The sequence below is a fragment of the Salminus brasiliensis genome, chromosome 6, assembly GCF_030463535.1.
Source record: "Salminus brasiliensis chromosome 6, fSalBra1.hap2, whole genome shotgun sequence".
NCBI classification, from domain to species: domain Eukaryota; kingdom Metazoa; phylum Chordata; class Actinopteri; order Characiformes; family Bryconidae; genus Salminus; species Salminus brasiliensis.
In genome coordinates, this window is record NC_132883.1 from 11335696 (window position 1) to 11479874 (window position 144179).

Consider the following 144179-nt stretch of genomic DNA (forward strand, 5'->3'; position numbering starts at 1 on the left):
TACTGTTGTTCCAGACTTGATCTAATAAAACATACATAGCCATACAGAACTACACTGCAAGTTTCCCACTTTGTAAAAGGAGATTTATCAGGCAATTGGATTGTGTTTAAGCCCAGTAAAAAACTGCAGAGTAGCATTAAAAATTTCAGAACTAAATATTGGCAAGGATGTTCTATGAACGATGAGGCATGGACTCCACAAGACCTCTAAAGGTGTCCTGTGGTATCACTTCAGCAGCAGATCCTCCTGTAAACTGAGAGGACGGGCTTATTTGAAGTGAACTAATTGTCATGCTGGGATTTAGGGTCTGTAAGTATTGCAGTAGGTTTCAGTGTATCATTTCGGTTGTAAACAAAAGGGTTCAAATCTGTAAATTGTCCAGGACATTTTTCCTTGTATGGTATATAGGTTGATACAGTCTGGCTAGCGACTGTACTGATAAGGTCTTTAGGATTAGGTCAGAAGGTCTTAGTGTGTTATATTAATTACCAACATAATCAGGAAGTGACAGTGGCATCAAACAATCATGTTTTGATTTCCACCAGTTGGGACTGCTTTCATGAGAGAGAAAAAAATGCCACTAATGGTCTTCTGGAAGTGCTCGATACATCACTGACTCAGTTAGTCTCATTACCGAAAGCTTCACTGTCGATCTGCAAAACAGAACTAATCATTACATTAATGAGCACCAGTATTAAACTGTATCAACAGGTCTCATTGCTCATGTCCATCTATCTATAGTACAGGTTTAGTAAAACAAATATATATTTTATTCAAATGGACCCTGCTAGTAGCGTCAGCCTATCAAAAGGAATGATTAACTTGTAGTCAATGCTTAGCATTATCTATTAGCAATAGCAGCCTGAGAGGATCTGAGCCTTAAAGTAGGGCATGTTTAAGAGCCAAGGGATCAGTGGTGTTCTGAAGGAGAGAGTGCCAAATGAAGCCGTGGGCTTAGACCTGTGCTAAGCTTCTCTAAGGCAAGAGAGCACAGCAGAGTCAATAAAGAACTTTACTATAGAGTGATCCTCTTTTTTCCATCAACCCCCCCCCCCCCCCCCCCTTCTATCTCTTTCTCTCTCTCTCTCTCTCTCTCTCTCTCTTGTTGAGCCAGAGCAGTAAGTGTGAACAGTCCTTCTGGAGCTTCAAGGCTCTAAAGAGGATTACACCAATCAATCAATTTGAGCTGTAGAAGCCTCTCATAAAGAAGTATCCCAAAAAAAAATCAACAACACATGCACATGCATGTGCTCACAGTTATTGTTAGCCGAGAGAGAGAGAGAGAGAGAGAGAGAGAGAGAGAGAGAGAGAGAGTATGTATGTGAATTTCATGTTGAATAACATTGTGTTAGTGTTGAATAGGCCTTGATTTCATTCTAATGGACCTCTTCTAATGAATGCACTCAGCTACTTTAAGTTGCACCCATTGCTGACACATATGTGCAAATGCACACACATAGCTTGTTTTATCCCTGTACAGAGGTATTACCAATAGAACAGGACTCTCTGGAGCAGATGCCTAAAACCAATGTGGGCAAGATGTGAATAAAGCCCCCCATCATTGAGCTGTGGAGCAGTGGAACTGTATTCTCTGGAATGATGGTGCTGCTCCATCCAATACTTTTGGGTGAGTTGGGAAGTTTGGGACGAGATGTGGTGGTGATCATCCAACATCATGACCTCACTAACGCTTTTGATGTGAATGCAATCAAATCTTCACAGCAATGTTCCAGAATCCAGTAGAAAGTCTTCCCTCGACAGTAGAGACAGTTGCGCCAATAAAAGCAGGATAAACTCTTTCAATGCCCTTGTTTTCAGAAGAAGCAATAAATGAGCAGATGTCCCAATACTTTTTCTGTGCTGTGGGCTCAAAGAGACTCCTGACTGTTGAGGAAACAATATGGGATATTCTTTAATAAAGGCTTTAAGGACTTTGGTCAAACGGAGACAGTGCTGGAGTGTGCCCTAAATCATAAAGTTAGGTATATTCGAGAGCTGCTTCTACTAAAAATACTCCCCCCGTTCATGCGAGAGGCACTGACGGACACGCCGGTTCCTCCGTCACTGACACTGCCAGGTCAGCCAGCCTATTACTGCCTGCCACACTCCAGCACACACTCAAATGATGAGGAGAACTATTTTTAGGGAGAAGGACATGTGCACACATGCACGCTGAGTAGCGCACACATTTCTCACTAAACACGATCGATAAGGTCTTTCAACACAGCTCCAAAATTTTCAGCCTGTGATGGACCCACATTAACCTCTATTTTATCACATTACTCCTTCTTCAACCTACCCTCTATGCCTTCCACCTTGTCTCCTCAGCTCCTTCCTAATGTCTCCTTTTTTTCTGTCAGTCCATCTTTGCACTTTTTCTTTGTCCTTCCCCTTGAATTTCTCACCTCCTTGATCATCTTCTGTTCCCTTGTCACTGCTGTCTAAATTGTTTTTTTGTTTGTTTGTTTTTTATGCAATTTACACGTTTCTTCACATAAACTGTCAATGTTCTTTGTGTCCTCTGGGGAGAACTGTACAGCTTAAAGGGTCCATAATTTACATTTATCTTTAATTTTTTTCTGATGTCCACTTCTAACATTGGTGTGAGAGTGACGATTCCACACAGATAAAAAGAGAAATAGGCTTGAGTCACTTCTTTCATATGTCTGGATACTTAAGCCTTACTTAGTAATACTTAATAAGCCTTAATGACACATTTGCTTTGTTACTGACATAACCAGCACATCATATAATTTTTTTAATAGTCTAAATGGCTATTTACCACCTTCTACACATCTCAGGAACCATCACCAAAGTCTCTAAAAAGAAATCTCTAAATAGCATCGCAGGTGTGTTACACACAACTATGGCCCGACCAATATGAATATTTTTGGCCAATTTCAAGCTTTGAAAAATTTCAGTATCCAGCAATATCGTATTATGCTGTTTTAGACTAACACTATCAGACTATCAAAAACACTTTCTTAATATTGTGTATGTCTCGTATGACCAAAACAGCTCTGATCTGTCAAACCATGGCCTCCACAATTCCTCTGGAGGTGTCCTGTGGTATCTGGCACCAAGACATTGGCAGCAGATCCTTTAGGTACTGTAAGTTAATCCATGGAGTGGGGCCTCCATGGATTGGACTTGTATATCCAGTACATTCCACTGAAGCCTGCTTGGATTGACATCTGGGAAATTTGGAGCCCAAATAAACATCATGAATGTTTTTTTGCAGTGTGGCAGGACACACTGTTGCCATGAAAGAGTGTATTTCATTTGCAACAGTGTTTAGGTATTGAATAAATACATAGCTGACCAGGGCTTAATTTCACCAAGAGTCCTTGGGCAAGACTACCAGCTCTACATTTTTCTACCTGTGTAACTAAATTAAATAGATCTAGTCAATCCTTAAAATGGATGGAAGATGGAATGCACAAATCTACTGAGAAAGCTAAATAGTTTCTCTGTGAGTAGAACTACTTTAGAGCTGGTCTATATGAGTTTGGTCGAGAATGTTTTATTATATATATATCTATCTATCTATATATATATATATATATATATATATATATATATATATATATAGTATGGAACTTGTCATGTGTGAATATATTTAGGAATTAAAGTAAGAATTAAACCCAGCAAATTGCAAGCCCCTAAAAAAGTAGGGGCCCTACTCTAATCCTCTATTTGTGGAATTTGATCTGCTCCCTTCTGTAAGTGTTATAGGGTCCCTCAGGGCATAAGAAATATTTTTAATATTTTTTTTTATATATAGGAATTAAAAAAAAAACTCTTAAATCACTTAATATAATAATAATAGGATAAAAAAGAGCTAATTTTACTTCTAGTAATGTAGCTAGTGTGATACCTGGTGAATTTGAAGCTCTCAGGTTTTTCCGTGTTGTGAGATAAATAAACAATAAAGTTTTCCATTCTGTTCTAGTTTAAAAAAATGTAAGTCACTCTAGATGAAAGTGCCAGCCAAATGCAGTAAACATAACCACTGTACTATTGTAGCCAATTTACCCAATGTAATATTTCCCTGCTGCTTATGTGTACTAATGGCAGTATTATAAGACTCATTAAATGGGAGTTAAATGTAAAAATGTTACATTTACCACCATTATCTCTCACCTCTCTCTAAATACTGAAAAACACACACTCCCACGCACTGCTTAAGTGCGAAGAGCAGCCGGCTTCCGTGGTGTGTATTTGAGAGCTGCTACGACTACTGTTTACATAAAACACACTCAGGCCTTTCTAAAGCACAACTCTGAGAACAGATGGGGGGTCTTTAAAACAGCATCTGTGGACAACACTTAAATTACACACTCATTCCTGCTTATGCAAGGGTGGGTATGTTAGAAATGTCTGAGTGCCTTTCCACTTTTATTAGAGTTAACCTAAGGAATCCTAAGGAATTAACATCAGCTTATTTGAGCTGAAACTGTTACAACTTGGTCTAGGGTCAGGCCGTAACAGAAAATGTGAGTGAGCTGTCCTTCCACAGACATGCTACCAACGCCTGCCACCAGTTAAACAGTATTCCAGCTCTGCTGTGTTTAAGATTTTACAAGGTTTTAACAAGTCACTGAGGGAAGCATGGCCTTAGAGATGAGCATATACCAAAATAACAAAGAAAACCATAAATAAGTCTGAACCAAGAAACAGAAAGACACAAAGCTTACCTAGCTCAATGCTTAAAGATTCAGCAAAGCTAGCAAACCTAACAAATGTATATGAAGAGTGGCAGGTAGGCCTGGACAGCATGTTCTTCCAGGTCAAGTGAAAGGAGAGGAACCCTGAACAGCTCTCTGAACAATCATAAAGAAGCATAACGTCTATTTCATTTGAGAAATATTTATAGCACCTGACAGTTTGTAGCATTAGCAGTAGTCCTGCCCAGAAATTCAGGGGAAATTGAACCCTGGCTTACTGTGTGGAGGGTAGCGGTGTTACACACGTGTGAAATACATATGATAAATATAGGCTTGTCAATTGATTGTGAATATGAATACTGTTGCTGTCAGACCACAATCTTGTCTCTCCAAAATGGTAACAAAGGTGAGACAAAAAAAAAAAAACAGGCAAGTTTTGCTAGACTGCCATTGACAGCATATACTCGTCAGTGGCATTTTAACAATGGGGAGTTTGGGACCAAAATATCTGCTCTTTATTTTGGTATTAAGGTTCTGTGGTATCTTTTATGTTTCATGTACCATTTTATGTGACCCTGTCTGGCAAAGGACTTAAGTCTTGCCCTCTTTACTAGATTTTAGATGTGAAGGGCCCAGGATCTCATGAAGGCAGCATGTGACTAATGCTGTGGTAGCAATGCTGGCCAAGGCTAGTGGCTGGCATGCAGCTAATGCCATGGTAGTGTCTTTTCTCGTGCTGACGGTAAACAAGAGCCAGTTCTTACGCATTTGTGGGTCATCAGTCAGTCAGTCAGTCACCTCACCAACAGTCCATAAGCTATTACCTTCCCTTTACTTTTATTGCGTGTGAATGTAATGGGATTTTAGGAGATTTGTATTTATTCTGGAGTTATATTTTTGTCTATTCGTCATAAAAGTTCCACAAAGTGTAAAAGGCAGCTAAAAATAATGTCAAAATAATGAAATTCCAACAAAGCTTTGTTGCGACAGCGCTGACAGATTTTAGCATTGGTATATTCAAGCAACTGAATAGGCAGGACAATACTCACAATACAACAATAGATGTGCAGGACGGGGCAGAATTTTAAACAGTTAGCGAAAGTTCTTTTTGTCCTAAAAATAAATAAATAAATAAATAAATAAATAAAATGAATTAGGTCGGTCACACAAATGCCCCCCCTCCCCAAAAAAAACAAAACAAAAAAAAAACACCCCGCCCCTCTTTTCCGCAGTTCATGATATGTGGCACTTCAAGGCTGGGAGTTTAGCATGTGGTCCAAACTTAAAAACAGATCTGACAGCACATTAATTTCTGCTCCTAACACACAATGATTCCATAGGTGGGCTGCTGCTGGAGTGGGTCATATATTAGGAGAGAATCAGATTAGAGATTCAATGAGCAGCCTTTTAATGTCAGACAGAGAAGGTCATTTGATTGTTGTGAGAGGCAGAATGAAAAATGTGAAGAAATGCAGTTAAAGGGCCGCTCTCAACGTGTTATGAAATCAAACAGATTTATAGAGAATTCTGGATTGCAAAAACAACAGCAGTTTCTACAGAAAAAGAGCGAGCGAGAGAGAGAGAGACAGAAAGTGTTTCATTAGCTTGCAGGCTTCAAGCTAAAATGTTGAAATATTGGAACATGCATGGACATGCACAATATTTGTGCATGTCCATACAATATAATACAACAGTATATTTGGGATGAGCTGAAGTGATGTTTCTGATCCAGATCTTATCCAGGAAAGACCAGAGCAGAACATACTTGACCTCACTAATGCTCTTGTGGTCGAGTGCTGTCAAATCTTCACAGCAAAGCAGAGAAAAGTATGACTGTTACCCATGATTTCAGAAGAAATGTTGATTGAGCAGGTGTCTACAAACATTTGGGCAAATAAAAATATGCTCTGGAAATAAATTCAATACACACTGATCAGCCAAAACATTAGTACCATTACAATATCAGTGCCTAATATTGAGTTGGTCACCCTTGTTCCGCCACAACAAATCTGACCATTTGAAACATGGCCCTCACAAGACCTTTGAAGGTGTCCTATAGTATATGGTATCTAGCAGATTCTTTTAGTCCTGTAAGTTGTGAGGTGGGGCCTGATGGATTGCAGTGACTGACCACTGCATACCAGAAAATCCCCACAAGACCTGACTGATGCTTTCTAGCCATCACACCCTCCAGAACTGACTGTTCGCTTGCTGCCTAATGTACCCCACCCCTTGACAGATGCTACTGTAGATTAAGATAATCAATGATTTTCACTTCACTAATGTACTAATGTAATGGCTAATTGATGTACACATGTAAGCATATTCATTATCACCACTTCCAGTGCTGCCCAAATGTTTAAACACTGTGTCCACCCACTGTCCGCTCTATTAGACACTCCTACCTAGTTGCTTCACCTTGTGGATGGAAAATCAGAAAGAGAAGCTCATCTGTTGCTGCACAGTTAGTGTAGGTCATCCTCTAGTCCTTCATCAGTGGTCACAGGATGCTGCCCACAAGACACTGTTGGCTGGATATTCCTGGTTGGTGGACTATTCTCACTACAGCAGGGATGCTGAGGTGTTTAAACACTCCAGCAGTACTGCTGTGTCTGAGCCACCTGTACCAGTGCTACGCACACCACTAACACACCACCACCACGTCAGTGTCACTGCAGTGCTAGAAATGACCCCCCACTCAAATGATACCTGCTCTGTGGTGGTCCTGTGGGGTCCTAACCATTGAAGAACAGGGCGAATGGAGGCTAGAAACCTATGCAGAGAATCAGATTGACTACAATCTGAACTAGAAAGTTCGTTGAGTTCATTCCAAACCAAGGGTGGTCAGAATATTCAAATATGACTGTGTATTAAATCAACACGAATGTTGCCTAAAGGAAGCACACAAGAAAACAATAAAGCTGATGTAATATAGTTTTTACATTTTTTTCATTTTAATAACTTTTATGGCAATCGCAAAATTCACAGTCACACATTTTGAATGTAGTGCATTATGGATATTGTAGTAAATTTACATTAATTAGATGGTTCAACATTTTTTACTCCACATTCGCATTGACAGTCTCATTCACATTCACGTCCAACTGTGCCAAAAATGTAGACGTTACCCCAGACTGGCAGGAAAGTTAAACTCTGGCCCTGAAGCTAGTAATGGGAAATGCTCCCCTGAGTCTTTCAGATCACAGTCTGAAGGCAGGAATCAGGAGAGGTAACAGCAGTCATTAGTGTAATGCTGTTCCCCAGCAGCTCACGGCGATGTGAGGTTTGATACAGCTTCATATAACGAGGCCTTTCTTTATATAAAAACCTTTGGTCTGAAAGAAAGAACAAAGCATGACACACACAGTTACTACAGTGCAGTGTTTAAATGTGCTAAATAATGCATTTTATTGAGTATTTTAAGTCATTATTTGATGATAAGTAGTAAGTATGTGGACTTTGGTTAAAGCAAAAAAGCTAAGACACAGTCACAACCCTGTTATTTGGAATGAAACATGCTACTTTTATGCTTTCTTTTATGAAGGGCTTATGGAAAGAAAAATGATAAGCTTTGCTTATGATGGGCCCCCAAAAGCTGCATGTTATGTTGCACAATTTTACAACAAAACACTGTAGTTATTCTAGAGTCGTACCAGATAGTGTTGCTGTCCTCTCGTTGTGTCCTCTCAGTGCGACATGCTGTTAGCAAAATGAAGAGACTCTTAGCCTAGCCCACTCTGACTTCCCAGGATTTAGCTTTCTTGAGACTTACCGGTACAAAATAAGCCAGAACATTCCTTTCTGAGGTGTGTTTAACTCCAGTGAGGTAGTTAGCTAAGGTAGTCCAGCCACTCAGCTAATCTTAGTTTTTAGTTTAGCAAAGATCCCTGTTTGCCCCTCTCCCCCACCCTGGGTACAGGAAAAGCTGCAGTTATGACGCCTGGTTCGGGTTTGGTGGTGATGTGCTGCTCTCCAGTATCAGCAACACCAGTTGCCAGCTCTGTTTTGGCTATGATAAACCTTTTTTCAAAGGAGTCAGTTCCAGGTACTCTCCTTATTCAGCCATGCCAAGGAAAAGACAGTTTTCCATTCTAGGGCACCTTTAAAGAAAAAAAACTAGCAATAGCCCAGCAGAGATCTGCTGCTGTAAGATTTGACTATAGACGTGTATTTTGATTATTAAAAACAAAGCAGCTTTTTAGGAATCAGTCAGAGGACAAGCAAAATCAAATCCAATCAGATCAACCAAACATAAAAACCTAAAACCCCCAGGCAGCAAGCCAAAGGCAACAGTGGCAAGGAAAAACTCCCTCAGAGCTGGTGGACGAAACTTGGGAGGAACCAAGACTCACAAGGGGGACACATCCTCCTCTCATCAGAACTATTTATTAATTATTGATACGTCACTGTACCACCATATTTCTACTCAAAATTCTATTAAAATGTATTTATATAGTGATTTTCACAATGAATGTTGTCACAAAGCAGCTTTACAGAGATCCAGGTCCAATCCCCTCTTTTGAGCAAGCCAGTGGCAACACTGTCAAGTGAAAACTCCCTCAGATAGAGAGGAAGAAACCTTGAAAAGAACCAAGACTCAAAAGGGGAACCCATTCTCCTCTGGTCAACAGCAGATAGCAGAATAAAAAGCAAAACAACAATAAAACAATACTGAATCAAGAGAAAAATGGCAAATGTGCGTCAAGCCATAAAAACGAGAAAATATGAGTGAGATGATAAAGCCAATGCAGATAAACAGTCACACGGACAGTCATGCAGTGAGGTAAGGATGAATCAACGCCAGAGCAGGACAGCGGACAACAGGGTAGTGGAGAGCCAGGTCTGGCGGTACCAGGATGGAACAGTTGGAACTGGGGTTAGGAGCAATTCTTCTGCCTAGGAGTTCTGATATAGCCATAATATGATGCGGCTAATATAATCATAGCAGAGATGGTAAAAATAATGAAAGTATTGATGGTCAATGGTAATAATATAGTGGCTGATAGTTAGTGTCCATGAAAACTTGAACAACAAGCAGAGAGAGTGGGATTAGCAGGAGGGTTATTCAGAGAAATAATTAGGATTAACATTGTGTATAAAAACAGTATTCAGGTTTGAGCACTGCAAGCATGTTAGATCTTTGGCCTCTATGTATGTATTTGTATTTATACACACACCACTAGCAGTGTAGCAAGCAGGTGTAAGACACACACACACACACATACACACACACATAAATACCTCAAGCAGATATTATTCACTGTAAAAACCCTCATGTGTATATTTTAGTAATGCCTGCCTCTCTGTCTGCACGCATACATGCACAGAAACACACACTCACACCAGTTGATTGTGTCGAAGAATGGAAACCGGGGGACACTGAGGCTAATGAATTAATAACGAGTGGCCCCGCCCCTTTCCTCCTTCTTCTCCACCTCTCAGTCCTCTGGGATTTCTCCCTCATGAATAATAAATCTTCTGTCATCTCCAATATTTCACCCCACACCACTGTGCCAACTCACTCTGCCACTACGTGAGTGTTAGGCCATGAGTCCGTGTGCTTTTGTGTGTGTGTGTGTGTGTGTGTGTGTGTGTGTGTGTGTGTGTGTGTGCACGTTTAGTCTTTTGCCAGACTGACTCACTCACCCCTGGCCGTCTGCTGCTCTCAGACGTAGATAAGTGTGTTTGAACAGTGTGCAAAAGGGAGCTGCACCGGCATGTGTCAGAGCAGAGGTGTGGAGCTCAGCCCCTGCAGAGTCACTCAATGCCTCACTGATTCAGCTCATGATGTGCTCTCTGACTAGCTGATGGATTTAATTACATGAGCTAAAGCAAGGAAACGGCTAAACGGTGCTGTGCTATGACCCTCAGGACCTGGGGGTGGGTGCAAGACTCATTCACCTGCGTACAGGTTCCTGTTTGAGGTGGTCTAGGTGTGTGTGTGCTCATCAGTTTACAACACTAACAACAAGGTTGGGAGGGCTAATTTAAATATGCACTCCGTTATAGGAGTATATGTTTGAGCGGCCTGCCAGAACACATCCAACTTCTCATACCTTTTAGTGACTGGAAACTGAATTCACGGTAAGGGTAAACGCAATCGCTATGGTAGGGATCTCACAGATCCGTGCACGCAGTCGTACGGAGAATGCACAGTACGTTATGACTGAAGCATCTATGTGGTGGGCGAAAGTTGATAAACGCCATGCAGAACCAAAGTTCCACCCCAAAATTCAAGATGTAATCCCTCAGCAAGTAAAGACTGGATCTACATTGTCGGAATTGTAGTAAATTTCTGTTCTATAAAAAAAAAATTATGTCTTGACCCTTTAGATATAGGCCTATATTTGCTTCTCAACAACCAAGATCAGTGCGTTTGACCCTTTCCTCCCACATCTTGCTCTTCCATATAATGGGTTATTATATGCAAATAGGAAACCTCACAACCATGAAACTACATCCAACTCTGAGTTTTCACGATATGGACCTCATAGGAAAAACAGTGCTTGATTACACTATATGTGCACTATACATGCATACAGTATATCATACATACTCTCTGTGTACTATACATGCCATGTATTGTACAATGCATGTGTGCACACATTAGTATTTTACTACGCCACACAGAATAATATTCTCTCTTCCAATCTGCCCCCTCCTCTCTCAGGAGTGAGTAGAGACCGGTCAGTGTTAATGAAATCCGAGACTATATTGGCAGAAGATGACAGCTCTGTTAGAGCATTTGATTGTCTTCGCGAGATAATGTCAATAAGGCTCTGGGAAAGATGCCAACACACAGTCAAGCTAGTATTTCATTCAATTAGGCCACTGACAGCAACCTGAGTCGTAGCACGTCCTAACCACCACCCACACATTTATAGCATTTACATACTATAAACTTCAAAACACAAAATCTTTCTCTCATACACACACATATGGACACACATTAACCCATACTTAATACTTGCAGTTGTATAATACACTACTAAGTCCAAATGTTTGTAGACACCCCATATGATGAATGCATTCAGCAACTGGACAGGTTATAGGTTGCACCCATTGCTGACACAGATGTGCAAATGCACACACACACAGGTTGTCTAGTCCCTGTAAAGAAGTACTCTAACAGTACCTACTAGCACCATGGTTAATGCTAGGCATGGGCTAGAGGGGTATAAAAAAACCCCAGCATTGAGCTGTAAAGCAGTGGAACTGTGTTCTCTGGAATGATGGTGCTCCATTCAATAGTTTTGGGAGGAGTTGGGGAGTTGGGAATGAGGCAGGATGGTGACCATCCAACATTTTGACCTTACTAATGCTCTTATCACTGAATGCAATCAAATCCTTGCAGCAATGCTCCATAATCTAGTAAGAAGCCTTCCCTGGACAGTAGAGAAAGGAAAGGATAAACTCTTGTTTTTAATACCTTTGATTTTGGAAGAACGCAATGCAGGTGTCCCAATACTTTTGTCTATAGCCTATAGTGTACGTTTTTATCACATTTTACCTGGAACTGTGTCTGATCAGAGTTAGTTACAGTAAGCTAAAGCCATGCTAAATTAAAATCAACCTCCCCTCCCTAATTCTGACTCCTGAGTGTCATGTCCACATTACACAAGTGACCACTGCAATTTAACTTAGCTGGGTTTGCCTTAGTATGCTAATCAGCTAGCATTACTGAAGAATTTTGAAGAAGCTTGAACACAACTGCTGTGTCTGAATATTGGTATAAATCCACAGTCTTTCATCTTTATTTTTGTTGTTGTTAGCCATGTAGCCTTTAGCTAGCTAACTAGAAAGCTTGCACAGCAGAGAAACAAAGCTGTTTCAGCTCTGTCACATTACAAAAGAAGACATTTACAACCCGTTGCCCTACAAAATAATCGTTTTTAAATATTAAGCATTTTAAATCACTTTGCTCCTGTGGCTTATGAACAACTCTATCCACCATTAAAAAGGGTATTGTGTCAGGATGCAGGGATTTCCAGCATTCAGCTGCTGAAGTTGACACTTGTATTCACTAGATCCCTCATGCCACTGAGGACTCATATAACCAACTTCACGGAAAAGTAATGCAAATGCTTTTAAAATGGCATTAGGAGGCTAATGGTGATGGCCTTGTAGGCAAATGGAGAGACTAAGTGGACGAGGGCATGTCAATACCAGTATTAAAACTCTGTAGAGAGCATTTACATGCAATAATCTGATCATAATTAGATTTCTGCAGTTATCTGATAATTCAAGCTCAGTGTTCAGATTTCTCAGCACATCTATGCGTTTACTCTGATTTCTTTCAGGTTTCTTGGTCTGTGCATGCATGCAAACGTAACCATATAGAAAAGACGCTTGCTAAAAAAAAAAGCTCATCTCTGTCTTTGCAGCAATATTGAGAAACTTATTAGATAGGCAGCATTGTTGTTCTATTAGAAACCCTCCAAAACGAAGACCCACTTTACCGACTAAATTTGCAGAGGTAAAGTGGGTCTATGCAGAGATGCCTTAAATAGAGAGACCAGCCTCTGGGTGGAAAATGAATAGTTAGCGTTAGAGTTCTCATAACACTCAATGTTTATGGATAAAGCAAAAAGAGCTAATCAGCTTGCTGGTTACATCACGAGTGGAGGAGAGTCAACGTGCTATTGAGGAAAGCCCTCCTAAGTTTGGAGATCTGCGCAAGTAAAAAGCCCCAAAAAAGTTATTTGTTTGTGAATTATTGAGTCAAACTATGACTATTTATGAGGTCTTTGTCAGATTTTATCAGTGCAATCATATATTTCCATACATTGTTTTAGATTTTACATTTTTTTTAAATAAATCATATTTTAACATACAGTTTACAGTATTTTGGTCTCTCCCCATTCACAGAGATGAGAGCCTGGTTTTGTGTGACTGGAAATAACTGCCTGGCGGTGTCACAAAGATGGTCGCCAAGTTAACAGCTTGCCTATAAGGACTTTGGTACATGTTTACAAAACACCATGGCAGGGCTTTCCCTGGGTGTCCGAACAGCAGAGTCACTTGCTTTCTAGCCGATACAAATTAGCTAGCAAATTAGTAAATGTAAATGTAAGTTTGAAGTTTACATCACATGCTTCTGTGAGATTATTGGCTGGTTGCAAAGTAGAAGTCAGGTAATATCTGATCATTGCCTGACTCATGTAAACCATTACCATTATCTGATTAAATCAAGAGCATCTTAATGCGTTAATCATTAATTAACACAAAAAATGTATAAAATACCAGCTCGAAAAAATAATTACCTCCTAGTAAATCTAGCACTAACAATAGTGAGCTGTTCTCATTGTATTATCCTTTTGGACTAAAATAAGATGATAAACCCTAAAAGTCACAGGTGTGACCAATGCGAAAGCAGTTCCATTGTTACCTGGAAAGCTCATTCACAATTTACTTGAGTGTATGTAACCGACTGAGGCTGGTTTCCAGAACAAGGATTCAAAATAATATGCAGTCCAGGACTGCCCTTAGTCCCTATCAGGGAAACTGGCTTGAAATGTAACTAGCTACTCCCCAGCTCTGGGTCTAATGTTGCTCAGAGCAGCAGCTCACTGATTTCCCTGCAATTAACGCTATGTGCATTTTAAACAGGGAGGAGGTAGCCTGCTCCACACCTGAGCATATGCCCTCAGAGTAAAGAGCTGTATCCTGCTACAGGAGCATGCCCTTTCACATGCAAATCACAGACAGAAGCATGGGAAAGAGAGAGAGCGAGAGTAGGAGGTAAGTAGCAGAGAGAAAGGCAGAAAAATAAAGGGAGAAAATTGGACGATATTAACTTTTTTGGAACATTTCTCAGGAAATAGTCCATTCATCATGAAATATTCACACAAGGCTTTCCTTGGGCCCTAAGCTAAACATCCTTCACCAAAGTAATTCTAAACATTTGCACCCCTCATAATAATCTGTTGTTAATCATGTTACTCCAGTAGTGAATCTGTTACTTACTGCTATAAACAATAAACAATCAAGAACTTAAATTGCCAAGTGCTTTCTAACATTTCTGGTCAGACACAATTTAATGAGGTTAAGGATCATAATGACAACATGTGATATGAACTCTGCCTCTTGCATCTCATATCACTGTCAAAAGCTTTTAGGACTTTTCGTCATTGTTCAGCCCTAAATAAGTAAGGGCCCTTGGAAACTCTCCTGTCATGTCTGCAGCTGCTATGTCTATAAACATGAGGTATTAATAGCGTAAATATTAGTACCATACTTGACGTGACGTGGTTTGTGAACATCTGAAAAAGCCGTAAGCTGGGGTCTTCAATTCCAGTCCCAGAAGATCCAGCACAGTATGGTCATTTTCCTGCTCAAACATACCTAAAGGGGCCTGGGGGTCACAAGTTTGAATCCCGAGCCATGCCGCTTTGCCACCAGCCTACAGAGACTGAGTGAGCACAACTGGCTGTGCTCTTTCCATGTGGGGGGATGGCGCTCTCTCCCCTTATCACTTAAAGCGCTGTTGGCTGGCACATGTGTCTGTTAAGCTGGGGGCCTGGCGCTTTCCTCCAAGTGTGTCAGCTGCCTGAAGAGGCCGCAACAGGGTTGTTTAAAAAAAAAGTGGGTTAATTGGCAGTACTGCTTTGGGTTTAGTAGGTACGCTAGCCTTCCTCCAAGAAGAAACGCCATGGCATGTGGCCGTGAATGGATCTTTCGGGAAGCAGATGTAGTTCTCCTGTGGCATTATCTTTTGACCACTCTATTTTCCAGAATACAGATACACACATTGTCCTCAAGTGAAGGACATACAGTAGTTCAGTATCAGGTCTAGGTCGATGCAGTGGCTGTAGAACACTTCAGCTGGGGTTGGCCTTTAGAATACACAATAGACCTCATTTTCTTTACCTAATAACACTGAGCACAAACAACAGAGAATTCCCACTCAGCCAAGGTGATGCTGACCCCCACACCCCCTCCGGAAAGGTCAGCCTGCACATCTGAATGACTTTCCCATTGCTACCTCTGCTCTCAGCATCCTGGTGCCGTGGCGTGCAAAAACATCAGGGCGTATATATTTTTCCCCTTGCTGGGTAATTCACGTGATGTCTTTCCTCCAGAGGGTCAGGCTGCGTTAAGCTGAGAGGCAGGGTGAATATCTAATCAGCAGATAGCAGGCTGAGCATGAGCTGCCAATTTATATTCAGCCAGTATTTGGTTTCACCAATTCACCTGTGCGTGTGTGTCTGTGTGTGTGTGTATGTGTGTTAGTCCTGCAGCGTTCACACTGATGTCGCTCTAATTAGAGCTCAGCAGCTGTCAGATGTTCCCTGAAATGATGCATGTGTGTTTGCCTGCATGTCAGTCACTCTACTTCCAGTTATCTCAGAATGCTTTTAGTAAGTTAAGCCAAATTTGTTCAGACTTACATCAACATTTAAGGCATTTGACAAATGCTCTAATCCAGGGTAACTTAGAGTTAAAGCCTCAGTGGCATTCTTAGTTGTATTTTGATATCTTTATATTTATGTTCAGAGTGGACACATTTCTGACTGCAGTATGTGGTCTAGGCAGAATCTGAACTACATGTTGGGAACGCAATATAACACCCAGGGACATGCACAAGCCTGAGCTAAAGTTACCAGAGCAAGAGCCCATTTGCAGACATCTCACCCCTCCAGCAACCTGCAGGTTTCATATTAATAGTGGCTCAAAACAGAGAATAAGGCAATAAAATAATGACAGTGCTGCTTCTATGATCATGACAGTGACTATGCTATTATACATGGGGGGGGGGGGTTAATAACTGTAAAAGACACGCAGAGGTGAGTTAGCAGCTGTCATTCTTTTACAGTTGATTAATATAAGTGAACTTTCTAATACCAAACGTGGGTTACAGATTACACAAAATCACCAATGTGTGTCTGGGGGTTGTGCGGTGAAGGTTACTTTGGAAGTTGTTGCTTGGTACTACCTACCTAAAATGAGTTTTCCTAAGCTAGTTTTTCTAAGCTAGACTAACTGCTAGCTATGTATGTTCTTGAACGCTCTCTATTCAGGGTGTAATGAATTTTCAACCAATAAGATGTAGCTGATAGAGGTTATCTTAATACTGCATGGATTATAATAGTCTCCTGGAATGAACCAATAAGTAGAAGCTGTGTTCCTCACATGGCAGTCTGTCAGTCTGCAGTAGTCAGTTTAAAACATGGCCAGCTCGGAGTTACACTTAGAAATGAAGTGACTGACACATGCACGTGTCACATGGAGTAGCTGTGTTGTAGTAAAACTTACATGAACTACACTTTTACTGTTGTACTTTTACACTTCCTGGACAAACTGGGGAAATCCAGGGGAAAAATCCACTTTCTGCTCAATGAAGGCAGTCTAAGACACACTTGATCTGGGAGAAGAGGACGAGTCTACCAAATGATGCAGAGGTCTTGCAGAGTTTTGGCTCATTTCTATAAAATAGAGGGAAACGGAACCATGGCGCTCATGTTTTCTACAGTCATTGGTATAAACCTGTTTATTATCAATGCCTGTTACTGTCATGGCGTGCTAGGCCAGACACAGAGGGACAAACACTCGCAGAGATGGAGTCAAAGCAAGCAGATTTATTAACACACAGTAATAAACAAAAGGGGGCAAGTGAGGCAAAAAGGCAGCAAAACATGAACAACGGTGATCAACAGAAACATGAACGTGGCAAACAAGAGGGCGAACCAAAAACGAACCTGGGACTGGAGGTTTAGCTGGGGGACCAGCTATTGAGCAAGAATGGCTAGGCTGACCAAACCTGGAACTGCAGCACGCTGCCGTGAGCGTGGGTCTCCTAGCTGAGACGTGGGTTGCCAGTAAATCCTGGCCGTGAGCGAGCAAGCCTTGCTGATGACTTGATTGGCAGGGTGACCTGCTTCTGAATGTGAACTCTGGCCTCAACGCGCTTCTACAGTACTGGGAACCTCTTGTGAAAACTCGAGGTCCCAAACGATCCAATTCTCAGCACCGAAGGGTGGTGTCAAGGCTTCTAAAATACCCCCAATCCCAGGTCAAACACGTGAACCAAATGAACATGAATCATGAACCGATACCAAACACATGAACGTAAACAAGGCGGACGTCCTTATTTGGGCCTGTGGGCGGCAGCTCGGAATCGCCCCGGGGGAGGGCGCAATACAGAGGGGCTGACAGTTACATTGACTTGTACACTGGTGGGCAAATGCCACTGTGGCTTTAAAAGACATTTAGACCACTTCTATTAGTCCATTTGTCACACATTATTCATGCAGTGAAAAAAAAGGTGGATTGTTATTAACAATAAGCCAAATGCAATCAACTATATATCACACATTTACACATATTTTTGCATTTATTTTATTTGTTGTCTTTGTATTTATTTTCTAGACACCCTGTATATATACCCTGTATATGCACCTTATATTTTCTCCATTGACCTTGCACTATTGTTTGTTCGACCTGTTCTGCACAGGAGACTTACAGCCTACAGTGTTTCATTGTTCTGTACAAGCCTGTAGTAGTATAATGACAATAAAGTTGAATTGGACTGAAATGAATTGTGTTCTTTCATAGCAGCCATTGCTGGGTTGGACAAGCTATGTTGGACACCTATTAATGTTTTCAATCTGTGTGGTCACATATGGACCCTCAGTGCTATAAAGGTTAATGATATCTTGTAATGACCCTACAACTCAAGCAATTGGGATCTGATTCAGTTCTCAAGAATCACAGAGGTAGTAGTTTGCTGCTTGTGAACACACTCTAAGGACCCAGAGCAGTTTATATATAATAATCCACTGAATAAGTTGTATACCCCCTATAAATGATTATGAATTCTCAGGAGGATGGGGGACAATTATTTGAAGCTATGCTCTATTGGGTCTCAATTACAAAATCACAACCCTTCGCAGAAAAAACAGAGACCATGTCAGTTAAAATGTTTTGACTACTGATCTCATATTACATATCTAGGAGCAAGAAAACCAGCGATGCGCTAAACTCCAGACGTCTGGAAATGGGAAGGATAAACAGTGCAGAGCTTCATAGGAAACCTGACAGAATTGCTGAGCGGAACATTATTTGAGAGATTTTGCGAGGTTTCCAGGAAGAGCATGAATAATTATCTTGTTTTTCTCTTTTGATAGTAATGCAACCTGAAGGAAGCCCAATGATCTGGTGCCTCGACGAATGTCTAAGCTATAATGTGATCTGTGATCAGTCTCTCTCATGTGACTGGGAATGGATATTTTTTGCCTCCCCATTTCCAACTCTCACAGTATGTGTTCCCCCTAGAGCAAAAGTGAATGGCTGTCCCTAATGGAGAAACCATGTTTTCTGTACATTGCCTTCTCACCCAGAGAGACAGAGACAGAGAGAGAGAGAGAGAGAGAGAGAGAGAGAGAGAGAGAGAATACAGTAGGTGGGAGTAGATGAGATTTGGGCTACCACCTTCTTCATAACATCTACAGTTTCTTATAGAGGAGGTAAACAAGAGGACAGAGAGAGAGAGAGAGAGAGAGAGAGAGAGAGAGAGAGAAAGAGAGATGGAAGGGGTACCACCCTCTACAGCTTTAAAATTGAGCTAAGGTAATCCAGGGAGAAACAGAGAAAAAGCTTCACTGAGAACCAAACAAGAGAGAGAGAGAGAGAGTGAGAGAGAGAGAGACAGAGAGAGAGAAACAGAGCAGAGATGCTGCCCATTTCTTCACTTTATAAGAAACTCTCTTATGAACAGTGTAGCCTACTATAGCCCAGGCCAACTGCCTCTAAATAGTTTTTTTTTTTTTTAGAAATTGGTTTATTTATTTCTGAAGCCGACATTCTTCCAAATGGGTGAAGATTTGCACAGAATGATATAAAGTAAAAGACAGGACCATTCAGTACTTCAATAGGGAACATACACCTGCCACAATAGATCTGACCAGGGTATGGACTCCCCAAGACCCTCTGAAGGCATTCTGTTGACATCTGGAACCAAGTCATTAGCAGCGCCCCCTAAGTCATGTAAGTTGTGAGGTAGGGCCTCCATCAAAGAGCCTTAGTTGCCAATGACCCTGTTGTTGGTTCGCTGGTTGTCCTTTCTTGGACCACTTTGGTAGGTACCGACCACTGCACATTAGAAAACCCCTGCAAGATTTCACACACACAAGTTGTCACATCATTTTTTAGCCAATTTGGTGTCTGAGGTCTCTAGATTGACCATTTCTGCTTTTAACACATCACCTTCAAGAACAGACTGTTTACTTGCAAATATCCAACCCCTTGACAGATGCCACTGTAGATGAAGATAATTCATGTTTGTTCACTTCACCTATCAGTGATAGTAATGTTACAGGTGATCTGTGTACATTGCTAGGGAACATTCTTTAAAAAAAATTGTTCTTTAAAGGGGCTTTATGCTCAATTGGGATAAAGAAAATGGTGATAATAATTCAGTAAATCATGGAAACAAATGTAAAACACAAAAACCAACCTAGCAAACTGCCCAATTAACACCTTTTCTTGACAGCAAGAAATGTGATCGAGCAACAATGACAAAACCAAAACACTGTCATTATAATTACATGCTATTTTTGATGGTGTCACGTCACACTGATGTTCCACCTCATCAAACACTGTGGTTATGCCGGCCACCTTTCATCAAAACAGTTAAACTAGCCACCTCCATGAGGTGGAGACAAGAGAGCTGTATGACTCTTCCTCTAATTTTCAATAAAGATATTGGTAGTTTCACTGCAGAGATCCTGAAAGCTTTATGACACATGATATGGTGATATGATTTGACATGATGTTTGAACACTGGCTTAATGATGATGAGGGCACAAGCAAGATCCTTAATCCCTTAAATCTGTAAATTGTTGAACATTTTTATTTTTTTTAATCAGATGTTTCAAATCACTTTAAACATACATTGTTTATGTATGGATTCAGCTCTCTCAAGTCACTATTACTATCATTAATACTCACTATAGGTACCATTTGACAAACCATTGAAACTAATAGCCTGTGAACTAATGCTTTAAAAGTGTAATTTTGGGTTTGTGGGTTTTTTGGTCTAGTTCATGTTTGACATTTTGTCATTACATCACCTTTTGACATTAGACCATCACTCTCAAAAATAAAGGTGCTCCACACGGTTCTGTCAAAGAAGATCCATGTTTAAGCTGTGAGTTTGAAGAACAATGGTGAAAACAAACCTTTACATCTATGTTCTTCACATGTATCTCTTTTAAAAAATGGTTTACCATAGAAGAACCAACAACAGTGGTATCTCATAAAGAACCCTTTGTAACACCTTTAGTTAGAGGTCTGGGGTTTCACTATTTAAGATAACTCTTAACAACATTTGAATAGACTAAGTCCAGTAAAAACGTCCTCAGAACAAGTGTATGACGAGGCTCTTTCTAATGTGTAGGAGTGAAATGGAACATATTTTTCTTCACCTGAGCTGCCTGCTTTCACCAAATATACGAAAGCAAAAAAATGTTTGTTCAAACATTCTGCAGGATTCACTGTGCTTGCTTGCTGTAGGAACATGATGTAATAAACACAGAAGAAACCTTACAGGAGAAATAAGCCAATAAGCAGGTAGTATCCAGGAAACATGAAAAACAAACACAGAAACTCCAGAGAAAACCCACTTCCAAAGAAAAAAGATATGTTTAAGAACAAGGCCAAACATGTGGGTAGATATACAAATAGAAGCACATGGCTAGAAAAGCAGGCCTGGGGAAGGAAAGCAAGAAGTAAATGCAGAGATAGGGAAAGGGAGTGGTATGGGAACAGGACAGTGTTACACTGTTGTACATGGTTTCACCAAGAACCTTCTAGAAATCGTTGTTTATAGTAGTGTTTCCCAACAATGGTCCTGGAGGACCCCTTGCCCTGCACATGTTAGTGGTTTCCTGCTCTAATACACCACCTTAATAAACTTAAAAAGAGACAATCTTAATGGTTGATTGGCTGGGTCAGGTGGGTTGGGAGCAGAGTAAACACTAAAGTGCGCAGGGCAGGGCATCCTCCAGCACCAGGGTTGGGAACCACTGGTTTATTGCACCACAGCAGTGGTTTCGTATTGTTGTTTTTTGGTAGTCCTTTGTCTTACAGCATATGGCTGGTAGCTGCAGAATACAGGCTCTGTGGGTATTGGAAGAGGTGTGTGGAGTATAGATAACTAGAAAAGTGCATTTCCAGACAGTTGCTAGGCTGTTACTAGATGGTGTTGCTAGATGATTGCTATAATGTTCCTAGGTGGTCACTGCGGTGTTGCAAGGTGTTTGCTAGGATATCTGAGGTGGTTGCTATGTGGTTGCTAGGACATCCCAGGTGGCAGCTATGGTCTTGCAAGATGGTTGCTAAGATATCCCAGTTGGTTGCTATGGTGTTGCTAAGTAGTTGCTATGGTGTTGCAAGGTGGTTGCTAGGATATCCCAGGTGGTTGCTAAGATATCCCAGTTGGTTGCTATGGCGCTGCTATGTGGATGCTAGGATACCCCAGGTGGTGGCTATGGTGTTGCAAGATGGTTGCTATAGTGCTGCTAAATAATTGCTATGGTGTGTCACGGCAGTTGCTAAGATATCCCAGGTGGTTGCTAAAATATCCCAGTTGGATGCTATGTTGTTGCTAAGTGGTTGCTATGAAATCCCAGGTTGTTGCTTTAGTGTTGCTAAGCGGTAGCTATGGTGTTGCAAGGTGATTGCTAGTATACCCCACATGGTTGCCATGGTAATTCAATAGGAAAAATAAATGAAAGAAGAATATAAATTAAATAACGATTTGCTTTGCAACCATAACTACATTTTAAACTGGATGCAGAAAACAAGGGGAAATTAATTATTTAATTTAGTCTAAATATCTGTTACAAGCTCAATGTGAACTAATACAACTCACAGCTGTGAGGCTTAACTCTGACACAGGCTGAGTCAGTTTATCAGGGTAATGCTGAGTGCTGAAATATCTGCCCTGTTTTATGAGTACACAAACAAGCCCTCTACTTTTCTGACAAATGCACGGGCCGAAGCCATTATGGTTGCTAGACTTACAATTAAACATCACTATATAGAATCATTTGCTTTGTTCATGGGAGAAGCTATTAACACCATCGTCCATATTTCTAGCATAATAGAGCTGTAGGGATGAGAAGTGCAGCCATTGATCTTTGTCATGTTCAGTCGTGCTCCATTACAGAAACTAATTGTTGAAGACTTAATTCTCAACCATAGGGAGCTTCCACAGGCCCGCGCCACTGTTAAAGAAAGATCATTTCTATACAGCCACTATTGTTGTTCTCTTTGATTTTGCCCTTCTACAGCACTCACATTTCAGAAGAGTCTGTCTTCTCCTTCATATACATGTCTGAGAACAAATAACATGCTGTATCTAAATCTCCAAGCACCAGTGCCATTGAGTATGGGCTTTAACTGCCATTTCCTTCTCAATATAATCTCCTTTGTTCTGGAGAATGTGGAATATCCTATGGTGCCAGAAAAGTATTAGAGGCCTATGTGTTAAAGAAACTTAATTTAAATCATAACTCTATAGAGTTTAGTGTGTGTGTGTGTGTGTGTGTGTGTAATATTTTGTTCACTTATCAGTGAGGTAACAAGAACAGCAATATCTCACAACAGTCTGGGCAAAGTCTTCAAACATGGACACACAGTGTCATTGATGCAAAACGCCACTTTTCCATAGCAGGAAGTCTGAAGTATGGTCACTTTGATTGAGTGACCATTTCAGATTCAGACAAAAAAAAAGTGAAATGACCATGTCATCCATTTAAAGTGTATTTTTATATAGATTGATCTAATTGAGAAACATAATTCCTGGGTTCGCACCTGTTTTGTTCAGTTTGTCCAAAAGCAAATAACATTTTCCTTAAAGAAAACTTCAAAACAATATTTTTACTGAAATAATCTTTGTACTTAAGTCTAAGTTTGTAAAGTCACATGACCTCATGATGTCACATCAGATCGCTCTTCGAGTTCTGCTTTCCGTTATTACCTCTCTCCGAAAATGAATTCTGTCTGTTAAAGGAAATACCTCTTTAATGGAGTCCGTTAAAGTTTGGTGTACGTAAAACTGGATCTATCTCACGTTACTCAGGATCTTTGAGTTCAGTCAACTTATAATAATTGAGTTTAGTCAGTTGCCTTTAGCAGATGGACAGTTATTGGACAGTGCAATATTAAAAATGGCAGAAATACACAAAAACAGAAACTGCACTGGTTGTTGCACAAACTGGATGTTAGATTTACTCATTTCTCTTATACTGATGTTTCTCAACATTAACAGCTGTGCTGCTACAGTATTTTGTTGAGTAAACCTCACACTTGTCCAATTGGCTCCTGGTATCATCTATTTGCATATTGGGAGTGTCCTGCACCCTCAGTCACCGTCAGCAAGTAGACATTTTCTGTACTTTGCAGTACTGCAGTATTTACTTTTAATTAGCACTATGATTATGTTGTCAGTGTTGTAGACAGATCAATAACAGTTAGTTATTAAAATTGAAAACTAATAATGTTTAATAAAAGATGTGTATAATAAAAATGTAATAAAATGTTCTGAGTTGTTGTAACCTAATTATGTAAGATTTAAGGTATAGTTAAGCATTTCACAATTACAAAAGTAAAAATGATGCTTGGTTACTTTAGTAATAATTAGCTTTTCCAAAATAAAAACAAAAGTTGTAACAAAGTAAAAAAATACTTGTTTTTATATATATATACATTATTTGATGAAACTATTTTTGTCTTTGAGAAAAGAAAGATTTTGATTAATATTAAATCCAAATGTTTGATTTCCACTAAATAATACATATAATTTAAGAAGGAAATAATATATGAAGGTGTATCATCACCCCAACTTATAATTTATTTAAAGTTTTTCAGTTTACAAGGAATGTAACTTTTCTTTTGAAAGTGCAACACCAAGTTAGTGTGTTTTGGCAGCAAACTAGACAACCTTCACATGCCATGCTATGCTGGATGTTTGACGGTGCTGTTTTTCATCAAATGAAACTATTGACTGAAGATAAAAACTGTCAATGCCAAGGTTTACCTAGCAGTCGGTTGCAATGCAGACAATGTAAAGATAACAGAGCCTTTGATACAACCACCAAAATGACAATGCTGGAAATGTTCCTTGCAATTGGCTCTGTGACTGCACACTGTGACACTATTGCTGGACATAGTGATGCACCATAATGACATGCTAACTTCTTGGCCTACACCACACACTGCTAATTACACAGCTTTGGAGGCAGAATCCAACAGCTGAAAGACAGGTGCAGTAGGGCTCTGACTGACTGGCTCACTGACCACTCATTAAAAACCTGTCTTCCTGTCTGAAGGAAGCCATGTGAGCTCATCCATCAGCCTCAGTCATGCCCGATTACAGAGAGCTCTGCTGTGGATGTGCTTTGGCACCATGAGACGGTTTAAGTCATTAAGACTTTCCCCCTCTGGGCTGCAGTTCACTGATGGTTTGGCATGTTCCATTATCATGTAAAAGAGTTCGGGGCCATGAGGCAGCACACACTGTAGCGCATGATAATCACAGTGCAAACAAACCTGCATTCCTCCTCCTACTCCTCCTCTCACTGGCCAGTCCTCCAACATGCCTGCCACATATGTAATATACAGTAGCTTACAATGGCCAGTAAAGTCCATAGAAAAGTATTGGCAGTTAAATGGGATGATCTGGAGCACCCCCAGCATTGGGCTGTGCTGTTATCCTCAGTACCAGACCCCACTAATGCTGTTGTAGCTGAATGTAATGGAGTCCTTACTGCAGTGTTCCAGCATCTAGTTGGAAAGCCTTCCCAGAAGAGTAGAGGCTGTTGTTGCTGTAAATAAGGGGTTGGAGAAGTTGGGTTCGTACTGGTATTAATTATGTATAAATATGTAATTTGTTGACATTACTGTCCATGGTAACCTATGATATAATTCTCATGTGCCTGATTAATCTTTTCGCTACAGGGCTCCCCCTACTGTCAGGGAGTGTAGTTCACTTTTACACCACTGTCATGAATACAAATCGTACTTTGAGCTCCCCCTCATGGACACATGCCTTTGTTGACGGGTTAAGGGATGCAGAACCATCAAAGATGTGAATGTACCATGTTGACTGACAAAGGAGAGTAGCATGTAAAGCTGATGAAACCTAAACCAGAGACCACAGGCTGCTAGAAGCTAGAAGTGACTATTAGCACATGGGAATGTAGGGAGATGCTAATGTACAAAAACAACTAGTCATATTCGACTCCTCTAACAAAAAATTGGATTCCACTATAGTAAAATCAAAGTGGTAGACTAGCAGCAACTGATGCAAGACCTCTTATTACCAGTGTGTTATCTTTGCAGGTTTGCTTACATCACCTCAAGAAGTCTCGGAATGGACTGGCTTATAATCGAAAGCGAAAGTTTTTCAACTTGCCCATGCAATTTTAAAAACTGCAGACTCAAAAACAAAAACTGCACTTATGTTGGATTTCATCATTTCAAAATAAATTCCAGGTAACTCAGTCAGCTGTGCTGATTTATTAATAAACACTGACCTGTAGGGTTTGTCTGTGCAATACAACCTCTTTGAGTAAAACTTACATCTTTTCCATTGTCTCCTGACACCATCTGTTTTCATACTGGGAGTGTCCTCCAGTCACTGACAATCACCGTCAATGTGAAGTCAGATCTTCTCTTAGGTATGCATGTATGCCCTACAAAGTGACTGATTGTATGATCATGACTGTAAGAGTAGATTGCGTTTTCCTGTTTTCATGAGTGTGACTGTGGGTCATAGGTTTTATTGGCTGTTTATAAGCATTTGGAATAGTCCAACAGAAAGAAGGCTTGCTTGGCGCTACTGTTTAGCTCTTGTTAAGCCCTCTGAAATTTTGTCTTGTCTGAGTTATTGTTCTTTTTTTTTTTCTGTTCTCTTCCTGACAATCCTATTGACTTTTTCTGTGCGTTAACAGCCTCTACCATTAGAAATATGAACACCATGTTTCTTAAAGTCAACTTAGGGTGACCATATGTATATATATATATATATATATATATATATATATATTTTTTTTTTTTTTTTTTTTTTTTTTTAAAGGCCACTGGGTGGGATGTTGCGGGGTTGGGGGCTTCAAGCAGGCCTAACTTGTTTGTAACGTGTGGATTTTCCCACACATTACTTAACATTTGTGGTAATTTATACATTCAGATCTTTGCGTAGAATCAACTTATAATAATTAAGTTTAGTCTGTTGCCAATTGGCAGCTGGCCCAAGCAAGTTAAAAAAGTGGCTCCATGTAACTGAGTGATCTGTGCTGATTCAATAATGTACACTGGCCTGTAGGGTTTGTTTGTGCAGTGCAACCTCCGACTAAAACTTACATCTTTCCCAATGGCTCCTGGCACCATCTATTTGCATACTGGGTGTCCTCCAGTCACTGACGATGTGTTGTCATGTCCCTAGGGTTACCTTCTCTTAGGTATACATTCAAATTTCATATGTGGTGGTTGACTGAGTAGTCATTGTGTTTTAGGCTGTAAGAGTGTTTTGCTATGTACTGTGTTGCAGAGTGTAACTTGTGTAGTAATATATGTGCTACACCCATTGTAGCCAGCTCTCTGGAAAGGCCACATTCATGTTGGCACTATAACACGTAAAGATTAGCTTGTTATGTTCAAGGGCAATGGCACACACTGCTTATCGTTTTACAGCTGACCTCTAATTCTTTTTCTCAACGCTCATCTGTCAGCAGGAGCACAGAAAGTAAAAAGTAACGGCCCTGACTCTCACTCAGGGGTGAGATAGAGGCTTAAAGGATAAGAAAAGAAGAAGAAACTAATAAAGACTTACTTTTATCTTTGAATTGAATGGCAGACGTAAGTAAACTGAGAGAAGCGGGATTTCTCTATGTACTTCCCATTAATTCATGAGGCTGAGATCTGCTGTCTTGCTGGACTCTGGGCTGTCATGATGATGGCCTGTTTCAGGTATGGGAAGAGAGCCAGGGTTGTGTCTAGAGCTACACACACACACACACACACATACAGACCAGTTTACTGGGCTCTAGTCTTTCTCCTATGCTTACTACAATTAATTTAGTGGTTCAGTGCTTAAATGGGACGCACTATTCAACCTAAAGCATCAGAATCAGAAGCTCACATACACAGCGACATACACATACATGAATCATGAGTTTGGTTCTAACCTTATTTTCCACATGAGCTAATATGTAAATATGCATGAGCATGTACAGTAGAGAATGGAAGGGAGGGAAGTCATGTCCAGCTAGGTCAAAAAGCATTACTTTAAAAGTTCCATATTCCTGAAGACCTCTAGAAAAGCTAAAAAATATTTGCCCTGCTAGCACTGCTAACTGTCTGTTTTGGGGGCTCAATCTAATTGTACTAAAATATGACAATTATAACTATATAACTGTATTAAATGTTTTTAAAACAAGTTTAAATATACTATGGGTTTAAACATACTACTGCATATATATTTAAATCCATATTTTAAATACTGCAAACATTGCAAATTTAATAAGTGTAACTATTAGCATTATACACTTAGTGTATTGGAAAGGCACAAAAACATACACTAAACTTACTTTTATTAAGACCACAGGCTCTGACTAGAAGTTAAGGAATGCATTAATGTAGTTAATTGTTTATCAAATACCACACCTAATCTACTGTCAAATTTGACAACCTCTGTTTGACATTATGCTGAATGACTGCCTATAACATCGTGTTAATCTGAAGAGACATTCAGCACCACACTACTCAACAACTTGCTGTTATATTCCTTATCATTGATACCTAGCACCTAGCCACTAGCCTGGTAGCCTGGAGTGAACGACTACACACTGATGGTGAATAAAAGGTGAAAGACATGCCCAGTATGCCAGCAGCTGACTCAGTTACTGGACTTGTTGAGAAACATCAATATGGGAGAAATGAGTAAATCCAACACTAGTGCAGTTTTTTTGTGTGCCATTTTAAGATTTCATTATACTAGAAATTATAAAGTATATCACAAACAGCCTGTTTATTTTGGTTAAAAACACTGTAACACTAGGTGCAAAACCAAATTGCATAGGCTACTACTTACCTATAGTAAAGAAGGTCATCCTTCAACCATTCGGACATTCGTTAGCAAAGAGTGCTAAAATTAAAAAACAATTTTTTTACTTATTATACTTTAATAGTACAGAAGTAGTACCAAAGCATAACTTGAATTGTGTTTAGTGTTCTTAATTAACTTAATTAACTGCACTAAAATTTAACTATTAAAGTATACTTAAACATTAAACCTACTAATGCATATTTAATATTTTACAGTAAATGTAAAGTAAGAATGTCTACAATCCCATCCTTAATCAAAGGTTTGGCTCATGTTGGAAGCAGCATTACAGTTTTACAACTGCCACCCCCACAAACATTGATAGCATAGTTCTACATAAGAACATAAACAATCTCTGCAGTACTCAGCCAACAGCTCTTCCAACCTTCACTATTTAGCTAGCAACTAGATCTCTGCATAAACTACAAGTGCTCATATAGGGGAAGGTAGCTAGGGTGGAATGACTTCACACTGATGGTGAATAAATTGGGTAAAGACACACCCAGAATGCAAATAGGTGGTTCCAGTAGGAAAATTGTTTGTGTGTGCTGTTTTTGAGCTTGCATGGGCCAATCACTGTCCATTTGCCAGTGGCAACCAAATAAACCCTAATACAATTATTCTTTGTTTTAGGTTATAAGTAAATTATAACCTGATTGAACTCAAAGATATTTAAACTGATCACAAATGTTCACCTAACCTTAAAACAGTTATTTGTGGGACTTTTGGCATTGCAGAAAATTGTGTGTGCTTTAAGTGAATTCCTGTAGCAGTTGTTTTAATAAACTTTTCAAGCATCTACAAAAGTCTATTTCAACACCAGTATTTAATTAGTATATTAAATTAGAATTAACTAAATTAATTACAATTAATTAAAATGAAAAAGTCTTCTTCACAGTAATATATTTTTAATATATATATATATATATATATATATATATATATATACTAAATATATTATGATAAATATACTATAATAAGTTGATTACATGTATGATCAAAGTTTACTTAAAGCATTTGATGAAAACATAATATTAATGTATTTTTAATATATTTAAATAAGTACATACATTTGCTAGAATATTTAAAGACAAATCTCAGTATGTCTACAATTAAGTGCAGGGTTGTAAATAGAGGGTTTGTAAAACTGCATCTGAACATTTTTTTACACCAACCAAATTCACATACTCACTTCTTATACGTCAAGAATCAACTGTAGTTGTTTGGCACCTTTAAAAGGTAGAACTCAGGTTAATTAGTCATTACACACTCTGGTGAGCCACCAGCTGCTTTAGGCTAGCATCCTGACAGGTAACCTAGCATCTGATGTGTTCAAAATGCCTTTTTCATCTCTGGTTATGGAAGCTGGAATGCTATAGGGTGACTGGTGGTTGTGATCCTCACTATAGTGCTGTCTCTGAGACATAATGCTTACTAGATGGCCTTGCCAACCTGTAGGCCTCCCGAAACACGAATGTCTGCAGCAGGAACCACATTAACAAGTCTGTTTGAGATAACTTGATAATGTAGACATCTGTGTGATGATTTAATCATTCAGGTTGAGTCACATTAGCACTCTAGAATAATAAGCAGGGGATGTCTGTTCCTATCATTTAAGTGTATATACTGTGAGTTTTGAAAACATAAGCTTCATTGTGCTGCCCTCTTCTGGCTATTACACTCTATTACAACTGCTTGACTTCTGAGCATCTGAAAAAAACTGAACATAAGGTAAAAGCTGTGTTGAAACAACCATGCATGAATCTTTGGAGCATTTATGAAAAACTAGATCAGATTCAAAGTAGCAAACTGTTTCATTTCTGTGATCATAATAAGCTAAATTTCGAAATGGATCTATGTGCACTGTCTGGGCAGTGGATTTAGACAATGATGCCATGACCACACACCCAGGCCACTATATGCTTCAGTCACACAATGACCTCACCATGTCATGGCCTTTCCTGTAACTCCTTAGATGAGTTGCACACCATAATGTCCATCTCTATTTCTCTCAGCCTCTGTCCCTCTTGCTCTCTCAATCTCTCGCTCTCTCTCTCTCGCTCTCTCTCTCTCTCTCTCTCTCTGTGTTGCTGTCTCTCCCTCAAACACACACCATGACTCACCACCACAAAGACAAACAGACAGTACACTACAAGAAGGCAGAAAGGTGACATTCATCAACTGTTTGGCTGTGCTTTTAGAGGATATGCTTATATGTGCACACACACACACATACCCCCCCACACACACACGCACTCTTACTGAGCAGCGTGCAATTAACTTTGAGGGAGATGGGGAGATGGGGGATCTCTAGAGAGACACACACAGATGAAGCTGCAGTCAGTTGGCCACATCTCCAGGTGTGTTTCTGTCACACACTCACTCATCTCACATACACACACAGACACACGCTGTCTGTGACACAGTCTGGAACAGCAGACTGGGTCATTATGCTGATTAGGCCTGTCCCTGTGTGTGTGTGTGTGTGTGTGTCTGTTCACACCCTGTCTTAAGCAATCAACTCTGGAAAGGCTGATTTCCAAAATGGCTCTCTGATGTCATCAGCTTGAAGTGGCTTTACAGAAATGATGAAGAAAGGTGAAAATAAGGAGGTTGACCTGTGCTTACGCTGGACGCAAGTGATCATTCGTCCGAAAATGAAATGTACATTAGACTTGGTTTAGTTGAGTGTACTTCTATAGGTTTACACTGCAGCTACAAAGCTAAAGTAGCCCCGTTGCATACTGCACACTAATACTATAAGGTATATGCTATATAATACTCTTAATAGTTGGGGTTTGGCAGGTTAAAATTAATGTATAATAATAGGAAGTGATGAAACGTTGCCATGCCAACATATATCGATGTCTGCCTTTCTTTTTTTCTGTATGTAAGTAGCTTCTGCCTTTTCAATTTGCATTGCATTGTTGGACAATAGTTCCAACCAACTGGTTTGAAATATGCATTGTGGATTTGGGAGAATTCGCAAGTTTCATATACCCAGCACAAAACTACAGAAGCAAACTTCAATTACCAAACTATGCATCGCAACTTTACATTAGTGACCAGAGCTTTAGTCATATTCATCAGCAAAAAGCTGAAACATGCTTTTACAGCTCACAACACTGAAAGCATGCCTCCTTCACATTATCTAGATTACAGGTAACACACAGGGGAGGTTAGCTAGGGTAAAATGTCTTCACACTGATGGTGATTGAAGAGAGAAAGACACCCAGAAAGCAAATAGGTGGTTCCAAAGGGAAAATTGGGAATTTTACCTAAATAGGTTTTATTCCACACACAATCCCACTGTCTGTTACTGACCCAGCACAGCTGACTCATTTACTGGACTGGTTCAGAACCATTTTAAACATGCATGGGTCAATCACTGTCCATTTGCCAGTTGCAACCAAATAAACTCAATTATTACAAGTTGATTGCACTCATCTGTAAAATGACCACAAATGTTCACCTAACCTTAAAACAGTTGAGTAACATGTGGGATATATTCAGTTTAACCACAACAGACATCATTTAATTGGGTAGAAACACATTTTTGCGATTACAGTTTGATTACTTTAAGTGAATTAATGAAGCAGTTGTTTTTAAAACTAATATTTTAATGATGCACAAAAATGAATATTTTATTAAATATTAAAGGAAAAAATTAAATAATCTTACATTAAAATGTGTATATTATATTAAAAACTACATTGTAACTAATTGCCAGGCTCTTGTTACCACACTCTCCCCTGTGGCAATCCCAGGACTCCGCCCACAGGTCCAAACAAGGACCTCCCCTGATTTTCCATGATTCATGGCACCTGGGACTGTGGCTTCTTAAGCCCAGTCTACAGGCTGGCAGGTGCTGTGTATTAGGGCTGTACAGCTGTGCTTGGCAGTGTGAAACTGGCAGGTTTGTTTGTTCCTTGCCTTGTTTCTTGTTTACTTTGCTCCTCATTTTCCTCCCTAGTCTGAGGCTTGGCTTTGTGTTTTGGTTAGTTTTTTTCTCTAGTTGTTTTCCAAGCGCTACTTGGAGCTTGGTTTCCCTGCCCTGTTTGTTGTTTTGTTCCCCTTTTACCAAGCTCTGTATCTTCCCAGTCACTGGTTTGTTATTTTGCCCAGTCCTGGTTTGTTTGGGATGTTAAGTTTTTTTCTGACCATTACATTGCTGCACCCTTGTGTTATCCTGTCTTGTTTACATTCCTAGTTTTGTGTTTATCCTGCAGTTTTCAATAAAGTCTTGCATCCTTCCATTCCTGCAGGTGTTTCTAGTCTCTGCCACGCCTAGCCAGCATGGCATTAATATATTACATTAAAAATAACTAAATATTTTTTTGTATAAGAATATATTTATAAGAAAATGATATGCATTTTCATTATTATGCAATTATATTTTTTAAACTTCTCATCAAAGTTTACTTGCAAGCATTTGATGAAAGCATAACATGAATGTATTTTAAATAAATGCATACATTTGCTGGTATATTTCCAACATATATTTCCAACATACAAATCTCAGTATGTTTTCCATACAATTCAAATCATTTGTTTTCACCAGGGTCTCCTATAGATGATTAGTGTTAGGGCCAGGATTAGGACTAGGGAATATGAAGGTGAAATCAATAGATATTTCACAGCATTACAAAGCATCTTCAACATCAACAAGCTCTGGAAATCTCAGGAATCACAGGTCTGCTCGTACATGCTCACACTCTCTACCGCACAGTGTTCACTTTACAGTTTCTCAAATGACTCAATGACAAATTAACGTCCACGTTTTCAAAGCCGCTAACACAGCTGTCACACTGTTTTGGCTAACACTAACACGTCGGCTGTGGAACACTTTTGCAAAGCAAGAGACAGTCCTGTCCTCATTTCAGCTCAGTGTTGTCATTATGTTGATACATAGTTTGTTGGTGGAGTGATTTGTTCAGAGAACATCAGCTGCCAGATGATTTTGACCCCAGTCAACACATTCCTGTGCTCTAAGCAAAGTTACTGACCCAAATTTGAATGGCCTGCGTGCCAGCAACTGATGCACCTGCACCCTGCTCTGTTTGCACACTGGTGAAAGTGATCTGTAGGTGCCATTTTATAGTTATAATCTCTCTCTCTCTCTCTCTCACACACACTCTCTCACTCTCTCTCTCTCTCACTCTATATATATATATATATATATTAATTTAATTACAGTTATAGGGGGATTATTTATTAATCTTTTAATTCTGCAGAATTACTCTGAAAGTGTCATATAAAATTGTGTTAAGTAGTGTTATATATATATATATATATATATATATATATATATATATATATATATATATATATATATATATATCTGTGTGATGTTTTCACAGGGGCAAGCTCCAGAGATCCATCCTGGTAAAAAAGAGAGAAATTTTCCATCATTGTCACATTTGGGTTGCCGTTCCCCTCTTAGTGGAGGTCATAATGTACAGATCTCTTGATGTCATGGGTAAAAATACTCGCAATCCCGACACCCACCCTGACCTTACTGACCTCTCACTCTCTCTCAGGTTTCCTTGGCCTGTCCCTGTAGGCTCGCTCTACTCTCGCTCTGCTGCTGTCCTCTCTGTCTCTGTCAAAGGCAACTGACTTTTATTTATGCAGTAGAGAGACTAGCCCATAGGCGCATGAGCAAGAGAGCTAGTGGAGCACATACATCCAGACTTTTATCGGAGGCAGAGCAACCGATACTTTTGCCTCCGCCCTCCGCCCTGACTTCCTGTATAACTGTATGAGTATTTTTGGGTACATTTATCAACTTCCCATGAAACATAAAAGTGCATTTTCATCTGGAAGGTCCTTTTCATCAGCAGTTCATCAGGATTTTTATAGAATATGTCATAATTATGTCTTATTTTCCGTGAAGTGTTAATTGTCATAAAAATTCAGACGTATATTATATTAAAGCAACAATTATGTAGCATTTGTATTTCAAAATGACAGCTTCAAAATCACTGGATGCCCCACTGACTTGTAAAAAAGGAGACCTGCAAACTAAGGCAGGACAACACTCACAAGAACTGCGTAACTCTGCATCATATTCATGTACAATCCTGTAATATTACTCTACCGCCTCAGTCCACATGCTTCTTTCACTTTCACTGATGCTTCTGTATGCCTTAGCTAGTCCAGAAATGCATGTGAAACAAACAACCATGGCTCAAAGTACGAATTACATTTCCTGACTGTAGGGGAGGCCAAAAGCAAGAAATGCCAATTCTCCTACAATGCTGCTTTAAATAATCAAATTTAATTTAAAATAGTTTTGTCTTCTACCGTCAGGTACATTAACAGGTTATAGTGTTCACAAAGCCTGAGAGAGCAGTTTAACCACAGTGTAGAAAACAGCTCCAGTGTGTAACCAGTACATAGTCACACTCAGCAAAACTGGCCATGATCTGATGTAACATCATGAGGTCACGTGACATCAAAACTTTTGGCTTGAAGTAAAAATATCATTTTAGTAAAATGATAGCTTCAAACCAAACAGGTTTGAACTGGAAATCATATTTTTTTATTAGACCAATATAAAAATACACTGTTCCATAAAGAAATGGTTGAAATGTTTGATGTACAGCTAAGCACTTCTGTAACGGACTCTGGATAAGAGCATCTGCTAACTGCTATACATGCAAATATTTGTATTTTCTGATATATATAAAACCACTAGCTTACATTTAAAACCTCTACAGTACTGTGGACAGCTTGCTTTTCCATATTTTGTCATAAATATCTCAAATTGTCTCAATGCCCATCTCTTACTAACAATTGGCTGGATAATTTACACTAGATGGATCCGTCTTTGTAGTCTGTGACTTTATATTAGCTCCAGAAAAGAAGCACTTAAAGAATTATCGACTTCACTTGGCACTTAGATGGTCACCAAGAGTGACTTTTTGCTCATTTTTGTCACTCAAGGAGACACACTAGAGAAAGGGAGTTTGTGTATGTATTTGTCTGCCTGCCTGAGAAAGTGCATGAGAGGAATCTATTAGTGAAAACCTCAGAGGCCAGCAGCCATCAGACAGTAAATTGGATGTCGATAGAAGCAGCCGCTGAGAATTCTCTGGGTTTTTGACTTTTTTTTTCTTTTTATTGAAGAGACACATCTTTCTTTCAAGTGCCCACCCTCTCTCCAGCACTTAGCTTATCTGTGACAACAGAATCTCAGGTATTGTGCCCAGGAGAGGGTGTTCTGAGGTCAAACACAAAAGTAAAAAAACATATAATAATGCTCATTAAAAGTGAGAAGTGAGGAGTCTACCTGCTCACCAAAGAGAGTAGTTACTGTGGGGTGTAGAGGTGAGCTCTACTGTAAAAGCTCACTGGCAGTTCTCTAATGAACTACACTTCTGAGACCATCAGCCTTGGCCACTGGAGAGAAATTTACATACACACACACACGCACACATCCAGTCTTCTCCTTAGAACTTGTGCAGTACAGCAGCAGCAGGGACACCTTATTAAAATCAGGATTTCCTCTGATTCACTCCCTACCTCACAGTCATGCCAAAGAAAGCGAGTGTCTTAAGAAGCTGTTTGAAAAGACAAACCCGGACACTCAAAGCAGCCCAGCTTTATTGCTCTGAGCTGCCTGAGAGAACTCAATTATGTGCGGTTGTGAAATAACTGAATTTTAGAAGGAGGAACAGGACTGAAGCCTCTCCTTCTCCCTATCCTGACATCTCCTGCTTTTCACTCAGTCATGCACTGTATGTCCAAATTGTAGTGGACACCCATTCTAATGAGTGCATTCAGCAACTTTAATTCACAATTACACAGATGTGCAAATGCACACACACACACACACACACACACACACACATAGTCCCTGTAGATAAGTATTGCCAATAGAATAGGACTTTCTGGAGCAGATAAACATGAACCTATTGATACTGTGCCTAATACCAGGTGTGGGCTAGAGGGCTATTCTCTATAATGGTGGTGCTCCATCCAACACGTTTGGAGTTAGGGAGTTGGGGATGAGGTGGGGTTGTGACCATTATGTGACCAACATCGTTAGTGAGGTCAGGATGTTGGATGGTCACAACCCCACCTCACCCCCCCAAATCTAGTGGAAAGCCTTCCCTGGACAGAAGGACAGTAGTATAAACTATTTTTAATACCTTTGATTTCAGAAGGTTTTTGGTTAGTGAACATGGCAGTTGGCGCAGAAAGGGTTAATAGTCCTTGGCTGTTTCAAGTTTAAATACATTTATAATTTTGACCCTGAGTTGATTTCAGAAAGCAAAAACAAAATTAATTATGCTCCAAATTCCTGTTGTTTTCTATTAAAGATGTAAGTCATGCACTCATTCTGCCCCAGAAAACAAAATGCACCATTAAAATCCTAATATTACCATGGTATTCATGTCCATGATGAGTGTATGTAAACTTCTGACCACATATGGTTATGTTTTTTTTTTGGGGGGGGGCACCAACTAGTAAATGTGAGGTGTGCCAACTGTTAAGCATGGTGGTGGTGGTATCATGCTCTGGGGCTGTTTGCTGCCAGTGGAACGGATACATTACACAAAGTGGATGGAATAATGAAGAAGGAGGATCCCAAACCAACTGCTAGATGTTGACACTTGGACACAATTGGGTGTTCCAACAGGACAGTGACCCCAAACACACATCAAATGTGATTGTGGAATGGATAAAGCAGCTTTCGGACATTTAACCAAATATTAGGTGTACTGTGTGCATAATCGTGACCCTAAATGTATACTTTTGACCCAGCAATTTCAGAAAACACCCAAAATGATTTTAATATATCCCTTCCATATTCCTTCAAACATGGTGCACTCCAGCACCCCCTTTAAACAAAGAGAAACAGAGAAGGTCAGTGTCATTGTGTTGTTGAAAATGTACTGCTCAGAGGCACTTGGGAGTGTGTTGCAGTCTTTATGTTGTCTGGTCCAACTGTTGTCTCTTCTCAGGGTTTCCTGCCTCTTCTAAAGCAGGTTCAAACCCTGTCATCGCGTGTCTTTTTCTCATTTCTAAAGCAAAACAGAGACAGTTTGTTTTAAACAGCCTGTCTCCTACTTTTTCCTTCAGCTCCACTAACATTTGTGTGGCTTACTGTTCCAGTGATAATTCATTATTACGCTTAAATTTTCCAACTTCTCTCCATCCGATAGAAGGAACCTGGCTGTTGGTGTTACTGTACCTTTAAAACGTGCATGAAATAAATGACCTCTGTTCAGATTGGTTCACCTGTATTGTGCCAAATTCAAAAAGCACTCCTGAAACTGCAGAATGAGTGGATGGGGGTAACTGTGGTAGGATGAAAAGGCGAAGATATGTAAATACATTAGCTTTTGGATCGGACTACATCATTACAGGCTAATTTGCTGACTGCTTACTACTTGTGAAGAAGAATGTTGGAGGAGGAATATCAGGGCTTTATCTTCAGATAGGTCAACCTTAAAAGAACCAATGGTCCAAATGTAATCCAGGAGTAATCAGATTAGATTGTTAATGGTTGTTATTAATATTTTGTAATTAGTACAGACCCAATTGGGAAGACAATTAAGAAATAAATCTGTATTTAGCCTAGAATATAATATTTTTACATGAATGCTTTTCTGTCGTATCCTGTAAAAACAGCCACAACAACAACAACAACAACAACAATAATAATAATAATAATAATAATAATAATGATGATGATGATGACAACAAAAATAATAAGAAGAACTAGAAATTTGTTTTCCCTAAAGCAAACGCAGAATGGTTGAACAGGTAAAATAGACTCCACTTCCAGGCAGTAGGTAGGCTGTTGCTAAGTGGTTGCTATGGCATTCTAGATGGTTGCTATGGCGTTGATATTGTATCCACATTAGTTGCTATAGTTTTGCTAAGTGGATGCTGGATGGGTGCTACACTGTGGCAGGATGGTTCCTGTGGTATTTCAGCCATGATGTTGCTTAGTGGAAACTGTGTTAGGCGGGAACCTAGGCGGAAATTGTGTGTCAGATCAAAAAGCTGCATGTAAGCCCACATCACACAATCAGACCAATCAATCTGGATATGCAGGACAATATACACTGTAAAAATCCAGCTGAACAAGAATAATATACAATGGAAAACAACATCAACAACAACAATAATAATAATAATAATAATAATAATAATAATAATTGTTACATTCTTATTTCTTGCTTATCTTAACACTGAATACAACAAAACTCACACTGATATAAAATGAACATTTAATAAATACTGACATTTTTCTCTCAATATATCAAACTTTCATGACTGATTAATTAATTGATTAATTAACCCATCAGTGTTACCTTAAAACAACGTGTTTAACACAGTATAGTACATTTATTGTAACTGTTATTGACTATTGTAAACTGATTAAATTGATGAAACTATTATATATGCTAATATCTCATCATCACATGTCTGTAACTCTATTTATAATTATTATAATTATTATTTTTGTATTTTTGTGGCTCGTAATATTTAGCACAGAAACAATCGTATAACTGCACAAAATATTTACCAGTAGTCTGATTATTTCCTCCTGTTCCTTCCACATGGTGGCGTCAGAGAGCCAATGAGGCACATGACAACAGTCCAATCCGGTGCATGTGCACTTTATCATGTGCTCTCCTCACACAGAACCTCCAACTGGCGAACAATGCCGTGCAGGTGCTGAGTCAGTTATTCAGGAACTAATCAGGAGGTGTTTCCTTCATGCACATTCATTACTGAGCTCATTTAATAATCATTTAATAATATATTTAGTAATAGAATATAGCTAATGCACTGTCCTCAGTAACAAGGCGTACATCAGAGCACGTTGTTCTTTTATGGTTTAGGGTACTTGTAACAGTTTGTGACATAGATGAACAAGATGATGTTCAAAAACGACCAGCAGAGGAGAGATGTGAGGACAGAGGAAAAGCCTGGAATGAACCGCTGTAATATCGGTTAGAAATCACTGTATCAATCAGGACGGAGCAGAGGGAGCTCGCAGACAAAGGGATCTACCAGTCAGACCTGCAGCCCCGCCCGCCACAGCCCAGCGTCGACGATGATTGGATAACGATCGGTAGCGCTGCCCTGTCTATTGGCTGGCTACTTTGTCAGCCTCTGTAGTGCATTGCTTTCCACAGGGAATGTTGGACGCACAGTTAATAACTGGACAGTAACGCATGAAAAGTGGCTGAACTGTGGGAATTGATGAGAAACTACCGGAGCGTATGAAGGTGAGTGGACAGATTTCTGACCACTGTTAGAAGTACATCGTCGCTGTTGGGACAGGAGAAGACAGGAGAGGAGCGGGGAGAAGCGAGGAGAGAGAGAGAGAGAGGAGAGGACGTGGTGTAACGAGTCCTGTAAATCCTGTACGTTTCTGTGAATAGATGGTCACCATCATACAGTGCTGCCTTCATCCACTTCAGCATCCCACCCATTCCACGTCATTAGGGCATGGATCGCATGTGGTGTTTCTCTGGTAGCCCCGTTTATGGGATGGGTTATTTGGGATGGTATTATCTTTAGTTGTATACGATAAGCTCAGATAAGCACATGGGGCGTAAAGGCACTAATCACTGAGGCTTTTTGCTTACTGTTATTATTCAGCTCTATGTGAATAAATCTCAGCTAACTATTTCTTGTGGTATCCTATCCTGATTGTGTGTGATGGTGTATTGATGGGTGCTAGCCTGTGTTTTTGGGATTGCTGTACACCTTAGAGCTCTTAGCTCAGGAGCAGGCCAGCATTTAGAATGAACAGCCATGTGGTGAATAAAGTGGCACCTACACACTTATAGATTGACATGTATTATGAAGTGTAATTAGAGATACTGATGAAAAGTTGAGAGATGTGGAGGCACACATCAGGTTCTACGAAAACCTCTGGGATCTAGGCCTCCTTTTCGGTCTCGGCAGTCATTTGTTGTTGTCCTCTGCTGTGATTTGATGTGTGATAGTGTTTCTCTTTGCCGTGTTGCATTAAGTGCAAGAATGCAGTCAGGGCTGTAAGGTTGCTTTCAGACAGCAGTATGTGTGTGTGTGTGCGTGTGTGTGTTTGTGAGACTCAACATGTTGTGAGGGCTATACCCAGAGTCAATCAGAGAGAAGTGACACCTTCACTGCTCTGCAGGGCGTAATCACCAGCTTTTCAAACTGTTCATTGTACTTTTTTAGTGCTTTGAGTTAAATGTAGACGTTACACCTGACCTCGAATGCAGTTGACCAGACAACATTAAAATATACACTAAATCAGGTAGATAAACAGTAACAGGAGTTCGTAGTCAGGAGTATGTCACCAAAATTCATACGTAACTGCGAAACTATAGAAGCAAAGAGTATCAGGACGGATCGACTACCTTCAGGGTGATGGGGAAACTGAGTATCCACACAAATAAAACATGATACATGAACACAATTGCTGTCTTTCTGTTTACTGACTCTGGCAGGAACCATTACAACCTTTGTAGGTATTTTTGTCAGTGTGGATTGGGCTGAGCGTGTTCTAATGACGGATTCCTCTGGCTTTATGTGGGCATGATGGGAGGATAAAAGGTCCAGATTGGGCCTTTAGGGGTCCAGCTGTAATTAGATGCTTTTTGTGCTCTTAGGGAATTAAAACACTCGCCGAGCATTAAACACTCTCAGGGAATTAACATCATCATCATCCCTGTCTCATCAAAACCTGCTAACATCATTTTACGGTTCGATTTTTATTTTTGTTCCTCAATGCCTGCAGAAATACCAGCTGCTTTTGCCATAGTTTGAGCATTTTTACCAACCATTTGAGCCAAAGTTTTGTTGTAAAGTCAATAATATGTGAGTCCTAAAGCGGCTGTGTGTTCTGCAATCACTGCTTATGTGTTTTAGGCATACAGTCGTTGGATTTAGAGGTTAGTAAGTTAGTAAGATGTGGACAGCAAGTGGTTAATTGCAGGCCCCTTCCAAGGCCATACTTTGGCATGTAGATTTTGTTAATATTTGATGTGTGTGTGGTGGGGTGTGAATTCCTGAGATTCCTGTAAGTATCTGTAACCCCTATACTGTTACTCTCTCTCTCTCTCTCTGACTCTCTCTCCCTCTCTCTCTCTCTCTCACTCTCTCTCGTTCACCCCCCACCCCCATACTGGATCTCATTGTCCTGTCAGAGTATGGTAGCCGTTCATATATTCTGCCACACAAGCATGTTCAGCATCTCCTCCGTAAAATTGTTCAGGTTGTCCTCAGCTTCACAGTCATTACTAGCTGAAGCAGTGAAATGAAGGCTGTGGTTTGTGGTTTCTCTTAACGCTCTTTGGCTATGCACCCACCACACCAGAGGTTTTGCTTGTCATGTTCCCCCATGTCACACAAACAGAGCTGGTTAAAATAAAGAATGAAGAGGATGGCGGCTCACATGAATGGGGAGAACTGATCATTTGAATGAATGAGCGGATTCGCTGAGTTAGCCTGATTAAGTACAGGCCAATTCAAGGGATTCCTCAGAGAAGCCATCTCACTGAACGGCCTTGCATGACCCAGCATCTGCAGAAACCCCTCTGTGCGTCTGGCACAATGTGGGACTTGGTTCATTAATTAATAATTGCATTCTGCAGTGGGTGTCTCAGTCTGGCTACCAGACTGCATGGGGTGTAGCGGTAATTAGCCTCAACTACCCTGTGCTTTGATTCTCAGCGCCACTAAACAAGCCTAAGCCTGGCCCATTGGGAGAGGCGAGGTAATTTAAATTTCAAGAAGTAGATCATATAACACAGGCGTGACTGAACACAGACAGTTGGACATTAGGGCTGTGTTTGATTGTCTGATAGGTGGGTGCGTAGCCTACTGAATGTGCATGTGTGGAAGTATAAAAAGCTTGAATGGATTGAGGAGGATTGTTGGAGGATCATAGTAAAGACAAGGTAATTTAATATACAAATGCTCAGATGAGCCAAAACATTAAGATTCATAACATTATCCTATAACAGCGATGCATGTCAAGGTCTGGGATGTATGTTTTATGTTAGACAGTAACTAAACAGTTGCATGCGGGAGAAATGGTTAGTCGTGAGGGTCTAAATGACTTTGTCAAGGGCCAGATTGTTATGACCTGAGCATCTCCAAAAGGCCAAGGCTTATGGGGCGTACCTGCTCAGCTGTGGTGGGTAACACCCAAAAGTGTCCAAGGAAGGCCAAAAAAACAAACTGGCGACCAATCAGAGTGTTGATGCTAACTAACCTCAGTCCATTGTCAAAAGTTGCCATGAACTGGATCTTGGAGCAATAGAAGACAGTCTAGTGAGCTCTGTTGCCTTGTACATTGCTTAGATGGCCAGGTACATGGCCACTGTTTACACATCAGAAATGGTCAGTCGTGAAGACCTGAGTGACTTTGACAAGGGCAAGATTGTTATGCCAGAGCACCTCTAAAAGGGCAAGGCCGTGGGTGTGGTGGGTAACTACTGACAATGGGCCAAGGAGGAACCAGTGCTGGGTGTCTACAGCTCATCAATGTGTGAGAGCAAGGAAGACCATCTAATCTGAGTCTCAGACATTTTTGATCATGGTTGGGGGAGGAATTCCTCACAACACAGTGCATCGCTCCCTGCTGTGTAGCTGCAGACCAGTCAGCGTGCCCATGCTAACACCAGTCCACTGTCAAAAGCATCTAGATTGGACCTTGGAGCAGTGAAAGGTGGTCTGAGGCCTGGTCGGATGAGTCCCAGTTTATTTTACATTACTTGGCTGGCCGTGTACACATTCACATTTATACCTGTGGGGTACCACAGGGCACCGTCATAGGTCTTGTAAAGTGAGCTGTTTTGTCACACACTGTAACAAAACATGTAATTTGACCTGGGGTGGTGAAACATGTTGCATATGGCTGTATGTGTGTGTGGAAGCACTAGGATTGGACAACATTTAACATTTAGACACTAGATACTCTTGTATTTTAAATGGTATTTCCCCCTATTTTGTCCAGGTTTAAATGAAGTCAGTTCTAATATGACTGGTAACAGGTCAGCACGGATCTATTTTCCAGAGCCTCAACGGTTCTGCCCTCAGGGAAAAACTGCTAGTTTTTCTAGTATGAGGTTTTGTGTGTCTTTCTTTCGTGCACCATAATTTATTTCTTAGTGCAGCCCCTTACTTAACCTAACCCTAACACGTAACAGTGCTGCTAATGAAGCGTTGCATTTGGAATAGAGGTTTTTATAAACTCAGATTTTAGTTTTAGGTAGTGAAATGAATATTTGTGAGTGTGTGTGTGTGTGTTTGTGTGTGTGTGTTTGTGTGTGTGTATGACCGCAGTGGTATGTTAGTAATGGCAGTTTGTGGTGAATGGTTTGATCAAGAAATGCAAAGTACTTTTCAGTCTGGCTTTTACAGTGAGCTTCTAGAGTGTGACTATATTCCCATATACATGTTGTTTAAAAAGTGGATTTGGTGTGTGTGTGTGTGTGTGTGTGTGTGTTGTACCTGTGGTAACACCACAAATTGCAGTAAATGTGCTGTCAAAGACATTGAACTATGGTGTCAGAAAAAATAAGCACAATATTCAAAACCAGAGAGAGAGAAAATGACTGGATAGGAGAGAGGAGAGAGAAGGAATAGAAATAAAGAGAGAGATGAAGAATGATGAAGACAAAAAGGAAAAGAAAGATGGAGAGAAAGGCAGAAGGAGAAAAAGAAACAAAGGCAGAGCAAATGAGACAGAAAGAGAAACAGACAAACAAGAGAAAAAAAAAGAGAGTGAAACAGAAAGAGTGAGACAAAAGGAGAGAGAGAGAGACAAAGAGACAGAAAAGACTGAAGGAGAAAGAGAATGATGGAGATCGAGAGACAAAGACAGAAGAGAGACAGAAGCGAATGAGAGAGAGAAAAAATGAGACAACTAAAAGAAGCAGAACGAGACAGAGAATGAGAACAAGACAGAGACAAATGGAAAACAAGATAAAAGAGAATGAGACTGAGACAAGACAAAGAGAAAGAGAGAAGCAGAAAGACAATGAGAAAGAAGACAAAGAAAGAAAGAGAGAAAAACAGAGAGAAGGAGAATGAGACAGAATGGAATGAGACAGAGACTAAAGACAAAGGTAAAGAAAGACAATGAGACAAAAGACTAACAAACACTAACACACACACAGAGAGAGAGAGAGAGAGAGAGAGAGAGAGAGAATGAGACAGAAGAGAATGAAAAAGAAACAGAAGACAAAGATAAAGAAAGAAAAAGAGACAGAAGACTAACAGACACTAACAGAGAAAGAGAGAGAGAGAGAGAGAGAGAGAATGAGACAGAAGAGAATGAGGAAAAAGAGAATGAGAGAAGAGAAAGAGACAGAAAGCAAGGACAATGAGATTAAGATTGAGTTTGATAGCGACAGAGAGACAGAAAGGACGATAAAGACACAGAGAAATAAGAAAAAAGAGACATATATTGATATAAAAGGGAAGAGACGAGAGAGAAAGAGAAAGAGTGATTGACAGCTATAGAGAGGGAGAGAAAGAGACAGAAGGACCAAAAGAGACAGAAAGATATTGAGACACATAGAGAGAGAGATGCAAATATACTGCGAAAGAAAGAGAGAGAGAGAGAGAGAGAGAGAGAGAGGCAGGGAGACTGTGAGAAGTGTTTTTATTAGTTGTGTGTGTAACTATGGTCTTATGGTAAATAGGTAGTGCATTGTTATCGCAGTGTGTGTTTGAATAGCAGATCCTTTCAGCTTGCTGTGTTTGCTTTTAGATATGAGTAGGGTTGTCTCACACACACAGATGCACACACACTCATACGGTTATTGTCAGTATGTGGTCTGTAATACTGAAACCCATAGATTTAATGAGCCAGATTCCAAAGGAAATGCTTGTGTAAGTGGCTATGAAACTGGATAGGAAAACATCACAGCAATAATGAGTCCAGTCCAGTTTAGAGGCCAGCCTGATCAGCTAATCACTTGTAACTGTTAGGAGCCAACGTTACTCTATAGCCCTCACTGAAAGAGGACTGTCAGATTCTGAGTTTTCACACAACACACCCTCTTGGCAGCTATTTCTACCAAAGCAGAGCAGCAAGCTAAAGGTCTACAGGAAGAACCCCATCCCTGTTTAAACAAACACAAAAAAACACACACCCACTTACACCCTCTCCACATGACGAGCGTGAGCCAGTAGGATCTAGGGTGATGACATCATGGTGCTATGGAAAGTCTGGACACTCCAGCACTGTCTGTCCCTCATGTGGACACATCTGAGTCAACAAGACTGGCTGTTGGTGAAAAAAAAATACGACAGATGCAGTTGTGTCATCTTTAACACATTCAAGTTCAAGTTCTAGAGAAGGGGCCAGAGTCCAGCACAGTTTACTGATTTGCTGCTTTAACCTCGACCTACTAAAGCTGGCAATTAACAGGTGAGGTAAATCAGGCGTGCTTGAGCAGGAAAAGCACAACACTGTACAGGAATCCAGTCATTTCTAGGCAGATCATTCTCTAAGCGCTGAGGAGTCAAATGGCTTGAGAGAAGAAGCTGTTGTAGAGTCTGGCAGCGATAGCCCGGATGTTGCAAATACAAAGTGTGGTGTAAATCTCCATGATGCAGGATGCGAGGTGGAAGGATGGGAGCTGGCGTGAGCCTGGACTCCACAGGAAGTAGTAATTTCCTGAGCTGCTGAGATGCTGCTGAGCTTTCTTGGATATGGAGCTGGTGTTGGGGAACCAGGAAAGGCTCTCTGCAATGTGAACACCAAGGACATAAGGTTCCATCACATCTCAGTACTTTATAGCACAGTTGTAACTCAGCAGAGTAAACAGCAGTGGACTGAGCACACAGCCCTGGGGGACACCACTGCTCAGTGTGGTGGTGCTTGAGATACTGTCTCTCAGTCAGGAATTCACTTGCGCAGGGAAGTGCTCAGGTCCAGCAGGCTTAGCTGTCCTACCAGATGCTGAGGGATGATGGTGTTGAATGTTTAGTCTGACTGGTGTACTAGTGATGATGCAAGGCAGAGTCAGACTTTTAAGCGCAGAGCGTTCTCTAAACATTCTCAAGGAAGTACGTAAGTGCTACATACGAGGCGGCCAAGTCTTTGAGCTTTCCTATGCTGGAGCCAGGCCTGTAGAAATTATGATAATCCCTGCTTCACAATACACAATCTGTATCATGATATCTCTACTAAAATACATAACAAAAGCAAAGCTGGTTACCAGCTAAAAACAGCATGTTCTGTTTCAAAAGCTGATAAGCTGGCCTCCAGCATTGGCAGTTGATATGCTGAGGACCAGCAGAAAACAGCATACACTAGTCACCAGCATATGTTGTATTTTAAATGCTGGTATGCTGATCAGTCAGCATCACACCATCACCACAAGAGCAAAAACCAGCATATGTTGGTTTTTGCTCTTGCTTTTAACACTGGTGTACTGGTCAACCAGAAGCAAACCAGCAAGAATCAGCATGACCCATCATATGTGTGCTGGTCAGACAGCATAAATCAGCTTAGAAAGTCTGTAAAGTATGAAAAAGTATGAATATCACCACAGACACATGCTTGTAATTAAATATATACCATTTCTGTTATCTTTGACTATTAGTTTTAAGTGTTTTGATGAGGTCCTCAAGTGCAAAATACCAAATGATACAATCAAAAAACAACAAGTAATGAAAAGATTTATGCTCCATTTATATGACATTTCTGATATGCATGGAAAATAAAACAACTCATGGTAACTGATTAGTTGTGGCCATGTTTATGGCTGGAGATTGATGGGAGCAGGAAATATGGTAATAAATGTTTTATGTATCAATATATATGAAGAACTCTTTTCTGCTTTATGGAAATGGATTTTAATCAGTATTTACGATGGAGTAATTGTCCAATCATACTCTAGAGGTCTAACCACTGCATGTCAGTCTGTAGATTCTAAAAATGAAGTGCTGTAGATTTCTGGACTCTCAGGCTAGGTTTGAGGTTCTACTGCTGTCCTTCATGTTGACTTGTCACATGTGGACGGTGTGTGTGAGATGTGTGAGTGTAAATCTCAGGCTCTGGGTTTGGGCTGACGAGTCAATTGCTGGTTGTCCCAGTCCTTGACATTTTCAGAAACCTTGATAAGGCAGTATAGTAATTTTGGAGCCATTACAAAGACAACTGTGAGAGTGTAGAATGCTAAAACTGTTCTCCTATGGGAACGAATGCATGATGGCCTTTTCAGAATGACACCAGTGAAACTAAGTGGAAAAAGTTGGTAGCAATGGTATATGTGTCTTATGCATAACAGCTTTGCTGTTTTTTTAGTTGGTAGGTTGGATGAGAATTATATAGTATGTTTATTAGGGATGCACCGATCTGGCTTTTTTTCCAGTTCTGATACTGATACATAAACTTTGCATATCAGTCGATACCAGTTCAATACCATTGCTGTATTAATTAACCATATACCTCACCATGTGTGAGAGACTTAAGGTTTGACTTAAACATAATATAACAAATTAACACATAGATATAATTGTACTAAATTGCCATTTGTCATTTATGTATTTGCACATGTAGTGCAGTCTCACTCCAACAAATAAAAGTGAAAGGATCGGTTCCATGAATCGACCTAATTATCCGATACCCGATCCAGCTAATTTTGTTAATATGGGAACCAATATCGGCTTGGTGCATCCCTAACATTTACACAGTGTATTATTCAGTACTGCAGCACATCATTATTATACTTTTATATAGTGTATTATGAAGTACTATAGCACAGTTTTATATTACTTTTATATAGGGGTTTATATAGTACCATAGTACAGCTTATTAGTACTTTATATAGTGTATTATGCAATACTATAGCACATCTTTATAGTACATTTATATAGCATGTTACATAGTACTGTAGCACAGCCTTGTAATATTGTATATTATATAGTACTATAGCACAATTGTATAATATTGTACTATAGCACAGCTATATAGTACATTTATATAGTATATTATGTGGTATTCTAGCACAGCTTTATAGTAACAGTATATTAGGATCGGTTCCATGGATCGGCCTAATTATCCGATACCTGATCCAGCTAATTTTGTTAAGATCGGGGCTGATATCAGATTGGTGCATCCCTAACGTTTATACAGTGTATTATGCAATACTGTGGCATAGCTTCATAGTACTTTCACACAGTATACTACATGGCACAGCTTGGTAGTACATTTCTATTGAATATTATATATTGTATATATAACTGTAGCACAGCTTTATAGTGCTTTTATATAGTATACTATGTAGTATCACAGCACAGTTGTATAGTACTCTCATAATGTTGAATATTCTAATAAGCTGCAATATATTAATATATAACAATATATTAGCTTTTCAACATTTTCAGTCTCTCCTTTAGCTGTATAGAAGAGTATCAAATCAACACCTGCGAGCTGCCTTCTTGCTGTTGCAGCGACACCAGAGCTCTCCTCTCTGCTCCACAAACAAACAAACTAATTAACTGCAAGCCAAACCGTCAGGCTCAGCATCAAGCTGGAATCCACATTGCATTGCATTGAGCATTGAACAGAGTCCAGCACTTCCCCTCTCTTGGATGGAGGACGTCTGTGGTCGCTGGATTCTTCCCACAGCACGTTTTATCAGCTGCAAGCATTGCAGTGTCAGTCCACTCAATGTCTCCATGTGCTCGTAACAGACGCACGGTATCTGTTACATTAAAGCACAGCAGTTCACTGCTGTGTGTGTTTGTGTGTGGCTGGGTGGGAGTAGACTCCCACCATTTTGATATGCTAATAGCTTCCTGTATTTCTGCGGTCTGGTAGCTAGCCAAGCCACAGAACAGAGACAGTGAATACCACTGTGTGTTTGGGTGTGTGTTTCTGCATGCGAGCTGTACTTTTGCAGAGAACCGCCGAGTGTGCATCCATTCATGCTTAACATCTGACATGAAAATGTCAGTTCTCATTGGGAGTCAATGGAGGTAATGGTCATCAATGCTGAGGCGGTATGAGGTCACATCCAGAGCCACTGTTACGGTGATCTTGTACTCTGACTGTTGTTGAGACCAGTGCAATTGATCTGTTTGTTTGTGTGTGTAGAGGGATGGACCCCATCCCATGACCCTAAAGCAGTATAAAAGCAAGCCTGTAATAGGTTCTGTTACCAGTATGGCTCATTTGCACTATGCTCAGTCTACATGTAGCAATATGACAGTTTCAGGCCTGCTGTGGAGGTCAGAAACATGCTGGCATGAATTATAAGCATACAGTCCTATAAAAATGCAATTGAGAAACCAGAGTTTCCAGACAGGCCTAATTGATTGTCAGTTATACATACAAGTGTGAAATAAATGCATAGTGTATAACAGTGTGTATAACAGTTATCAAAAGTTTGCGGACACCCCTCCCAACTAATGCATTCAGCTACTTTAAGTTGCACCCATTGCTGACACAGATGAGCAAATGCGCGCACACACTTGTGTAGTCCCTGTAGAGAAGTATTGCCAATAGAATAGGACACTTAGAGATAAGCAAATTCAAATGAGTTCAGCAGATAAGCATGAACCCATTGGCAACATGCCTAATGCCAGGTATAAGTGGGTATAAAGCTCCTCCCCAGCACTGAGCTGTGGAGCAGTGGAACTGTGTTCTCTGAAATGATTGTGCTCCATCATATACGTTTGGGATGGGCTGGGGAGTTTGGGATGAGGTGAGGTGGGTACATTATTCATGCTCCAATGTGTCTTCTTTTTTTCCATTGGTCTCACCACATTTAGTCCATCTATCATTTAAATATACCCTATATTTATTTGTATTGTGAGTAATTAGGCAGTAATTAGATTAATCACGGTTGGTTTGAGTTTAATGTAAATTCAGCAATTGGAGAGGTCACCAAGAGCCCCAGGTTGGTAACCTTTAGGATTGGTTTAAATGAATCTCAGCCTTTACTCTCTTATACCCCCTTTGGACCTGTTCCTCACTTAGTTTGGACTAGCCCTAGTCTTGGATTTGAAGGTCTTTGGTGGTCAGCAGTCATGGTCTTGATTACAGTTTTAGTAGCTAGAAATTTTGTCTGTGTGTTTTTGAGGCCTTTTTGCAGTTTATGGAAGTCCGTGAAGCACTGGATTAAGAACTTGTGGTAAATTACCACAAATAACATTATATATCATTTCATAATACAGTAATATGTATGAGGATCATTGTAGAGGTGTGGTAAGGCAGTGAAGCACACTGGCAATTAAAGTTCTCACAGTTTATACTCCTTTTTTCTTTTTGTCATCAAATTCAATATCTGCTCAATATGCACTCTTAAAAATGAAGGTCCTACAAAACGTTCTTCCATAGAAGAACCACTTTTAATTTCCTGAAGAACCAAACCAAATGTGTGAGTGAGAGGAACTTTATTCCCACACCAAGCCTTTAGAAGGTTCATCACACTCATTTCTACACACTTTATAGAACCAAAAATACCTTTATTTAGTGCAGCAGTTTATACTTAATGCAAGCTCTGGTGTCATTCAGCATTCTAAAGACTAGCACGTGAAAGAATACCTTTGTATAGAGTAGTTGTATAGATAAAGAGAAAATAATTGCTGAACCTGTTTACATGAGTCACTGTGCGCTGTGCATTAGGACAGGAATAAATTGTCTTTTTTTATGTGTGTGTGTTGTAGGCAGGCAGGATGAATGTGGAGACTCTGAGTAAGGCAGAGCTGCTGATGCTGCTCAGCATCCTGGAGGGAGAACTGGAGGCTCAGGACCTCGTCATACACACACTCAGGGTAAGAACCACAAGTGCTTCATGCACACGTACACTTGCAAAATAGAGCTGTTGAACTTACAATCTGCTCACATGATAAACAAATGCATTCCAACCTCATCAACCTCACGTATCACACTCACCATGCATCTAAGCGTACTAAGAACTTCACTGATGATGACTAAAGGGTAAGTTTTAAAGAAGCATTAGGTAAGGATGGGCATTTCTTGCCCCTGGGCTCCCCCTACAGTCAGGAAGTATATTTTCTGCTTTCAGCCACCTTTAATGGACAAGCATTTTTGGACAAGCTGAGGGGTACTGAGGGTCGTCACTGAAAGATAAAGAAGCATATAGAGTAACATCTTACAGAAATATGATATCTGGTTAGGCAGCATTACACAGTTCTCACAAGCATTGTCCTGCCTCCTTTACCAGAGTCACGTAGTTGCAGTTAACAGTGCTCCAGGCCCAGAGTAGCCACGTTAGAAATGCTCCCAAGTTCTCCCAATACAAATCCATGGAGAATTATTGTTATTTTGAGGTAAAAAAATGGCATAATGTTGCCATAATCCCAGCATTATCCTATTTACTTTTTATCTGCCAAATCGTGCTGTACCATGTCTTACCACAGGCGGTAGTTTCAATGCACTTCATTGTGAATAAAGTGAAAACAGTTAACAGTTGACTTAAAGCTCAGTAATAACAGAAGCCATTGGGCAGATGCTAAATTCTGTCAATACATGTCTGAATTACATTATTATATCACTCCAGCAACACAGCGGTAAAAACAAAGGATTTGACTTGCCTGGACATGCCTGGATTGGCTTGTTAGACAGTACGCTGCAGATGTGCAATGTAGCGATTAGGTTGAAAATCGCTGAAGTATTCTTTGGAACCGCTCTGAAGAAATAGTTTTGGCACCTTTTTTGCTTTTAAGAATGTATGGTCGAGATCAGCAGTGTAAGTGTGTGGGTGTGCAGGGACTCAGGAAATCAGCAGAATGGAGAACAATGCTCTGCTAATAGTGCCATTCCTGTAAAGCACGCACACAGACTCACTCAGCATAGCAAAACAGCCTCGACTCTGTTCCGTCATCAGGCCGTTCTATCAGCAGTGAGGCAGGAAGCCGCTGTAAGCAGATCAAAGAAAGCTGAGGAGCTCTGGCAGGACAGCCAGACCTTTACAGCCATGACTGCATTAGCGCTTGGCTCTTGTCGCTGTACAGACACGTGCAAGAAACCTGATTTACAACACACACACACACACACACACACTCACGTACACTCACTAGTTCTGTCTTAGAGCAGAGAGAACATAGAGAATCTCACAAATAATAGTGGCTGGTTAAAAATGTTGCTTTATGCTGATTAGTTTTATGTTAATTGTTTTACATTTTCAAAATAGTAGCTTTTTCACAGAATTCTTAATTTTTTTTAAATGTAGCAAGATTTTATTACATGTAATTTTGGATGCTTTCTAATCTTTTCTAATTTCTTAATCATAGAATTTTGACACATGCAAAGGAAAGTTAGCTATTTAATATGATGTAAAAAAAAATATTAATAGAAGCATCAAAACCTGAACTAAAAGGTTTGGAACTGACAAAATATGTAATAAATGGTGATAAATGGACCAATCATGATTTTGTAAAACTAAATAAATAAAACAAGGTTTTTGATCTGATAGCACTGAAATGTGTAGCATAACATGAATGAATGATTTCTTAAAGAATCTTGCTACAGTGCAGCTACAGAGGTGTAGCTACACTGAGCATATATATAAATGGTTCTACACTATATGGGCAAAATTATTGAGACAGCTGCTTCATTGTTTCTTCATTGTGTCTTCCGGGTATTCAAAATAATGTATCCTGCTTTTATTGGAGAAACTGTCTTTACTATCCAGGGATGACTTTCTTCTAGATTTTGGAGCATTGTTGTGAGGTTTTGATGGCGTTCAAGCGACAAGAGCATTAGTGAGGTCAGGATGTTGGGGACCTCATCCCTAACTGTCCAACTCATCCCAAAAGAATTGGACTAAGACCCACCTTTATTCCAGAGAACACAGTTCTACTGGTCCACAGCTCAATGCTGGGGGGCTTCATACCCCTCTAGCCCACACATTAGAAATTAGACCTTCCACAGAAGGTTTTCCATTCATTTAAAGAACCCTGAGAGTAGTACTCAACTAAAAGAATCTTTTAAAGGTTTAAAGAACCTTCACATAACCATCACAAAAAAGTCTCATCACACACACACACACACACACACACTTTTACAAAAATGAATAGGTTCTGGAATGGTTAGGGAACCAAAAGTGAGTCCTCTATAGCATGGCTTAAAGATTTTTTTTTTTTTTTTGTAACACATGTGACGATATGAATAAGCTATTTTTAGACTCAGTCCCCCCCCCACACACACACACACACATACACACACACATACACACACACACTTCACTTGTGTTAATTCTCACTGTTTCCACTTCACAGTCATGCTTTATCATATACTCAAATGAAATGCCAGCTGCTTAATGACTCAGCGTACTCTACAGAGTTCAGCACACTGTATTTTAGAGCCAGCGCACAGATTCAGTCCTCAGGGGACTTCTGCTCCATGTTGGTGTGTGTGTGTGTGCGTGTGTGTGAAAGAGATTAGTTGTAAGTGATGCAGTGGGAGGGTTAAGACAGTCCTAATGACAGGCCAGGAGCCTCGGAGATCAGAGCAGGGTTCATTAGGGTTTTAACCTTGCTCCGAGAAAGACCCCACCCCGCACACCCCCCTGTCTCCTTCACATTCGCCTGTTTATTAAAGCACAGGGCATGCTGGGATTGCGGCTTTGTTCAGCAAAAAGAGGACCCCGGGAACTCAGTTCTGAACCACAGGTTTAAAATAGGGGGGTCTAGATTGCATAATTAAAGACGATTCGATCTGTTGGTATTTCTATAAGTGGACCTTCTTGATGAATCAACAATAACTAGTTGATACTTTGCATGAAGCTTAAATCATCTAGTCTTTTTAAGGCTCCTCTGTTCATCTATTTCCACTGCAAGTACTGTGGAGTATTTGAAGACTACACTCTTGAGTAAAAGAAAAGGTCCTATGTCAGACTATGACAATTTGAAGATCCAATCGGATGCTTGAATGGTTCTGTACCTGGCGATGGGGTTCTTCAGATTGTAGAAAAGCTTCTGCAGACGGTTCTATGCAAAATATTTAAATAAATGGCACCCAATTTCATTACCAGTTGTTACCAGTCAAATAATGCTTTTTCAAGGATATTTTGAGCCCTTTTTGAGCCCAAAAACAACGGGTTCTTCAAAGATTGGTGAAAGTATACTATTGGGAAACTAATGTAGATGGTTCTGTAGATGGTTCTATGTGGGTTCTACATAGGCAAATGGTTCCATGTAGCATTTAGCATATTAGAGTTTAGAAATGGGTTCTATTTGGTTGGGCAGGCTTACTTCGAAATCCGACCTTTTTTATTCAAAAAGGGGGGTTCTTCAAGGGTTCTTAAGAAAAGACGATGGAACTACGTCGTCACACCTCAATTAACCAATTGGATGCCTCAGTGGTTCTTTGTGTGGTGAAAGCTTTTTTTTTGGAATTGGCAGAAAACCTTCTGTAGATGGTTCTATATATCATATTAATATAGAATATAGAAAATATTGTTTCATAAAGCACCCAAAAGGGTTCCACAACTGTTATGAATTAAGGAACCCCTTTTCAGTACTATATACTCAGTACTCAGTATATACTCAGTACTTTTCCCTACTTCAAAATCCGATTCATTCATTAAAAAGGGAAGAGGGGGTTCTTCAAGGGTTCTTTAGGAAAGGCAGTGTTATATAACATCTCATGACAACTCAAAGAACCATCCAGATGCTTAAATGGTTCTGTTCTTGGTTGAAGCGTTCATCAGATTTGGAAAATAGATGGTTCTGTAAAGAATCTTTGAAAAATAAGGGTTCTATATAGCATCCAAAAGGGGTTCCACTGTTCCACTGTAAGACAAAGAACTCTTTGTCAGTAATATTTTGAGCCCTTTTGTCTTGGAGTGTATGAATGGCCATTGTTCAGTTAGGCAGGCCTACTTCATAGTCTGATTTATAAATTATGTTGCAATATTTTGGCCTTTGCAAAACAGATCTCACAGGAAGCTGCAATAAACAAACAACCCTCTCATCTGTTTTTGTTTTTTTTATCCATTAAGCATCCTGGTCTATCTCAGACCTTCCAAACGAGCATCCTATGCGTTTCAAGGCACTGGTGTGTTCCAACAATCGCAGTATAGCAACATACCTGCAGTGATTCTGTCTAGGGGGTTTTGAGAATGCTGAGCCAGCTATTCTTATTTTTTTAATCTGATTGGCCAAATTGCTGAATTAGTTTTTTTGAGAGCATCATTATTCCTAGAAGAACGCATGTCAGTATAGTTGTCAGGATAAGAGCCAGTAGATACTTGATTTCTAATGTAGTTGATATTGACAGCCCAGTCTAATAAGTATATTTCTGTTAGTTATAATGAGTTATAATGAGTATAGGTGGGAGATAGTGATGAGAAATTGATTTACTCACACACACAGCTGACAGCTGAGTACTAGCCACTGGGGTGGCACAGTTGCATTGCTCGTGTGTGTGTGTGTGTGTTTGTCAATATGAATGGACAGATTCGCCTTCAGGCCCCCAGTTACAATACACTGCTGCCATTTCCTTGTCTCTCTCTCTCTCTCTCTCACGCACACTCTCTCGAGCACACACACACACACACACACACAAACACACTTGTTATACTATATGTAATGAGAGCTGCTATTGATCCTTGTATAATTGTACCAGAGTAATGCTATACCGACACCTAAACCTAATCCTAACCCTAAACCTACTTACCCTTATCTAAACCCTAACACATAATCAAATTAAGCCTAAATCTAACCCTAAGCATAATTATACAAACCCTAAACCTAAACCTAACCGTAAGCCCACTAACCCTAATCTTAGCCCTAACCTACCTCAACCCTGTTGTCTGTAGTCTTAATCCTTATTTTAACACTAATAATAACCTTAATCCAAACCCTAAGCAGAACCACACTAAGCTTTAACCTAGCCCTCATCATAATTATACAAACCCTAAACCCAACCCTAACCATACTAGACCCAACCCTAAACCACACCATAACCATGACCCTACTAACCCTAATCTTAATCCTAGCCATAGGCATATAAAACCTAAACGTCCGTTTAAACCTGATACCTCTAATTTTAACCCCAACCAGAGTTAAGACTGGAGTTTTATATATATATATATATAGGAAGACTTACTCTAGACCTAACCCATCAGTAACCCCAACATTCAGATCAGTGTCTCAAAGTTCATCTTTCTGCTTTTCATTTTTAAACTTAAAAAACAATTAACACACACACACACACACACACTCACTCACACAGGCCTTAATTAGCATGGACTAGCAGTGTCTGCGTGCTGCTTTGGGATTAGCATTATTCACTGATGTTTTCTTTTTTCATGCTGGAGGCCGTACTTTACCCTTCATAACCCCTCTAAGCCCTACTTTTACCACCCTGCCCCAGGCAGCAGTGTGTGTGTGTGTATGTGTGTGTGTGAGAGAGAGCGAGAGAAAGACAGAGACAGAGAAAGAGAGATTACTGTTCTTTACTATCTGCCTCTGTGTAAAAGGGCACTTCTCACAGTAGAGACATTCAGAGGCCCTAAAGGCTCTTGGGACTTTTAGGCTCTAATGGAGCTGTGCATGTGCATGTGCATGTGTATGTGTGTATATATGTGTGTGTGTGTGTGTGTGTGTCAGAGAGTACACGTCTGTTGGTCTCACGCTGAATCCATGCTCTCCTCTGTTTCCTGTTAGGCACGGTTTCCTGCCCTTTGCCTCCCTGTGTGGCATTCTGGGAATGTGTTTTTTTGTTTTGTTTGCTTGCAGCGAGCGGAAGGAAGTAGTGTGTGTGACGTGACCTGACCTGAATGCCACAGAGTCCTATCTCTCCACCTCACACACTCATCACTGACGAATAGGGGTGTAAAGATTTTGAGGCATTGTGACCTGGTCTGAAAGATCCAGCTGCCTCATGTTGGGAATGATAGGAGCAGTTATGCTAGTAGTGAATCCCTAAACTGGACACTCATTAATGGCTGTGTGAACATTTCTGTTCAGCGTAACCAAGTGAAGTCAGCCTATCATCGCTGTCACGCAACATTTTAATCTGGCAGTTGTTCCTTATACTGTGTCCAGATTTCATGGTAAATGGACCAATAAAAATGCCCCAAAATGACCTTTGGACTATAAATTTTTCTTTTATATAACGCCGTCATTTTGACGTTTTTATTTTTTTTGTGTAACTGCAACAATAAACAAGCTTTGTTAAACTATTTGGACAAAAGTATTGGGACACCTTCTCATTCATTGTTTCTTTCAAAATCAAGGTTAGAAAGAAAAAAGAGTTTATCCAGCTTTTGTTGGGATAACTGTCCACTGTCCAGGGAAGAGTAGATTTTGGAGCATTGATGAGAGGATTTGATTGCATTCAGCGACAAGAGTGTTGGGAAAGTCAGGATGGTTCATTGCAACACTGTCAGGCAAAAATCTTGCATCTCCAAAACATACATTTTCCAGGAAAAAAGTAGTCAGTTTTAGAAGTTTAAGGTAAAAACTGGAGCATTTCTATTGGTCTGTTCATCATGAATTTTCAACACAATGTAAAGCTGTCAGGTTGACACAATGTACACAAACTGTCAGATTCACATTCTGTGAAAACGTCAAAAACAACAAAAAAGGAGATACATGGTTTGTGCAGGACAGCAATGTGAAGTCTTGGGAGTCAAGTACAGTTTTCAAAGCTGGTGAATTGTCTGAAAAAAATGAAACATGATGATAAAAAATGCTGTCAATTCTTTTAAATGGTCCAAAATTCTCTTATAAACTCGCTGTTGAGTTGGAGACACAAGCTTTTCTCACGACAGTGACATTATCCTCCTTCTGCTGTTGTTGGAAACCTGAAGTGGCTCAAATCATGTCCAAACAAATAGATCCGTTAGCACAGCGTGACTCATCCATTCTTTCTTTATTTCAGATCAGACCTGTTTTAGAGGCTAAAATCCTTCGAGGCATGAGTTACTAGAAAGATACACGCTGAAGGATTGCCTTAAAAGGCCAGCAGGCGTCCAGTTGAGCGAAATAAGGACGAGAGAGGGAGAGAAAGCATGAGAAGGAGATAGTAGAGAGAGAAAGATATCAGGAGAGCAACACAGGGAGAGAGAGTTAAGACAGAGAGAAAAGAGAGAGAGAGAGAGAGAGAGAGAGAGAGAGAGAGAGAGAGAGAGAGTGAGAGAGAAGGAAAAGAAAGTACCCCCATGTTTGGTCATGGTGGCAGTCTATGTTTCTTTGCCTCTGGCATGGCACGGCACACCCCCAGGGCAAAATGGGGAATTTCTCTGCTCTGAAAGGCCTGGAATGTATTTGTGTGTGTGTGAGCTGTGGGGTTCGCTCAGTGTTGATTTGCTTCCAGGAACACGCTGGAAGCCACTTCATCTCCTACGGCAACAGCACGCCCAGTTCTCCCAGTAACCGCTGTGTCACCAAGTAAACATCTATTTCCAAGGAACTCACGTAACTTCTACTGACACTGTATCTCACGTGCCTATGACATATTATTATATATGACATATATATGACACATTATTATATATCTTATCTGAACAGTCTTATCTAGTGTTTACCTGTGAGAACACAGACAGTCGACAGCTGCGAAGTATTTGAATCAGTGCCGTCTCCCAATAGAGGCATGTTATCTTTGGTTTTCATTGTCTGTGTGTGTCTTTCATTGTCTGCAGTGGGATGTTTTGAGACAATACAGTGGTTAAAACATTGCTAGTAATAATGAAAGAATGATTACATTTTACATTTTATACAATTTGAAAAAGCAATTCCAAACATTCGATCTATGCCACGTTTGCTTTTGTAAGTAAGAGATTTTTATAATGACTCGCTTCTGGAAAAAAAAAAAAAGTTTTTGTTGGGTGTATCCTGCTAAAGCTGGTCAAGCTGGTTAATCTGGTTGATCATTTAGCTCTTGACCAGCATAGTGTGTGTTTTATTTGATTTATATATGATTTATCTGATCTACCTCCATTTTTACCAAGTTAGTGAACTAGTAACTTGACTAAGACTAAGCTTGATGACAAGCATGAACAAGCTGGTCAACCAGTCTGACCACCATGATTTACATTTACATTTAAGGCATTTAGCAGACGCTCTTATCCAAAATGACTTGCTATTTACCCAAGAATAACCTCAACTAGTTTGAATAGGCTAAAACTAAAAACAAATACCTCTAAGTTTAGACACTACTAAACACAAGTCAATAAGGTGACCACTCTACTATTCGCCCAAGTACTGTCGGAAGAGGTGGGTCTTCAGTCTGCATTTGAAGACAGCGAGCGACTCTGCCGTTCGGACACCCAGGGGAAGCTCGTTCCACCACTTTGGTGCCAGGACAGAAAAATGACCACACAAGTCCATCAGTATAACCTGCTTGGTGAAGTTTGGGCTGAACTTGTTTGCTTACCAGACTACCAGACTGAACATCGCCTGACTGGCCAGCTTTTCAACTACCTTGACCATCAAAGACCAGACTAGACCATCTGAAACCATCTATCAGCTTTTGGTTATTCAGCAGTGTATAGTCTTATAGTCATTGACGGAAAACTTGTGAAGTATATAAGTCAATGCAGACAAAATATGTGATTACATTTAAATAATCTACTAGGACAGAAGCAGGACAGGGGATCTTAAAAGTCTTTATACCTTTCCTAGACAACTACCTTGCAACCAAAAATCCAACTGAATGGGATGTACAGTATAATATTTGGGCTGGAGTTGAAACCTCCAGGAAGGTAGTTCTGCAGGTGCAGGGTTGGAGATCACAGCTCTATGGAAAGAAAAGCGGTTGTGTTTCTGTATTGAGTCATGCACATCAATGTGGTGAGCTATGTGTTTCTGAATGACATCATGGTGGAGGTGGTGAGGACAGATATAAGCACCTAGACACAGAGTCCATACTCACATAGGGTTTCTTTAAGTAAGTCACATAGGGAAATGTGTGATTACATGAAGGTAATGTTGAATCTCAGGCCTTTTTTCATGCCTTTCTCGCTGTAAGAGTATACAGTTAAAATATTTCAGGCATTTCTTGCTTTGAACTCGAACAGAATCATTTGTGGTATTTGTGACAGCTATATTTGCATAATTGCTAGGTGCACACACTTGTGCTTTAAATTCTTTGGATAGTCTAAAAAAAACGAGTGGGTTGATTGGTTAAGTTTTTAGGAGTCACACACCCTCATGCTGGTTGGGTATTTGTGTCAGATGGCGTAATAGTGTAAGTGTGAATCTAAAGGGGATGTTGTTCTTGTCTGTACTCGCCTAGTCTTTCTCTCTCTCTAATTCAGTGATTAGTGCTCCTCCACTTACGTAGGTTATTAACCAGTGTTATAACCACAGGTACTGTGGGGAAGGTCTGTTGTGACGGCTGTGATACAAAGGGATGCCCTTGTTTTGGTATATATGTTTGTCATGTTTTCTTTACCCAAACGAGGGCATCCCTTTGTATCAGAGCCGTCACCGACTCACACACACACACACACTGTAAAATATGTAAAGGCAGGCCAACCCAGAATGGTAAAGTAAGTGATTTATGTAGCGTTTCTTGAGTTAACTTGGCTCATTTTAGTTACAAGTTCGCATAATTCACATTTTTTACTTCTGCATCTCAGTTTGGTCAACAATACATATTAAGTTGAGCCTCAGAAACATTAGAAAATGAGCTGCAGCTGATATTGATTAAATATTTTGTAAGACATTTAGTCTGTGTTGCTCCCCCTCAATCTGTTCACTGCTTATTCCCATCTGTAGGTTGGAACTCCCCCTATCACAATGTGGGAGGTGACCATGGAGAGCTGACCATGGAGAGCTGTGGTGTTGATCTCTTCACAAGCTGGCTGTTAGACAGTTGCACCACCCTAGATTTAGTGTGATTTCACAGCTCTAGCGAGAAGATCATGAGTTTAAATCCCAGCAAGGACTCTCTTTTGTTAAATGCCTTCCAGTCTGGAGATGGCGTTGTGTGATAGGGGGCATTCTAACCTACAGATGGAAGTAAACAGATTAAGGGGGGAAAAACCCCACAAAAGATTGTTCAGCTGTAGCTCATGCCCTAATGTTAAGGCTAGAACTTAAAAAATGTGAATTAGGAGAACTTGTGACTAAGGTAAGTTAGCTCAAAAAACGCTCAGTAATCAGTTAATTTATCTTTATCTTCTTTATCGCCTGACTTAAAAAAGGCTAAAAATGCGGGAGAACCATAAGAGTTTAAAATGTCCCACAGGACAGGGCAGCATTACACACACTCTATCTGCCTTCCTTCCTGCTCCCTCTCTTTTTTTCCCTCTTCTTCCGCTCTCTCTCTCTCTCTCTCTCTCTGACCCTAGGATAAGGTGCTACAAAAACAGTAAAACTGGGCCAGACAGAGAAAGAAAGAGACAGCATAGCTCTATGCCCCAGAGTACAGTAATTATGCTGTAATGATGTGGAGTAATGCTTTACACTCATCCTAAGAAAATAAACAGCTGTCTCTTGGTGGTCTGAGACTGTAAACCATCATCATCCAATCAGAGGCACACCCAGTTCATTCACCCAGTACCAGAAGCCACAACCAACCCTACTGTGTACTCTAATCTCGTTTACCAATTCATACTATAGGCCACAAACTCCAAACTCGCACTGTTTCGCAGCAGGAACCCATTAAGAACTGTTTGGGTTTTCTATGGTGTAGTGTGTAACACGCCTGCACCAGATTGTGTGTATGTCTTCTTTCAAATTAGCTCGTTAGGGAGGACCTGGGGGTGTGTTTCTGAGCTTGTTTAAACGTGCTGAAGGGCAGAGCTTTGGTAGACGTCCCTAAACACTGAAGCTTTGACTGCTTATCTGACCTGGCAAATGGGTCACTGATAGTTCAGTGTGTCTGTATCTGGAACAACCAATATGAACCAATGGCAATGGTCCAAAGCTGTTCAGAGTAAAATCAACAGCACACACAGTTCTCCTAGTAACTGATTATTCTCAAAGTAAGCATCTACTTGCAAAAAAAAAAAATCCCATAACTCCTAGCTCACACTATAACTCATATGCGTGTTATCAGAACAGTCTTATCTAGTGTTTATGTGTGAGAACACAGGCAGTGGACAGCTGTGAGGTGTTAGAATCAGCGCAGTCTACTCCCAGTCGGGGAATATTATGTTTGGTAGTTATTGCCAGTGTGTGTGATGGTCTGCAGTGTGCGCTATGTGGAATGATTTGAGGTGCAGTGTTATAATAGCGTCTATTATGTTTGTGGACAGCCTTTCTAATGAATGCATTCAACTTCTTTAGGTCGCACCCGCTGCTGACACAGATGTGCAAATGCACACAATCAGATTGTCTAGTCCCTGGAGAGCAGTATTGCTAGTCGAATAGGACTGTGAGCCATGGAGCATTGAAACTGTGCTCTCTGAAATGATGGTGCTCTGTCCAATACTTCTGGGATGAGTTTGGGAGTTGATGGTGATGAGGTGGGGTGGTGATGCAATCAAATAAAAGGCCTTCACTGGACAGTAGAGACATCTACTTTAACAAAAGCAGGATAAACTCTTTTTTTAATACCTTTGTTTTTGAAAGAAACAGTGGTGTCCCAATACTTTTGTCCATGTATATATAAATATAAGAAATATATTAAATAACAAACAAACATAAATGAAAGAACTACCTAGAAGCAGGATTTATGTCTGAGTTTAATTGTGTGTGTGTGTGTGTGTGTGTGTGTGTATTGCTGACAGTTTTCCCAGCCCTGCCTTGACCTAAACATTACTGCACCTGCAGTCCACATCTGGGCTCATTTTGAGTAAGAGAGCCAGAGAAAGAGAGAGAGAGAAAGAGAGAGAGAAAGGGAGAGAGGCCTGATTGCTCTAATCTAATTGCAGGAAGTGCCCAACATTACCCGCGCCTGTCTTTTGCCGTTGGCGAAAAGCCATAACGCAGACCCTGTTAATACTTTTAGAGCACATTGTTGAAAACACATGATAAAACGTACAATGCCAGCCTTATACTACTCCCTCCCACTGTGTAACTGATAGTATATCTCTGGAACTGTGGAAGCAGGTGGTTTGGTTGATTACATCAGTTGGGGGGTTTGTTGGTTGTATCACACCAGTTGCATTACATTTTGACCACAATTCTGGCTTGGAAAGTGTTTGATGAAACAGGCATACAGACATAAACAAATAAACAGTAATTTGGTACAGATCGAAAAAGATCAGGTTGGCCTGTAACCTCTGCTGTTAAAAAAAACTGCTTTTATTACAGATAGAAACACAGAGTAGTCAAGACCTTTACAGTGTAGCTTACTGAACTGCACACTTCGCTTTCTAGCAGTGACGTTTGCTATCTATCGTCCTTCTGCATTCATTAGCTAGTGATGAAAAGAAGACAACCCAAACAGCCCACGTCCCAAAATCCACCCAAAGCAGGTCCAATGTCCAGGCACTTACTGTCACATGAGTTAGTTTGGTTACTTACAGTAATGTCAGTTAGATCAGTTTGTACTGTAATTGCACTGTTTGGGTCCAGGACAGTTATTTCATTTTCAAACACCACTTCTACTTGTGCACTGGGGCACAGTCATGCTAGGACAGAAAAGGGCCTTCCCCAATATTTCTGTACAATATGTAGCTATATTGAACCTGGTTCCAGGTTTCTTCTGGATGTCCCCAGCCAGCATGTGGATTTGTTCAATTCCGTCACCAGCTCAACATTTAACACCTCTGAGCACTGATTATCAAACCAGGCATTGGATAATACCTATAATTAATTCTCCCATGAGGAGAGCTCTGGAGATGTTACATCACAGTGATGTAAAACCTCTACTTTCTGTATTAATGTTATTTGTATTTACTCTAATATTAGTGTTTTTCAGAGCTTATAACCACTTACTGCCCAGATAATGAGCTGTTCTGATTTTCACTGTTGCCTAAACTATTGCAAAATGCTGTATTTGTGGCTTTATCTTCATGGGTTGTCACATGGGTCTGCCCTTTCATTACTATTATAATAGAACTCTTAATAGTTCAGGCCCTTCTTGTAGCATAGTTTGACACAGAATAAAAAAGTCAAGAAGACTTGGAGCTGCAGGTTTGACAGGTGGAGTGGCAGTAAGAAAGCCATTGCTAAGATGGCAAAATAAGAAAAGGAGGCTTGCCTGAGCCGCTGCTGAAATTGAGGGTGTTCTAAAACGTTTAACCGGTAGTGTGTGTATATGTGCTTTCATTTTGTAAGTGTGTGTTGTGGGAGATTCCTCATCCCTGTACTCAGCCCTCAGGTCGGCCGCTCTCGCCCGGTACGCAGCCTGTAATCAGGCTGAGTGTCTGAGTACCCTCAGTGTTCCACTGTTCCGCTGCAGATGTTTTTCGGAGTCCGTGGTTAGGACGGTTTAGGTCATTCCCACAGATTTCCCCACCCATTGAGAGTACACGTTCCAGAGAGAGAGAGAAGAAAAGAAAAAGAGAGAGAGGGTGTGTAGGGGGGGGGTTTGGTGGGCTGTAACTGGACTCTGTGCTTACCTGGTTGCTATGGTTACAGCTGCAGGCTTTTTTATGCTGATCACTACCCAGACACAGCTGTCTGAAAGGTAACACCTTGTCCTATGAGGAAGAAAGAAAAAAAAAGACCAAGGTGTAATGGGTTCATGACCAACTCGCTGTCAGGCCATTAGAACACAGTCATATTATTAGAACACAACTTAAAAGTACCTTATTAGCCTCTAATTATAAGCTTTAATTGTTAAATAAAAAAAAAATGAGTATTCAGACTTGAATTCAGACAGAATAGAAATTTGAGTTTAACAAATATTATAAATTAAGGCGTAAATAAAGAAATAAGTGAAATCCAATGAAAAAACAAAGTTGACATACCACGTCAAGCAGACAAGCAAGTAAACACAATAGGCACAGCAAAAATGATCAAGGTCATGTCCATATACTGTACAATGCTAAGTCGATAACGTCATAATCGTGACAGGCCTCAACACATCGGCCCTTTGATTGGACACCAGTGGTAGTCTTTCACTAAAACATACACTCATAAAAGAACTATTAAAGTAAATAAATCAATAACATACAGACTTTGTTCCCGAGACTGGCATGATCAGTCAAACGAGGAGAGAAGCGCTGGCTCGTAAAGTCAGCTTACACATTACACACACACCCTTTCTTTTTCTCTCCGAGTGTGTCCTGTAATCTTGGAATTACGTTCTTTGTTTGTGGAGCCAGACGAGCGACAGAGTGAGAGAGAATGGGGCGGGGGGGTGTTAGTTGGGGGGTGTTGGGGGGAGGCAGATGAAGAAAGAATGATTGTGGCAGTCGACTCATTTGTGTTTCATCTGAAGGAGAGATGTGAGCAGAAAAGAATGCTACAGAGAAGATGAATAAGAGGAATGGTTCAAAAAATATGTGGAGGGATCAGGTCACCTCACTCAGCTAAATAATATTATAACACTGCACATAACCAAGATGCAGTGCAAGGGTCTTTGCAAGCATTAAAGCTAATATTAGACACAAAAAAAAGTAAATCGGAACACACATAGCTGTGGCTATTAAAGATAGTCTACTTGTGAATAACGGCAATGTGTTATTCCATTCATTCCAAATCATTTAGACCTCTGCATTTTTAGAATCCGGAAATGAAGGCTGTTGTCTCATTTTTATCACATTGCCTAAAACCCAAATGCTCTAAATTGGCATTGCTTTTGTAGGAGGCTGTATGGACTGTGGTGTTACAAGTATGCTCTGGTGTTACATTTCAGTCCCAGATTTTACATATAGTCTTAGATATTACTGTTAGCTGCTGATGTTACATTAAAGATCTGATTCTACAGCTCTGATGTTACATACAAACTTTGACGTTACATATAGTCTCAGGTGTTATAATAATAACTGATACTATAGCTTTGATGTTACATATAGTCTCAGATGTTACACATAGGCCCTGATGTTACATATATGATCTGAAACCACAGCTCTGATGTTTCATATAGTCTTAGATGTTACATTTAGGCTCTGATGTTATATTAAAGATCTGATACTACAGCCCTGATGTTACAAACAAGCTCTGATGTCACATATAGTCTCAGATGTTACATTGTAAGAATTGATACTACGGCTCTGAAGTTACATACGAACTCTGATGTTACCTTTAGGCTCTAATGTTACATGTAGGTTGTGATGTTACGCACTGATTCTTCAGACTGAAAATGTTAGCAGTAGGACAATTTGCAGCAACAGATATTCAGGTATGTTACAGCAGGTTGGAAAAGCAGTAAAGACTTTAAGTAGACTTAACTAGAACTCCCCTAATGCTCCAGCTTTTTTCTTGTATCCCATCTCCCAACACACAGACATAGAACAAAAATGTGGACTGTCTTAGTGACTCTGAAAACTGGGTTAAGAGACACTGTCTGAAACAAAATGTGGTTAGCTAGCATTAGCAGGTGGCATCTAAAGAGAGGTTGAATTTTCTCATGCCCACTGCACATTGATGTGCACATAAAGTTTGTTTTAAAATAAAAAAAAACATTAATAGGATGAATTTTTTTGGTATCTTTATTGACCAGAAGGTGTTTGCTATCCTTAATGTCACAGAATTTCCATATCAGTCCATTCCTTTTCTGATCTCTTGGTCTCCACCAGCCTATTCCTTTACATTTAGCTCTAGACAATAAACCCCCACCCCACCATGGGGCCCTGTTACCCTACCACAGACACCCTGTGAGTGTGTGTGTTCTTCATCTCTCCTGTGTGGCTTTCCATCTGCCAATTCATTCAGTATGGACACCCCATCTTGCCCTACCAAATTAGTCACAATGTCCCAGGTTTCAGCACACACACATACACAGGCATACACACACAGACACACACACTTGAGCCCTCACAGCTGCTCCTTTTGTGCTCCCTTCTGTGTCGGTGACCCTCTCTCCCCCAGGGAAGGTTTAACACCTGCCCGTGTGTTTGAGGGCAGGGTAGTAGCTTGTGCGAGTGTGTAATTGGGAGGAGGAGGGGGGATGGGGGTAATTATTTGGGAAACAGGACCTTATAGAGGCCAGGCTGCATCATGCTGATCTCTGGATGAGTGTGTGGAGGTTCATAGAATGTGTGTCTCGGCACCTGGTTTGGGTTAAACGAGTGTAGAGATGCGTGTTGTTCTTGGCAGCGGCCCGTAGAAGGCCATCCTGTCCCTCCTTTTTCCTCTCTGTCTTTCATTCTATCCCTCTTTCATCCTGCTGCTCTTTCCCCTCTCTCACTGTTTCCACTCTTCCTCCTCTTCTCTCTCTGTCTTTTTTCCTGCTGAGTTCAGGCCTCAGGATATAAAGCTGCTACACTTCAAAGTCTAACCCCAGTCACACACTGAGTTTTTACAGTTTTTAAACCAGACACTTTTGTACTCTTACTCATGTGGGATTTTTTTTTCTAGACTACTCAAGTTATTTAAAATCATTTAAAGCAACATTACGTAGCATTTCCACCTTAAAACAGCGGCTTCAGAATCATGCTGATGCTCCACTGACCTGTTATTGGGAGAACAGCCCCTCTATCATTCACACTCTGGACTATACGTAACTTTGGTGAACCTGGCAGAAGGGATATTGCTTGTGAGAACTGCGCAACGCCGTGTAGCACCAGTCATATTTGTGTAAAATCCTGTAAAATTACTCTGCCACACATGCTTCTTTTCATCACTTTCAGCGATGCTTATGCATAGAAGCACGTCCTCCCAGCAATGCACTAAAATCTAGTAGCCTTCCCTGGACAGTAGAGACAGTTACTCCGACAAACAAAGCAGGATAAACTTGTTTTTAATACTTTGATTTTGGAAGAAGCAATAAATGAGCAGGTGTTCCAATACTTTTGTCCATATAGTGTGGATTAGAAAAGAGGATACCACAGGGTGTACTCCACCACTAGCATTTGGAACCACTAATGTAGACATACTGTACTTTGTACATGAAGCTTCTGCGGGTGGAAAAGCCATACGAACAAAGGGCTGTAATTGGATAAGTGGTAGATCAGCAGGTTTGTTTGTGCACATCTGTGAGCACTAAAAAAGGTGGGGAGGGTACATAAACTGAATGAGGTAATGTTTGATTTAACTGTGTATACATTTTCTATATATATTACATTCCAGTCCCCTCTAAATGCCCATGGCCTGCCCTCACACTCTGACAGGCCAGATATATAGATAGACTCAAAACTGTAAGCATTGACAGCTCTTTGCCTGCAGCATGCAGTGACATCACTAACGCGGCAGTGCCGGTTTCAACTCGAAATGGTTCCCGGGCAGAATGAAGTCAAGCTCCGCTCATCAGCGGTTCAGCTCTTTCACACTGTCACACTGGAAAAACGTCAGAAAGTGACATGACTCACGTAACCACAGGCCAAAGCTCTACAAGCCGCTTTGGAAAATACTACAGATGATGTCATTCAGGTTTTAGTTGCCTTCTTCGCAAATGTAACTTCATTAATTAGTTACCATAATGTACTTATTGCACTTCCTTTCACCCAGTCACATGGCCTATAGACTTCAGGCTATGCGCACACATACACACACACACACACACACACACACACACACACACACACACACACACACTGACATGTATAGCTGGCTTAACCCTTAAGTCTATTAACTCTTAAGAGTCTTTTGGTGACACTATTCAAAGGCAATTATGTAATTACATATTTAACTACAAAGCCAGTTTAGGTTCTAATTACAGCCTAAATCGAAAGTTTTGAGTCTGCACTTCTTTTTGTACTCGTTTCAAAGTCAAGTCATCTCCAAATGTAAAGGCGTCCTCAAGGGACAGGGGCCGGCTTCACAAATGTTTTCCTGGATCTTAAGATAAATAACATGGAGTTCAATAGAATGTTGAAATGCAATTCTCCAAAAAACAAAAATATTTACTGGTTATTACACAGAAATATAATACTATGTAATTTACACATATTTATCGTTCTCTTAAAACAGCAAAATGATTCACCATGTAACCTTGAAATAATCCACTCCCAACACCTTGTTATACTATATTTATAAATATTTAAATAGAGCATTGGATTGGAGTTTTGCAACAAGACCCTTTATATCCTGCTTTACTTATGAACACAAATGTGTTTGATGAATGATAAAGCTCATTTGGGAAGCCCAGTTGGGTCCTAGTATCAGCACATATTAAACCCACTCAGAGCCCATGCCCAACTGGTAATCACCTAGCCCACATTCCACCCATGGAAATTGGAAATTGTATTGGAAATTATGAAATATTGGGTTGAGTTATTTTTTGTTTATTGGTGTAGTTATTTGTGGTCTCACCTGTGACCTTCTGACTTCTCTTCTAGGCGCAGCACCGAGATGCGTTTGTGCAGGAGCGGTACGGGCAGTATGACCTCAGTGACCCCTTCCTGGCCCTGCAGAGGGACAGTGAGGTGCTGCAGGGTCGAGAGCAGGGTCAGCCTCAGGATCACAGTGTCAGGGCCCAGGTCAGTCCAAACCCGCTGGCCGTGCTGAAGCTGGTGATGACCCACTGCAAACGCATGCAGGAGAAGATGATGGCACAGCTGGCAGCCGCTGAGCGCAGACACAGACGGGTAAGGGATAGTGGATAGTGTTTTTCAGCCGGTTCCAGCCATGAGACTACGCTCAACAGTACTTGTGGGAAACTCTACACTCTTAAAAGCAAAGGTTCTCTGGAATGGTGGTAGTGCTCCATCTAATACTTTTGGGATAATCTGGGGAGTTTGGGATGAGATTGGGTGGTGATCATTAAACATCCACACCCTACTAGAGCTCTTGCATTGCTGAATGCGATTAAATCCTCACAGCAATGCTCCAAAATCTGTCCCTCCCTGGACAGTTACTCCAACAAAAGCAGGATGAATTCTTTGAATACCTTTGATTATGGAAGAAACAATTAATGAGCAATGTCGCAATACTTTTGTCCATATAGCATAAGCCCTGGTCTGCTTTAGTGATGTAGATGAGTAGTACCAAAACTTTCATTACCTCTATACACTTCTGATTTCACAGAATACTGTGTGTGGGTGTGTGTGTATGTGTGTGTGTGTAAGCCTTAACCCTCCCCACCAAGATGAGTCCTGTGAACCGAAAGGAAACAATGGTGCTCCTGGGGTGAAGTGAGTGAGTGGGAGTGAGAGACAGGGAGTGTGTGTGTGAGAGAGAGATTGAGAGAGAGAGAGAGAGAGAGAGTAAATCCACGTGTATTGTCCCACCAGTGTACAGAGTTTTGTTTTGAGGGTTCAGTTCCACACAATGGCGCTGTTGTCATCGTGCTGACCTTGGGCTACAGAAGATCCCTCCCTGTTCATTTATTCTGTCCATCACTCCACATCCCAACTCTTCTTCATCTACCTTTTCTCTTTCTCTCTCTCTCTCCGTCTCTCTCGCTCTCTCTCTTTCTGGGGTGAGCAGGTTCTTGTGTTGAAGTGTCTTTGATTTATAAGCTTTAGCTGAAACTCGATCAGCCTGAATGGGTCATCAAAGAGCACAGCATGGCTTCCGGATGACCTCAATCCAGAGCAGGAATGTGTGTGTGTCTATGTGTGTGTGTGCGCGTGTGTGTATGCGAGATGGCAGCGGTGATGGACGAGTATGAAAGTTCAGTAAACGTGCACACACACGCACACATAGACACACCTACAGAATTGACATTCTATTTCTATAGAGGCACTCCTCCTTTCACCACATGGAGACAGACACACACACACACACACACACACATTTCCTTGGGCGGCATTATTTGTTTAAGATCTGTATTGGGCGATGCTAATGACACCATAACTGTATTTATGACTGATATGTACATATATGTTTGTGTGTGTGTGTGTGTGTGTATTTGTGTATGAAGGTCATTGCTGATCTGGAGGAAGAGAAACGGCGCCATGCCCAAGATACAGCTGAAGGTGATGATGTCACATACATGCTGGAGAAGGAAAGAGAGAGACTACTGCAGCAGGTAACCTGGCAACCGCACCAAAACCACAAACCAACAAACACCTGTATGCAGCACGCCATAAACATGTCATGCTGTGAGACACTGTAAACAGGACTATTGGACCCGAGTGTTGAGAATTGATAACATTCCCGATCCTCTGCGCAGCGGGCGGTAAAGTGCAACCTACAAAGGAAATGGTCCTTGCAGCATCTTTAACCCTTTCGCAAGTACGGTCAGATGACGTAGAACTGCAGCTGCGCAAGTGCTAAAAGAACTCACACTGGGCAGACGGGTGCAGGCAGCCACAACTCCTTGTGAAAGTGTTAAAGTGGCCTGTAGTCTAGTAAGGAATGTCTCCCTATCGCCAGAGAGTCTGTGCTTCTCTTTACTTCATTTGTTTAGAAGTAAAGCTCACCTTATGGCCATTGTACAACAGTTTAGCAGGAGTTAACCTCTATGTTTAACCCATCCGTGGCAGGGAACACACACATGAATAGGGCAGTGAGAACACAAAGCCAGAGCAGTGGAGCCAAGGGAGACATTCAGTGTGTTAGGTGCCTTGTCAAGAGCACCTCATCCATGGGTGTTGAAGGAGGAGAAAGCACTGTTCCTTCACTCCCCCCATCTGTATTTCCTTCCGATCCATGGGATTGAACAGGTGACCTTCCGATCTCAAGGCTACTTCTGGCCAAGAGCTACCTACTTTGAAAGAAAGAGGTTGTTTGACTACACATTGGTTTCAGAAAGAGTACTGGAAGATTCTGGCAAGGATGTCACAGTTGCCTGACTTGAACCCTATAGAAAATCTTTGGTGGGATTTGAAGAAGGTGATTGCTGCATGCAGACCCAAGAATATTATTGTACTACAGGCCACTGCCAATGAGAAATGAGCTAAGATTCCTCAGGAACGCTGCCAGAAGCTGGTGTCAAGGAGTGAACAGTCATTGCTTGAAGTTGACGTGTTGAAAGCAGGAAAAACGGGCAAGCAGAAGAATCTGAGTAATTTTAACAGGAGCCAAGTTAGGTGATGGGGTAAAAGCATCTCCAAAACAGCAGGTCTTGTTGGGTTTTTCTGATGGTCAATACCTACCAAAAGAAGGACAACTAGTAAATCAGCAACAGGGCTCATTGATGTGATTCATGGAAGCCCCACATTGCAACTGCCAGGGCCTCTGCTAGCGCTGCTGCTAACACCTCGGTCCCAGATACCACAGGACACCTTTAGAGGTCTTGTGGAGTCCATGTTTTAACAGCTCTACCACAAAAAGGATATGGAGATTCATGCTTTTTGCTGCTACTCAAAATTTATACTGGCCACTAGGGCTAACTGGGGGGACTCGACCAGGCTGCTGGCAGAGGGCAGCAGTTGTCCACCCAGAAAAAATGTCTTATGTTTGTTGCTCTTTCTCGCTCTGTTTTCCTACTGGTTGCCTTCCTTCACCCTGGTTACCTCTGTTATCTGTTTGCTTATCCATTTACCTGTGCATACTTTGCCTGCTGAAGATTTGCCTTTCGCTGCAGTCACCAACTTAGACTCCTAGGGAGACGCCCTCCTGCTCTGTAAATAGTCCATCCACCTCAAGCTCCACACTGTTAGAGCAGTAAGCATATCAGCTGTGATCAGGACACTCTGCTTAAGACTCCTGTCTGAGACTGGGGCTAAATGCAGCCTAGCCTTTTAAAGAGCAGCATTGTGTAACACAATGGGGCGTCTGGATTGTGTGTGTGTGTCTGGCAGGGGTCCTGCGTCTGTCGCTCTGGAATTGTTCTATAGGAAGCCTGCAGAGGAAAAGGGCTCATTGTTTTGTGGGCTGCTGCTGCTGTGTGTGGGTTGTGTATCTGTGTGGGTGTGTGTTGTATGAGTAAAGGAAGGGGTGATAAGGTCAGGGGACAGAACATGCAGTATTACGTAAGAACTGTTTTTCTGCCTTCCTGCATGGCCCAGACACGGGCCGCATACATATATGCAGCTCATTACAGCTGACAATCAGTTTTAGACTATATTACAGGGTTTTCCATCCAGGATTTTGGTGGGCGAATGCAAATGGGCTGCGTACCAAACCACACACTTCTATACTATACATACTACACTAATGAATGCACTTCTAATGTCAGTCTCTCCAAGTCAGCTAAAGTCAGCCTCTCCAATACTCCAATCACTCCAATAACTACGAACAATAGCTTCATAGGCCCTAAAAGAGATCCCTGTGGAACCCCAAAAAGTATGGTAACCTAACAATTCCTATTAGTGTCTAGTGCACTTTCTGAATGGAAACCCTGCTATAGAAACACACTGGAGACACTGGTCCAGATTCATAAGACTTTGCAGTAATTGCACTACGTCACAAAAAAAGCGAGTCATCATGGCAGTGATCAGCAAGACAACCTCTCCGCTCCAATCTTCTCTGACATTGTACAAGACAGTCAAAAATGTGATCAAAAAGCTGATGCAGTTTGCATGAACAAATCTCAAAATCAGATGTGCACAATCAGGTAAAAGTACTCTAAACAATGTGGGGGGGGGGGGGGGGGGTTGCATGACCAAACATAGAGGAGATCTGTGTCTGCTTTTTACCGTCAAACTAGTTCAGGTGGTATTTTTTTGCAGGGTGGTGTTCTGTCCTAAACATGTAATGGTACATCCAAATAAAAGCATTGCAAAATTCTGCATTTTACTTCGCAGTAAATCTGCCTCTGCCATAGGGAGAATACTGTGTCAGGCTGATACCTGGTGCTGCAGTACTGCAGCTCGCCTATATCCTACAGTTGCACTCACAGCAAAAAATGCATGTTAATGAAATGAATGTGCCTCATTAGGGATGTTGCAACATATATGATTTTCTGTGCCTGGCACATATAGCTGCTGTCCAATGAAAACCGTGTATCTCTATTTCTCCATGGTTTAAAGCCTGTAGCTGCTCTGAACACTGTGTTAAATAATTCTGGATGAATAGACCAATAGAAACACTCTAAATTACTTCAAGCTAAATCTTATTTTACATTGACTTCCATTTCCATTCTATTCAAAGTAAAGTCACCATTTTGGAGTTACATGTTTTTCATTGGGCAGTCCCGACCATTTTTGTGATTCCTCCACTCATACCACCCCTGACAAGTATTTAAAAGGGGGAACTCCAGGAGCAGGACTGAAAAGCAGTGCTCTAGAACGCACAGGAAAAACCCTTTCAGATCCACCTTAAATGCTGGATAAACTGCTGTATAAACACATTAGAGCTCTTAAGAAGGGGTATTCAGTTCCAGTCCTGAAGAGTGGGCATCTAGCACAGTCGGGTAATTTTCCTGCTCTCACACACCCACCAAACCTGGCAACCTGGCAACTTACCGCTGGGTTGAATCCAGTGTGTTTGTATAGTTCAATCACCAAACTGTGCTTAAATTAGACTACAACTGTAGCAACACCAGAGCACTGGGCATTTAAACTACATACAGCATATTGTAGCATGTAAAACTGAATAGATCATGTACACATACAGATATTTATTCCCTATTTTCTCCACGTCTGTGTGCAGCTGGAGTTTGAGCAGGCCCGGGCAGACCGCCTGGAACGGGATCAGCAAGCCGCCTCTGGTCAGGCGCAGGAAGACCTGGCCCAACAGCAGCAGCTCTCATCGGCTCTGGCCAAAGAGTGCCAGCGGGCCAGTGCCCGTGCCCAGGAGGAGAGTCAGCGTGTGGCCCAGCTGTGTGAGCAGCTGGAGGAGGAACGGAGTGCTGTTCAGGCCCTGCGGGGGGAGCTGGAGGCAGAGCAGGCCCGCGCCCTGCAGACGGAGGCACGGGCTGAAAGGCAGCTGGCCGAGTTCGACACAGAACGGGAGCAGCTGAGGCTGAGGCTTCGTAAAGAGGAGAAGCGAGGCAAGGAACTACAAGACCTAATTGAGAGCCTTAAGAGGGACCTGGAGGAGATAAAGGAGAGGGAGAAAGAATGGAGAGCAAAAGAGGAGGAGGAGGAGGAGAATATGATGATGAAGGAAGCTCCAGCTAAAGAAGCATTGACATCCACTGCCTGTCAGACCGAGCTGGATGGAAAAGCAGTGCCGGTGGAAACAGTCCAGCGGCCCAGGCTCAACGGATACCTGCTGCGTAAAGAGAGCGAGTCTTCAGTGGAGGAAAAGAGTACAGAAAATGGAGGGCTGGAGAACGGAGGAGGGACGCTGAGCTCCCCTGTCCAGCCACACCAATCTCTGTCCCCTAGTGGGACAGCATGCTCCTCTCTGTCCTCCTCACCCTGCTCCTCCCCTGTGCTGGCCAAGCGGCTGGCCTCACTGGGCTCCTGCAGCCCTACCTACCCCTCGTCCTACCAGGCCAGCGTCAACCAGCGCTTTCATGCTGCCCGCCACAAGTTTCAGCAGCAGGCTGAACAGGAGCAACAGCAGCAACAGCAGCAGCCTCACTCGCCTCGGGATCTTTCCCCCACCACCACTCCTCCTCCTCCACCCGAGAACTCTACAGCCAAGCAGATCGCCCGCAACACTGTCACCCAGGTAAGAGAGTTTCCTATTAGAAAGTATTATTCGGAGAGGCACAAATAATTGGTAGCAGTCACAGTCTATCTTCCCTGTCCCCAGGTCCTGTCCCGCTTCACCAGCCAGCAGGCAGCAAGTAAACCCCCTGCTCCCAACAGCTCACCATTTGGCACAGACTACCGTACCCTGGCGGCCTCTCCCACAGGGAAAGGGCCGGGCCCCCTGTCGCCTGGTATCCGCTCGCCAGTCATCCCGAGAAGCCACCCGCCCCCCGTACCCCCAAAGAAGGCTGGGATGAACCAGTCACCAGGATCCCCCATCCCTTCCACTCGTGCCAGTCACTTCCCGGAGCTGTCCGGCAGCTGTGGTCTCACCAGCACACAGGAGAGCACTAAAGAGCTGGACCTGGTTGTGTCCTCCTCCAGCTAACCGCTATCCAGATGACCCAATCCTCAACAAGTCCAAATTAATGAGCCTAAATCCCATATTGACCTTGGGCCTCTCTCGCTCCTGGCCTAGTCCATGTTCGCTCCTGCACAGGTGAGATGACAAAGCACTGAATGGGTGATTCATTGCTGAAGCTGCCACTTCTTTTACTCTGCGAACCCAAGCATGGAAAATCATTTACAGGGTTCTAGAGAAGGCAGTTAGTGGACATTTGGAGGCCCAATGTCCACCACTATGCTCCTTTGAGACTGTCCCTTTCCAAGATAACACTTATTACATTTTCCATTTTTGTCTCCTATGAATATTATCATCTTAGTTTTCTTTTTCTTCGAAGATATTTTATTTATCCCTAAATGTTATTATTTTCTTTTTGTGCCATGCACAACTTGCATGGTTAAAATAACTGAGCAGCAATAATTGATGCCTCATTCTCAGGTAACCGATTAAAATCATTAACACAGAACCACATCGGTCATGTCTAGCAGGATGGTGAATCATATAGTAAATACAGTCACAGTAGAGCGAATTATACTTTTATCCATAAACTTTTTACTGTAGATGTTGATTTCGTGAAGTCTTTCAGTCTTTTGTATTTACTTGTATTTGACAAATACAAGTTAAACCTATGAGTTATGGGACACCTGAGCAATTATTGTTCTGTGAATCTACTGGTGTTGACACAGATCTAGTTTTTTTTGTTTGTTTGTTTTGTACTATATTATCTCAGAAAAAAACGGATTGTAAAACTAGGCTAAAAGCACACATGGAAAATCGCAAGCACATTCAGAAACTAAACCCTTCTTTAAAAACTTGAAACATACTACAATACAGGGCAAATTGCTGTGGAATTATTAAGTTCTTTGAGTTCAACAACTATGCAAAGTCAGGTAATGTCCAAAAAAACTGCCTTTTGAGACCCCACATCTATTATTTAAAAAGAAAGGCCAGTCTAAAAACATCCATTGGTGCTCTGCTGGCCCCATATTGCCACAAAAAAAGTCCTTGGACCCCAATGATCAGCACTGCAGTTACAGCAGCCTGTGTGTTCTTCATTATCTTCAGATTTATGCTACATATTAGCTTTATTTTGGCTACTAACAGTGGCCATTTACACAAATAACCCTTGGCTAATATAGCTACTAAAGAAAGCAATCAGAATAATTAAAATAAACGTTAGTCTTTATCTTAGTTCTGATCGGCCCATACAAATAATAAAGAAATACATACTACATCCATGGGTTGGGTAAATAGCTGCTGCTGTGCTGTGTTTGGGGAAGAGGGGTGTATTCTCCCTGAGAATCCTCTGCCAGCACCCATGCCAGAACAACATGCCATATTGTGTACTGTGTACTGGTAACTATTTTAGAGTTGGTTTGTGCAGGATGTGGAGCTGCAGCTTCAGCTAGAAAAGGAAAGACAAGGAGACATAGTTTTAGAGATGAGCACATCGCCCTCTAGTGGCAGCATGCTGAAGCGTTCTCCATTCTCTGGATCCCAGGTAATTAAAATCCACTGTACAAACGTATCCAGACAGCCTTTCTTATTAGTGAGTACAGTTACTATCAGGAGAACCAATTTCTGACACGGGCATTCTGCTGCACACACAGCATGTAGCTATAATCTCGAAATGCAGCTAAAATCGGCCTTCTTGTCCAGTTCCAAGTGTGGGCCTTAAAAAACTCCATCAGTGAAACGAATAAGTGATTAATTTGTTACAATGGCACAATGGCACATATCAAGGCCTAGGAGATACATTTTAGGCAGCAAGTGAACACTCAGTTCTTGAAGGTGATGCGAAGGAAGAAAAGCATAAGGGCAAGCACAAGGATCTCAGCCACATTGACAAGGACCAGATTGTGATGGCTAATAACTGGGTCAGAGCATCTCCGAAACTGCAGGTCTTGTGAGCCGTTCCTGATATACAGTGGTCAGTACCTACCAAAAGTGGTCCGAAGAAGGACAACCAATGAACCGGCGACAGGGTCATGAGCAGTCAAGGCTCACTGATGTGATCCATATGGGCTCCACTTCACTTACAGGACTTTGTGCAGGATCTGCTGCTATTGTATGGGTGCCACAGAACACCTTCAGAAGGCTTGTGGAGTCCATGCCTTAACAGGTTAGAACAGTTTTGGCAACATTAGGCTGGTGGTGTCTAAAAGTTGTGCCTGCTGATTAGCGTAAAGCTCCCAGCAATAAACGGTGGAGCAGTGGAAGCTCCTTCTCTGGAGTGATGGAGCTCCAGCCAGTACTTTTCAGATGCTGTGCTGTTCCAATATCTAGAGTAAAGGCTGTTGCAGGACTTGTTACGCTACTCTTCTACAGCTGAAGATATCCTCAGTCAGTTTGCACTGTAGTTCATAAAGTTACTGAATAATAAGCCTTTGGGGGATTTTAAGGGGTTGATTTAAGGCACATTTGGAAATGAGGTGTATCTTCAGTTCTGCCCTACACTACACTAATAACTCCATGAGCAGGCCTTCCTTATCCATCCTGAATTTACATCCATGAACTCAAAACTGTATCTTTTGTTTGTGGGCAATGAAGACCAGAATCAAAGGTATGTGGCTTGAAATGGGTGGCCAGCTTTGCTAATAAATGCACAGAATTGGTGAAACCTGGCATACAGCCCTTACTTGCTCTAAATATGGATTCGAAAATCATTTGGAATCAGATGCATGCTTTCTGGTTCCATGTGCTGATGCGAAGGTGAAAACACTGGCTTTTCGAATGCAGCAAGACTTATTGCTTGTGTGTATAGAATCTTTTTCACATTAATGTTGTAAATATCTTTTGATTTTTTAAGAGTTTTAACTATTGTAGTTAAAATCCAACCACAACAGTCTTAAGAATTGTATGTAGCTAGGTGGTAGTAGTAGTCCAAGACAGACAATATAGGCTGCTAGAAATTAGATGTATTCTTTACAAAGATAAAAGCACAAATAAACATTTATTATTACTATTTTGAGATGTTCTGTTCATCTTGATCTGTTTGAGGAGGCTTTAAAAAACAAGCCCATGGATTAATGGCTGTATGTGTCTGGAATTGTGGTTCACGTCACTGAATGCTAATCCAACCCTTGTTCTTTCCTAACTTACATGAACACTTGTTTTGAAGTGACGCCAAGTTGTTTATTAGAAGAGACCAAATGGTGGGGCAGTGCTCGTTTCTTTCCTAGTTGTTTGCAGTAGAGATCAGACACAGTCACTTTCTAGCGTGATACCTCAGTGCCACCCTCATTAAGAACACTTTACTGTACTCAGACTTTATTGAACAGCGCAGCCCGGAGTCTATACTACTGTCTTTTTCATTTGTTAAATGAACCAATTCATACCTTAAAGCAGATATTTGTACTGATGTCCTTAATAAGAACCGCCTGGAGTGAAAACTCCATTCTGTTGTACTCTGGGAGCAAATAAAACCTCTTGGAGTTCACCCTGTATCAACGTGTCAATTATTATTATTTTATTTTTTTGTAAATTAGATCCAAACTCATGGGTTCAGGATCACCAGAAGGTTTGACAGGAATACTCTGTGCTGCAAATAACACTGAAATTGGCCATGTAGTCAAGGAGCAGGCTTTATCCATATAAGGAGAACTGGCCATTAGAGCAGTGGCTCTGAAACTGGATGAGAACATCTGTTCCAAACAATAGACTTTGTACGTTTTGGGGATAAACACACTAGTTTGAAAAGTTCAGCATGTGACGATTAGGTAGTGCGGACACTACCAGCGGAGGAGCGTGCCTATGACCGAAGTTTGTTGGGCGTGCATCAAATCTAAAGCGGGAGAGAAAGAAAGATCTTCTCAACAGGAGAGTTTGTCATCAGTCTGGTGCCAATTCTTTATTAGCTGTGAGTAGCATATACTTTTGCTAAAATCAGCATAAGAGCCGTGTTACAGGACAGAGAGAAAGAGAGAGAGAGACAAAGAGAGAGAAAGAGTGTGATATAACACAGTCTGACAATGCTTCTGTGTTCAGGGTGAATTTACAGTGGGGTAGCACCCAACAGTACCATGACATGAACATGCGACAGCAACACTGGCGGCTCCCCTTTCTGCTCCGGGACAGAAGAGTGCATAGAACAGCTGAGATTCCCCGTTTGCATCGTAAGACTTATTCGATTCTGCACACCCCAGAAGTGCACATGATGCCTGTAACAAAGGAGTGCTTGGATGTTTCTTCTTTTTTAAGGACTGCTTAGTAAAATATAAATCTGTATGTATAAATATGAAGACTTAAATTTGGATTTCTTTGCCATGGGAAAGAGGACTATGTTTCTTTTCTTTGACTGATTCGTTGCATTTGCACACTAATTTTGGGTCGACTTTGACCGTCTTCATTATTTTGTGGGGGGGGGGCTTTTAAGTTACAGGTGGAGGGAGATACTGAGAGAGGGGAGTTAAGACAGAGACTTATTCCAAAAGTCACAAAACAAGCCTCTTCTCCTCACATACGCTCTTGCAGGGATGAGTTTAGAAGCTGAGAGGAAAGGAGAGAAGCAGAGAGGAGGTTTGTTCTTGAGTTTTGGAGTTACTGAGTGAGACAGCAGTTCTCTCTGTGCCATCTTAAAGACAATTTAAACCGTACTCACAAGCATCTCATCCATTGCAGCTCACAACGACGACAACAACAACAAAACAAACAAAAAAAAAAACCTATGATTTACACCTTTTTAAAGAATTTTGGACAGACGGGACAGATGAATTTACGTTAATGCAAGACTAGCATCGGATTTACCGATAATTTAGATCCAAACTCCCTCTAAGCTCTCGTCTGACCCTCCTCCAATAGCTGAGACCGGACTGAGTCCTTTAACAAACCAGAAACCGAATGAAATCACATCCTCTTTGTAACACCGATAGAGTAAGTTCCTTTACATGTTTTTGTTTGTGTTTTTGTTTGGTTTAGTTTTTTTCGTTTTCAATGGGGGCATTCTCCCTCTGGTTAGCGAACAGCATGTAGTTTTCATTTTGACCGGTTCTGCGTTGAGAGAGAAAGAGAGAGCGGTGGAACCAGGCGTGTTCTAGGCATTCTGCATCTCTTTGCCGATCTTGTAGCTGAGAATCTTGTTCCAGTCAATCTTGGTGCGGGTAACAGGAAGCTGCCTGCGCAGAGCTTTGAATGTCGTATCTGACATCGTCTGGTAGTTCTCGCTGATGGCCGTCTAGGTGGGGAAAGTTGAAAGGCTCACTAAGCTGATAAAGCTCATCATTTTACTGGTACAACTATCCAAAACAGCATTAACATTAACATCTGCAAGTCTACAGATTTGTGTTAAAACAGCGACGGCCTTTACCTGGTAATCATTTTCCGCATTTTCAATAATTTTTACAAATTCCTTGGCGGTCGACTCTTCATCCTGAGGAAGAGAAAAGCCATTAAGAACTGATTTCATGGTACAGGTGCAAAGGTTTTAAAGCACCAGTGAAAATCTGATTTTTAATCATTTCCAAGTAAAACACAAATAGGCCTGACCATAACACAAAAAAAAAAAACTGTGTCCATTAAAACTTTCCCCAAGGCTCTCCTTCAGTAAGCGTAGTATTATTTATAGCATTTAAAACTTTGGCAAATCACTGGTTAATGATGCTAAATCAGGCCAGCAGGTGATGGAATTGAACAAATCCACAAGGTGGCTGGAAGCATCCTGGAGAAACCTGGAACCAAGGTTTGTTCTTTAAACTAGCTCTAAACTCAAGAAATTATTTACTGTAATGCCATCTGGTGCAGGAATAACACATTATCTGCAAAAATGAATAGTTTTTGGTGTACTTAAATGCTTTAACTTTTTTTACACCGTACAGTGTGTGGATCTGATATCCGCCCTTTCCTACATTTTACGCTTTTTTCCCCCCATTATTTTTAAAGATCAATCTTTATCTACTCACAGTTACTATGATGGACTCCTCCACTTCTTTATGACTGACCAGCTGAACATTACCATCCTCATAGTAATGCACCTGCCAGATCACAAAGCACAGATTTGTGTAATCAGTAATGAGACTTGTGTAAATCAGTAATGAGACTACGCTCACACCAATGCATACACTTGTGAAGTACAACAGGGGAAACAAAAAACAACATGCCAAATATATTCTACGTTAGCTTCCATCTCAAACCAGTCAATTCACCAGAACAGCTTCAACTGAGTAAATTAATTTATTAAATTAATTATGCAAATGCTAGCATTGTGTAACTGAAAGCCATCCTGTAAAAATGTGAGACAGGCTCACCTGTATTTTCAACACTCCCACCACCTGAGAGGAAGACTGGCTGATGGTGAACTTCCATTCTGACCTGCAACGACCGTTCCTGCATAAACAGACACACAGTTATACCAAGCGAACTCTTCACGACTTTCAAAACCTTTGAATCGTTGCTTAGCTCACATTACACATACTAACTGCCAGTGACCGGTTATGTGGACATAGTGATTTGAACACTGCATGAGTGATTGCAGACGAGGCCTACACAGCACACAATCTTTCACCTAGAAAGCTGATAAAATACCACTCATGGAAATAAATATGAGAAGCGGTCATCACATCCTAAACTAGAGCTGAAAAAAATGCAGTAGTTGTTTCTGCACTAACGTTAGCAGTAAAAGGAAGTAGAGAACGGACAATAAATAAATTCCATCATTTTCACAGTAGTGAGCGGCAGCCTGACCAAATTACTGCTTTGGCTGCCCTCACTGAGCTTACAATACAATATTTATCACAAAGAATTACAAACTATCATTTAAATAATTACAGAATTGTTTTTTTTTATTATTATTTTTTAATCCGTCTGTCACAGAATGCAGACTCAAAACACAAAAAATAAAAATAGGGCAACAGTAGCATGCACTTGGCATTATACGAAATGAAAGGTACATATCTACAACAGATATTACAAACACACTCTAGATTCAAAAGCTAAGTCAATGATACAGTAATTCACTACAGTAAATTGAGAATTCCTTAGCACAATATAACTTGGCGTATGCATGTATGTTTGGGTAGGAGGGGGGACATAATAGCAGACAAATGAGGACCATGAATGAACACAACAACAAAGGCTTTGGTTAAATTCCTTACCAGAAGTTCTTGGGCTGAAACTGGTGACCCTCAATACAGGCAATAATGGTCTTCTGACCATCCACTGTTTTCCCATATACCTGTTGAGAAAGAGCAAAACGCTCATACTCTGTTGTGGTCTACTTGTATTCCATAATGGCAATCCAACTGTACTACAGCACAACCACTCAACTATAGCACGTCTTTAGCCTGAATAATGAGTATCAGATTGCTTCAGAGAAACAATTCGGTTGCAGTAAACAGTCAAAGGGGTTAAAGTTACTTCACATTTCTACAAGTTCACAGCTCAATGTATTTAAAAACAGAGTGGCATACAAAGCTATGGGCACCAAGGTCAAAACATGTTACTGTGAGTAGCTAAGCAAGGAAAGGATAACCGGATTCCCAAAAGGCATAAAGTTAAAAATGACTTTTTATATTTTAAGCCGGATTAAGAAAACATTTTCTGTACCAGGACTGGAAAGGACTAGGGTGGAAAAATTCTTTTGTGGATGTGTTCAAAGTCGTTCTTGCTCTTGCATGTAGCCATGTACACTGTCCAGCTAATGTATTAGTTTTGTTGACAATCTCAACTCGATTGTGATCGCTTGTCACCAACTTTGCAACTTCTGAGAAATGACTGGTCACCTGACACATGCCCGCTAAAGTGAAATTTCAGTGCATTCCTAATATATTCACATTCAATGTGCAGAGTGTATACGCTAGTCAGAGTGCACCCTCAAACCAATCCAATGCTAACAAATAAAATGTGCCTGCTTACCGTGCACACTCCAGTAGGGTAGTGCTCCTTGACGTAGGCACTAAGTGCAGTGTCACAGGCATCTCTCCAAGAGTGCAGGGCGGTCTCTCCTTGGTAGGGCTGGGGGTCACTGGCTTCCTTGCGCAGGTGATCGAAACGGAACGACTTGCGGGTCCGCGGGTCAAAGTACCGCCCCTGACCCAGGTCACCATGCTCCGTGATCAGAACCTACAGAAAGTGCAGCAGAAGGGGATGAAGTTAGAGTGGTGGTATCTATACACACGTACCTTTTCATAATTTTTTTTTTACCTAATTTTCATTTATCAGCCAGATGAATTCCTTTTTCTGAAAAGGACTAAAATTCTATATTTTTGCCAAGTGATTCTCTAATAACTCCAACACTGCAGAGTACTGATGCAGCAAATCTGACTAGTTTGATTAATATAAGCCCACAGCTAAAAATACTAGACAAGTAAAGTAGCTCACAGGGAAATTTACATGAGGAAATCCCTATGAGGATAAATGAGGCTTCAATTACAGCCCTCGCAGAGCTGAATCACCTGTTTTTGAAGTGCTAGCCAGGGCAAAACAGTCCTGAATGAAAGGACTGTGTCCCAAGGCCTACTGAAATCTTGGTCAAACTAGCAAAACCTATGGACCTCTTTTTAGATCAGATTACACAATGAAAACAAATCACTAGAACCATCACTGTGAAAGTTGTGGAGCTTATTATTGGACAAGAAAAGTTGTCTGTTGTAACTTCTGTGCTTCACCTTCACAGTAGTACATACCAGTGAAACAAGCAATCGTGTTTGTGGTATATGATGCGGTATACTCTTACCGACTCCTCCGAATTTTCCAGTTTTACAGGGGTGAACTGATCCATGTTATACTGGGCAAAGGCACTAAAAGAATTAAAGAGAGACAAATAGAGTAGGACAGAGTGAGGGAGAGAAAACAAGAGAACAATGAAGTAAAAATAAGTTAAAGATTTTGTTCTTTTTTTTTTTTTAACTTATCCCCTGCTTGTAAGATATACTTTGGTCTTGAACATACTTTTCACTAGATTCAGTTAAAACTCTCGTCTGCCTTGGTTAGGCTAGAGCTTGGTGCTCATTAGTTGTTTCAGGTGTTGCTTTAGGTCAGCTGACATGTGATCTGCAGGGGTGGGACTAGCAGCTTCTATGACAGACAAATAGACAGCCTTTCCCAAACCGTTCCCTCCTCACTAACACTCCACTACAGAGTAACACTCCATATGAAGTTACACTCTGTGCTCTAAAGGGCGATTCCAGTTAAGGGGGAGGGTATAACTTCAGGGGTAAACTTTTAGGATGCCCCCTTTGCTTTTGGTCAGAAGGAATAAATTAACTAATGCAGGCTACAGTAATTCACACTCCACTCTCAGGCTAATCAGCCCTTTTGTCTTCTCAACTGTCCCTGCAAAATGCATCACAGCACAATGATTATATTAAAGTGTGCATGTTTTAATTTATGCTTGCTTGTGTGTTATTTGCCATTTATGAAGTTCACCAATCACACATTGCATGACTTTGTTTAAACACACTGATGAAGGATGTGCCTAAAATATGTCCCAAAGGCTTAAGAATCACCAAGAATATTATTTTACTGAAAATGACATTGGAAGGCATTTCCTACATTCTGCGTTTTGAGCTGAATTTCTGTGAACTGTCATGAGTTAATGTGCTTGGGTGCTCTCTGACTGTTGAAGCATTTTATACCTCACTCCCCTTCACACAAATTACTTTGGGACAGCCTTTACTGTGGTGAGCCCTCCACATGAAGTGAACAGGCAGAGTGAGTAGGAAGCGGGTTGAGATTAGGGGGAAGAGTGTATTGGTTACAAAAAAAAAAAAAAACATGCGTGCTTGCATTTTCTTTCCTTTCCTTTCCGTTCATTCATCCTCTGCTTGTAAGGTAGCCTGGGTTTGAATATAATTTGAAACCAGATTCTGTAAAACTCTTGTCTGCTTTGGTTAGACCAGAGCTTTGTGCTTATTGGTTGTTTCACAGAGAGTTTCCCTGCAAGCTAAACTGAACTCAGGGCTTTGGTACCGATAAACTGATAAATTACATTTCTGGGCTGATGAACCGATACAATGGGAAAGCTGGTGAATGTGTATATTTGCCAATAAATCGTTGCAGCTGGATAATTATTACTGGATAAATAAACCAGGAATTATGGACTCACATGACAGTACTAGAAATCCTTAAGCAATAACAGGCTTTTACACCAAAAAAACACAGACACTTACTGTGCTGCCCCCTCCCTGAGGAGGTTATCATTGTTGAGGAGAAGCCGCACATCTAATGAGGAAAAAAAAAACACCACACCACATTCACAAATCTGGTGTAATTCAACTGCATCAGTAAAAATATGAACGTTTGAACAATAAATAAGTGGTTTAAAAACAAGGCATTTGGATTTAAAGGCCTGAGAGAGAAGCATAGCATTACACTAATTCTGCAGTTTCAATTGGCAGCAAAATGAATAGCCACTAGTTCATTTCTCAAACACACTGCATCTACAGCAATGCTAAACGTACCATTGAAGACTTCGTTGAACTCGCCAGGTGGGGCATGGGTGACAAAGTTAGCTGCTATGCGGACCTGCACAAAAAGATCATAATGGTGTTAGGACATTCCTCTACAGTGAAGAATCTGTAAGTCAAAGGTATTTCAATATTATCTCTTATTTTATTATCATTTGTTTTAAATCTAACACCTTTCCCCCCCTAAAGACATACATTATCTAAGGGTCATGTGAAATCTAGGGTCTTGGTAGAGTTGTAGCCTTCTTGTCACAGCGCCACATCACAGTACAGAAACCTACTGTGTAAATGTGTAATTTGGCTGCATTGGGAGTACAACAGGCTAAAACTTTTCAAAACAAACTCTCAACACAGAGACAAATGAACAGTTTGTAATCCAATCCAACTGAATAAAGAATTCTCCACATTATTTAATGCAATTCCTTAAAAACTGAGGTATCTACCATCCATGCAATTGTGAAATAAACCCTTTAAAATTGCCCATTTTCTGACTAAACTATACTGTTCCAGTAAAACGTTGCCTATAAGGAGGCTAGATCAGTCTCACTAGGTCAGCACACATACAAATATATTGATGGCCACTGTGCTTTCAGGCCTCGGGTTACTGTCCTTCCTTTGCTCATGCAACTGAACGCACTGATTTAACAGATCGCTGACCAACGACGAAGTGAGACTTAAGAAGGTGTGGTAGCACTTCCCCTCTACAATCTGCACAACCATAAAAGAGCAATCAAGCATATAGTCTACAATACAACACACCACAGCAGCAGAGCTTCTCTGTATACCAACACTGATCTCATGCTGGTTTTAAGGAACAAGAAGTAAAAAGTAAAATACCCTGCACCAAAACAGGTTGTGCTAGTTAGAAATCTGTTCACTACTGGAGTCCAATGCTGACAAAGATGGTAAGTTTAAGTAAGAATAAAGAGATGGTCAGGAGTGGTCAGCTTAATGAGAAATAGAGAAAAAAACAGACCAATTAAATATCCATGTAGAGAATTACTTTTAATCAAGTGATCACTTTTCCCATTAAGAGCTGTCCCTCTGTCCCTGCCTCAGCAAGTACCACCCCTGTTTTGAGACCTAAATTGGTCTCTCAATTTAATAATTCTTTGATTAATAAAACAGTCCTTTAAATGAATAAATCAGTCCCTCAGTGTAACTGACTTATGCACTCTAAACTGAGGACACAATTTATTAAAATTAGAGGACGAATTACTATTAAACCGAGGGGCCGAATTACTATTAAACCGGGGGGACGAATTATTAATAAATCGGGGGGACGAATTATTAATAAACCAAGGGGACAAATTATTATTAAACCGGGTGGACGAATTACTATTAAACCGAGGGGGCGAATTACTATTAAACCGAGGGGGCGAATTACAAAATAAACCGAGGGGGCGAATTACAAAATAAACCGAGGGGGCGAATTACTATTAAACCGGGTGGACGAATTACTATTAAACCGAGGGGACGAATTACTATTAAACCGAGGGGACGAATTACTATTAAACCGAGGGGACGAATTACTATTAAACCGAGGGGACGAATTACTGTTAAACCGAGGGGACGAATTACTGTTAAACCGGGTGGACGAATTACTGTTAAACCGGGTGGACGAATTACTGTTAAACCGGGTGGACGAATTACTGTTAAACCGGGTGGACGAATTACTGTTAAACCGGGTGGACGAATTACTGTTAAACCGAGGGGACGAATTACTGTTAAACCGAGGGGACGAATTACTGTTAAACCGAGGGGACGAATTACTGTTAAACCGGGTGGACGAATTACTGTTAAACCGAGGGGACGAATTACTGTTAAACCGAGGGGACGAATTACTATTAAACCGAGGGGACGAATTACTGTTAAACCGAGGGGACGAATTACTATTAAACCGAGGGGACGAATTACTATTAAACCAAGGGGACGAATTACTATTAAATCGGGGGGACGATTTATTATTAAATCGGAGGGAATAATTATTATTAAACCAAGAGGACGAATTATTATTAAACCAAGGGGACGAATTACTATTAAACCAAGGGGACGAATTACTATTAAATCGGGGGGACGATTTATTATTAAATCGGGGGGAATAATTATTATTAAACCGGGGGGAATAATTATTATTAAACCAAGGGGACGAATTATTATTAAACCAAGGGGACGAATTACTGTTAAACCGAGGGGACGAATAATTGTTAAACCGAGGGGACGAATTACTGTTAAACCGAGGGGACGAATTACTATTAAACCGAGGGGACGAATTACTGTTAAACCGAGGGGACGAATTACTATTAAACCGAGGGGACGAATTACTGTTAAACCGGGTGGACGAATTACTGTTAAACCGAGGGGACGAATTACTGTTAAACCGAGGGGACGAATTACTGTTAAACCGAGGGGACGAATTACTGTTAAACCGAGGGGACGAATTACTGTTAAACCGAGGGGACGAATTACTATTAAACCGGGTGGACGAATTATTATTAAACCAAGGGGACGAATTATTATTAAACCAAGGGGACGAATTATTATTAAACCAAGGGGACGAATTATTATTAAACCAAGGGGACGAATTACTATTAAATCGGGGGGAATAATTATTATTAAACCAAGAGGACGAATTATTATTAAACCAAGGGGACGAATTACTATTAAATCGGGGGGACGATTTATTATTAAATTGGGGGGAATAATTATTATTAAACCAAGGGGACGAATTATTATTAAACCAAGGGGACGAATTACTATTAAACCAAGGGGACGAATTACTATTAAACCAAGGGGACGAATTATTATTAAACCAAGGGGATGAATTATTATTAAACCAAGGGGACGAATTATTATTAAACCAAGGGGATGAATTATTATTAAACCAAGGGGACGAATTATTATTAAATCGGGGGGACAATTTATTAAACAGAAAATGCTTTATTAAATGAAGTAAGTAATGTATTGCTGAATTTAGGGAAGGATTAATGAAACTGAGGGAACTGACGGAACTGAAGGAAAGCCTGTGACCTGCTGAAGCAGTGAGGTGGGACTGGATGCCAGATCAGATGCATTTCATTTGTAGGGGCAGACGAGAAAAGCTAGATCACTGAGGAGTTCACCAAGTTAGCTAGCTGGTCATTTCACTCTGCGGACGCAGAGACACGTTACCGAGCCGGAGGACCTTTACAATAACCTCCTGCTGTTCAGCCCAGCGGATTCTGTATCAGCCGTCACGCCCATCAGTAGTTCTCATCAGGTTTCTCGGCGATATCAGAAACAGAGAACCGGAGTGTTGGCACTATTTATGGCAGGCTGCTAGCTGCTCGGCGCTGCTACTTCCTGTACTGTTAGTCATTTTGACAAGTAGGCGAGCTAACGCCCGGGCTAGCGACCAGGCTCGGACCGCTTCAATCAAAGCGAGGACTTCTCGCTTCTAAACGCATGAAAAAGACAGACGCAGTGGTTTGTATTTGGTGGGCACAGCAGCAGAAACGTCCACCGTCCAAAAAGCAAGTTGTAAAGAAAGATGACGAACTGCTTCGCTAGCAAAACAGGGAATGTTTACTACCAGGCTGCCATTCCCTAAACGGGCAGCTTCTGCTCAGCTTCCTGTAGAAGCTAACGCTAGCTAGCATACTGCTAACCGGCTAAAGGCGGTCCTAAGCGCGCCGAGCGGGGCCATAATTCACGCGAGCTGCTCGATGGCGTTTTCGCGGACGCCGAACAATCTGCAGCCCGAATAACGAGCCATCCTGGTCGGGCGAAACTGAACGAAAGCGACTTACCTTCTCCTCGTCGGAGAGCGGCTCCTCAAAGTCGGTCATCTTAGCTCCAGCAGACCAGCCTCAAACCGCAGCGCATCATGGGTACGGCGCTGTCACGCTCATAACCATAATAGGTCAGAAGAATGTGATTGGTCCACAGCGGGCGGAGAGACAGTTCAGCTCAATCCGGCTCTCAGCGCAGCAGTCAAAGCGAAAGCAGACTGGCAGAGAGAGGCAGAGACAGGACAGGACAGGAGAGGGGGACAGAGGACAAGAAAACGAACGAGAGGACTCTCCACGATGCTTTTGTGGAGATGTTTTACAGACAGATGAGACAAAGTGGACGTGTCTTCTTTAGCACAAACGCACAAGGCTTTGTTTGGAGGAAATTGAACACTGCAACACAAGCTCATCTCAGCTTTGAAGCATGGTGGAGGGAGCATCATGGTTTGGGGCTGCATTGCCAAACAACGATGGGAAAATAATCATCAAATAATATGATAATTAAAAAAATTAGGCCTCAGACAGTTGCAAAAATAATCGATATTGCAGATGTCTATGTATGGAAAAAAGTTAGGAGCGTAATAATGTTAATAAGTGTGGTTGTAAGTGCGTAAGGGTTTGTATTTTGATGTGTATATCGCCACTGTCCAATGAAAAACAAGTATTTTCAAAATGGGGATGTTACACTAGAAAACAAAAATGCTTAAAATAAAAGTTTAGTCTCCAAGAAATCTGAGTCCAGGACCACAAGACTCACAAACAGTTTCTACTCACAGGCCATCAGGCTTGTGAACACCTCACGCACTACCTCTCCAACCCTTCCTATCTGAACTGGTTTTAAACTCTAATCTGATTTTAACTGCACCTTACACTCACTGTACTGCTGCTGTCAGAACACTGTTTACATTCGCTACTTGCACACTATTGTTTACATTTCTTACTTGCAACCTGCACTTTATAGCTGCTGCTCTTCATACTTGCTCATACTTGCACATAAAAGCACATGTAACTTTTATTTTAATTTTTTAATTGTAAAAAAGGAAAAAGTTTACTTTAATTTTATTTACTTCAACTTATATTATTATACTTTATTTATTTTGTATATATTTTTTATTATTAATTTCTTTTTTGTTATCTTTATCTATTGGTGAATGGAGGGACAGCAAAGTAAGAATTTCATTGTACAGCGTAACTGTCTGTTTCTGCTGTGCATATGACAATAAAACTCTTGAATCTTGAATCTTAGTATATTAGTCCTAGTTAGTTATAATTAGTCCTGTTTAATTGGTTTGAGTAGAAAAACAAGAAATAAAACTCACAATACTTGAGTATGGGAAAGTATTTAAAGGGTGTTTTTTTAATCTACAGTTACTGGTGAATTTTGTATACTGTGAAATATATATATATATATATAAAAAAAAAAAAATATATATATATATATATATATATATATATATATATATATATATAATTTTCACCCATATCGCCCAGCCCTGTGGGACAGCATTAATTTGTGTCCATCATCTTTGTGTATCTTGTCTTGTGTTTAGTATTACTAATAAAACAAAAACCCACAAAGAAATCAATACTTACCTTTTCTTGTTTATAAGTTTATAAACACCTGAATATGACAATTTAGATCTGTAATATTCCCCAGATTTCCAACCCAAATAAAACAAAACAGAGTCTTGCATGAATACATTCTTCATAGCAAAATGAGCTTTTAATACAATTAATAAAATAATACGTGCACATATATATATATATTTTTTCTTTTATCATCATGATGTTCTGTGTCTTGACTGTCAAAAAAGCATTTCACTGCAAGTTATACTGTGTATGACTATGTGTGTGACAAATAAAATTTGATTTGATTTTGATTTGATTTGATTTGATTAATGTTAATGTTCTTTGTTTCAACATTTCTCCTTTTAGGGCTTTAAATACATAAACATTGCTATTTTAAATGGACAGTGGACAGTGGACAATTCCAGTATCCCCCAGATCCAGTCATAGAAGGCCCTCTCAATACAAAGTACGGCAAGTTCGGACTGGTGTACTTGGTAGAACTGACTAGCAAATTTGACTCAATTTGAGTTCAAACTCCTGAGGACACTGTACAGTAATTTTGCAATAGGAACAGCAGCGTGGTGTGTAATGCCTTCTGGGATATTTGGCTGTGCCAAGTCCACACAAGTCACGTCACCTGATGCATCCTCGAAAACACGGGCGGAACAAGAACACGTCCGGTCGTTCGGACTGTACTTGGCTCGATGTGAGCTTTTGAATAGGACAGTACTTGCACTGCAACTGATGACGTTTCACACAGTCCACAGGAACACAAGTACAGGCAAGAATGCAGACCGATAATCGACTGTGGTGTCTTCCTGGCTTCAGTAGTTTCCCTGCTCTAACACACCTGATTCAGTTGAAGTGTGATAATTAGCTAGTGCAATGACTCAGGTGTGTTCAGATCAGGAAAAACAAACACAACCATGTTGCCATGTTGGGGACGGGGAATCTAGGACTGGAGCTGGTAGTTGGGGAAACAGTGTCCTTTGCCACATAGGCCTACCTACTGTATGTCATCAGTCACACATTGTATAGCAATGTGTTTGAAGCCGTTATGTCCCTGAATAGTGCAGAAGCTGCTTCACTGAAGCTATTCATTAGGCAGGAGTGATCCTGACCCGTTTATTGTAGGCATGTGCTGATATGACAGTTATCATGCTAAGATAATGATGATAATTACTTAACCTATTATATACAGAGGTACTGATATGGGAATTCTGGACCAATGCCAGTATTATAAACAATGTTCATCTAGCACTTTCGTCATTAAGAGCAGCTTAAAATGATTAACCAGAAGTGAGAGAAACTAAAAACAAAGGTTTACAAGGAATTCGGAAGTTAAAAAGTCAAATCGTTTAAAAAAAGAGAAAAAGCAGAACTCAATAAACTCCCTAGTTACATAAAAGAGTGCTTTAAATTGTTAAAAAAAAAAAGAAAAGAAAACGGCAAGATACATTAAAAATGATAAATATTTCAATATAATATATTAAATATTTGGCCAGTTTAAAAACCAAATCCCTATAATGATTTCATTATCTCAACAATATACTATTATTATGAGTTTATGACCACTCATAACAGACAAGCTGAATGAAATGGATGATGTGACATTTTATTTTAAGGTGCGAAGCTACAGATCATGGTGATTAATAGAAAGATAGCAGGACTGCAGTTCAGAGCAGGATAGCAGTTTAAAGCCATTTGTCCATGACAGCTGTTGTCTTGTTCCTATTTTTTTCAGCAATGAATGAAAAGAAAAACATGAGCGTCATGGTTGCATTGCCTCCCGTTCTATAGAAGCAAAGCCAAATTCGTCCGCCAGCTTATGAAATTTACAACCAGAGTCTGCGCAGTAATCATTCACTCCCAACAGCGGGTTTACTCGCAGTAAGCTCTTGTGACCACAATAGACATGCTTTTTAATAATTTCATGTGGATAAATCCATATATACAGTACAATAAACTGTCAACTGTCAACTGTCAACTGGCAACCCGGCAGCACTGTGAGGATCACTTTCTTCGATTTCTCCAGTGCTTTTAACACCATACAGCCAGGGCTTCTAAAGGACAAGTTGGGACATTGTGGAGTGGACAGTCACCTGTCAAACTGGATACTGGACTACCTCACCAACCGACCACAGTATGTGAGGGCACGGGACTGTGTCTCTGACTTGGTGGTCAGCAGCACAGGAGCCCCTCAAGGAACGGTCTTGGCACCGTTCCTCTTCACCCTGTACACTGCTGACTTCATGTACAGCTCACCGACCTGTCACCTCCAGAAGTTCTCTGATGACTCAGCGATTGTCGGCCTCATATCCAATGAGGAGGACAGCGAGTACAGAGAACTTATTCAGGACTTTGTGGACTGGTGTCTGCAGAACCACCTTCAGATAAACGCTGGAAAGACCAAAGAACTGGTGGTGGATTTCCGCAGGTGCAGACACCCCCTCCATCAGTGAACATCCGGGGTATGAACATCGAGAGTGTGGACTCTTATAAATACCTGGGTGTTCATCTGAACAACAAACTGGACTGGTCAGTCAACACTGCTGCACTCTACAAGAAAGGCCAGAGCAGACTCTACCTGCTGAGGAGATTGAGGTCCTTTGGAGTGCAGGGAGCACTCCTGAGGACGTTCTTCGACACAGTGGTGGCATCTGCCATCTTCTATGGAGTGGTCTGCTGGGGCAGTAGCATCTCGACAGCAGATAAGAAGAGACTAGACAAACTCATAAAGAGGGCCGGCTCTGTCCTGGGGTGCTTCCTAGACCCAGTGCAGGTGGTGGGAGACAGGAGGATGACAACCAAGCTGGCATCCATGCTGGAGAACAGCTCCCACCCCATGCATGAGACTCTGGCAGCACTGGGCAGCTCCTTTAGCGACAGGCTGCTTCACCCCAAGTGTGTGAAGGAGCGGTATCGCAGGTCCTTCCTTCCTGCTGCCGTCAGACTGCACAACCAGCACTGCTCCCAGCGGACCACATACGCACACACTTAACTACACACACATGTTCAGGGAATACTATGTGCAATATCCCCCCCTCCCCCCCATGTGCAATTAAGAGTCTTTTGCTGTAAATAATATTGTTTATTGCTTTTTTAATTCTTATTTATATTGTGTACATAGTGTAAATTATTTATCTAAATTTTTGTAACTGAGTGTCTTGCTATCCCTTTCTGCTGTCACACTGTGAATTTCCCCACTGCAGGACTAATAAAGGACTATCTTATCTTATCTCTTATCTTATCTATATAGACACTAACCAAGCTATTTATTAGGAACACCTGTGTACTCATTTATGTAGTTACCTATTTAGCCAGTTGTGTGGCAGCAGTGTAATATATAAAAATGTAATCTCACTGATACTATGCATGGCATCATTTTGGATGTCAGTCGGGCTGGTTGGAGTTTTTCTAAAACTGCTGATCTGCTGAAATTTTCATAACAATCTCTAGGGTTTACTTCGAATCATGCAAAGAAACACATCCAGTGCTAAAAGTGCTATAATGTTCAATAGAATGCAATATCACTTAATGTTCAAGTGATATAACAATCAGATATTGCTGAACACAACATGCTGCGTCTGGAGATCCAGTGGACGTCAGTGTGTGACGTCTGAGGGAATGGATGATGTCTCCTGGGGTTTCAAGAAAGTGAGAGAAAGGCAAGTGATGTCTGAGTCCAGAGAAGTCATTAGAAGACGAAGATGGTTTGAGCTCAAATTTATTCGGAGGTTGAACAGGATGTGTACTGAAATTAGCTGATCCAGACTGGTTCGAGCTGACAGAAAGGCTAACTCAGATACCACTGTGTATTCTGCAATTGGGGGAAAAAAGCAACTGCTGGCTATTAGTGTAGCGACTTTGGTAGAAATTAGGTTGATTGTATTGAACCAACTGACAAATGGACTGTTTTTTTTTTCTTCAGTAGGCCTATATTTGTGTGCTGTCTGATTGGATAATGCAGACCCAATAGGAAATAAGGTAAAGAAACACCTTCAGGTTTCTGTGGCATGCTGACACTGCTCTGTAGCCCTTTGACAGTCTTGGTTTAGTCGCAGGCAAATATGAACTACACATTTGAAGTGAGTTATGAACTTGCTGGTGCTGGTGCTGTATTCTGTTTTGCTGCATAGTATGAAGTGATGTGGTGAGTTCATCATTCCAACATTGCTTCAGCAAATTAAGGATAGAGTAGGACGACTATCACCATGATCCACCAGCAGGGGTCTCTATAGCTCTGTGCAGACATACTTCCAGCCTTTCTACTCACAGCAGAATGTATGTAATGTCATTTGAGCCCAGGATATGTTCTGGTATTAGATCAATGAAAGCTAAAGGGGAGAACACAGAAAAGAGAAGAGTAGAAAAGAGGAATGGAGAAAGAGAAGAAGTGAAGAGAGTTAAGGAGGTGAAAGCAGAAAAGAGAGAACAAGAGAAGAGAGGAAATTGAGCAGTTGGGTGTTAGTCCTTAAACCCTAAACTTCATTTTAATGTCCTGGAACTAATCTTCTTGGAGAAGCAGGAAGAGCATGTTCTTCTCTACCTCTTTTTGTCTCTCTCCTGGGTTGTGTAACACTCCTTTGGAAGCTCATCTGTGATCATTTGTTCACTGCTGACTGCCAGCAGCAGCTCAAGCAGTCTATGTGCCCCTCCAAAGCTGACCTGTAGAAGCCTGTTTCTCTATGTGTGTGTGTATCTGGAGGTAAAATAATATTCAGATATTGCTAAACACAACATGCTGCGTCTGGAGACCCAATGGACGTCAGCATGTGACGTCTGAGGGAAAGGATGGTGTCTCATGGGGGTTCAAGAAAGAGAGAGAAAAGAGGTGATGTCTGAGTCCAGAGGGTCATAAGAAGACTGAGCTGAATCAATGTGATGGTTCTGGACAGTAACACCATCAACATCAATCAACAGTGAATGGACAGAGTCCAGAGTGAAACTAGACAGGCTCCAGGCTGAGACTGAAATATACTTGACAGACTATAGACTGAAATCATATTGAAATTCATACTGACTTTAAGCAGGATGTATACTGAAATTGCTGAAATGGCCAGACTGAATATTGACAGAATATAGACTGGAATCATATAGACTGTAGACAAAACTGGACAATAATAAAATCAGAATGATTACTGAAATCAGGCAGATTTCTGTCTAAAATCATAATACATAAACATAATACAGGCTAAAGTACAAACCAATATCAGACGTAATTCATTCTGGAAACAGTAAGAATATACACTGAAATTAGACAGAAGCCATTCCCAAAAGAGAAGAAATATACACTCAAATAATACAGAATTTATACTGAAATCAGACAGAACCAATACTGAAATCAGACAGAATTCACACTGGAAACAAAATAAATATGCACTGAAACCTACAGAATCTTTATGAAATGAGACTGAAAATATATTGAAATGATACACAGTTAATTATAACAACAATAATAATAATAATAATAATAATAATAATAATAATAATATAATGTTAACTAAATATAGACAGAGCCAATACTGAGATCAGACAGAATTCATACTGGAAACAGACAGAATTCACACCAGACAGAACAATAATATACATAGGAATCAGAAGAATTCATTCCAGAAACAGAAGGATTATACACTGAAATCAAACAGAATTCATAACAGAAACAGAGAATATACACTAATATCAGAAAGAAATATATATATATATATATATATATATATATATATATATATATATATATATATATATACACTGAAATCAGACAGAATTCATACAGGAGCTAAATAAATATGCACTGAAATCCTACAGAATCTTTACTGAAATGAGACTAAAAACATACTGAAATAATACAGAATTCATAGTGTTAACTGAAATCAGACAGAACCCATGCTGATATCAGACATAAACACTGCATACTAAAATCAGACAAGACTACAGACTGAAATCAGGCTGAAATCATACCAGAAACAGAATGAAATGGACTGTGGATTGGAATCAGAGTATTCACTAAAATCAGAAAGACTATAGTCTATAATGCCGACTTTGACAGTAGGCAAGTTCCAAACCAAAATCAGACACAGTCTTCACTCTAATCAGACTGGTTCCATATCATATGCACTGATGCATGATGCCACACCACACATTTAAGCTCAGCTGGATGTGAAAGTTGGATGTGTGCCTGCCCCAGCCTACACTTCCACCTGTTTCACCAATCCTGAACCTGCCATAACGTGTAGCTGCTGCTCAAGATCATTAACTAGTCATTACTAGTGATAATTGGCAACACCTCTGGTTATTGCTGTGAATGACAGTACATCAGGAAGAGAGAGAGAGAGAGAGAGAGAGAGAGAGAGAGAGAGAGAAAGAAAGAAGGAATGCTGCAGCTATTTGTCGTTCTCTGAACTGATAGTGTCTGAAGCCACAGCTGCTCCCACGGAGATTACCGCTGGCCACACAGAGCTGCAGCGGAGCAAAAAACTGGAACAAATGTGTGTGTGAACCGCTCCATGATGAGCTATCATCACACTACTGAATACACGCTGCTGAGGGGAGGGGAGGGGGGCAGATGTCATTCCTTTTTGATTAACCACTATTGCCTAAATGTGCGTTGTCTCCCTCTGTCTCACTATAGGACACTATAGGCCAATATACCAATACGACTGGGGGTTATTGCTTTGATATTGTTTACCAGTTTTACAATAAACCTCAGAAACGGACAATAATTAAGACCTTAGGGATGTGCACACAAACATGTCACTGCTTTCACACAAAAACCTTGTATATCCAAAAAACTTTGAAGAGAATTTAAAAAATCAATGTATTTCTTTTTTTATTCCTAGTAATTTTGGAGCATTTCTATTGGTCCATTCAGCACAACTGCCAGATTTAAATTATGTGAAAAAAGTGAAAACAAAAAATTGATACACAGGGTTTTTGTATAACAGTGACGATATGCAATTTAGCTCATTGAAGCTTGTGCCAAATCAAATCAGATGTATTTATATAGCATCTTTTTGCAAATGATGTTGTGGCGAAGCAGCTTTACAGAAATCTTGCAATAAGACAAAAGATCAAAAACACATAAAACCCCCGGTGAGCAAGCCAAAACCACCGGCAGTGAGGAAAAAGCATGAAAAGAAAACCATGGGAGAAAGGTGGGACCCTGATCAAAATGACTTAAAAATCAATGATAAGATAATGAATTATTGATGAAATAATGTTAATCGCACATTCAGTGACATCTTTTAGTAGGCATGAGTGATTTTTGGGGAAGCAGACATTTTTATTTGCGTCAGTAAAAGAAGAGAAGAATGGAAGGAAGGTCCGGGTAGAACATCTCTGTTTAATGCCCTGTTAAAAAGCTAGGCTTTTAACTGAGTTTAGGTTTTATTAGGCCATTAATGAGGTTAAGAGCTTGTCCTGGCAGTGGTTTAAGTGACTTTGTCTTGTGTTTCTCTGACTGTCTCGGGAGCTGAGTGCCCGCACTTTATCACAACTATAAAACAGCTCATTTAAATGTAGTCAGTCTGTCTGTCTCTCCCCCCGCAGCTCGCCCTCCCTCACCCAAATGAAATATTTCAATTCAATCAACTCAATTAAAGGGATTTCAGTGTAGAACACTTTACCAATAATTACCATATTTACTTACGGTACCACAGTGGACTTCAGTCTAAGCCATAAATGTTAAAACATGAGGGAAATAAGGGGTGGGAAAAACACCTTTACCATTATGCTAATGAGATTCTGTTCATTTGCCAGCACTGAGCTAATGGCCATGTGCTGCAATTGCTTGAAGCTTGTACCAGACATTATCAGAACTTTACCTTCCACAGCAGCTTGACACTGTCCTTTTCAGGAGTCCAGGTGAGGCTACTTATTATATCCAAAGACTTTCTCAGACTTCCCAGAAGCCCCAGAGTGACTTTTTTTCTCATTAAATTGATCCCATCCACTGTATTCACTTCTTATCTGACGCATTAGTCCCGCTGATTAAGTCAATGGGAGAGTTCACGTAGAAGATTATACCTAGATCCCACTGAGAGAAAATCCTGGTTGGACATTTGTCTGTGTTGGTGGTTTAAAAATGGCACCCTTTTATTGCCAACCAAAACAGAATATTACAGAAAATAAGAGGACACTCACTATAGGACACTATAGGCCAATATACCAATGCGACTGGGGGTTATTGTTAGTTCTCTGTGGTGATACAGAAGGCAGGCAGTAGTTTACCAGTATTACAATAAACCTCAGAAACAAGTAAGACTATGGGGATGTGCAGTATAAACATACTGTTGCTTTCAGGCAAAAGCCATGTATCTCCAAAAAGACAACTTTAGAAGAAGAAAAAGAGAATAGAAGAAAGACCCTTTCTTACTTTCAGTGAGAAATCAGTGTAATGTTTTTATTCCTAGTCATTTTGTAGCATTTCTATTGGTCTATTTGGCCAGATTTAATTTATGTCAAAAAGTGAAAAACTATAAAAAAAGGAGACACAGGGTTTTTGCATAATAGTGACAATATGCAACTTATCTCATTGAAGCTTGTGCCAAAATTATATCAGATGTATTTATATTAAACAGAAAATAACAGAAAATGAGAGTACTAGTGTAATACTTGCTGGATTCATATAAAAGCATCATTCTGTTAAATAAAAATTAACTGCAAATGACAGGTACGTATTTACACAACATAAAAATGCTACCAATGGTTCTTTAAGCGATGCTATTCAAGAACCATAACTCAAAGTAGCACCTTAATTGTTTGATAGTGTAATTCTCCAAAATCATTATCCTGAGGGTTCCTCACTGCAGTAATGCTAAAGCTTTTACTGAAATAACAACAATGGACATTTTCATATTCAAAAAGACTCAATTAAGTGCAGTTGTATTTTCATTCTTACAAAGAAAAACATCATTTGAGTCATTTGAGATAATAATCTATGAAGATAAAAGGTGAAGGTGAAGTTTGCACACACATATGATCATTTATGACTTGATATAATAGACTATAAGTATATGTTGGGGTTATGAAGACGATGTTCAGTGTTGGAGTGTGTGTGTGTAAAGGTAAGGTCTATTCCCACGACCTGAGCATTGGTAACATTAGCCCGCTTTGATGTGGAGCAGGCCGCTGGCCCGTCCCCCTCGTGCACAGCACAGGCTGCTGATGGGATGTGACAGTTGTGAGGCCTCTCTCTTTGAAGTGGTTAGAAATGTAAGGGTATTATCGTCTCCAAAGGCCTACCGCATGCACGCACACACACACACACACATACAGAATTACATGTAGAAATCTACACAGAAGCGATGTTATCAGTGTTTCTAAGAGGGTGTGTAATAGTTCTGATAATTCTGAGTTAAAAATAACAACATTTAAGATATTAATATGAGAAATATGCTTTTCTAAAACATTAGTTCTCCAGGACAGGATCAATGGTCTCCATTATGCAGGTCTGTTAACTAAAGCAACCAAATTCAGGTCAGCTTCAAGGCAGGTCAGGTAAAATACTGTGAAGAATGAAACTGCATTTATTTATAAATGAAATTACATATAAAATACATGTATTATCTGGTTTAGATCCTTTTATTGCTGCTGGTGTTTCTTGATTTTAATCCCTTTTGTTGAACATTTTAACAATCATCTAGCACCTTGAGGCCAAAGCCTTATTACCAGCTACTAATATACTGAATACTAGTACTTAGGTATATGAATAATGTTAAAAAGCCTTATCTCATTTATTCCAAATATGACTTTGTGACTAGTGCTTTCAATAGTGGACAGTAATGAAGCACATGCACTTCAATACTGTACATATGTGGGCTTTTCACTGCATTTTTCACTGCATCCACATGTTTCAAAGTAAAATATTGTGCCCTACTCTCTACAAACATCACCATTACTGTAAGTGTAAGAAAGTGTAAGTGTAAGAAAACTGGCACTGTCCAAAGAAAAAAATAAGATGTATTTTGTAATTGGAGCAAACAATGAAACCAGGCTTTTAACTAAAACTCTGCCTCAAATACAGGTTTTCCAATTGTAGCTAAAATATGCAGGATCAGTAGTTAAATCATTAAAAGTGAAAGCTTACTCTATTTGCATGATTCTCGTGTAATTATTATCTATATTCAAAAGAGAAAAAATGATGATGGTCTTTTCTGTGAAAACTATTCCAACTAGTTTTCCTCTGTTGGATTTAAGATTGGCTAAAGAACCAGTCAGAGTAAACATTATGTTAACGTCAACTACCTGGACTCCGCTCGTCCATCTAACCTGCTTCCCCCAGCACACAGCTCGCCCCTATTACACAGCAACACCTGTGTTAATCAACGCGAGTTTGGTGGTCTTACAGGAGGCAGGATGGAACTGCGGCGCTGTTTAATTTAAGGTGGAATTGCAGCTTTTTGCTGTGAGATAAGCGCATGGCTAAAAGACTGGTGCTGAAAAGAGGATGGCTTCTACAACAGGATATTGATCCAGAGCACATCTCAACACCACTATGATGTTTTTCAGACACTGAAAAACTCAAGCTTTTGGAATGACCCTCACAGTCCCCTGCCCTAAACATCATAGAAAATGTGTGGATAAACCTTAAACAGCTGCTGTGCAGCAACATGACTCGAGAGTATCTTAGGGAGAAAAAAAAACTAGAACCAGACCTTTAGTTGCTACAAAATGTGACTGTGAAGTGATTTCTTCCAAAAGTGGTGGCGTTACTAAGTCCTGACTCTGTCAGCCGACTCTGTCAAACCTTTGCTCGAGCATAGTATTGTGTATTTATGTTTGATTATCTAGAGAGGCTTTGTTTACTCCTCAATTAAAAAAAAAAAGAAGAAAATTGGCCAATTAGCCAGGCCTGCCTAAACTTCGCATACAGCTGTAGACTGTGGGGGTCACTGTGGTGGGTGTGGAGAGAAGGTTGGGAGGACAGGACAGGGCCAGAAGGTCAGTTTTGTTTGACGGTAAAAGCATCACAACACCCTGTAGCGTTTGTTTTTGCTGATGGTGTTTAGGGAAACGGCACAGGCCTATCTGTCTTCTCACTCATGCACATGTGGGATGTGTGTGTGTATGTGTCTGTGTGCACGCAAGCCTGAAAGGGTTATTTTAAGTAGACTCCTGGGAAATAGTCAGGTTAATGTGACATGTCAGTGACATCCACTCCACGTGAAGGAAGTGCCGAGATAAAGTCAATCTCTCAGCTCTCTCTCTCTCTCTCTCTCTCTCTCTCTCTCTCTCTCTGTCTCTCTCTCTCCCTCCCTCAAGGTTAGAACTACTTGAATGGCTCAGCCTCTTAATGGCGGGGTCAAGGTTAAATTCCAGCCGTGTCTCACCTCTCATCTCATTTCTGCCTCTCTGAAGGGTTTGGCCAGTCCAGACCTCCCAGAGAAGTCCTGTGTGATGCTAAAGCTACGGGCTTAAAAAGCGATTTTTCTTTGTGTATAGAGATGAAGCCCCGCATTAGACAGAATAAATTTCCGCTCACCTGGGACCAGTGCTTTCAAAGTTATCCGATCGGATTTTGGCTTCTGCACCGGTCAAGTTTGGCTCTGCACCAGGTTTAGTCCCTGAAATGCCCAATGATATCATTGGCTTTTAGGCCGTATTTCAACCCAGAAGCCAAAATCCGATTGGATGGATTTTAGAACCCCTTCCCTCCTGCCTCTGGCCTGAATATACATGGCCTGCTGTTGATAAGTAGCCCTGTTGATTCTTCATCTCCCCAAAGTGCCACACTAAAGCACTGCAAACATCCACTTTAGCAGTGCAGAGGGGGAAAGGAGGAGAAATGGTGTTTATAAAGTTATGATATATTGGCCATTTTCAACACCCTCAGAGCTACTTATGCACCATAATTCACCATAAAACTCTCCTCTCAGAGTTTAATAAGCTTGGAGAATATTTCTGGATGATGAATTCTGAAGTGTAAATGAGAGGTGTGTGTGTGTGTGTGTGTGTAATAGAACATTCTCTATGACTGATATAGAAGTGTTTTTTGGAGACTGGGGCTTTTTTGAGCCTGTATAACACAAACTAACTGATGCCATACCATACCATACCATACCATACCATACCATACCATACCATACCATACCATTCATTATTCCTTCCAAAATCAAGGGTTTTAAAAAAGGTATTTAAAAATGTATCCTGCTTTTGATGGAGTAACTGTCTCTACTGTCCAGGGGAGACTTTCTACTAGATTTTTGAGCTTTGCTGTGAGGATTTGATTGCATTTAGCGACAAGAGCTTTAGTAAGGTCAGTATGTTGGATGATCACCACCCCACCTCATCCCCAACTGCCCAATGCATCCCAAAAATATTGGATGGAGCACCATCCATCATTCCAGAGAACTCCATCATTCCATTATACCCCTTTAGCCCACACCTGGCATTAGGCATGGTGCCAATAGGTTCATGTTTATCTGCTTCAGGGAATCCTATTCTATTGGCAGTACTTCGCTACAGGGACTAGACCAGCTATGTGTGTGTGTGCATTTGTGTGAATGGGTGCAACTTAATGTAGCTGAATGCATTCATTAGGAGAGGTGGGTTCCAGTGTCCACTGTTTTGAGAGATTATCCACACATACTATTGAATGATAATGAACCGTGGCACTATTATGACTGTTCTCTAGTGCACAAGGACTGTCTTCATCTATGGATATATGGTGATACATGGTAAATTTCCCCCCACTCCTCTAGAAGGCTTCTAGTTCTGATATATTCTTGGGTTGCACAAATTATTACAATTCTATTTACACTTTTTTATGATGTTTCCAAAATCTTTAGTTTGTGTCTCTGCAGGTAGTCCATGGTAGATTTTGAGGTAGCGTTTGTTTTGGATCATCATCATGTTGTACAAGTCATCTTTTTTTCTGTTTTCAGCTTCAGCTTTTCAGTATTTTAACACAGTTGGACTTTTACATGAATGATTTGTTGGTATTCTGTGGAATCCAGTCTTTCATTTACACAAGCAATATTGCCAGTGCCACTGGTGGCAACACAACCTCAAAGAATGATACCCCCTCTTCACAGTTGGCAGAGTATTCTTTTTATGAAAGGTACTGTAGTAACTGTAGTAGCTAGCAAAACTAACTTTATTACTGAGCTATTAGAATAGTCAGCAAACAGACAATAGCATTATTAAGGGCTGACTCATTTGTGAGCTGATGCTGGATTACTTGTTGGTGAGATGATGCTGAAGTTGTCTTATGACTGGAGTTGTAAAGCAGTTAAACAATACATTGTTCTACTTTGGAAAGTAGGGTGATGTATTTTACTAAAAAAGCAAAGACACCTAGCTGTATCACTTCCATTTTTGTGTTTTGGGCAATAGAGACGGTGGTAGTACTGCTGCTGAGTGCTGACTGTTTGGTGAGTTGATGCTGAAGTTGTCTTGTAACTGGAGAAATGCTCAAACAGTTGCTGCTGTTCTGTGTTGAGGAAATTAGGGCATTGTTTGTTCTGAAATCAAACACTTAATTCAAACACTTAATTATAATAATTAACCTAATAATTTCGTTCAAATGCGCCATATTAATACATTCATTTTGGACTCACTCTGGAGCCCCCTTTAGTGTCTGACAACAACAGAAGACATTGTCAAGTGGTATTTCTCTTCTACCAGTTTTTCTGGGTTTATCACAACTCGATTTGAACTGGAAACCGTATCTGAAACAACTTTTTTTGTTTTAATAAATACACATCAAACACACGCTAAATAAGCTTATGGAATTGCCTACTATAAACAAATGTTATCAAACTGAATTTTCCATTAGAATTATCCATAGATTTTATGGGAAATACTGGATGTACGGCGGTTACATTTCTGCTAGTACTCTTTCATTATTTTTATTATAGGATATCCGGCTGCTCACTGACATGGTGTAGTTTGTAACTATGCTGTGAACATCCGTGTGCCTCCAGGCTGACTGTCAGCTCTGCTTCTTAGTTGCTTCTTAGTGTGAGCAGCGATGATGACAGTGCATGTCCTGAGGAGACACGTCGACATTACGATGTTGTAACACACGGCCTATGTGTCAGCAGGAGACTGGCGGACAGAGAGCTCCACAGAGACTAGAGCATATGGATGCAGCATCCGCACCAGCCGGACCATCAGCCATTTGGATTTCGGCAGTCAGCTGATGCAACCCAGAATCTGAGGGTGACGAATTCTGTCTCTTTCTCTCTGTCTCCCACTCTCTGCAGGGGAATGTATTTCATCTGCTCATTGTGAGGTTACTGGGTTCATGGGCCTCAGTCTGTAGTTTTCGATGTTTCATTCACTCATACCACATATTCCTATGTATGTCATAATGTTGCCATGTTAAAGGGCCCATATGCTACGGTTTTCTTGTATTTCATTTTTTCCACATTTAGAAAGAAGCCTTATTTACTTCTCTTATTAAATGGGTTTGTGCCACTGTGTTTGTGCTCTAATCTAATTGGCTGATCTGTATCATGCCTTAGTTAAATGCAGAAAGGCTTATTATACAGTAACTACAGGGACTTCTAGAGAAACTGGTGGGGCTATTCTTTGGTAGTAGCCCGCCGGTGGTCCATAGGTTTTTTAAGCAGTTTGAGCAGTTTGAAACTGCTCGCTTCAGGAAGAAAAGTGGGGCTAATGCTATAGGCTGAATAGATTCATGGAAGTGTTAATAAGCAATATGGTACATTAGGATTTTCTGTGGCTGGTTCTTAGATAGTATGGCCCCACTGGTTCAGCTTTAACTGCTGATGCAACAATCAGCTTTAATTTTACTTGTTCATCAGATCTGCCTGCTAATTTGGCTTCCCACAACATACAGTATATCCTTCAAATGCAGCTAAAGCATGGTGACAAATGCATTACATGTTTATATTAATAGACTGAACTACACAAATAAAAAGCACTGCAAATGCTTTCTGCTGTGCCAGCCATTCCAGGAAAACACTGAACCTTTATAAATACATTGTAGTATGCTATTGACTAAGCTATCATCCAGCAATTGTAACAGCTACAAAAGCCAGCAACTCTATTAAGGCAATGTTAGTGAAATACTCAGTAAATAGCACAGACTAACTTCTTTCCATCTCATAAAATTATGTGAGTATAGCATTTTTGTATAGAGACAGTTGGAATTCATAAAGTGTGGAATGCATAAACTGACTGAAACTGAAAATTGTTTTAAAAATATTATAGCACAAGGCTCTGGGTGGCTCAGTAGACTAAGATGCTATGGCCTGGGATTCAAATCCCAGGTCATGCTGCTTTGCCATCAGCAGCCGGAGCCCGAGAGAGCGCAATTGGCCATGCTCTCTCAGGCTCTCGGCCATCACTCCCATTGCGATGAGGGCCAGCACAGATGTCTGCTGGCTGACATATCAGAGCTGGGTATCCAGCGCTTTCTTCTGAGCGAGTTCACTGCCTAGTAGTGCTGCGTCCTCACCCTCTTAGTGTCGGGTCATTGCAAGTGATAGTGGGTCCTAGGAAATCCTAGTGAGTGCGTGGGTTAAATTGCATGGCTAAATTGCGGAAAACATTGAGTTAAAAAAAAATGACCACACTATCCATGATCTGGTATTGTCCACATGTAACCTGATGTCCCCATACTATTTTGCAGAAGATGTGTAGCCGAAGCTTCATACAACATAACCACATATACCTACATGCTGAAAGAGCCCACTCTGGGCTCTAGATAGCCAAAATCACATAGAAAGGATGGAGTTTCTGTTTTACTGTGCCCACTGTGGTACATTACAGTACTTTATGGAGATTGAGTCAGTGGAAAACAGGACGTGAAAATGTGGAGAAAAGCTGAACTGAGCTGTAATGGCATTAGTTCGCTAAAGTGGCTCTAATGGGATTAGAAATGGCCACAGGAACACACGGCTGGATCAGAGCCTGCAGAGGGGGGGAGGGGAGATCCTTATCGGAGCGGGGGTCATCTAGCATATCAGCAAATGAACCAGTGTGTATGTGTGTGTGTCCCAGTCACTCTTGGGTTAAGGGGCCGTTGCACGCTAGCCTACATCTGGATGCTCTTTGTTGGCACTAAGTATGTACATACTGTATCTACTCCAGAAGGAGGAGAGGGGTGGGGTGGGAGTTCTGTACCTCCTTTTACGGGGGTGTGTATGGACTGTATGGACTTGTGACCAGAGGTAAGGAAGCAGTTAAGCACTTCCAGGCTACAGAAGAAATTATGTGAGAGTGAATACAATCATGATGGCATGGCTGATACTTCCACAAAGCCTAGCATCCTATATCAGGGATCGCACGCATGTCGAAGGTTGAACCCAGTCGTGATGGCACGACTGATACTTGCATGACATTTAAGGTACAAAACACATACAGGCGCACACATGCTATGTGTATGGACAATAAACAGTGGTTTAGTATGACAGAATCCAGATCTTTTGATGGCATTTGATGGAGGATATGCTGAAGCTGGTTAGCATTAGCTTAGTTTCTGCTCACCACAGAAAACTCAAGTCTGGCTGATCAAAACCTCACTTGTAAAAGTGAATTTGAAGTTGGTGTTCTCATTGGGGTGGATCTGAAACCTGCTTAGCTAGCTCTGCTACAGAGAACCACACAAGTGATGCTGTGAAATCTGTAATAACCCATACAGGACTTTTCTCTGCATCTGTGGAGGCAGGTGTGTGTATGTGTTAACTATCAAAGCCTAAATTGCCTTCTTGCTGTCCTCACAAACACACTGGCACACATTTGCGCATGTACACACACACACACACCATGGCTAGCATGAAACCACCCGTTGCGAGGAGTGAGAGAGTTGGCGGGCGAAAAGAAACAAACGTCAAGACGCAAAAAATCTGAGCAGCTGGCAAAGTGTGATTTATGTAGGTGAGTGTGGTGTGTGTGTGTGGGAGAGAGAAAGAAAGAGAGAGAGAGAAAGAGAGAGAGGAGGGGGACTGGGACTGAAGCTTCAAAGGGGTTAAGCTGAATGTTCCCTTCGGCCTTGTCTGATATTAAACTCTTATACACTATACATACAAAAGTATCCAGACGCTCCTTTTAATAAGTGAGCTCAGCTACGTTACGGTGCACCCATTACTGACACAGGCATTCAGCTTGTTTAATCGCCACAGGAAAGCATTGCCAGCATCAAACAGGACACTCTGGAGCAGCCACGTGGGGTCTGAAGGGGTCTAAAGTCACAGAGCCCATTGCCATCCGGTAGATAGACAGGTATAAAGCCCCGCAGCATTGGGGTGTGGGGCAGTGGATCTGACTTCTCGAGAGTGTTGGAGCTCTGGCCATTACCTCTAGGATAAGTTTGAGTGGCATTTCTTATGATCTGTAACTAATCAACTATTAAGAGTACCTGACCTCACTATCGCTCTCATGGCCGAGCGCCATTAGATTCTCACAGCAATGTTTCAAAATCATGTGTAAGGCATTTGCAGAAAAGTAGAGGCTCTTACTATAGCAAAAGGGAAAACAACCTCCCTACTATTACCAATTCATCCTTACCATTTCAAAAGCACATCTGGAGGAGTGGGTGTCTACAAACTTATGGACATTTAGGCTGTGACCAAAATGTCTCAATATTTATGTTTTAGGGCACTTATGAGTAGGTCGGCCAGTTTTTTTTTTTTGGAGTGTCATAATCTCCCACAGTGAACTGGTAATTTATAGTAAACATCGTATCTCCACTACATCAGCTGAATGTGGACCATAAGCATTGTCCAATAGCCACTGAGGGCCATGAGTTTCAGATATTTTCCCATGTAGTTTGTTAACAACTCATGTGTCTGTTAATGTGACTGGTGCTTTCACGTGTTGGTGGTGAGGTATGTTTCTGACGCTACTTAGTGAACTAAACAGTCTCTTCCTATATTGCGCAATACTGAGGGAGTGGGGATCCATTTCAGCCACAGCCATAGTGTAAGTTGTGTGGACACAGTGTGATGTAGCATTAGTATATTGGCTGCAGTACGGTCAGTATTTCTGAAGAAAGCAGCAGAGAGGAGGAAACAGGACGCACAGAAGAGCATAGACAGAAGAAGAGAAGTGAGGAAAGGAAAGGAAGGAGAGGAGGAGAGTGGAGAGGGGGAGAAAAGTGAGGAAAGCTGAAGGAAGGAAACAAAGAGAAAAGCAAAGAGAACAGAAGTGAGGACAGGAGAAGAAAACAGGGGAACTGAAAGAGAGGAGAAGAAAAGTTAGGAGAAGGAAGGCAAGAAGTGAGGAGATAAGGAGAGAAATGAGAAGAATTGAGATTGAGAAGTGAGATGAAGAGATCTGAGACTCTTCGTCTCAGATAAAAGATAAAAAAGGAGAAGAGAAATAAGAAGAAGGACACAGAAGGATCCTTCTCCTCCAGGAATGAGAGGAGAGCAGAAGTGAAGAGAGGAGAATAGAACAGAAGGAATGGGAGACCCGAAGAGAGGAGAGGAGGACAGAGGAGAAGAGGTCATGAGAAGAGAAGGCGGGCAGAAGAGAAGAGAGGAGAACTGAAGGAAGGAGAGAAGAAAAGAGAGGAGGAGAGGAGAAGAGAGGATACAAGAATTGAAGACAGGAGGGTGGAACTGAAGGAAGCAGTGGAGAAGAAAGCAGTAGATGTGATAAGAGTAATAGTTTGTAAGTTGAACATGAGGGCTACAGATGTGGCATTAGAACAGTGGCCTGCACAATAGTACTCCAACACGGGCTTACTGTTCAAACCAGGCACAGCTGCAGAACCCCCCACCTCTCTCTCTCTTTCTCTTTCTCTCTCTTTCTCTCTCTCTCTCTCTCTCTCTCTCTCTCTCTTTTTATCTTTCCCTCTCCCTCTCATATAGACTAAGTTTACTTCATTAACAGTTAAGACCATGTGTGTATATGTGTGTGTGTGTGTGTGTGTGTGTGTGTATGCGAGCGCGTGTGTGGCTTAATGGCTTGTTTCTCAGTCCGCCAGCAGCTAAAACGCCAAATCTGTTTTTTATTCAGGGGGGAAAAGCAACAATCATGTTTTTTCTTCCTAACCTGCCTAAGAACAAAGATCACAAATGGTTTCCCACACAGCCCTGCCTGCTTTGAGTTCTGGCCTGCTCTTTTGCTTTTTCACTTCGTTTATTCCTAAAAAAAGCTTGTTGTTTTCTTTTTTCTGTGTTATTTTCGGGAATCTTAGCAGTTGCACATATGTTCAACCAGAAGAGCGTGTTTAATCAATGTCAAAGCTGTGTTTTGGACACTGGATATGTTGCCGTATAATGAAGTTAGCCGGGGGCTAGAGGCCTGCGCTATGCGTCACTCGGCCTGATGGTCGTGTGGGTGTGATGAGGTGTGAACAAGCGCAAACACTTGTTTACAAACAGACGTGGGCCACTGACGGGGCGGCTCTAACGTTGTTTGGGTTTGGCGTTCCGATCGCTCCTCGGTCGCTGAGCCGGGTCAAGAGAGCGCAGAGCGGTGCCGGGGTGTTTGGAGAAGAGAGATAAGTGCAGAAAAACATTCTGTGCTGGGCAAGCCAAAGGAACTAATACACACGCGACCGTGAGCACACACACACAGACACAGAGCACGACGGCCCTGAGGTCACCACATGAGCACTCCTGTTTCAGCGTTCCAGTGTGGTAGCAACTCTGTGTCCTTTTCCTCTATTGTGTTTGTGTTGACTGTCTTCAGTGCTTCATTGCATTCATTCATTGCCTTCTTTGGAAATGGTAAGAATAATGAGTTGAAAACAAAGCTCGGATTTATCAAGGTATCAAGATTTCATCTAAAAAAAAAAAAATCTGTTAAAATCACATTTTCTGTAGCAATTTTGCCTTAAAATAACAGCTTCAGGTTCACTGCCTTGTAATAGAGAGAATAGCATCTCTGTCATTGCCATCTCTGTCCGGGCCGCAACGCTACTAAATGCTGATGTAACTTCGGCGGAGCTGCACAAGACCTCTCGCGAGAACTGTTTACCTGTAAAATATTGCTCTACCGCCTGCTTTTTTCACATGCTTCTTTCACTTTTTGCTTGTCAACAAATGCATGTGTACAACTGGACATGAAGGGGAGCTCAAAGCCAAAATGTTGTATTTATTGGAAGTGATGTAAAAGTAAATTATACTTTTTCACCTGTAGGGGGAGCCCAGCGGCAACAAATACTAATTCTTGCATAATGCTGCTTTAAATATTTTTTGCCCATAAAAGTGGTATAAACACCTGAAAGTTTGTGTTTGAGTTCTGATGAGTGTAGGTATAATAACAAAAGGCTTCAAATACTCGATATTTCCAGTATTTAAGTAAATACTATCAAAAATATTGTTCAATAATGTTTGTTTAATGTTGATTAAAGTTATTGCACAATGACTTACATGCTCATTTGTATTAAAAACCAGCTGAATGACCCTCCCTGTCCCCCTCCAGTATGATCATAGCCCGCACTGCCGTCTGTTAGCTGGCGCAACAGAATTGTCAGTTAGCATTCTTCACCTCCGACTGTTACAATGCAAGCTTAAAGCAGCCACATTGTCTAATTAGCTATCTTACTTCCTAGCTATGTTTCTTAATACTAGATTGTTCTGCAGCCAGGTCCTAAGAGGAATTCGTACATATGTGACTAAAAGACCATTTTAGGATTCGTACAACGTGTACAAAATATAGTTCAATCCTTGTACAAACACACAAATTACTGAAGCAACCCAGACACCCAGAGATCAAATTATCTGAACAGACGCTGATACAAAGCAACTAGTGAAATTAATAACATTAAAAAATAATGAATAAAGTAATTAAATTATTTATTTATTTATTTTACAAGCCTCTCCCATCACACGTGCAGTTAGCCATCGCCTCTTTTTCCGAACTGTCGATGCAAACCACCCAGCAACCAACGCGCTTAGAGGAAAGAGCCATGTCCCTGGCTCTAATGCATCGGCCAGCAGACGCCAGAATCAGCCAGCACCGCACTGGAGTAATGTAGGGAGAAAGTGCAAGGCCAGTTGAGCTCACTTGGGGCCCCGGCTGGCTAGCAGTATGACCGCAATCCTCTGGTCATAGTGACAGTATCTCACACCTCAACTTAGACATAAGCTTAAACCCACTACATCAAAGTTAATTTAACCCTTACTCAAACCTTCAACCCTTACTCTTAACCTTCGCCATAAAGTAAGCTTAACCTAACTCTTGTGGTGGAAGAGTGTGGAAATGCAACATTAGCATTAGCTTCCCAGCAAGCTTCCCAGCTCTGCTCAGTCATTGGATTACTTGATGCTACCTCCCTGAAAATGTCTTTTTTTGCAGGGTCTTTTTGCATGATGCTGTCACATGACCATCATGGATATGGTGAGGGTGGTCTTACAGACTAGAAGGTTCCCTGGTGTGTGTCTGAGCATCTGTGATAAGAACAGCTAAACGTTTGACATGCCCCACAAAGATAGGAATACCAGCCCATACCAGCGTGTGTCTACAAGTATTCTTTAGGGCCTCACATGATGTTTCATATCCTGGGAGTTGACCATACTGTACAATGACAGAGAGAGAGAGAGAAAGAGAGAGAGAGAGAGAGAGAGAGATCGGTGAGAAGTATAGAGAACCCATCTCCACACATGATGTGATGACACCATTTCTAACGTGGTGCAGGTGTGTGTGTGGTACTGTGTGTGTATGTGAATGTGTGCATGTGTGTGTGTGTGTGTGTGTGTCTCTGTGTGTGTGAGTGTGTGTACAGGCAACAGGAGAGCTTTGAAGTCTAAGCCAACTTGGATCTCCACCCAACCCAGACTAGCCAGCACACTGTTTCTGTTCAAACACAAAACACACGCACGCACACTCAAGTACGCACACTCACACACACATCAACACACAATCTCACAACACCACACACATATACACACACCTGTATCACTTTACACATAAACTGTTGCTCCCTTCTGTGTGTGAGGGTACACACTGTAATACCATTACACCCTACCCTTTCTTCTCCTTCTGTAAACACTGCAGTATCCTATTAGCAGAACAATAAGGAATGATATGCATCTATCACCTTGTTTATGTAAGTTTCTAAACCCCAAATTCACTCATAAAAATAGCATGTCTCCCAATACCTGTTTTTGTGGCGTCGCTGTGATTTACACTGAATGTATAAGCAGTGTTTTAACACGTAAGGTTTGTTAAATAAGGCACAGTACAGGGCAGCCAATCAGAACTGAGATCAATTACACATATCGGACAGGGGCAGCTGCGGCCTAAAGAGCTGAGGCAGGCTTGGAACTGAAAGGTCGGCGGTTCGATCCCCTAGACCAGCACCTCTCTTTCTGCTGAGAGTTTAGACCTAGTATAGCTGAGGTGCCCTCCTGGGGTCTCTCTCTTTGCCCTATTGACTTGTGTGAATGTATGTGTTCACTGCCAAGTGTTAAATGAGGAGGCTGACAGTGTCAAAAACAGGCTTGGCGTTGCTATGGTACAAAATGAAGTTTAACCACTAGCAAAACATTTCTGCAGCCCAGGTCGCAAAATGGTTTCCTTGAGTATGCAAATGTCGTAGTGAGCGTAGTCATGACAGAGATATGAAACTTTGAGAAATTCAGGACACAGCGCTGGCAGACAGCACTGTTTTTCAGAGGGTTCGAAGTGTGAGCCCTACATCAATAGCTTAGAACAGTGGTTCCCACTCCTGTTCCAAGAGTACCTCCTGGCCAGTACATTTGAGTGTTTTCCCTGATCCCAACACACCTGATCCAACTCGGCTAATTAACAGTATCATGGAAAACATCACAGCTGCAGTCATGATGAATGCGAGTTTCTTGGCGAGGATTTCATAGCACATTAATACAGAATTCTTAAAGGGTTCTTAAAGTATTGAAAGGGTTCTTTAAGCGATGCCAGAGAAGAACCACTTTTGGTTCTGTAATAAAATATGTGTGTAAAAGAGATGTGTGAGTGCAATGAACCTTTACATGAAGTGATGGTTCTTTAAACTCTTGGAAAGTTCTTCACAGTCACAACTGTACCAACCAGGATTCAGTTAGAGTTTAAAACAGCTTAGCCAGCCCTGCAACAAGATCTAATCAAATTTGCAACATTTGCAACATTTGCACAAAGATATTTTAAACATACTTGCCAAATACACACAACCTGTCTGCCATGTACTCGAAAAAGAAATAGAGAAAACACTACAGCTACATTCATGTTGCTTTTCTCCATTCTGGAGCTTCAAAAAAGGAATTAATGAAGGAAACACCTGCAGTAATGGGAGGAAAGGTTTAGGTTGAGGCGTAAATTCTGTTCATAAAATTGCATGGGTGAGGGAAAGGGTTCGGTGTATGTTAATGTTTAGGTTAGAATTAGGTTGAGGTGTAGTGGATTAAGTTTAGGTTTATGTGAAGGTATATGTTTTTAAACATATATGTAATTATATGTAATTAAATAACACAGGTTAGTGTAAGGGTTTGGTTATGTTTAGGTTATGGTTGAGGTTAAGATTAGAATTAGGTTTAGGTTTAGTGGGTTAGGGTAAGGTATAGGTCATATAATTGTATTGGTTGCTTTGTACCATTCTCTGTTCAAATTGCCTGGGTTGTGTCTGTAATTAGAGCATATGTACGAAGGTCCAATTATATTTAGTCCACATTGTACAAATCCTGAAATGCTCTTTTAGTTCTGTATGTACAGATTCCAGCAGCACAATGGCGCCACAGGTAGTACACATGTTGCACAGCTTCGGAGGCCTGGGGTTGTAGGTTCAATCCTCACTCCATGCTATCTGTGTGGAGTTTGGTGGGTTCATCCATTGTCTGCATGGAATTCCTCCAGGTGCACTGGTTTCCACCCACATGGTAGGTGGAATTTCCCCTAAGAGTAAGTGTGTGAGTGTATGGTTGTATGTGTGATACCCTGCGAAAGACTGGCACCCTGTCCGGGGGGTATTTCTGCCTTGTGCCCACTGTGACCCTGACCAGAAAGAAGTGTATAAGAAATACAAATTCCTCTTTAGACTCTGTGCCAGGGATTTTAACACAATGAAACACTCATACATGGCAACATACATAGTAAAATATAGGTAATGGTCTGTTACCATATGCAATATTTCCCAATGTTTGTGTTTAATCTACAATGGCCAAAAAAATTCCATAGCATTTGCATTGGCTTCCCTGTTTTGTTGCCCAGGTTTTGACATATGTGGCCTTAAAGGCCTTGGGCTAATAGTCACGGTTCACCACTGGTATGTGGATGAGGCAAGGATAGAATATAATAGGGAAAAGGACCCCAGTGGATGTTGTGGGCCAGGGGTACGCCAATATCGCTATGTGCGCAGAAATGTCATCCAATGGATTGCAGTTACACAAATCTCAAATCAAGCTATACAATATACAGAGCACCTGATTTCATTCTTGGATGACCTTGAGCTTGAGGACAAAAGGGGATAAGCAAAGCCAAACATAATTCCAAATGCAAACATCTGTAATTGCATGGGTTAATGTGACATTTCTCATGCAATGGCAACCAATCGAATGTTGCTATACCTATTTTTTATCCACCTTATTCACCTCTCCTCAACTCCACAGAGGAATTATTCTCCTCATGGAGGTGAAAAGTTCATCTTCCACATAATCCCTCCATGTGGCAGTGGATGCTGGATCATTACACATATCAGTGGAAGATGGCCAGGGATGGATATATAAATGGAATAATTCCTTGGTGAGAAGAAGAAGAAACAAATAAAACAAGTTAAAGAGGAGCAAGAGACATGTTTATGAGAACAAGTGGCAAAATGAACAATTTGGACCTGGATATGTTTCCACCAGATTCTGCAATAGCTTCTTCCCACACACTCAGAATGCCCAACCAGGTACACCCATCCCTCCACTCCCTCAGTGGTCATCTTTACAATATATATATATATATATATATATATATATATATATATATATATATATATATATATATATATATATATATATATATATATGTATTTAGTCAGGCACCAATTGTGCAAGTTCTCCCACTTAAAAACATGATAGAGGCCTGTAATTGACATCATAGGTAGACCTCAACTATGAGAGACAAAATGAGAAAAAAAAATCTGAAATCACATTGTCTGATTTTTAAAGAATTTATTTGCAAATAATGGTGGAAAATAAGTATTCCTGTCTGTCACAGACCTGTAACTTCTTCTTTAAGAGGCTTCTCTGTCCTCCACTCATTACCTGTATTAATGGCACCTGTTTGAACTTGTTAACCATATAAAAGACACCTGCCCACAACCTCAAACAGTCACACTCCAAACTCCACTATGGTGAAGACCAAAGAGCTGTTGAAGGACACCAGAAACAAAATTGTAGACCTGCACCAGGCTGGGAAGACTGAATCTGCAATAGGCAAGCAGCTTGGTGTGAAGAAATCTACTGTGGAAGCAATAATCAGAAAATGGGAGACCTACAAGACCACTGCTAATCTCCCTCGATCAGGGGCTCCATGCAAGATCTCAGCTTGTGGGGTCAAAATGATCACAAGAACGGTGAGCAAAAATCCTAGAACCACACGGGGGGACCTAGTGAATGACCTGCAGAAAGCTGGGACCAACGTTACAAAGACTACCGTCAGTAACACACTACGCCACCAGGGACTCAGATCTTGGGGTGCCAGACGTGTTCCCCTGCTTAAGCCAGTACATATCCAGGCACGTTTGAAGTTTGCTAGAGAACATTTGGATGTTCCGGAAGAGTATTGGGAGAATGTCTTATGGTCAGATGAAACCAAAGTAGAACTGTTTGGTACAAACACAACTCGTTGTGTTTGGAGGAGAGTGAATGCTGAGTTGCATCCAAAGAACACCATACCAACTGTGAAGCATGGGGGTGGCAACATCATGCTTTGGGGCTGTTTCTCTGCAAAAGGACTAGGACGACTGGTCCGTGTACATGAAAGAATGAATGGGGCCATTTATTGTGAGATTTTGAGTGCAAACCTCCTTCCATCAGCAAGGGCATTGAAGATTAAACGTGGCTGGGTCTTTCAGCATGACAATGATCCCAAGCACACTGCATTTCAAGGTCCTGGAGTGGCCTAGCCAGTCTCCAGATCTCAACCCCATAGAAAACCTTTGGAGGGAGTTGAAAGTCTGTGTTGCCCGCTGACAGCCCCAAAACATCACTGCTCTAGAGGAGATCTGCATGGAGGAATGGGCCAACATACCAGTAAAGGTGTGTGCCAACCTTGTGAAGACTTACAGAAAACATTTGACCTCTGTCATTGCCAACAAAGGATATATAACAAAGTATTCAGATGAACTTTTGTTATTGACCAAATACTTATTTTCCACCATTATTTGCAAATAAATTCTTTAAAAATCAGACAATGTGATTTTCTGAATTTGTTTTTTTTTTTCAATTTCTCTCATAGTTGAGGTCCACCTATGATGTCAATTACAGGTCTCTCTCATCTTTTTAAGTGGGAGAGCTTGCACAATTGGTGACTAAATACTTTCCCCACTGTATCTATATATATATTTAATGTCTGGTTGCCAAGCCACAGTGATGGAGTTAGTTATCACAGAATTATACTGTCCGTGTGATTGGTGATTAGATTAATAATAGTCAATTTAGGAATTAAGAATTAAAAACTGCAAGATGTTTCACCTTCAGTTGAGATGTTGGGGTTAACTCACATGATTCAGTTACAGTATAAAGACTTTGAGTAATTCTAACATACAGTGTTCAAGTTAAACAATTTGCCTCAAAGTTTTGAAGTTAGGTGAGTGTATCCAGGTTTACAGCATAGATGAAAGTAGACAAAACTGATTGCCAGGTTTTTTTGGGGAGTAAACAGTTTAAGATGACTAAGCAGAGTAAATTTACTAAGGGCAACTAAAACCGATGCATCATGTTGCCTTTTTGTCTTTTTCCAACCATTTCATTGTTTCAGTGAAGTTAGAATTACTTGTTTTGCAAGTTGAACATTGTTTTCTAACGTAAAGTTCATTTCAACCTGAACACAAAATCAGTGTTGTTGTACAAGCGAATCAAAAAAGTGAGTTAAACAAATAAATCTTATTAAGAACGACTACCGATGCAGTTGTTGAGATACCAAACTACCAAAAATCTTAGTGCATCATGTTGCCTTAATATTTTGAGGGGTTTTTTTATTGTAAGAAGAAAAAGGGTTATAACATTTTTCAGATAATGAACTGAGACAGCTTATCTCAAGACAATACAGCTACAGCATACCTGCATACACAAGTACGTGCCGTCATTTTTTTAAGGTTAAGGTTCCTACCAGTGCACTTAACCTGTATAAAATTGGGAGGAAAAAGAAGGACACAAAAGTATAAGCATATGTAACTCATTCCTCCACATTGTGCAACTAGTGGTAAAAATTGCTGTGTGTAGTTAGTATAAAGCAGAAGCTTGATATTTACAATGAAATGTGAACCAACAACCCTTTGATGGACTGACGGCCTGTCTAGGGGGTATGACTGCCTTGCGGCCAATAATTGTGGGAAGGGCTCTGCACTCACTGTGACCCTGACCAGGAAGAACACAACCTTTTGAACCAAGGACTTTCAATCAAGGATTTCTGATGGTAGTAATTGGTTGGATCAGGTGGAGTGGATTAGGGATGGATTCAAAGTCTGCATTAAGGAACACTCTATGGACAAAAGTTTTGTGATTGTGTTTATCCTGCTTTTGTTGGAGTAACTGTCTCTATTGTCCAAGGAATGCTTTTTACTAGATTTCGGTGATCACTACCCCACATAACCCCCAACTCCCCAACTCATCCCAAAAATACTGGATGGAGTACCACCATCATTCCATTCCTCTGAGAACACAGTGCCTCTGCTCCACAGCTCAGTGAAGAGTGGCTTTATACCCCTCTAGCCCAGGCTTTCAGGCAATAGGCATGGTTCCAACAGGTTCATGTTTATCTGCTCCAGAGAGTCCTATTCTATTGGTAGTACTTCTCTACAAGGAGTAGACAAGCTGTTTGCATTTGCATGTCAGTGTCAGCAATACAGTTACCATATTTTTGGGTTGAAGGTAGCTCTCCAGGACCAGGGTTGGAGGCCACTGCAGTACATAGCGATAACACACTGATAATGGCGGGAAAACCCCATGCTAACTTTGTGTTACCTGGTAAAAAAAAACAAAAAAACACTGTTACTTTAGTGTATGTGTCACAGCAATCTGAAAGAAAGGAGTGTCGGTTGTAATTAACATATGTTTTATATTTATTTATTACTTTTTATTTATTTTTGTGCTGTTTAGTTCTACCGAGTTGACAGTACCACCATCACCACTTTTGTGTATTTTTTGTACCTTTTTTTTAGATTAAAAAATTCATACATTTATATATATATATATATATAAATGAGGCCGACCCGCACAGCACAAACAAACAAACAAATAACATTACACAGATAACTACAGCTTGTGACAATAGTGTCACTATTGGGGCTGTGTATTGGCAAGAACATGGCAATACAATATATATCTTGAGACAAGGTTTAAAATCCTATGTATTGCGATACTGTAAGCAAGGTGACATAGCTCTTTTTTTCCCCCATATATTTACCCACTTATTACAGACCTGTAAATTAGTGATAACTTCCTTTCTCTATGATGCACTACCCACTCTAAAATTGCCTTCAGTAAAGTCAGGTCTATGTTGTGTGTCCATCATGATGGTGTCTGGGTGACGACATTTGGAAGCTATAAATCCCCAAGTGTCTGTTGTGACTCCTGAAAAGGTCACATGGATTATGATAGTTCAAGTTGTGCGTTTGACAGACAAGTGTTTTTGAAGGGTTTCTGCCACTCGGTGATCCCTGCCATCATATTTCTCCCAGCCACTCTGCCAGATATTGCTTTTGGAGAAATCGAGCTTTCAGAAAATCAACTGCTTCTTTCTCCTAGAGGCCATGACAGTGAGGGTGATTTGTACCTCTTTCATCGTCCTCCAGAGAAAGGGGGGGTTCTCCTCGCATTGGCATTTTTGAGTGAGTGTGAAAAAGTGCTGCCAGCTGATGCTGGAGAACTGAAGCACCTTTGTTTCCTGACAGGGTGATATTTCTCCACTCTTGTCATTTTGATTTGATGGAATAAAAACAGGGTTTGGTTTGCTTTTGGCATGAGCCGTATGAGCGGGATCTTCACTTGCCACACAGCTTCATCACTGCATCCTCATCCTCAACACATGCAGCCTGTTCTCAGCAAGTCATAAAAAATATGAGATAAGAATCAGTGCTTTACTGCCTGTTGAACTTGCATAAAATGGAAATTTGTCTTTCAGACTGGCATAAAACACAACACACCTCACAGTAAAACAGAAAGAGAAACACTGAGGACGAGGTGCTGTGGTTAGACTGTTGTGGCTGGGGGGCTTCAAGTAGGCCTAAGTGTAGGCCTAAGTGTGGCAGTGTGTATGTGTGGGTGTGGGTGATGGGGGTTAAAGACCTCTAAAACCCTGTAGCCTATATGAATTGAACTAATCTGTCTCAGAAAGTTAAATACATAAAAAAGTTATTATTGGATGGATGATCATCATAAATGGACGGCATAATTTGCCTTATTCTCTCAGGGTGGGCAGGAGGGCCTCTTTCTTCCCCAGTCACTCAGCATTCCAGCTGTTCACTGTAAGTCTGTAAGCTGACATAACAGAATTAGCAGTTAGCATCTCCTTCAAGTGAGGTCAGATGTCCAAGGATGATGAGTTAAGGACTAGAAATGCTCCATGACATATGACTTGTAGAATAAAGTCGAAGCTGTGTGGACACCCTTCCTAACGATTGCATTAAGCTACCTTATGCCCATTGCTGACACAGATGAGCAAATGCACTAGCCCCTCTAGAGAAGTGTTGCCAATACAATAGTACTCTCTGGAGCAGATAAACATGAACCTATTGGCACTATGCCTAATGCCAGGCATGGGCTACAGGGGAATAAAGCATTGAGCTGTGAAGCAGTGTGTTCTCTGGAATGATGGAGCTCCATTCGCTATATTTGATGAGTTGGGGAGTTGGGAATGAGGTGGGCTTGTGATCACGCAACATCCTGATCTCACTACTGCTATTGTCACTCAATACAATCTAGTTCTTACAGCAATGCTCCTCCAAAATCTAGCAGAAAGCCTTCCCTGCACAGTGGACACAGTTACTCCAGCAAAAGCAGGATAAACTCGTTTTTGAGACCCTTGATTTCAAAAGAAATAATGATCGAGTAAGTGTCCCAATACTTTTGTCTATATAATGTATGCATGCAATCCATGTGCTGGTGTAACTCACGGTGGTAACTTTTAACGTACATTCATTGCAATCTACAAGAAGTTGCTATGGTACTGCCTGTTGCTATTAGTGCACAACGCCACTACTCTGCTTTCAGGATGGATGGATGAGATTAGCTTCGGAATGGGATATATAGCCAGGAAGGCCATACACTCTGCAGCTCTACTGTCAGCTCAATGAAGATGGATTCGCTGTTACAACACACGAAAATAAACCAGTCCAGACCAATTCTCCACAAATGAGACAGAGCGCAAGGCCAGGGGGGCGGGGGGGGAGAGATCAGCGGGGGGGGTGTTGCAGCGCAAGAGAGGGAGAAAGGAAGAAGGGGAGGCACAATGAGAGAGAGTTAGTGATGACTTGGGCGACAAAAGGATGGAGAGAGAGAAGAGGATGGAGTGGAGATAGAGAGAAAGCAGAGAAAGAGAGAGGAGATGACCCAGAGAGCACTGAACCCTAGCTCTGTTTAAAGCTCCTACTACAGACTGTACTCAAACATGCTGAACCCTTTAACACACACACACACACACACACACACACACATACACACACACTCACTGAACTCTTTAAACCCCTACTACATCCCTTAATGCAACCCACACATACAGAAACACACAACACACACTGAACCCTTTAAACCCCTCATTACATCCCTTCATCAAACACACACTCACACACACTGTATTTTTTTATTATGAGAATTGAGAATAATGAGAAAATTATTAGTTTTCAGCTCTTATTTCTGAGGTCATAGTGATTAGAAGCTGAGACAAGTGGTCATACTGCACCTTACCGAGATCCTGACCACCTTGCACAGGCAGTCCAGCCTTCTGATTCCCATCGCAGAACAATCAGAGCTTCAACAAATAATAAAGCACAGAAAGAAAAATCACTCTAGGTTCATGCATCAATCGTCGGCATCTAACAAAATCCAACATAACCCCCTTACTCTTGTGTAAACGGAGTTTGTTTTTCAGGGAGGCAATCCTTTAAGATTACGTTCTGTAGGTTTTCATTTCCTGGGCTGCTGAGGCTGGGTGGTCACAAAGCTCATGGCTGTGCTGCCTAAGTCCACTTTTCATTTACCGTGATGCTCATAGAAACTTTCAGGCAGAAGACAAAGCCCTTAGGTCTCTCCGGCTCTGCTTCTGATGCTCTACTCCATTTTCCTCCATGTTCACAGAAAGATATCTGACATTGTACCTCAGAAACGAGACGATAAGAGTTTAAAGCCGGGGGTCAGCCAAAAATCAAATTTGCACAACTTTTCCCTTACCCCAAAGGTAGGTGATCAGCCAAGATACGTTTGCTGTCCAGAGTTTTTTGGACTCGAGTTATAAGGCTAATGTAGTAGAATGACCTATCCTGTACCGGTTAGCATAGTCCAAATGCCGTCAACACACTATTGTCTGAAAAATACACAACATATACACAACATTTTTCAGATTTTGAGATGTCTGCTACTGGCATTTTAAGCTATATGATGTATTTTTTTCTGTCTGTACAGAAAACAGCATGTCATGCAGTGTTCATGAACATTTTGGGAGGTGTATGATGGTTTAGTTTTGAAGCTTGAAGCTTGCATACTCTTTTTCATCACTTGTTCTATAATTACTTTAACAGGTTAAGTTCTAAGCAAGTACACAATGGACAAAAGTATTTAGACACCTGCTCATTTTTTACTTCTTCCTAAATAAAGAGTATTAAAACTGAGTTTAACCTGCTTTTGTTGGAGTAACTGTCTCTACTGTCCAAGGGAGGCTTTCTACTAGATTATGAAGCATCACTGTAAGGATTTGATTGCATTTTGCCACAAGAGTGTATGTGAAGTCAAACTCATCCCAAAGTATTGTATGGAGCACCATCATTCCAGAGAACACAGGTATATTGCCAATAGGTTGATGTTTATCTGCTCCAGAGAGTCTTATTCCATTGGCAATACTTCTTTACAGGGACTAGACAAGCTGTGTGTGTATTAGAATGGGTGTCATTTGGACATATGGTGCATGTAGTACAGTATATTATATTTTCTATCACTGGGTAACACTTAAGAGGCTCAGTGAGCCTGGCTCTTCAGTAAAGGGCTCTTTGTTTCTAATCAAGATGGCTGTCTTTGAGAGTTATTCCTCGCCTACAATCTTCTGAAGAATAAGTGATGCATACAACCAATGAAGATGCATATTTAATTGTGTTTTTGAGAGTAGCTGTAATTTAAAAATAATGAGTACAATTACCTTTTAATCCCAATCCTCAGAAGTGGTCAGAGGTTTGGCAGTATTGGGCTTGCAGTGATTTCTTTGAACTGTTTTCTGGGACAGAATGAGTGTATATCTCTTTAACAGAGCAAAAATCAAGAATGTGGTGCTTAATTTTTGAGAGAGCCAAAATATACATAGGGCGTTTTCACACTAGCATTTGTTCCCGGACACAGGTCTGCTTGCTTGCTTTTGGGTGCTTTGAGTTTGGTACGTTTGGTCAAGTGTAAAAGCCATTATTGAGCCTGATCTCTGGTACTCTTAAAATCAGTGGTCTGAGGTTTTCTTCAACCAGACTCTGGAGGCTATCCACTCCCGGTGCTGCATGTAGGGTTGCATGACTGGTTTATTTTATCACGTAACTGCTTCATCTTATTGCCTGCAAAGCTAAAAACCCTTTTCCTGTGAGAATGGCTCCTCGATTGCAGAAGTTCCTGCACGGTAAAATGCACTGTTCTTTGCTGCTTGAGTGTTTGTATATAAAGAACAATAATGAAAAATAAATGGATGAATTCAGGTCCTACCATTTTGCAAAAATGCGTGCAGAAACGTGACATGCGAAATTGCAACTTTGATCCACGGTTCGCATGGAATTCTTCAGTGTGAAAGCAGACCAGTTATATTAAGCCCTTCCCCCAAACAAATCGGCCTAATGAATGCAGACAAGTATCTTCAGGACACTTGTGAAAACATACATGGAAGCACTTTAATTCAGTGTTGCTTTCAATTCTAAAATCTATTTTATCTTGCCAACCTAACCTTTTGTTAGTAATCATGATTGACTACAACTGGTAGCTTCTCAGAGCCCACATAAAACCAGTTTCTTCACACTCTTTGGGTTGACACAGTCAGAGAATCCAAGGAACTCAAATCTCATGATTATGAAGGATGATTCTGGATTTAGACAAGTCTGGAATGTTTCTTGGAGCCATTTCTAAACAACAGCAGATTCCAAGATCATCCGTTCAAACAACTGCACTTGAGTAAGACTCAAACATCTCCCTTATCTGAGAGAAAATTGGTTTGGTTGGTCAGGAACAACCCAAAAACCACCAATGAGTTGGATGCTACTGGCACACTGGTGTCACTGTTTAGAGGTAAGTAAGTTTCTATTGGTAAAAGGCTGCTGTTTATACCTTTGAGCTTGACTGAAGTTTGCAGACGACCACAAAGACAAAAAAAAGCCTTCTGATGTTTTATAAAGTTTTGTGCTCAGATGAGATATAGATTAAGTTGTTTGGCCCACAATGACCTAACTATGTTTAGAGGTGTAAAAAAGAAGCATTCAACTCCAAGAACACTTTACCAACAGTTAAGCATTGGAGTGGTAGCCCTGTCATGCTCTGGGGCTGTTTTGCTGCTATTTACACTAATACATTGCACACACTGGATGGAATAATGAAGATGGAGGACTACCTTGGAATTCTGCAGCATAACTTAAAACCGTCAGCTAGACGATTAAAACCGGACCACAATTGGTTGTTTTCACAGGGAAATGAACCCACGCACAGATCAAAGTAGCTTGTGAAATGGATATATCAGGCTTGAACATGAAGCTTTTGGAATGGCCTTCTGGAATTCATTTAGAGTGACTCTCAACTGGATGTTTTTACGTCCAGCTCCACCTGGCAAGGTGGTATATTAGCCTAAAGAAGCGACCTTTTAGCAACATTTGAAGAAACATCATTTTGGCTGAAATTTCGCCTGCTGCCCCCATCTGAACGGATGAAAACAGTGACAAAGCATAAGCACCTGTGCGTCACTCAGCAGGTTGCCTGAAGTTGTGCTGATTGTGCATGTCTGCTGGTAAAAGATGGAGCGAAGTGAGCGGAGCGCAACGGGGTGCGTTTGCTGGGCAAAACATGCTGTTTTATAGTGTTTTTCAGAGCAAGCCTTCTTCAAACCTGGCTCTTAGGCTGAGTTATGATTCAGAGAAGTCGTCAGACTCCTGAAGGGCTCAAGGAACATTCTCTGTTTTTTAGATTGAAACATCACTCATTTTCATTCGCACTGTAATTGATTGGTCAGGTCTCGGTCTTGGGTGAAGTCTGAGCGATGCTCAGGCAAAGGCTGAGTGTTATATGTGCACAACAAAAGGTGTACTGCTCTACAGGTGGGACCAAATACATGTTCTGAGATTGACATGGACTTTCTGTACTGGAGTTTTCTGTACCTGGGCTTTGCTCTGCGAGTGAAGATGAACAGGCCATCTCTAATCTCTGGACAGACACGCCGAGATTCTCCTCTTGTTCCAGCTCCTGGCTGCTGCTAACCCCAGAGGGAGAGAGTTATGGCTTCGATAGCAGCATGGATCCACTCTCCATTTCAAATGAAGTCAGGCATAGGACAGGCCAAATAAATCTTGCCCAACTTGCCCTGCAACTGACAGAGAAAGAAAGAGAGGGAAGAAGCAATGTCCAGTGCAGATTCTTCGGAAGATTTTGGATGGACATTGTGGACTGGATGACCTGAAGTAGCTCTGTGAACTAGGTAGAACATTGTTTTTTTTGAGTAGTAAAGCTCGTCTAATACAGCTCTCGTACCTTTGATTACATGTTTCGGAGCAACATGCTGTTTTATTGTTCTGTCCTTGATATTTGTAGCTATTAGTGTGCAAATTGTAGCTGCCATGTGCTTTTAATTTTGCACATAATTTAAAGGTTTATCACTGTTCCTTGGTAATAGTTGAATATTGAGGGTTTGGAACATAAACCTAATATACCATATACCTAAAACACTCTTGTGTCAGGCATATCCAAAACAATTCTGGAAATATACACACACCCAGCCCACTAGTGAAAGCCATGGTCAAAGTTGGTCAAACTTCAGTACAATATGGTGTTGTTGATACTGAAGAGCAGCACATCCCCAGACTCCACTGGTCATGGAAATGCAAACCAGGCCTCATGGCTGCCTTTCATGTTCCAGTATTGTAGAAAAGAAGCTCAAACTCTGCATGTGACAAAACGAAAGCTGGGAGGGGTGCAAACAAGGATCCATTGCTGGCTAAAAGCCAGCGCTAGGTAACAGAATGTTTCCTGCCTCTTCTTTCTATCGTCCACTTCCTCAAAACTAAACTGACTACCTCAGCTGATTATTAAATACTGACTTAAGTTTTATTAAATACTGACTTATTTAAGTCTTTTTTCATTTAATCCAAACCAAGTGAAGAGAGTGGGGACAAGGCTAAAAGCTAACCCGGCTACAATCTCTTCAGCTCTTTAGACACGACGAAAGGACAGCAACACTATCCGGTAAGACTGTGGAATAATAACAGTGTTTTTGTTACAGTGTTAAAACTAGGTTCCATGTCGTGTACCAGCAATTAACAGCAGATTCTACCAGCTTTCTTCATTCTGATGCAAAATAACAGGGTTGAAATAGGCTCGTAGCATAGCATCTATGCATTTTCCTTAAGTCACATATGTAGTGTTTATTCATCATTAATGAACAACAATTTAAAATGCTCAGTAAATGCATTATTTGTCACCTTTTACACTGTGACAAACTTTCATCATAAATGGAGCACCAGAAATGGTCCAAAATGACCTGACAACTGGGCTGGTCTGACAGCAATGAAATGCAGAATTACACCGATGCTGAATGGTGATTAATATAATAAGGCTTTTTGCTGATTAAAGACACATTTTTATCCTGAAAGACTGGAATGAGTCTGCACGCAGTGATCCATGCCAGCTTTTGCGCTTGTCAGCCCACGCCAAATAATCGATTAGTACTTCATACCATCCGCTGATTAGTTGACCATGACGAATGAGACCTGGACATCCCTAAGCTCTATAAGTACTCTCTGTAACTGTGATGTAAGAAAAAAAACGAGGTAACTGTGATTTATGGATGAGAACATTGGTATGGAAGAAATAAATCCCTCTTTGTCTCCTCCTGTCCTCTTGCCCGGCTACAGGCAGTGCTCGGAGAAAGGGATGAGAGAGGAGCGAGGGATGAAAGGGTAGAGAAGCGGGATAAAAGAGAGGCGAAAGGGGGGACTGGGGGAGATTTTAGGTCTGCTATAGATTATCCCCATCTCTCTGGCCCAGCCACGCTGCTACCAGGAATGAGGAGGAAGGGAATATGTGTAACAGGATTAGGCGTTTAAAGAATGGTGGAAAAAAAAGGTAATTGTTGTCCATTACTGAAAAAAAGAGTTTTCAGATTGCCAACACTTTTGACAAATGGGGTGATTACTCGTAGGATTACATTCAAGTCTTTTAAGAGAAAAGCAGCAGTACATAGCGGGAACTATCAATCAAGTCTCTGTCCATCAACATGAGCGGGAATGTAAGCAGTAGAAGCATAAAAGAATCAGGGAGAGTTAGTTTGACTAAAGCTCATATTTACATTTCGTAATACACCGATCCGCCATAACATTAGCACCGCCTGCCTAATATTAAGTAGGCCACCCTTGTGCCCTCACAACAGATCTAAGCATTCAAGGCATGGACTCCATGGAGATCTCTTATGTGGTATCTGGCACCAAAGAAAATAAGCAGCAGATCCTTTAAGTCCTAAACATTGGTGAGGTAGTGCCTCCATGGATTGCACTAATGAGCCTTATGTGCCCAGGACCCTGTTGTGGTTGTCCTTTCTTGAACCACATTTAGTAGGTACTGATCACTGCCTACCAGTCCTACACAACCTGCCTGATGTTTTGGAGATGCCCTGATCCAGTCGTCTAGCCATCACTATTTGGCTTTTTTCAGCTTTTAACACCACCTTTAAGAACTGACCGATTGAACGCTTGACAGATGGAACTGTAGAGGAAGATTATCACTTCACCTGTAAGTACCATACTAGGTACTAATGTTATGACTAATCAGCCTGTAGATACACTATGTGTCCAGATGCAAATCTTTGTGGATACCTCTTCTAATGAAGGCAATTAGCCAGTTTAAGTTGTATCCGTTGCTGACAAAGTTGTGCAAATGTGCACATACAGCTTGTCTAGTCCATGTGGAGACATATAATGTTACAGCCAATAGAATATGACACTGTGGAACCTATTGGCACCAATTATATATATATATATATATATATATATATATATATATATATATATATATATATATATATATATATATATATATGATAACAGGCCTTGAATTGAATGGAAAGTAGTTTAGAAGTAAAGACAAATAAAAAATCAGGTTTTGGTCAGGTACAAGTGTGTGACAGCGAAGCCAGACTGCTGTCTGCTCTCTGTGTTACCTCACCATGTGCTTCTAATATAAGTCATGGTGGTCTCCCTTCCTCTCTCTCTCCTTCTTTCTCTCTCTCTCTCTCTCTCTCTCTCTCCTTCTTTCTCTCTCTCTCTCTCTCTCTCTCTCTCTCTCTGTATCTCTCTCTCTCTCTCTCTCCTCTCTCTCTCTCTCTCCTTCTCTCACAATGCATTTGTAAGGAGAGGTGCTGTAGTCAAGCACCTTTGTTGAGTCTACAATCATGACTACATGTTATTACAGAGTTGAGACAGAGTTAAGACAGAGTTGAGACCCAATCACAAACAATCAAAAGCTCTGAGTTCATATGAAAAAAAGCTCCATTTGCATGATTCCTAAGCAGACAATGTGCTAATGATCTAAAGTGAGAATAAATAATGTAATATCATATTTGTTGTTGGACTACTTGAGTGCTTGTGTGGCGATGTTTATCATCCATCAGCATAAGAGAAACACTCAGAGGTGATTATGTCAATATATATATAATTGGTTTTTTATAGCAACAAAAACATTCCACTGTTATGACAAGTCAAAGAACCTTTGATGGAACTAGAATCTTGTTTTTTTGATTGTTGCTAAGATGGCTTTTTGTAATTGATGGATGTTTTTCAGAATGGGGAACTCCACAGTATCAGAACTACGGGACTACAAGATTGATCAGCTACCAGTACTGCCTGTGACATGCAGTGAACATCAACAGTGGGTAAAGTCACATGGACTGAAGATACTACTGTATACAATGGCTGAGCTGTAGCAGATTAGCTATAAACAAACCATAGAGAGGCAACAGGTCGAGACAGAGAGAGAAAGAGAGAGAGAGATTACAGTACACAACAGGGTTCACAGGCACATCAACACACTAACTCCACACAGAACTGACAGCACTGCTGACAAGGACAATTTCACACACACACACTCTCCCTCTCTCTCTCTCTCCCTCCCTCTCTCTCTCTCTCTCTCTCTCTCTCTCTCTCCCTCTCTCTCTTTCTCCAGTTACCATTTAATGTTTTTGACACTCTTGAAAAATAAAGGTGTGAACCAAAAGTGGTTCTTCTGTATCATTGTTTAAGAAACCTTTTTATTCTGAGTGTATCAAAATAAAAAGATTTAACATGTTGGCATGACAACATGTCATCTGACACTGAAATTTGTATTCTGATGCTATAAAGTTTAAACCAAATACCTAAAATAGGTTTAATATCATTCCATAACCCCTCCAAATGAAAGTCAGAGGCCAAAATGAAATTTGGCCTCTGCCTTTCACCCATTCATGCAGTTAACACACACATACACACTAGTGAGGAAAACACACACAGTGACAGTGAGCACATGTGCCCAGAGTAGTAGGCAGCCATTGCTGTGGTGCCCAGGGAGCAGATCAGAGTGCAGTGTCTTGCTCAAGGGCCCAACAGTGGCAACTTGCCAAGTTTTGTATCAAACCCACAAACCTGTCATCTTTAACCACTGAGCCACCACTGCCCCGGTGGAGCTGTGTGAGTTGGGTGAAAGTGTGTGTGTGTGTATGCTGTGTAAAGCAGTGTTGTTTCTGCTTTGACTGGAATCCCTGAGGTGGTGGGGAGAGCGGGGGCAGTAGAACAAGTGAAAGAATGAAAGAGGGGATTTGACTTGATGGTGGGATGAGTTCAGTGTGATAAACAGCAAACCAGCTCACCACCATGGTATGACACAAACAATGGCAATGTCAACAGTGGAAGTCCCACCAACTTCAGCCGTAATCACGACCATTTCTTTTTCTGAGCTTATTGAGATGCTAGTGTGTTTATTGGGGTGATTGTGTGCAGCATGTTTCATTTGTTATTTCCTCTCCTCATCAGGAGCCCTGATCCCACAGTAGATTAAAAAACAAGGCTTGAGTTGTTGAATGAAACAGCTGAGAAGCTCCTCAGGAACGTTTTTGGTTTTTTTTTTGCTTTGGGAGACACTAAGACACTTCTAGGATTTGTAGTTTCAGCAAGAGGGAAAGTGAATGAGGGGATGTGGAGAGATTGTTGCCCCATGGCCTTGTTTACTTGAGCAAACAAATGCTTGTATTAGTTATAAACACAGTAATCTGGTGAGGCAGCGGTCGTGCTGGGAGAGAGCCAGGGAGAGATTGCACACTCATCTGTTCAGTATAGAGCCGTAGTTCATGCACTGTTTTGAAGGTGGAGTAAAGTAGAAAAGGGGTTCTTCAAGGGTTCTTTAGTAAAGGCATTGGTGCCACATACAGTATAACGTCCCTCAGCTTTATGCCACTTTCTGGTTGACATTAAATGGCCAGTATCTTAGATTTTGCAATGTATTGTATATCATACCCTGAGGTCTATGTATGGGATTTGAAATGACTATTTTGCAACCAATGTTTAAGATTGAAAGACTATTTTTGCTACTAGCACTGTTTTGATTGGCTGGCCTGTGTTGTTTCTTGTTCAAATAGGAGCCCAGCCTGAAGCACGTCTTGGGTGGACAGCCAAGCTTGTCTGTAGGCTGAATAGGAGGTAAGGATACAAGTATACACTGTATGTCCAAATGAGTACAACACACAGCTTGTCTAGTACCTGTAGAGAAGTACTGCCAATAGAATAGAACTCTCTGGAGCAGATCAACTTCAACCTAATGGCACCATGCCTAATGCCAGGTATTGGTTAGAGTGGTGCGAAGCCCCCCAGGCATTGAGCTGTGGAGCAGTGGGCCTGCGTTCTCTGGAATGTTGGTGCTCCGTTCAATACTTTTGGCAAGAGTTGGAGAGTTGGGGATGAGGTGGGGTGGTGATCATCCAACATCCTGACCTTAGTAATGCTTTAGTTGCTGAATACAATGAAATCCTCACAGCAATGATTCTTCAAAATCTAGTAGAAAGCTTTCCCTGGACCGTAGAGACAAACTCTTTTTAATACCCTTGATTTCATTCTAAAAATAAATGTTATAAAGAGATAAAAGTGCTAAAAGTTTCTCTTCCTGTAAAGTTATCATTTTGGCAATGCATTTTTTGGGCCAGCAACGATATGTTAAGATGAAGCAATAGTGAATGCCTCAAAGCAATAGTGTGGTAGCCATGGTGCTTTTGATATTTCTAGTTTTGCTATGGTGACTTTAGTACTCCGATATTTGAATGCATCATGATCATGACAACCTATGACAACCTTATTGGCTGGTTTACAGCACTACAGTTGGCTTGCCTACTATAGCTGCTGTAACAGAAACACTGTAATTAATACCAAGGGCCTTAGCTTACACCCTGCTCATTGCTATGTTACACCCTGCCAACAGTCATGTCATTTATATGCCTGCGTCGTTTAAATAGAAATGAATATAGCAGCGAATATATTTACACAGATGGGCGTGGTGGTCTGGAGGTGAGGTGTGTTCAGGTAAATTTCTGGTGTACTGCTATCTTGGCAATGGAAAACCTTCCTCAGACTTACCTAGTCAGATGTTTATTGCTATCTTGGCAATACATTTACATTTACATTTATGGCATTTAGCCGACTCTCTTATGCAGAGCGACTTACAAAAGTGCTTTGCTATTTACCCAAGAAAAACCTTAGCTAGTTAAAATAGACTAATAGTTCAAAGATACCTCTAAACAATAAACTCTCAACACAGGTGCATACACCCCCACTTGTTACACACACTATGCAAACTTTCACATCAACAATAAACAGAATACAAACTAAAATAACATTATTCTAGCAAGGAGCTAGCAAGTCTTCCCCGACGGTGTGCAATGCGTTATCGAAATAGCAATCCGTCAAAGTCAGACCGCACCTGGCTCTTAAAGGGAATGGCAAGTGACGCGCTGATCGGTTATTTGCACGTTAAGCCCAAAACACACCCATGAATAATTAAGGGACAGTACATGTCTTTTGCATGTTTTAAACGTGTACTTTCCCCGTTATTATGATAGCAAAGACACCCTGAAACGCCCTAAATCAAGCAGCGTGGTGCACAGTTGACGGCTAACCTAAAGAGAGCTAAAATAGGGCCCTAAGTCTTACAGGATACTGTTGTTGTCCTCTTGGTGTGTTCTGTGTGCTGCTGATACTGTGTGCTGTTAGCAAGCTGAAGAGGTAAAAAGCTGTGCAGAGTCTGAATGTGCACAGTGTGGAGGTGATGTGCTGCTCTCCAGTATCAACAACACCATATTCTTGTTGCACCATCATGTTTTACAGTTCTAACAGCTATTGGGCTAAGTGTATGTCAATTCTTGGGGTCCTAAGGTTATGAATTATTATGATTATGCCAGATTTGTACCAAACTCTGTACCAAACTCTCATTATTCAACAGTGCCAAGGAAACTACAGTTTAACTTTACTTGTGTAGAGGTGGCACAATGGTGCCGCGGTTAGTATGTGTGTGTGTCACACCATTTCAGAAGCCTGGGGTTGTGGGTTCAGTCCCCATAGTTGAATTGGCTATGCTAAATTGCCCTTAGGTGTGAGTGAATGAGTGTGTGTGACACCCTGTGATGGATCCAGGGGGAAGTCCTGCCTGAACAGGAAGAAGCGAAGAGGTACTTAAGTTACGTTGGGTTTCATTGTTAGTACAGGTATCTGTATGTTTACTCAACAGTGTTTTCCCACCTCTATCACCCCTAAATTAAGCTGCTCGGCTATGATAGAACATGAAACTGAAGTTGACCACTCTGCTTCACAGGCAGGAAAAGTTCACCAGACTTATAGGATTAACTCACACCTTTTAACAGGATTAGAGAGAGAGCGAAAGCGAGAGAGAGAGAGGGAGTGAGTGAGAGAGAGAGAAGTTTTAAATGAATAAATAGTTAAGTTCAGTTGGTTCGTTAAGCTAACAGGATACTGCGTCAGTGTTGGCTGGACTGGGAAAATGAGCTCAACAGCAGCTTTACAGTAATCCTAACAGAATTAGTACACCTTGAAAACCCACTCCCATTCTCTTCTCGAGTCACACACAAAAAGACGGCGCACAAATATCCCAATGCAAGGCCAAACTAACTGTGCAGTGAATGGATTGGTGACAGTAAAAGCACATCCAGTGAGACAGAACTGGGTTGGGATTGCTATTTGGATTTCTGACTTCTGGTCATGCAGGTCCATCTGTTTTTTTGGGGTTTTTTTTTTCTCCTCTTATTGTACCCTTTTTTGGCCATAAGGTACTGGTCATTGTTTAGTAAGCAGCTTTATAATGAATCATTTACATGCTTGTTGGAAGGTCAGGATATAAGGAAGCCCATTGCCAATGAATTCCCACTTTTGCATACAAAATACAGTAATTGGTTCTGTACTGATCCCTAATAATTGATTTAGCATACTGACTGCAGCATGTCTGTAGATATAATCTCCAAATATCCAACACAGGTGGTTTCTCCAATCAACTTACTACTATGCAAAGTGATATATGATTTAATTAGAAAATAATATTCCTGTAGGAAACCTAGATTCACATCCACCCAAATACCTAAACAGTCATATTCAGTTAACAGAGAGGCCATTTAGGGATGTAACTATTAATCAACTATCAGCTATCAAACTCCACCTTCACTTAAAAGGTTTTTAATTGTAGAAAGCAAGATGTGTGGGGTCAAAGAACTCTGATAAGCTGAACACAGCAGATTGTTTGATGAGGCCTGATGAGCATACCATCAAAATAGTATCGTCTGCATACAGATGGACCTCACTATCAGTTACAGACGAAGCAGTATCTCTGATATACACTGAACATACTGGTCCCAGAATGTAATCTTGAGGGACACCTTTAGTAACTCAGGCTATCATACTATCATACTGTCATACTGCAGTATATCATCTGTAAAATGAGCAAAAGTAGGCTTTAGATTAGATTCAGTAAAGAAGGTCCACTGTGACTTTTGGAGAAGGCTTTGAAGTGCTTGAGTAAGTGTGAATGTGAAAACCTCACAGCATCCCTGTCAGAGCGTCTAAAAATACGAGACAATAAATTAGCGGCTGTGTGATGTGGCGGTTTGGAGAGATGACAGTGGGAAAATCCTCCCTCTCCCACATGATCCGAGCTGGTATTTTTAGGGTGTTGTATTGTTGATGACCTTTAGCTTGAGTTTATGAGTAATGCTCCTGGATTTCTGCTGATTAATGTGATCCAGTCACTCATGTATCTCCCCTACTTTCTCCTCTACATAATCTGTTCATCCCGTTGTTATTCACTGGCTAAAGCTTCAGTACATTAGAGCACCGAGTACCCACAACACCATTCTTCACACACAACTCCCTGCTTTACCAACCATCTACAACATCACTCATGTCAGGGGCTTGCTGACACACTGTTTCTCTAAAAGACTCTAAGGAAAGCTAAGTACAAGTGATGTAGGAGATGCCATGTGCATTATCTTTGTGATGAGCAGAAGGTAAGACTTCAGTCTGAGCAGGAAAAACAAGTGTGCAAAAGTTTGGACCCCCCAGGTTGCAGTGAAATTTAGTTTTTAAAATATGATTTATTTTCTGAAAAGATATATATATATATGTCGTCAAACCCAAATGTACAGTGTAAGTGTGTGCCCTGTAGGGGATCTAAATGTAGAAATATGTCTTAATATTGCTTAATGGTTGCTTAATATCTTAACATATAATGTAGAAAATACTGTAACAATCTATTTATAATAAGTTTGTCTTATCATCCTCAGGATTGTAAAAGCATTTGTCATATCATTATCATATTTTTAGTCATAAGTTCATTCAGTTTTCATGCTATCATTAACTCGATATGTCCAATGTTTGTGGACACCCCTTACAATGAATGCATACTGCTACTTTCCATTGTGCTCATTGCTGACACAGATGTGCAGAGAAGTAGAGAGATATTTTCAATAGAATAGGACTCTCTGGAGCAGATAAACATAAATCTATTGACACTGTGCATAATACCAGGTGTGGGGTAGAGAGGTATAAAGCCCCTCAGCATTGTGAGAGCTGTGGAGCAGTGCAACTGTGTTTACTGGGATACTGGGTGCTCCAATCAGAACTTTTGGGATGTGTTGGGGAGTGATGAGGTGGGATGGTGATTGTCTCACTTGTCACTGAATGCAATCAAATCCTCTAATAATGTAGTAGAATTCTTTCCCTGGACAGTAGAGGCATTATAACAGGGACGTATAACAGAGACTCCAAGAATAGCAGGCTCCAATACCCTTGATTTGGGAAGAAACAATGAATGAGGAGGTGACCCAATCATTTGTGCATATAGTGTATTTTGTGCAGTTATTATTGAAATATGTACAGTACTTTTCTGCATTTTGGACACATTGTTTCTTAAAATCCGATCAAAAATTCTATTAATCTCTCTCCAACAAAATTAAAAAAAAATGGAAATATTCTAAGATACAGGTGGAAAAATGGGAAATGCAAATGCAATTGCACGTTTATTTATTAAAATTATTGCAAATTAGCAACAATAACTAAAGTTCAAATGACGCCTTTTTGTTTCACATTCATTATGCCTGCATGCTGCAGCTGTCTTTCAGCCGTGTGGTTTGGTCGCACTGCTAACCCAGTGATGACCCAGATGAAAAGTGCAGAAGTGGAGCAGTACCGTATGCCACCATAATAAAACTCACACACATGACAGCTGGGTTCTTTCCACATTTTCAGCATTCTCTTTGAACCAGTGACATTTGGTGACACAGCAGAATATACTACTAACGTCATCAGCATTTTACTGTAGTGTTAACAGTGTAGTTTATCTGAATACTATTTCTTTAAGAGCGACCTGCATACACGCACCTCTAAGTATCACCCTCTTGCAGGCCTTTACAACGGGTATCACTGCAATGCAGGACAGTTAGCACTTTCCTATATGATCAAAGGCTTATGGTTCTCAACACGCAGTAATAATTTCACACAGCGGGCCATTGGAAGAACACCTGGCTAAAATAGCTGGGTGTCTTTTTCTGGCCAGACAGGAGAGAGGACACCCATAGTGTCCTCATTCCTGAATCCGACCCAAACATGACGACGCTGAACAGCTAAGGCCTTACTCTTCACACTCACACACATACACGCACAGGAATAGACCATGAGCTCACAGCAGACTGTTCCACTGTCCCAGGTGTTTCGATCCACGGTGGTCACCTTGAGGTATTAATCAGTCTTAAAAGAACTGCTGACAGCGCACAGGACTGACCGTGATGTCATTGAGCGAATTAAGTAGAACATTGCAGGGTAGTAGAACATTGCAGGGTAGCCTTGCAATAGTTGATTCTAGATGTATTAGATTTTCTTGCTTTGTACACCTTACACCACCCTGCTCAAAAAACAGCTCGGACAGCCAGTTTAAACTGGCTATGCTGGCTAACTAGCCCGCGTAAACTGGCTATGCTGATTGACCAGCATGTCCACGCAATTTGATCAGCATGACCATCATGACCATGCTAATCAACCATCATGACCATGTTCGTTGACCAGCATGACCAACATGAACATGCTGATCAACCACTATGACCATCTTGACCTCACTGGTCCAGCTTGCCCCCGCTAGTCCAACAACATGGCCAGCTTGACCAAACTGGCCAACCAGTAAGACTAGCTTGATTACCAGCTTGGTCATGTTCTATGTTAACCAGGAGGTAAAGTGCTTAAACACCTTAACCAGCTGGCTCACCAGCATAGGGTATGTTTTCCCCGGGATGACCAGCTTTTCAACAACTTTGACCATCAAAGACCAGCTCAGTCCATCTAAAGCCCTCTACCAGCCATAACTGGACTTGCGCTGAAATTTTCAGCAAGACAGTGTCAGGCACTTGAGCCAGGAATTGAGACTCGAGTCGCATGTTGACTGACTTGTGACTTAACTTGGACTCACCCATAATTGACTTGACTCTTGACACTCTTGGCTGTAGACCCATTGTCTTTGACTATAGGATTGGCTAAACTAGTGAGGGGATATAGGAAACAAGTAGAAGTACCTCATAAAATATCCAATCTAAGTACAGCTTTCTATTAAAGTGACTGATGTATGTATTCCTGTAGATCACAGGATATGCTAATACCAGCACCAGCACATTTAACCTGTACTATTCAAAAGCAGCCAGCTTTTTCCAGATCATATTTCCATGGTACAAAGAACTAAGTTGGTGGGCATGCTACTGGTCACATGCACTGCATTCTAATGGGCCATTATGAGTGCGAGGTGTTTTTAGAGGCATGCTAAATGTAGCTTAGCAGCACCATGTGCCTAGCTTCTTACAAAATGAGCTTCTATTTTACACAGATGCAGGCCACGGCGGTGAAATCCGACAGACGACCATTCAGATGACGGCTTCCAAAGACTAACAGTTTTCCTGCTTGAAGTTTGAACCTTGGGTCAGTGATCTGAGGTCAGTTCCTCTCAGATGGAGAACTGGCTCCAAATCAGCACCTCCTCATCACTTCCTTTATTCAGTAAGCGGCTTGAAGTCAGGGTGAAAATGACCTTTTTGTGATGTTGCTGACTCATCAGAAGGTTGCCTCCCAGTTTTTTTGGTTTTTATTTTTTTTTGCCTCAGATCACTTCTTTTGGTTATGTAAAACAAGCCTTGCAACAAATCAGACCTTGTACAGGCCTTTGCTTACATTCTGCATAGGCTGAAGTACGGTGTGATCCAATTATATGACAGAAATTATCATACTGAGTGTTTGGTAATTAAAGGGAAAATAATAATTGTAATAATTTTAATTGTAAGAATACACAATATGGCAAACATTAATGTTGGTAATGCAGGAATGTGGTTCCCTTACATGGCCTCTCTCTCTTTCTCACTCTCTCTCTCTTTCTCTCTCTCTCTCTCTCTCTCTCTCTCTCTCTCTCTCTCACACACACACACACACACAAAACACCACTTCTCAGCCTTGTTAGCTTTAGGGGAACAAAAGCCTCGCCTCCGAAAGGGCTAAAGTTTAAGAAGAAATAAAAATGTCAGAGAAAGCAGATTAGCCTAATTTAGGATTTAAGTATAAACATTATAATTGTTCCCTCAGTTCCCGCTGAAAACAACAGTTTGGGTTAGCTAATTCTAATAGTTTCAATTCCAAGAGGGATTTGGGTCTATTCTTCCGCCAGCTAGCATTACTGTAAAGGTCTCCTAGGAATGCAACAACACAGGAGCCTTTGGTGTGATACATCCCCTCAGCCAGGCGCTAGGTGCTGTTTGCTTAAGGGATTGGCTTTTGATCATTTGATCTAAGTCGTCTTGTTTCATGCCAGAGACATCCCAGCATTACACGTTTACTTCCTGGAACCCGAGGCCTTGACCCAGGTAAGACAATCTATGAGAAGCAGCCAGGTTCTAAGGGCCAAAATCTGGTCCTGCTCAAGCACGTCCGATCCAGCTCATCAGTTAATGATGATCCTATTTATTTGAAACAAGTGTAGCTACAGAGCAACTTACGGACAAGGAATTACCAAACTGCGCTGCCCTCCTGGACCAGACTGGGTTTCCCAAACGTGGGAAATATGGCCATGATGATAATGGTGATGATGAAGGGAATGATGGCAATGGTGATAATGGTGGTGGTGGGAATGATGGCAGTGATGATGAATGATGATAATGGTGGTGGTGGTGGGAATGATGGCAGGGATGATAGCAATGATGATAATGGTGGCAATGGTGGGAATGATGGCAATGATGATAATGGTGGTGGTGGTGGGAATGATGGCAGGGATGATAGCAATGATGATAATGGTGGTAATGGTGGGAATGATGGCAATGATGATAATGGTGGTGGTGGGAATGATGGCAGTGATGATGAATGATGACAATGGTGGTGGTGGGAATAATGGCAGGGATGATAGCAGTGATGATAATGGTGGTGATGGTGGGAATGATGGCAATGATGATAATGGTGGTGGTGGGAATGATAGCAGTGATGATAATGGTGGGAATGATGGCAGGGATGATGGCAATGATGATAATGGTGGTGATGGTGGGAATTATGCTGATGGGATGATAATGGCAATCATAATTGTGGTGATGGATGAGGATGTGTGAGGATGGTGATGCTGATAGTAATGTTAATGATGGTGATGATGGCAATGATTATGATAGTGATGGTGATAATTAAAGTTGACGATGATTATGATGGTGGTCATGGTGATATTGCTAAAAGTAATGACAATGATAATGGAGATGATATTTATGATTATGATGGTGATCGTGATGATGGTAAAGATAATGATGATTATGACAGTGATAGTAGTGATGATAATAGCTGAAGAAAATGAGGGTGATGATAATGATAATGACAGTGGTGATGACAACGATAGTGATAATGATAATAGGGTTTTTTGTTGTGAGTTACAACTTCTTACAACAGTATGATTATTTATAAATAAATTATTTAAAAAATATGTAATGATATATGAACATTTATCAGAAGAGTTTGCTTTACAGGTGAGCTGGTGTTAGAGCGTGGTAAGGTGTCGTGCAAGCTTTACCCAAAAAGAGCTCGAGCCTGAGGGCCTCTCAGAACTGCGCTCTCTCTCTCTCTCTCTCTTTCTCTCTTTCTCTCTCTTTTGGCTCCCACCCTCCGCCTCCTCACAGCTCGCACGCTTCAACACAGTATTCTGGTTGGTCTCGCATGGACTCGTGAATGCTCCAATGGCAGAGCGCAGGGGGCCTCGCGCGCTCTTCCCCTTCTTCAAAGGCCACAAAGGTACCTCGTTTCTGCGCCAAGCGCGCGCACACAGGGAGCGACAAGGGTCAGGCGTGCGCGCTCCGTGAGCATCCAGAGGAGGTGGGAAAATAGTGAGAGAGAGAGCAAAGAGAGAGAGAGGGAGAGAGAGAGAGAGAGAGAGAGAGAGAGAGAGAGAGAGAGAGAGAGAGAGAGAGAGGCACGCACACACACAAACGTTTACACACACACACACACACACACACACACAGAGGAGAGCAGAGAGAGTTCTCCAGCGTCTGGCTCGGATTATTTCTGCTGCCTTTGCCAGCTCGTGGGGAATACTTTTTAAATGGCACGCGCTCGCACTCGGCCAGATCGGCGCTACTGCTCGGTGGAGCGCGCATCGCCCGCGCGCAGCGCCGCGTCTGGTCGGCCGTGATGAACACGCGCTGCTGAGAGCGCTGGACACACGCGTCTCCTCCTGCCCTCTGAAACCGAGGATAATAGCCCCCTACCATGCCTGCCGTGACCGCCATGCACGCGGGTTCCAAACCCCACGCCAATCTCCGGAGTCACGGCGGATACGCCGCTGGCACCGGCAGCTCGAACTCGGCGGACGGCGCCCGAGCTTCCTCGCGGCTCTACTGCGCCTTCATCATCCTGCTCCTCATCCTCACGCCGCGCGTAGACTCGTCCTGGTGGTAAGTCTCTCTCTCTCTCTTTCTCTCTCTGTCTTTCCTCATGTCTCTCTATTTCTCTCTCTATCTCATTTTCTCTTTCTGTCTCTCTCTCTATCTACCTGTCCCTCTCTTTCTCTCCTCTCTCTCCATGTCTCTCTTCCTATCTGTCTTTCTCTGTTTCTCTCTATGCACCCCCTGTGTCTTTCTACCTGTCTCCCTCTGTCTGTCCCTTTCTCAATCTGTCTCTCTCTCTCCTGTCTCTTCCTTTTTCTCTGTCTCTCCCTCTCCTCCCGTCTTTCTTTCTTCACATCTTCCTCTTTTTATCTATCCTTCTTACTTCCTGTCTCTCTCGCTGTCCCTCTCCCTCTCTTTCTGTCCCCTGCTATCTCTGTCCGTGTCTCTCTGGCTATCTGGCTTATCTCTCATTTTCTGTTTATCTCTCTCCCTGTCTTTCTGTCTGTCTGTCTGTCTGTCTCTCTCTCTCTCTCTCTCTCTCTCTCTCTCTCTCTCTCTCTCTCTGTCTGTCTGTTTGTCCCTTTCTCTGTGTCTCTCTCTCCCCCTCCATCTATCTCTCTCTCTCTCTCTCTCTCTCTCTCTCTCTCTCTCTGTCTGTTTGTCCCTTTCTCTGTGTCTCTCTCTCCCTCCATCTATCGCTCTCTCTCTCTCTCTCTCTCTCTCTCTCTGTCTGTTTGTCCCTTTCTCTGTGTCTCTCTCTCCCTCCATCCTCTCTCTCTCTCTCTCTCTCTCTCTCTCTCTCTCTCTCTCTCTCTCTCTGTCTGTTTGTCCCTTTCTCTGTGTCTCTCTCTCCCTCCATCTCTCTCTCTCTCTCTCTCTCTCTCTCTCTCTCTCTCTCTGTCTGTTTGTCCCTTTCTCTGTGTCTCTCTCTCCCTCCATCCCTCTCACTCTCTCTCTCTCTCTCTCTCTCTCTCACCTATAAAAGTTTTGTCGCTTTTTAAAATATGCAAAAATGACAAGAATCATAATTTAGTGTTTAGTTAGTCGCGCTCTCTGATACAGTCAGTACTGATGACTGATTTGCACTGAAGTGTGTGTTAAAGCTGCACTGAAGTCCTGTATCAGTACTTATTAGCTGTATTAGAGCCCTTTATTAGTCTCCTCTCAGTAAATACACGCAGTGTTCGTCAGTCAGCGCGCGCTGTGGGAATCAAGCTTTCAGACCGAGTGGAAAAATCACACGCATTCATATTCAACGAGTGCATTTTCCACCATCGTGCATTAAAATGTGAAACATGCACCGTTTGTGGTGAGCAGGCCGGCACGCGCACAGTCTTGTCGGGCGCGAGAGGCATTCAGCCTGGTCTTTGATGAAGGCGCGCGACCACAGCGAGCTGTCCTTTTAAATGCTAATTTAAGGATCTGGCTGATGCTGTAATTAGTAAACATCAATAGCACGCCAGCTCGAGCGTCCTTTTCCCTCTCTCTGTCTGTCTCTCTCTCTCTCTCTCTCTCTCTGTGTCTCTCTCTCTCACTCTGTCTGTCTCTCTCTCTGTCTCTCTCTCTCTCTGTCTCTCTCTCTCTGTGTCTCTCTCTCTCTGTCTGTCTCTCTCTCTCTCTCTCTCTCTCTGTCTCTCTGTCTCTCTCTCTCTCTGTCTGTCTCTCTCTCTCTCTCTCTCTGTCTCTCTCTCTCTGTCTCTCTGTCTGTCTCTCTCTCTCTCTCTCTCTCTCTCTCTCTCTCTCTCTCTCTCTCTCTCTCTGCTGTAATGAAGGGGAGCAGAATCAGCTGTGCTGCAGTTTCAGACTTACGGCCTGTAGTTGCTCTGACGGCTTTGTGGGTCTTTGCAGCCGACTCAGCGTCGACCTAATAGTGTCATAAATGAAGCCTAATAAATGTAATCTGTGTCAGACCTGCTGACTTCATACACACACGTTCACTCAGCTGGAGACTGCAACAGCGTGGGGCATG

General features: G+C 41.1%; 3 protein-coding genes across 3 annotated transcripts in view; 2 read left to right on the plus strand and 1 right to left on the minus strand.

Moving 5' to 3' along the window:
• Window positions 1-39940: 39940 nt before the first annotated feature.
• cttnbp2nlb (CTTNBP2 N-terminal like b) lies at window positions 39941-79999 on the plus strand. The gene is made up of 6 exons (XM_072681621.1): window positions 39941-40028; window positions 51433-51540; window positions 70023-70271; window positions 71549-71656; window positions 75166-76134; window positions 76219-79999. Exons 1-6 carry the CDS (start codon window positions 40023-40025, stop codon window positions 76543-76545), a joined length of 1767 nt encoding a protein of 588 aa, XP_072537722.1. The 5' UTR covers window positions 39941-40022; the 3' UTR covers window positions 76546-79999.
• Window positions 80000-80387: 388 nt separating this feature from the next.
• capza1b (capping actin protein of muscle Z-line subunit alpha 1b) lies at window positions 80388-90852 on the minus strand. The gene is made up of 10 exons (XM_072681622.1): window positions 90749-90852; window positions 86955-87018; window positions 86664-86715; window positions 85229-85292; window positions 84409-84615; window positions 83649-83728; window positions 82803-82881; window positions 82458-82529; window positions 81866-81928; window positions 80388-81733 (listed from the first exon to the last, which is right to left on the minus strand). The coding sequence occupies exons 1-10, from the start codon at window positions 90785-90787 to the stop codon at window positions 81593-81595; spliced, it is 861 nt and encodes a 286-aa protein (XP_072537723.1). The 5' UTR covers window positions 90788-90852; the 3' UTR covers window positions 80388-81592.
• A 50752-nt stretch (window positions 90853-141604) lies between these two features.
• Window positions 141605-144179, plus strand: part of wnt2bb (wingless-type MMTV integration site family, member 2Bb) — a 23142-nt gene continuing 20567 nt past the window's right edge. Inside the window, exon 1 of the mRNA XM_072681623.1 lies at window positions 141605-142276. Coding sequence (XP_072537724.1) covers window positions 142092-142276 — 185 coding nt within the window. The 5' untranslated portion in view covers window positions 141605-142091. The remainder of the gene's footprint in view (window positions 142277-144179) is intronic.

Coding starts and splice junctions, on each gene's coding strand:
- cttnbp2nlb (XM_072681621.1), top strand. Junction 51,541..70,022: donor TCGTCATACACACACTCAGG/GTAAGAACCACA, acceptor CTTCTCTTCTAG/GCGCAGCACCGAGATGCGTT. Junction 70,272..71,548: donor CTGAGCGCAGACACAGACGG/GTAAGGGATAGT, acceptor TTGTGTATGAAG/GTCATTGCTGATCTGGAGGA.
- capza1b (XM_072681622.1), bottom strand. CDS start 90,787: ATGACCGACTTTGAGGAGCCGCTCTCCGACGAGGAGAAG. Junction 82,882..83,648: donor TTTCAGCCCAAGAACTTCTG/GTAAGGAATTTA, acceptor CTGTTTATGCAG/GAACGGTCGTTGCAGGTCAG. Junction 81,734..81,865: donor ATGCGGAAAATGATTACCAG/GTAAAGGCCGTC, acceptor TTCCCCACCTAG/ACGGCCATCAGCGAGAACTA.